General features: G+C 41.9%; 1 protein-coding gene across 1 annotated transcript; it reads right to left on the minus strand.

Annotated features, from left to right (window-relative positions):
• Positions 1 to 223: 223 nt before the first annotated feature.
• On the minus strand, positions 224 to 77,558 carry BTBD7 (BTB domain containing 7). The gene is made up of 11 exons (XM_063117994.1): positions 77,479 to 77,558; positions 50,463 to 50,650; positions 45,294 to 46,373; positions 19,312 to 19,520; positions 17,142 to 17,217; positions 15,271 to 15,431; positions 14,805 to 14,948; positions 13,962 to 14,151; positions 9,476 to 9,654; positions 7,849 to 8,277; positions 224 to 5,710 (listed from the first exon to the last, which is right to left on the minus strand). Exons 2-11 carry the CDS (start codon positions 50,542 to 50,544, stop codon positions 4,892 to 4,894), a joined length of 3,369 nt encoding a protein of 1,122 aa, XP_062974064.1. The 5' UTR covers positions 50,545 to 50,650; positions 77,479 to 77,558; the 3' UTR covers positions 224 to 4,891.
• Positions 77,559 to 114,790: the final 37,232 nt, after the last annotated feature.

Below are 114,790 nucleotides of genomic sequence, written 5' to 3' on the forward strand. Positions count from 1 at the left end.
TTTAACTGTTCCTATTAAATGTATTGCTCTACTGTAGCTTTTGAATTTTATTAACAAGTTGGGACTAAAAAGAAATGAATATATTCAGAGAAGGTGTGTTTGGTAGCTGTGCATGATAATTATGTGTTTTAGCCCTCAGCTAAAAGGTATCTAGAATTTACTTCACACAGACAGTAGAACATCATTGTTCTTTGGTGTGACTAAATCAAAGAAACTACACATGCATTTTTCTAGACAAGCCATTTATTTGAAATACCAACTATATGTAGGATAAAGTCAGTGTTAACATGCTTCTCAGCAACAGTAGAAAAATAGAACCAGTGAAAACCTTTTTACAATTGTAATGGTACTCAAAAGAGAAATGTATTGTTTTACAATGCATCACACAAGACTAGAATTCAATTCTAGAGGTACCTAAATAAAAATACTATATTTTCTTTAAAAACCAATATGTACAATTGAAGCGTAAACAAGTTTTACAAAGTACTGGTTATGCAGGTTGTAGAAAAAACACTTGCATAGGACATGAAGTTGGTTTAAGAAAATTTCTGAGCCTTTAGCATTGAAGGCACTTGACTTTATACCAGTAACAGCACAAGAACAACGTTAACATCATGGACAATTAACACTTTCCAGAAGTACATACAAGTATAGAAATACCAAATGTTGTTTTTTTCTTCTTCAGCTTCCCCCAACATTCCACACATAACCCTCCACCATATAAACACACAGTCATTGGGAGTAGCTAGAATAATAGTGCCATCTGCAGCCCATTTCAAAATAAGTTACATAAGAGATGAAAAACGTTTTTTAATATTCCACGCCCAAAACAAAATTATAAAGCAGGAAAGGACCAGTCTATTCATTTTATCTCTTATTAAAGGCGGAAAAAAGATCAAAGACAAATACAAACATAAAACAACATTCTAGATGGTTACTGCGTCAGTTATTGTAACCTTATGGGACAAGGATAACTTAGCTCTAATAGTATTCTTTCAGAAGACTTATTTGTAAACACATTGACTAGGATCCGAAGTACTATGTCTGCATGGAGGCTGCTCAGATTCTATGACAGCAGCCCCTCCCCCCAAATATATTCTGAAATGGTCCCCTCACTGGTCAAGGAGCAGCAGCCCTTTGCACTTCTGCTAGTAACAAATCTCTCTCTCTCTCTCTCTCTCTCACACACACACACACACTGCATGGAAACACATTGCACAATCACATCACTCTGAATCCCAGCCACAGGGTAGAACACAGATATTTTTCCTTAGCAGGATGCATACCAAACCAGTTTTGGACAAAATTCTGTACTGTTCCAGCAAAATTAGCCAAGATTATAGTTTTGAGTTTCCATACTGCAACGTCTTTCATCGTATACCAATTGTTCCGAAAGCAATTATTTCTCTTTCAAAGCCACAGCTGTATGGTTTCTTAATACGTGGAATTTCCAACAATTTATTCAAAAGTGCTTCATGCAAACAAAAGGATTATTTTTTAAGCTCCTAAAACTGTACTGTGCATTGAAAATACCAAACATACAACATAGCTGTTGATTACTACAAAATTGGGCCTTGCTTGTTGCTTCACGAGTCCTGCTTTTTGGAGGACAAAAGGACTGAGTAATTGAAGCTCTGAGTAAATCATCTGTCCAGCAGAATGTAAATGTAATTTCAATTATGGCACAAGTCATGTTTGATCAATCTGATCGTAGGCCAAATTAGCCCCTTGACAAAATAGCTGCATCCCTTTGATGCTAGTGGGCCATGGGTAAATAAGCTAGGTTGTAATTTGCCTCTTACTCATATGCTGTTTGCAAACACATACTGATATCAATAACAAGACAAAATAAAGATGCCTTTTCTTGTGGAAGGACAAGAGGAGCATGGGATGACATCCTGCATGTAGGGTCAGTAAATGAGCTACCTAGTGGTGCTGCTATGGCTGCACCGCTCTGATCGAACCCAACATATAGATGCTGGGGAAGAGGATCAGGTTTAACAAACCAAAGAATCTTATTAGCAGTTAGTGTGTTATTGACACCTTAGAAGAAAATGCAATGCTTAGTCAAAGCCCTAGAGGAAAAAATCCAGAAGTCAGTTCCTTGCTGCCTCAATTTTTCTCTCTCAAGCATTTTTGCATCCCCTTGCAAATTTAGTTTAAATTGTCTAAGTGGCCTGATAGTCTTTACTATTTATTATTACATTTATGTACTGCCCCATAGCCAAAGCTCTCTGGGCGGTTTACAAAGACCTACTATAAACTTCTGTCCCTTACAGAATTGGCTTTCATCTACAATGCTGTGCTGTGAAATGGCAACTTACTTGACTTCAAAAGCTGCAATTTTGTTTTCTGGGAACCAATATGCATATAAAAGCTATTCCACAGTGAAAACCATATGCAAACTAAATCCCAATGGATTACTTCAACCAACTCTAGAGCCACTATTGAGATTGAGAATTTGCCCCCTCAAATCTCAGGCACAGAGCCTATCCTGTTTCACTACCAACCTGCCAAGTAAATTGGCTCTGTTTAGTGATGGACAAAATGAACTACTTGAAATAGCAGAACATTTTTAATCTGGAATACAGGCATGTGGGTTCTTGTTTGGGACAGTGGGTTTAAAAGCAGTGTGCCTAAGTACGAGGGACCTATTAGAACAAAGAGAGTCCTACCCTAGGTTCTCTACATGGCGAAGCCAACATCAAAGAATTATACCAAATTCTCCTTTACCAACCTTCACCAACATGGTGCCCTCCAAATGTTTTGGACTGCAACTCCCATCAGCCAGAGGCAGCATGGCCAGTGATTATGGGAGTTGTAGTCCAAACCATCTCGAGGACATCATGTTGGTGAAGACTATTTTATACTATGAAAGATAGCTGAAAAATATTGGACAAGATGACATTATGGATTCCCATGTTTACTTGTGGCCAAAATAGTTTAGTTTTTTTTAAAAGGGAAACCAGGCAGCCAATTCAAAGAACATTGAATTGAGTTTGATGGAGCATAGCCTTGTTGAATGGGCTTAAACTGCAACCCGCCTTCCCTGCCAGCAAGACAACAAAAACCAGATATTTGGCAAATGGCACTACGTTTTTAAACCACTATCAGAGCAATCATACCATTTAGTTCCACTATATACCCAAAACGTATTGTAAAAGGCATAGGATGAGAGGTTTGACACTTTTTAAAGATGCAAGACCATACTTGAAGTGTAGTAAAGTTAACGTAATGTAAAAGTTCATTCTCTTTCTCTCTCTCTCTCTCTCTCTCTCTCTCTCTCTCTCACACACACACACACACACACACACACCACTGCTCCAGAATGTCTGTTTTCTTTAACAGTGTTTTTCCCCTCAAGGAGATTGGAGGCAAGGACAAGGTAGGAGGTGATGCTTTTTTTTAAGAGTTGAGAACAAAAGTGTGATTAAACATTGAAACAAAGTCTACATTTCAACAGTGTCAAGTATCTAAAAACAGTCAGATTTAAGGTTAGTAAATTTTCTGACTGAGGTGTTCAAGGTGATGGAAGAGCTATATTTTGGAGCTGACCACCATTATCAAGTCAGGCCTTCATTATGAACTACCACACAGTGGTATTGGAACTTTTCCAGTACTTTCAACTGCTGACTGCTGAAATGGCCATTGTTAGTGGCAAAAAACATGACTAAACGGTCAGCCCTGTGTCTCTACTTTGTGTTCATAAAACCATGGTGTCCCCACCATCTTTAAAAACCAAAAGACAAAAACAAACACATTCAAGAGGTTGGGATGAAGAAATTAAGTGCTAAATTGCTTGCAGTTAATTAAGCTAGAACTGATATTCTTCAATTTCTGTCCACAAAGCAAGAGATTTAAGAGTGTCAAGGAGCACTCAGTGACATCACTAAGACCGAAGCCCTTGGTTTCTTAGAGGCAGAACAAAGAAGGCAATAAGCATTCCTCTCAGTGCTACCGTTTGGAGAGGCAGCCTCCTCTAACAACATAGAGCATTAACACCAATGTCAGATATTAAGCAGCCTCTTCCCACCCTCTTGGGCTTGGTATGAAACCTTTCCATCTGCATATTCCTTATAAAAGGAAAACTTGATGAGAGTTTACAATACTGTCACAATTTGCAGTATTATATACTAACCAAGGGGGTTGAGTAAGTGCTTCTTGGAGGTACGATGCTGAAAAAGAAAAGATAAAAGGGAGATCTCAAGGAACTCCTTACTTCCACAGAAAATCCCAGCCACAAACATTAGTGAGTGCTTGCTACATCAATATGAAGGCCAGCTGCCATGGGCTTGGTAAACAGCATACAAATTAGGCTGGATTCTTGCACTAGTGGTAGACCAGGAAGGCTTCAGACCTAGCCAGAGCAGTTACTTAAATGTGCTGTTCTTTGGAATTCCTATAGTCATTCAAAAATAAAGACAGACATTGTCACCATCTTATAAGAAAATACATCTCAAGTGTGCAGCCCAATGCACACAGGAAACCAGGAGGTGAAAGATTTCTTTTTTTAAAAAAGCCACCCAGAAGAGAATGAACAAACAGTCCTTTAAAATAATGACAGCAAAAGTTTAACATACTAATACAAAAACTAATAAAATTAATGTACAGGTGCAAAAGGCTACCTTGTTTTAAGGTGCCAACTAAAATGTTTTTTTTTTAAAGAGGCTTAGCAAAATCTGTTCAGATCACAGACCCCGGAAGCAGCATTCCAAATAAACTGGTAGCATGCCATCTCTAATGAAGCCATGTATATACAAAAAAACAAAAATTAAAAAAATGATGTAGCGGCTGGCATTTAAATGAGCTTGCCCAACAAATGTCAGGCCAAGGATGGCAAAGACTGGATATTTCACTACTCTTAGGCACAGAGAAAAAGTGGAGGTGGTTTTCAGAGGGCAGATTTTTTGTAAAGGAAGTCTGGTTTGCTTGGAGACCGCCTTCCTCTGCTTACTGCCTCTTCCCTTTCCAAATCTGCATTTCTCTGTGTTTCATGCTCCAGGGGCTCAATGTCTGCCAATCTTCGGCTGGATTGCTCTTCGTGGATCTCTGAGCTGTATGCGGGGGGCAGAGAAGGTCGGCTTGAGGTTAGCCCATAGGTTAAGTCAGTTTCTATTTTTGTTCGTCCTCTTGCATGAACTGAGACATTCCCGGTGTTTTCTTGGGCAGCCAATGCCAAGTCCAACCGCTGTGGAGGTTGTTCTAAGACATCGAGGTGTAGAGGTTCATTCTTTTGTCTGTATGGATGCCCTTCTTGAGAAAGTGCATACTCTCGCCGAGAGTCTTCTAGCTTTTTAGGAGAGATGTGATTAGTTAAATGGGTGGCCTTTAAGCCGCTGGGCGTTGCTTTATTGTGGCTATACAAATCTGGGCCAAAATAGATACCTTGAGAAGGTGAAGGAGTGTGCCTGCTAGGGGCAGGAGTAGAAGGTCTGCATGCAGCACTGGAGAAGTCATAGAAATCGGGATATTCCTGTTGATTCTCTCTAGTATCCAATTTTTGTTCAACTGAATGTTTTTTCCGGGAACTGTGTATGTGCCTTGTCTGAATGCATGAAAGGTGTTGAGGTGGTCCTGGCCCAACCTCTAAAACAGGCTGGCTCAGTTCTGTGTCAACAGTGAGCTCTGGCAGCCTCCTGTCCTTGAGAGACATTGTCGACACACCCATAGCAATATCTGGCATCAGCTCATTGAGCACAGGTTGAGTACCCTGGGAAAAGAGAAGATCCATTTCAACTTGAGCTATTTATTCCCTAATGTTTATTATTTATTTGCAATATTTATATGCTGCTCCCCATTCAAGAATTTCAGAGTGGTGAACAATAGAATATACATTTTTAAAAGGAACATACCTAATGTTCTAGGCATAATATAAGATAAAGATGCCGAATGTTCTAGGTATAAGGACAAGTTCCCGCCTACCCACCTCCCAAACTATTTCAGCTTACAGATGTCCAAGATTATAATAGGCCACAACTAAGACTCTGGAGTTTGAGTTCCATTTTTAAATAAATAAATATATAAATAAATAACAATTTGTCTCAATGTAAGTAGATGGGTGTCAGCAACAGGAGCTGGCTATTGAGAAAAACTAAGTGTCTAATATTTCACTTTGGAGTTTAGAGTGGCCAGCTTTACAGCAGAATATCATAGATTAGCTTCCTTACCCAATTCTGTTAGACATTCAAATAGGGTCAGCAAAATAGCTAAGATCAGAAATTATGACAACTAACCTAGGAACAGTGAGATCGTTGTAGGAAATCACTGTAAGGAGTGTCCAAAGTCTCAAAATTAGAATAAGTTAATTTCATGCAGTGCATTTGCACTTGGGCCATGTAATATACAAAGCTTTATATTATTACAGGAGAAAGCAGGGTATAAGGAAGAGAGGTTTCATATGTGCAACTTGTTATACTAAACCTCCTCCTGTAGAGATGCATTCAGAGTCATACTGGATTAGGTAACTCCGTAGTCGGATTATGAAAAGTTACTACTGTATGGAATTCCTTGAGGTCATTTGTTGGAGATTTATGCAATTAATGTACTTCAATAAGAAACTGTGTCAGCCCTTCTGAGCAAACATTCATGCTGCTGTTAATTTAGTGTATTTCACTTTTGAACCTGTCAACAAAGCATATTTTTAACTTGCAAAATATATCCATGGCATGATACTTAAACAATTCTGAGCATCAATTCTGTTCACCCAAATGCTACCAAATTCACCTGGCTAACATACCAATAACCAAATCCTTCTTAATTTGTTCCAGAGCAGCTTTTATTGTTGTCTGCAGCATGTCTTATATAACAGGGACCGAGTTGGTTTTATATGTTTATAGAGCAAGCTAGTTTTATACGTTTATATTGGACAGTGAATGTTCTTTGCTTTCAAAGCTGCAGCTCTGGACTATACATAAAGAAGGGTTTTTTGCCTTGAAACATTAAACCACAAACTTTCTTTTAAGCCTGTCCCATCTCTTTAGTACCTTGGCATGAATTATTCAGTTGAACACAAGCTGACTTAAAAGATCACGAAATGAAAATCCTTGGACGCCATCTATACAAGTTTCAAAAGCTTAAAAAAAACCACCCTGAATATAATCAATGAGAGCAATAGCAAAAATCTGCCTCCGCTAAATCCACTCCCTCTGTTCTACCATTCTTTTTGTTGTTGTTTCTCTTGACATTTGACACTGAAAGGGTTTGGAGATGGACTAAAAAGGAGAGCAGGAGCTCATTTGTCTGTCTATTTTGCTAGCATCTCTTCCCCCTCCATTTAAACTTAGGATGGATTTGAGACTTGTACATGCCATGCAAGTATCTGCTTTGTTTTAGACCTGCTGTGCTCTCCCTGCCAGTTCCAGCACCATGCTTGGCATGTGCCCAGGTAAATCCATTAAATAATTAGGGTAAATCCTATGTCACAAAAATCTACCTACCTGAAGGGTTTGTTGGGCTAATTTGTTACACACAAGGCTAGAGGGAAGCTACACAATGGTTGTGTGTGACTCCGATGGAATAATCCAGAGCCCTACTGCCTGATGGCTACTCAGCCGCTCTGTGAGGAAACGGGAGCCTAGCCATTTTATATTGGCAAGTTCAAAATGGCTTGTAAAGGCCAAGTCTTATTTACTTCACCAGGATTGCATCACTCTTGTCAGGGGTGGGCAGAAGATCTCCAGATGTTTTGGACTTCAACTCCCATAAGCCCCTGCCAGCATGGCCAATGGTCAGGAATGCTGGGAGTTGAAGTCTAAAATATCTGGAGATCTACCTGCCCACCCTGTTCTGTCTTAATATCCATGCAATTGGGGTGTGCATAATGTGAATATACACATCCAACATACTTACCACTTGCTTTTCAGCAGCCATCACAGCCGCTGCTGCTGCAACTGTTTGCCTTCCCAGTCCTGTTGTCTTAGTGCAATCGGGAGGTGTGGCTTTGACACCAGAAGAGTACATGGGCGGTGCAGCTTTAGGTGCTGCTCTGGCATGAAACAGTGAATGGTTACAGGGGTAAGAAAAGGAACGGGAGGGATGCTGGCTCTGCGCCCTTTGCTTCCACCCGACTTTGAACTGATTGTGGATCGGAGTAGCTGGCGGGTGGTAAGGAGGCGGAGGAGGGGGCAGTGGTGGATGGAAGGCCACAAAAGAGTCGAGTTCTGTAAACATGGTTTCAGCGGTGGGTGTGCTGTTCACACGGCACCGCCCTGACTGTCTCAGGGTCAAAAGCGGGCTTTCATCCCCAAAGTGCTCGTCAGGAAAGAACTTGTGAGGATTCTGCAAGAGAAAGACAGAATACAGGAGAAGTGAGAAAACTCATCTGAACTTCTGCTGCAAGGCCTGAACGTTGTTTGCTGAGGACTCATTCTGGCATACATGCTGCACTTCTGGATGATGGTTAAATCTGCTTTTATGAAGTCCTAGCATTCAGTCTATGTTTCAGCAACGTGAAAAGTTAATCCAGGCAGCCCAAAGAGCTGCCTATCTGGAGGGGCTGTGGCTCAGTAGCATGGCACTTGCTTTGCGTGCAGAAGGTCCCAGGTTCAATCCCCTGCATCTCCAGGGAAGGCTGGAAAACATCCTGCCTAGACAGATGGACCAACGGCCTGACTCAGACAGCTTCCTATGTTCCCAATCCTTCCACAAATGTAGATGAATCCTAGCTACACTTCCATGTCAACAGTTTTGTGCAGCCATTATTCTGCAAACAAAAATGCTCAAAAATCAGTTGCCATGTTTTTGGAATATCAGGCATGGGGGTGTATTACTGCTCCATTTTAAAATCAGCATAAAAACTACACACATTCTTATAGACCTCCACTGGGTGGCTCTCTCCAAGGAATAAAGGGAATATTTTACAACATCTCTTATTTGTTTCATTAAAACAGTACTTTTTTCTTGTTTAGAAAAGAAAGAGAGAGACAGAGACAGAGAGAGATTTGGGTTTGTTTGTTTTTATCCAGAAGCACATTTTCTTTGGCAAGGTTAGGAAAAATATTGGAGTAACACTGCAAGTTTTTTAGACTATGATTATTAACATTGTTTTCTTTGTGTGGGTCTTTGGTTCAAAAGCTTTAGAAAGCGATTTATTATTAATTTATTATTATTACTTCACTTGTATGTTTTGAGGTGCGTTTATTTTTCTTTAGTTAAGCCACTTGAAACATTCAAAATTGAGCAGCACAAACGAGTTCAGTTAGGTATGGGACAATCTGATGCATTTCTTTCACACAACATGTTCACTATTTGCTTGCCTAAAAATATAGAGGCAATTCTCCCTTAACATTCCCATTAATCCTTCCCCCAGCAGTGACTCCATTAACCACTCAAACGCCGTTGTACTTCATCTTAAAAAGTGCTTACATGTTTGCATGAACACATGTCCCGTTTTCAAGCAAATGTTTAAAAACTATCTCCAGCTGGATCGGGGAAATACGTGGAAGGGCCTGCTGCCTTTACTGTCATTGCTTCATACCTGCAAGAGCTCAGCAGCGGAATCAGAAAGTCCAAATTCCCTCAACACACGGATCTGAATCTCGTAACTGACAGTGGCTCCTTCTCCACAGTTAAGAGCGTAAGCTCTTTGCACCTGCTCAGTATGGCGGAGCTCCTGCAGACGTTTGACCATCTCTTTAACAACACACAGCCGAGGAACTGGGGGAAGAAATGAACACAGAGAAAACAACACAAGTTGAAATTGTTTCCTGCACTGTTGCAATGAGCTGTGATTGTACCCAGGACTTAATGTTTGTCAAGATCTGAGTCTGAACTTACTTGTGCTAAAAAAAAGACACATGGACTGGGTTCGGACGATCATTGCGGGAAAAGAAGCCACCAAAACTTCTTTCCCTAACCCCACGCATGTGACCACGATTTGAATAATTACCTGCAACGCCATGCAGGTTTCCATGTTGTATGTGGCAGGGATAGCATTTTATCCACTCCACAACCCACGCAAATGATGGTCATCCACACAGCATGTGCAGGTAGGGAAAAGGTGGAATTGTCCGAACGCGGCCAGAGAAAAGTGATCTTGCTTCAAAGGCACATATTGCGAAGGCCAAGCGCAGTAATGGAGTTATCAAGCTCTGCAGAGCTACGGACAGCAGGGCAAAAGGACCCCAATCTCTCCCTATCTCTCACGTGATGATGAGCCTTTGATTCTGGGGGGAAACTACCACATTTCCAGACTGCACATGACCATCCTTCCCTCTGCCACACAATATAGTTGCTACATGAAGCACACATTTAATTGTTTTGATTAAAGGTTGGAATCACAAGGCCACTAGAGTACCAATAACTACTTCAGAAAATTATACCACCAGCACCACCACCACAACGATCAAATAATTCCTAAGACAACATAAACTTGTGAAAATCCCACTCTTTTAGAGGATCCAGAGCAAATCTAGAGCAAACCACATGCAATGTGGGATATTTAGATATCCCCACTGCAAAATATCCCAAGAAAACTCTACAAGCTTTTATCAATGCTTAGAGGAGAAACATTTAATTATGTACCCAGTAGAGACAAACATTTAATTATGTACCCAGTAGAGACAAAGGAAACATGTATGCCTGCAGAATTAGAAATCCAGAGTATCTGAGTGTGGAAATTTCTGTCCCATTCTATCTTCAGAACAGAAAACAACAGATACTGAAATATCCAATTAAATATATATCACGAAAGAAAAAAATAAAATAAACCCACACCTTTATACTTCCCATCTACTAACAGCCTAGTTTTACAGCACTTCCAGAAAATACACAATTTTAGTCTTTCATTAAACATCCATACATAGGGAATCACACCAATCTGGAGAAGCTACTCGCATGCTTCTTTAGGGTGACTTCCAGGAAGTCATCAAGGGCGTTCTCCCATAAGCCATATTATGAAACTCTGAACTCAAGGTTATAGAGCAAGGGTGTTGAACCTCTTTCAGCCTGAGAGTCAGATTCAATTTCACAGAAATTCTTCCGGGTTACATTCCAGTGGTGGGTGATGTTGAAGGCAAAAGGGATAGGACTAAAATACCAGCATAGTTTAGCTTACAGCTCTTCCTGCCAGTAACACTACCTAGATCTACACGACTGCTTTATAGCTGTATTGAAGTGCACTGAGAACTGTTGGGGCACCATCCACACTCCATATACTGCTTTCACAGTGTTATTTCCTGCTTTTTATTTCACATTCGTAATGATTTGACACAAGGTGTAGATCTGGCCTAAGTCTTAGGAGAGGCATTTCAGCATTTTACAATGGGGAAAATGATTATTTATTTATCTAGCACCATCAATGTACATGGTGCTGTACATAGTAAAAGAATAAAACAGCAACACCCTGCCACATAGGGTGGCAGGTTGGATTTGGCCCACGGGCATGAGGTTCAACACCCCTGTTATAAAGGCTTTGTATGACAATTGCTATGTATTGCACTAACAGAAACATTCCCAGAACTAACTGGAGACTTATGATAGCTTTGTAATTTATTTTATCGTGGTCCAAGGTCCCTTTAGAGTCTAAAAGTGGGGAGGGGGGAAGTGGGGGTCGATGGGGGCTGCATGGGGCCTAGGGGATGTGTGTTGCCCATCTCTACTTTAGATAAAGAGCAAGCAAGCTGCCTCTAAGCAATGATCAGGCTACACAGCTTGACTCACAGATTGTTCACCAATTTGGCGAGGGGAAGGACTATTTGATCAAGCTCATCAGATGATGATAAACTCATATAAATCTATCACTTGGTAACCTTGCTCCCAGTGACAAGTTCAAGGTTTGACAACCCAGTTGCAACAACCATTCCACTAACCATACAGCCCTGAGAGAACTGCAGTTATTATGGGAGAAACTTGGCTAAATAAGACTGCTCAAAAATTCCTGTGCAAGCTTGTGATGAAGTAAGGGGGAAAGTGGCAAATGCTATTTGTTTCTCCAGGTGGGCAATCCTATTTTGCCATCTGCACACTGACGTAAGTGCAGAACACCCATACAATTAGCTTGCATTATATAGTTCACAACAACAAATTCTCTGCATAAGGAGAAATACATGTTGTAAAAGGCAGTTTATCTGCTTTCTTCAGAGCTGGCAGAAAAGGATTTTTGAGAGAAATGAGGCCAACACCTGTGCTCACAATGCCACACTGGCAGTGAATATTGGCTGAGAGTAAGACTACTTCTGAATGCTGGCAGCAGAAATCAAGAGCTTGTGTCTTTAGAATCCATTTACCCTGGCAGTTCACTGAAGCTTAGCTGGGTATTAATGAAGTTACACATTTGTCACATTATCCTGTGGCTTGGCTTTACTATTACGCTTCAAATGAGGAAGGCCTCGCTATGCATTCTTGGCATTGTGAGAGCCCTAGAACACTATCTACCACTGACCAGAGAATGTGCCTCATTTTTGTTTGACATCATTCTGATGTTGTGCAGACTTCTACTGTTACTTTCTACTGTTAGTTTTTCCCTACCCTGTGCCTGCTTACCCTTCCCTGTACCTGTTGGCATTCTCTTCCCCTCCTTATTGTTTTACTATGATTTTATTAGATTGTAAGCCTATGCGGCAGAGTCTTGCTATTTACTGTTTTACTCTGTACAGCACCATGTACATTGATGGTGCTATATAAATAAATAATAATAATAATAATAATAATAATAATAATAATAATAATTCTGATTTAAGTGATCTGAAGTTTTAAGATGTTAAGAACATAAGAATTGCCATCCTGGATCAGACCGAGGGTCTATCTAGTCCAGCACTCTGTTCACACAGTGGCCAACCAGCTGTTGACCAGGGACCAAGAAAGCAGGAGATGGTGTAACAGCACCCTCCCACCCATGTTCCCCAGCAACTGGTGTACACAGGCTTACTGTCTTGGATACTGGAGGTAGCACATAACCATCAGGGCTAGTAGCCCTTGATAGCCAGGAATTTATCCAACCCCCTTTGAAAGACATCCAAATTGGTGGCTATTACTACATCTTGTGGTAGTGAGTTCCATAATTTAACTATGCGCTGTGTGAAGAAGTCCTTCCTTTTATTTGTCCTGAATCTCCCACCAATCAGCTTCATGCGATGACCCCGGGTTCTACTGTACACAGTATTCTAAGTATGGTAGTACCATAAATTTGTATAAAGGCAGTATGATACTGACAGTTTTATTCTCAATTCCTTTTGAACGAACAAATGACCAGGATGGCATGCCTTTCCCCCCCGCCCCCCATGTTAACTATCACTGTAGCACTTTTAGTGTGAAGAGTTCTTTGTTTTCATTTCTTCTAGTCTTTTACACCCTCATATTTTGGCGGTGTGTGATTAAAGTAATTTGCAATCCATTTCAATTAGTGTGTCAGATGCGAGCATCCCAATTGGTATTCATGATTCTTTTATACTGCAATAATCTTATTCAGAAGTGGATATCCTCTGAAAGCAAAGGCCTTAAATCACATTGATAAATATTTAGAAATTAATCAAGAGCCAGAATTTAATGCACATCATGAGGATGAGTTATTTTATCATCACATTTTCAAAATCTATTTGTGCAGCTGCATGGGCTTAATTTGTTGTTGCTTTTTTTAAAAATGGAAGCTTGGGAAGGCTAACAAAACTTCACAGATCTCACAAGAACATATAAAACACCACATGAATCAATATCCTGCCTACCTGTCTCAAAACACACACACTCACTCTCTTTAGGAGCTGCTGGATACTATGTGTAGCATTCAGTGTTAGTCCTACATAGAATAGACCCATTGAAATGAATGCAACTTAAGTTAGTCATGACTAAAGTCAGTCCCATTCATTTCAATGGGTCTACTCTGTGTAGGACTAGCATTGGATACTACACCATCTTCCCCACTCTGTGATGAACTCTGAACATGTGGGCTCTCTGAGATCCCTATACTTAACAACATTTAATATTGTTAACAATAAGCAGTTTATTTTTGGATCAGCTTATAGACATACCTGGGATTTCATTGGCTACAACTGAAGGAGGACTGGATTGATTACTGCTTATTTGCTGGTGACTTATCATATGGCAGCACTGTGGAACTGCATTGTTTACCATGTAGAGAGTATCTGGTACATTGGACATTCTAACCATCCGTAAACGAACCAGATCAGTCTGTTCAACCATCATTTCATCAAGAACCGACTGAAACAATAAAGGTTAAAATAAAAGAGTTTACTAAACATTTATTCTGGTTTACTGGCATCATAAAGTAATACAGACCATCAGTATGACACTGCAGATATGTTTTTCCCCCCCATTCCAGTGCACAAAAAACAGATCAGAACAGCTAAGAGCAGCATTTGCTTACTTTTGTTCAGGAATATACGTTTCCTTTAAACATCAAACATCATGTTCTTTTTACAGCTAAAAAGGGACAGTTTCTACTCTTCCAGCTCACTGATCCTTATCCTTGCTTATAACTTAATCAGATCATGATATGAATTCCAACAGCTTCACCTCTACTAATTCTGCAGTAGTATTAAAAAAAAGGAAACAGAAAGGTCACTTCGCTTCTCCAGGACTTCATGCCGCAATCCCACACAATGGCTACCTGCACATAACCTGGAGCAACTCTTAAGCGTAAAGATTGCTGTAGGATGTACAGTTCCTCTTTAAGACATTTGAAGACTTCTCTGTGTAGGGAAGAGGGATGCACGCTAGCCTACATGTAAAATCCCATCTAGCCTGTTCATGACTATGGACTTGCTTGTACATTTACTGCAGGAATAGGAAGGGGGACCTAATTCCAGGTTAGTTACAAGGCAGGAGTTATCAGAAGTCCAATGTCTTATTACCTTAGCTTCCTCCACATACGGTGAAAAGAGCCTTGGCCTCACATAAATTCCTGCATTCTTTTGTCGCAGCCACGCATTTGACTTTCCACCCTCTGCTGTCGGCAGCATGTCCGAAGGAGGAGTACTTATGAGACCTCTCTTCATCTTTTAAAGGAAAAAGATGACATTTTTAATCAACTCAGGCACATTTCAGTTATTTCTAGGCACAAAATAGCAAACCACTTGGTACAGATATGTGCAGGTTGATGATCTGAGACAGAATCCCCAAGGCAGACCCAAACTTTAGACAAGTTTTTGAACCTCTCAATCTGGCCTGCCGGACTCTCCTCTCAGACTATGCCCCTCACTGGCTCTGCTGCGCACGCTTTCTCCAAAGCCAGTACAGAGGTTGATTGGGCTGGCAAAGCAGAGACAGAGTGCTCTACTTCGCAAGCCTGATATAAGGCCTAAAGGAAGTTATACTTACAGAATCAGTCAGCACTTCACTGTTCATAGGCAAAATATGTTCAATGCGGACAAATGGTAGGAGAGGAGAAAGGATTTCTTTTAGTTCCTCAATGTCAAGATCTCGCCTCTTTACACCTCGTTTGTTCACACTGTGAGCTGTGCCACTCAGCAAGTTAGGCTCTGTGGGGGAAGGAGGGGAGGGAGAACAGACAGGTTCAGCTAAGCGTTCTAAATTTTTGCTACAGCAGGAAAAAAAATCTTTTTATGAAGCTGTCTTGCCTACCAGTTCTATGACTATTGCTTATAATTTATTAACAGTATTTATATGCTACCCAATATAAATTCTCCAGGCAGATTATAATAAAAATTAAAACAAATACAAACATAAGATCATTAACCTAATACAATATGAAACCTGCAGCAGAAGACAAACCCAGTAAAACAAAGTTCACAACATCAAAATATCACAAATCATAAAACTCTACGAATACCCCAAAGATCTAAAATTCATTCAAAGAGACAGTATTTTAAAAAAGCACAACACCCATGTGTCAAGGGAAGCCATCTGTCACAAAACTATTTTCTATCAGACTGGCATAGAGAGAGTATCACCTAGACTTTCTTCAGGACTAATTTGTGTATCATCCTAAAATCTCCTTTGAAATCAGATTTTTTTCTGGGAAGAGAATCCCACTGCAGGCTTAGAAAAAGAAAAGGAATATGACAGTTCAGGGTTTTCGCCTTTAATAAGTTAACATTGCAGACTGCATTGCATTGGTTATGTATTTGGGGTGCATTTAAATATTAAGTGGCCTTGCAAACAAGATTGTCAGCAACGGCTTGGGTGTCCCCAGAGTTGAACATTGTAATTCAAAGACTGTTCAGCAAATTTAGCTGCTGGTTAAGCTTTGGCTAGTGCTACACCCTGATGTTTCTAAGGATAGGAGCAGTATCATTGATACACATTCTGAAAGATGTGTGTGAAAATACAGATATAGATATTCTTTGGAGATTCTACCTAGCATAGTGGGGGTTGGGGGGGAACACTGCAGAAAACAGCCTAAAACAGGAGTGGGCAACTTGTGGCTCTCCAGATATTTTGGCCTACAACTTCCATCATCCCTCACCATTGACTATGCTGGCTAGGGCTGATGGGAAATGTAGGCCAAAACATCTGGAGGGCCACGAATTGCTCACCCCTGGGGTAAAACATGCACTTTGCTGAAATATGTATCGGGAAATTTAAAGATTAGGATTTCCCCTCCGAAATGTACATATCAAATTGCAAATAATATAAGGTGCCACAAGAGGATAATTATAATTTTTATATCCCCCAGTGTTCCTCTTTGAGCTGTCGTATTCATCAAAGCAAATGAAGAGGTTCTTATGGGCCGTTCTGTGTGAACCCTGGAGGTCTGCAAGCAATTGCCAGATCAGGGTGAGTGAATTTAGTCCCAAGATGCCACAGGTGTATCATGAATTATGGCGCTGAGGTCTAGCCCATTGTGATTATCTGCTGATTATCTGTGCTAAAAGCACTTCAGCTACAACCCATTCAGTTCAGAAAAGAGCGGTCCGAAACTCATAGGGAGAGAGCACAGTCTTTGCATGCAGAAAGGATCAGCCAGGTTCAATCACTGGCATCTGCAAGTAAGAGTGGGTCTCAGGTAGCAGGATGGGGGAAGTCACCGGCCTCAGACCCTGGAGTCCTGTTTCCAGTCAAGTGTAAATGCAAGTGAACTGGATGGATCAATGGTCCCGCTCAATATAAGGCAGCTTCAGATACACCAAGCAGCTTCCTAGTGAAGGATCCAGGCTTTGTTCAGCTTCTTAAGCTTAAGGGTAGCAGTTTCTTCTTTAGTGAAGATATGCCAGTTAAGAAGTACTTACCTCGGTCTGCAATTCTTTTCATCAACTGGTGTTCGCCCCATTTAACAAGGTACTTCAGGACGTCTTGCTCGCTCGCCTATCAGAGAGACATTTAAGGCAACACATCAATATTCTCAAGTTTTTGGCCCACATTGAGTATCACTCAGTTCACATCATTTTTAGATGTAGTCTAAAACAGTAAGTCACAGCCAACCAAACTGCTCAATGAAAATAAGTTTATGATCCAACCTACTACTCTTGCTCACAGCTTCTCTGGCCGTTTTGAAATCTGAAAAAACGAGTTGAACCCCTAACATCATTATTTTACTCCTATCATCATTATTTCCATGAAGGGACTTTCCTATTTCTCATTAACTGAGAAAAATAAGCTTTGGTGTCCTCCCACTCTCTTTCAACACATGTAATCAGTGCATTGTTTTACACTTTATTCAATAATTCACCCAAATGTTAAAGGATCTGAGCCAGTCTTCCCCAACCTGGAGCCACACACCCCATGTGTTGGATTACAACCACCATCATCCCCAGCCAGCCAACACATTTGGAGCGTATCAGGTTGGGGAGGATCAATCTAAGTGATATAACACATGATAATGAAGAATAATCAAATTATACAAGTAATGCAGTAACCTGGTGCCCTCCAGATGTGTTGGACCACAACTTCCATCATCCCCAGCTAGTAAAAGTGGTGCTCAGAAACAGTAAGAACAGTGGCCTATAAATGTTGGCTTGGTTTGCTAGCCAGTCCTTATTTGTGGTTACCACCAAACTCTTCCCCTCTGTTTAGTTCTCTGGTATGGGCAGAAGGCTAGGGAGAAAGAGGCAGGGTCATCTCTATTATATACAGGGTATGGAGAAGAAAAGAAATGGTGGGAATCTCTCTTGCTGTTTCTTACCTGCTCAAAAAGGACAATAAATGAGATATCCAGGTAGGGATCTCTGTGGTGCCTGATACCCTGCTCACCAGCTGGCTGGGTACATTCACCTTAGCAAGCAGATTTGTGAATGCCTCATCAGGAATTCCTCTAGCCCAGCCTTCCCCAAGCTGGTGCTCTCCAGATCTTTTGGACTGCAACTCCCTCAAGTCTCAGCCAGCATTGCTAATAGTCAGGAATGCTGGGAGTTGTTGTCCAAAAGATCTGGAGACAACTGCTTCTCAGTACTTTCCAGCCTAGTACAAGGTGAGAGGTTGGTCCCCCCTCCAAGTCCTCTAGGAAGATCATTCACTCACTTCACATTATGCTTTGGAGACACTTGGAAGCAACATGGTCAGTAAGCACCATGAAACTGACCCCTCCCCTCCCAAGACTTCTCCATATGCCAAAGGATATCAGGGAGAGGAAGGGTCAGGGCTGATCGCAAATAATGGCTGACTACGAAGACCAGTTGAGTGGCTTAACTTAAACAATGTGTGGAAATATGGCCAGCATGCCATCATTTTAATTGAGAAAGTTGAGGTAAGTATTCTGGCATTTTGATGTCTAAAATATAGGGAAACTGTATAGACAAGAAGATGTTTCCGATCACCTCATTACATATCCCAAACCCAAAAAGTATAGAAGGATATATTACAATCCATTAAATAAATAAATGGTTTCTTTGAGATGCGGTAACACACCCCAATGGAGTTTCCCCCACTGATTGCATTGCAGAATAAACTAGGGGGGAGGGAGCACATTGACTGGTTGAAATGAAAGATTTTGTACATCTCTTACAAGAAAAGTATGTTTAAATGATGAGCTAGATTTCCTCTTTTCTTCCCCAAAACATATGTTTTTAGCGTGAGAACTACTATATAATTTCCATAAACCTCTGAAAAGGCAAGGCAAAAATTAAACCTAGAAGAGTTTCACTTAAAATAATTTGCAACTGCTTCTAGACTATTATTAGGCTTTCAAGCAATAGTTTATACTGCCAGTTTGGTTTGCATTATGTGCCAAGAAAGCAGAATACTTTCCTTAATCACTACCTCTGCTAGAGGCTTGTGTGTACATATGCCAGAATAAAGAGAGAAAGAGCCCATTCTGCATGCGCTCATTCAAGCAGGGTTGTTCTTTCCTTCCACAGTTAAGACTTAAGATCAGTATGCTTCTGTTCTATATTACTGGTAAGTGATTAACAAAGTCTCGTTCAGGACATAATTGGATGTAATTTGACAGAAAGAGACAATTACCTGTAAGTAGTCAGACTGGATAGCTGTCTGCAGGTGGTCTTTGCCGAGTTCATAAAAGACGTCTGAAGTCATGACCTGGGTAAACTCCTCACAGAGGAAATGCAGTGCTTGGCGGTGTACCCACTTGGAGCCATACGGCTGAGAACTCCACTTGAGAATGGCAATTAAGGTGTCTAGTGAGATGCTTTCAGCAATAATATCCTCACAGCCTACAAAAAGCAGAACACCCGATGGCTCAATGAGATTACGCTGTTCAGGAATGAACACTAGCTGCTATCGTTCAGCTAAAGTACCATCTTTGCAGAACCTCATGTATAAAACTACAATTCTATTCACCCAAATTATGAAAGGATTGGAATAGCAGTATCTACCTACTATTTTAACATAATTGTTAATGGGGTACAAAGTTTCAAGATAAGTGAGTCAGATCCATGGTCTATGTAGTCCAGTAGGGTCAATTCTGTTGGCAGCAGCTCCCTACAATCACGGCTAGAGGTTTTTCCCACTGCGTACAGAAATCATTTAACCAAGGATGGCAAAAGTAAATGTGTAGTACATACATGCAGAACATATAGAAGGAGGGCCTTCTCTGCTGTGGCACCCCGGCTGTGGAATGAGCTCCCTAAGGAGGTTCGCTTGGCACCTACATTATATGCTTTTAGACGCCAGGTGAAGACCTTTTTATTCTCCCAACATTTTAACAATCTATAAATTTTAAATAACATGGTTTTAAATTTGTAATTTTGCATTGCTGCTGTTTTTATCTGGTTGAGCTTTTATATTGTATTTTATATTATGGTTTTATACTGTTGTTTTATACTTTGAATGGTTTTAATTTTTGTGAACCGCCCAGAGCTCTGGCTATTGGGCGGTATAGAAATGTAATAAATAAATAAATAAATAAATAAATAGAATGAGTCCTGGTTCCTACATGAGCAATTTAAAAATAGATTCATGATCCCAAATTGGGGGGGGGCAGGGGGAAATGTCTATCATTCACTTTACAATGAACTGTAGGTTTGTCAAGCACTTATAATACTAGAAGTAGTAACAGTAAAATTAACAGAATTGCATTCTGCAATGAATTGTATTGTTTAGATTTAGTCAATAGAGCTACATTTTTCTTAATTATCCAAGAGAGCAATCCTAACCCCTTGATGTTACCTGCTGGTGGGGGCTAGGGTTTGGCAGAGGTGCCTTTTTGGGGGGGCGGGGGCTCTGTCACTACGGAGGCTTCTGCTGCATCCATGTGAGAGCCATGGGTGGAAAGGTACCACTGGAGGTGTTCACATGGGTGGTTGTAAGCATAGAACCCCGAAACAGAGATGTAGTAGTAGATGCATCACATTGCTTCCACTACAACTCCACTTAGGGTTGCTCTCTGCCATCTCAAAACATAATAAATGCTATTTTCCATCCCTGCTCCAGTTAACCTTCACAGAATTGTATCAAGTCTAATAATTCAATGTCAGTACTGCATTCTCTAGTACAAACGTAAAGCATTTCAAAAGCTTTTTCCCCCCTTTTTTCTTTTTTCAAGTTCATTTTATAGTTTATAACCCCAGGTCATTGCAGCTTTTTTAAAACACATACTTTAGGCACCAATATTTTGTCTGACAATTGTCACTCAAAATTCACAGTTAAGAACTAGACTACAATATACCAATTATCCTTATAACTCTACTGTTATTAAAATAAAATACGACTGCACTGTTTGCTTCTATAACATACTTGATAATTGGAAATAATGTGCATATCAAAGAATCTCAGTCTCTGGATATCCTAAAGGCCCCAGCTGGAGGTACCAATTGTGGGAAAAGTGAAGAGATAATTAGTACCATACAGGTGGTGGTCCAAAAGAGAACATTTTCATGAGAATATAGCATACTGAATCAATTTGTGAAATAGCTAAGGCTGGCATATAACTGATCAGACAGAATGGAAGTTCAGTACATTATTCAGCAACATGTTCAGGTGTCAATTTTGCACAAAGAACAAAGCAATGCAAATATTTTAGACACATAAATACAAATAAATCTACATATGTTTCTAGCTTCCAAAATTATTTAGAAGCCTACCTGTAGCTAACATAGATACAGGTCATATGTAGCACTTCAAGAGTTCTACCCCTGAAAGAAAGAAAAAAAGGAAAGAAAGACATCTCTATTTTCAAAAACTTCCCTACTGGTCAACTGAAGGCAATTCAGACAACTCTTTTACAGCAGCCAACGGTCACACTACAATTTGTAAACACCAACACAATACCTTGAAACAGACGGTAATTTTAATCATCCCCAAAACCAATGTAGAACATATATCTTCTATTATTCTGTCTTTACCAACTTACTGTTGGTACTCTGGTAAACGCCATTATAGGCATCAAAAAAGGCAGGGAGGCATACAGTTGCTTATGAACATGTAGGCTTCATCGTAAAATTCAAGATCCATCCCATCCTTGTCATTGAGATTACATTCTAGACAAGTTAAGCTGCTGCACAATGCAGCAATATGACAGACAACATCAGGATTTAACAGTCAAGAGCAGAAATGATTTCACAGTTTGATCATTTCCACATTAAGCTGGCAGACAACTTATGCTTTCACTTACTCTCTACTTTTTCTTATGTCCCCTATCTAACTTCTGCATACAAGCTGTCAGACAAAACAATTTCCATGATGCATATAGAATAATTCTACTCCAACCATCCTCACAAAAGTTACTGGATTGGCCATTAAAACAGTACTCAAGATATGATGACTTGTATTAGGCTATACTATTAGCCTCAAGGCTGCATCATCATCATCATCATCATCATCATCATCATCATCATCATCATCATCTGCATCCCGCCTTTTGCCCAATACTGGGCCTCATTATAGCTGAGCTGAAACCTGAACCTATGTCTTGTATCCATTGGAGCCTAATGAATTTGCTAATATCATCTGATGAAATCTGGAGGGGGAATCTCTGACTATGAAGTCCTACGTTTAGTAGATCAGCCTTAGCTCACTCAATCAACCAACCAAACAATCCTTCAAATATTATTCAAATATTCATGATTTGTAAAATTCCAGACAGCAGTTGTACCTGCCTTACAACCTATGAGCTAACTACTTGCTGTTTTATAAAGGCTGCTCAACTTCCATATTTTTCTCAAAAGCAAAGGTGTTGGAAAGATAGAAGGTTTGGGAAAGAAGCTCACCATTTCTAAGTTCTAAAATATTCACTGAAAATATTCATGTTTGTTTCAGAGGCTTCCTAATCCTAGCAGTGGAAGGCCAATGGTGTAGGAAAATACAAGAATGGACTGTGACAACTACACAACCCTATCTGAACTGCCAGTCTACTGTAAACTTCTTTTCGAATGTCCGGGTAGGTGGGGGGGAGAATATCATCAGAAAACTACTGACAAGTATGATGTGGGACCAACACGCCCTGGGCAGAGATTTGTTCTAGTATCTTTGAAGAAGGGATTAACTTTTCTAAATAAGGCACATGCATTTTCATCAAAGACATGTTGCTGGATTCAATCTTGCATTATTATTCCCTCTCTGCTTAATTCAGATGCAATTGTGTACAAGTTGGTTGTAAAAAAAAAAGTCATTTTTACAGGCAAATAACTCTCAAGATTGAGAATTCAGAAGGCATTTTTTTAAAAAAAGAAGAAGTGATTTTCAATCACGAACAGGCAAGGCTCCCTTTGAACACATACCCAAAGGAAAGATACATAGTAATAGATTTCCTATTCAGCATCCTGAGAACTTTAGCTTTTGTAAAACACAAGTTTATAGACCTTATTAGTGTGAGGAAAGGCTTGAACGTGCTCAGCCAACATCTGATGAAATACAAGAAGCAGAAGGGATGTCCTTCCAGTGGGAAGGAGCTGGAGCTTCAGTACCCTTATTATTATTATTATTATTATTATTATTATTATTATTATTATTATTATTTAATTATATAGCGCCATCAATGTACATGGTGCTGTACAGAGTAAAACAATAAAATAGCAAGACCCTGCTGCATAGGATTACATTCTAATAAAATCATAATAAAACAATAAGAAGGGGAAGAGAATGCACCAAACAGGCACAGGGTAGAGTAAAACTAACAGTATAAAAGTCAGAACAAAACCCTGTGTAGCTCCTTCCCTCTCCGTATGTAGAAGAAACAGAGTAAAGTATGCAACTGAGAGGGACAATTTAGTTAATTTCTGTAATTCATGATGTGTCCAAATTTTAATATTTCTAGTAGGGCTGTGCACCACCTCAGGGCTGAACCCCAAATCCAAGCCGAAGCAGATCTATTCAGCTGAATTCAGAGCAGTACCAGATCCAGCTGAGGCATCCCAAAGTGGACTGAAACGGGTTTGAAGTGCTTCAGAGTGCTTTGGCCTGATTCTGAGTAGTGGTGAGTCAGTGCCCCCTGCTTGCCTCCTCCCTCCCCCTCTTGTCCCCAGAACCTGGAACTGCTGTCCCCGTTGCCCGCAGGACTTACTTTAGCTGCATGTCCTTGATTAGAGCTGCCATTTTAAATGAAGATGGGGGCTCTGTAGTTTTCCTAGATCTACAGTCGCAAACCATGGCAGCTGTAAAGACGACGCCAATTGAGCATTGCTCGGCTGGCACTCAGGAACCTGCAACAGCTGACCCGCTTCATGAGGTTCCCCCCCCCCCCAAACCTCATCCCGAGCCAAATCAGGGCTGATTTGGGGCTTCCGATTTTGGATCTGAGGCGAGTCAAGGGGGCTGTGCACAGCCCTAATGTCTTGCACAGGCTCCACACAACCCTGACCAGATTTGTTACCAATAGAAACTCAGCTTTTGAGGCTGGTATTTTGCTAATAGCCTTAAGCCACCACTATCCAATCATTAACTCACTCAATGAACTCTGCTTTGAACCATGTGCAACTACAACCCTCTGAAGTCAAAAGCAAAAAAAAAGTAAACACAGAAGTTAAAAGATCAATCAGGACAGTATCCTGCATGTGTGGATAATTCTGAAATAGCATGCATTGTGGCAAAGTCAAAAGACAACAGTCTTGTTTAAATGTCTCCTTACTCCAGAGTGCAGCAGCTGGGTTCATTAATGTACTATAGTTATCAGCTATCCAATGCTATGATGATGGCCAAAGAAACACAAAAAATTATGCAGATGAAGTTAATTATTTTAAATATTTATGAACCACCATTTAATTATTTTTTATTAAAAAATCTGTATCCTGCCTTATATCATTGAGATCTCAGGCTGGCGTACAGGTAAATGCCCTCTCTATGTACAGCTCCACACTTTAGCTTTGCCTTTGTCATGAGCAATATTCACAAGTTGCTTTGACCTTCTAAGAGGTCTATCAGTATAAACACCTTCCCCACTCGGGGGAATCTTTTGAATGATTCAGATAGAAGTTGACATACAAGAAATTGGCTGTGATCCAGAAACCTGTTCTGGTTCAGTCACCGGGGGGGGGGGAGGGGGCTTGCATTAGCCCAATAGATTTTTTTATCTCCCCCTTCCACCTTTTTCCTACTTTTAAAACTTCCCTCCATTTCAAAAGTAGTTTGCCGGTGGCATGAGAGCTGCTCTTTGAGTGGGGGGAAAACACCCATGTCTTAAGCTCACAGAACTAGTTTGCAGTTCTTTGGAGCCTGGCCAATGTGTCAGAATTGGAAAGCCAGATGGGTTTTCCTAGGAATGATCTATGAGGGGAGAATGAAAGAGTTCTCAGCCAAAGTCCAAACTCAGCTCCATTTTACTTTTCCTGCTCTGCTATATTACTATGATGTTTCATTGGCTTTTTAAACCATTGTTACCTGCTCCAGGAGCCCTCAGGCTAAAGAGAGGGATACGACATTTTCCAAAATAAATACATATACACATATTTAGGCCTGGTTCAGGCTGATAAATGTGCTCTATATAGTGTTTGGAAACTGCCACTAGTGCAAAATACGGCAGGCAGACTGCTTTCTGGCGACTGCTTTGTAGACCATATAAACACCACTCGTGCATGAACCACACTGACTCCCAATTTGTTTCTGGGCTCAATTCAAGGTGCTGGTTGTTCCTTAAACAGTTTGGGGCCAAGGTGTCTAAAAGATTGCCTTCTCTCATGCGAACTTGCACATACTTTACAATCTTCTTCAGATATTTCATCAAGAGAAGTTACATGGGGGAGATGGGACAGAGATTTTTCTAGGGTCCTTCCTCCCTAAGGAGGTCAGGCTTGTCCTATCTTTGCCTAGGACATAACGACTATTTTGTTTGGTCTGGTCTTTGGTGGCTTTTAAATAGTTTTATTCTGTTCTCCATGTGTTTTAAAGATGGATTGTGTTGTTTCAATGCGATTGTTTTGAATGCTGCGTATCACCTTGGAGGCCTTCTTGGACAGAAAAGCAATACATAAATGTTCTAATAAATGAAATCATGGTTTATCAGCCCAAGCATGAGCCATATGCCTCTGTGCTCCCTCTTCACTCCCCAGTCCCGAAGCCTGGGTGCTTCTATCTTGATTTGTTAAACCACAGTTTCTCTCCAAGCTCAAACCATGAAACTGTGGGTTTAATCACTGCTTACAACCGAGATATGAAACCAAGATCAGAGCATGTGAGCAACAGCTTATTTGGGGGCTGATAAACCATGGCTTATTGACACAATATTGTTCTATCTAAAATGGGCCTTTAGTCTGAGAACTGTACCACCACACTCATATGAATAGGAGCCCCTTCCTAAAAAAATTCACAAGGATTTTCAGTTCCAGAGCACCTTCCCGCATGTATGCCTTACTCGTTGGGATTCTTTCTAAAAACACCACCCTGGAGGAAAGTGTATAGCAGAGCCAGCACTTAAGATTCCAACACTGCAATGAACACGACACACACTGCATGAGCGCAATTGCTGCACCGGATACAACTGTGGGTCAGAAGGAGAGTGTGCTGCCAGATCAAAATGAAACATAAGGGAGAGCTGCAAAATGGAAAGAATGGTGGAAATGGGTAGAGAAGAAGGCAGCAGAGTTAGCAAACACGTCTGCCAATGATCATTAGTATTTGTTTGAAGCTCTGCATTCCTAGAACACAAACAGGATGCTGCGGGGGGGAAATAGGTCATTGATTTTAAATGGTTTCCCTGCTGGATTTCAATTTCTTTGAAATGTCAGTTATAAAATTGGCTATGTAACATGCCAAATCCTTCATTCTTATTGCATGAGAATATACACCATATTTACTGCTGCACCTCAAAAGTGAATCAAACCATTAAAGCCCGAAACAAGTCTGAGACTGAGTGAATAAAGGAATAAGCAGAAAAACCAGTCTTGTGCTGTGTGTTTCGTCCCTTCATTATTTCAGTATTCAGACTCCACTGATCTGCAATTCTGGCATCACAGCAACTGCTTTGAAGGAACCATTATGGTTCAGTGCATATGCTTTTATTCTGGCATATCTAGTGCTTGGATGTTTCAATCACATAGAAATCAAACAGGATTATTGGTGCTTGAAGTACATGCATTCAAATGAACAGTCAACAATTTTAATATCCCCAAATAAATACAGATACAGTTGGGAAATGGGGCCAATATCTTCTTTCTGAATACCAAATTCAAATGAAGAATGACAAATATAAGTATCACTGAAATAAGCACAATTTTGTATACTTGTTAATGTTTGGATGGCTTACTGCTTGCAGTGGTATAATGCAAATATGTTAATATTAAATAGAGTGGATAAAAGCATGGTAATCTCCACCAAATATATTACCAAAATGGATACCAACAATTGAAGGCTGTTACCATACATATACTCATCTGGAATTCATTGAAATTAACAAGCCTTACTTTATGTAAACATACTTAGAATTAGACTATTTAGTCATACTGTACTTTGAGGAGTTAATAGTCCAGACGTCCAAGTTTGCCCATCAACCAGTATCTATGTCACTAAAATGACTATAATGTAAGGCTGTGCAGCTCCTCCTTCATTTGCTTTGGAGGCCAATTCAGAAGTTCCGAATCGGCCCTGATTTGACTCAGGGTGCTTTGAGCCCAGGCTGACCCGCTTCGGAGCAGGATCTGAAACGAGATCCAAACACCCAATGTGGGTTGGCCATTGCGGATTCCTGGGTGCCCACCAAAATGCTCCTTTATAGCCACCATAGTTTGAGACGTTAGACCTACGAAACCACAGAGCCCCCATCTTTGTTCAAAATGGCAGGTCTTAGTGAGGACCAGTGGCTGTTGGATGGGTCAGGTAAGCCTTGTGGGCGAGCAGGTGGGTGGGGGCAGCAGTTCACCATCGCCCTGAGTTGGACCAAGGTGGATTGAAGTGCTTTGGACGAGGTTTTATCAAACTAAGCTATAGAAAATTCTCTTTTTTAAAGACAAAAGCAACTTTGCTGTGAAATTAAAAGCTATGGTTTCTAAAGTTATTGTACACCTCCAGTTAATATAAAACATCTCCCCCCACCAAAAGTTATTAATTTAGTCCAATACTTTTGTGCCTGTTTTTGTTTATTATTAGGAATCACATGGTAAGAACATAAGAAGAGCCAGGCTGGATCAGCCCAAGGGTCCATCTAGTCCAGCACTCTGTTCACACAGTGGCCAACCAGACATCGGCCAAGGACCAACAAGCAGGACATGGTGCAACAGCACCCTCTCACCCATGTTCCCCAGCAACTGGTGCACACTGGTTTACTGTTTGGTCTTGTTTACATGCCCCAGGATTTTTTTCTGTATGCGAAATCCTGACTGGCCAAGCACATGGGCTACTAGGAAAGATGTTCCAGAAATCATGTGACAATCTGGTGACATACAGATGGTTAGGCTCACTGCACAAAAGGCAACATCTCTACAAGCAGCTACCAAGGAGCCCTCTTGCCAAACAGATTTTTCAAGTGCTTTCAGTCTGCTGCGTTGCCAGCTCCAAGGGAAGGCAGGCTTCCAATGAGCACTTGGGGAGTGAAACTTGCATTTGAACAGCAGCCACAATGTCCATCTTTCCTCCTGACTGTGGAACTCAGCAAAAAGAATGACATACAGCAGCAGAGCAAGTGCCCCTGAAGGAGAAAGCCTGGACCAAAGTTCCCGTCCCGAAATGCTAGGCTCAAGGCTAAGAAGCAACCTTGTCATTAACAACTGTAGCAATATTTTTTTAAAAAAATGACTGCTGTCCTCACTGTTTTCATCACTGAAATCACCACAATTGAAACAATCGAGATTTCAGTACTTACAGGCCATGGATTTTTAGGTTTTGGCTTTCAGAATTATGTTGGACCTTGTAACTAGTAGCTTTGGTTTCCTTGAATATTATCCAAGTACCCCTTGAGGTCTGCGGAGAGGTGATTCCAGATGGGGCTATTAGCATGCTACCGCTCTGCCTCATTCATGGAACTTTACAGGGAACCAGATGTTTTTTGTCATCTGCTTGTAGCAATCCTGTGCTTTCCTACCACTTCTTCCATTTTTTTTCCTTACTGCGGAAAATGCATTAAGAAAAAGACAGAAGAACTGTGCGTTGCCTTCTAACTGTTAGCCCTAGGAGCTCTCCGACTGGAAACACCTACTTGTGCAAGTGAATATTCATTATAGTACCCTGCAATGAACTCTACCCATGGAACCAAGATCCACTACTCACACAAATAGTGTAATATTGGAATGACTAGCTCACATTGGATGATCCTTTCTCTTCAATGAACTAGGAAAATCGAAAGTTAAGATGTTCATTTCATAGAACAGAAGCCAGGATCCTGCAACTTATGTAAACATACAATTTGCACATGTAAAGGTATCTCTGTGTATCTTTTACAAGAATCTGCCAACAGACTATAATCTGAATAAACCAGCTGCAGTATCACTACAACTACAACAAACAAAATAGTAACCATTCACACACTAATTTCAATATTCCAACATCATCAGATTTATGGTCCGTCTAATGAGTTTTACTTCAAATCACAGAAGTATCAAAACTGCTGATTTGGGAGTTGCTTATGATAAAAGGAGCAGATTGGCTGAATAGTTAAAAGTTCAGAGCATCTGCAGGGGTGGGATGGGAGAGAAGTAATTATTCTGAGCCAAGTTACTAAAGTGAAATGACAGTCCAAGTTAAATTATTCTTAAGATTGCAGTTTCCCTGAAGTGCTACCTGAATTCAATTCTCTTGAGGCATGTTGAGTTCTTTTGACCCTATCTAGTGATGCCAGCTTTTATTTCCCTAGTAAAAATAGAGATCACAGACCTTGCTGTGAGTAATATTTTATTCAGATGCTACACTTTCGGTATTTGGAAGAAGCTGCCATTCGTCATTTACCAATAAGACACTCACTGTAGGAATGAAACCTAACTGGGATGCGGGGGAGGGGATTTAAAGAAATGTTAATTCTAAATAAATTTATTGAATTAACTAAGGTAAAGGCCAAGGGTTTCAATTTCATGAGTGCTGTGTGCATTATCACACATTTTCCAATGAATACTTTAATTTTTGTGAACCGCCCAGGGAGCTTCAGCTATTGGGCGGTATAAAAATGGAATAAATAAATAAATAATATTCTTCTGCATTCTGGAAAGAAGTAAAAATATACCAAGCTTTTGAGTTCAACGTTTTAGCAGAAGGAATCACGAATCCATTGTGGACCTTAAAGCTGATTTGCCAAATCTTTCAAGAAGTTGTTTCCATCAATACTAGCTTTGGCTAGGTGGGGATAAGCAACACACAGACCCCACTCTTTTTTGTGGCCCCTGCCGGTGCCCCAAGCCACCACCAAAGAATTGCTGCTAAATTTTAGTAGCCCCAGGGCAAACGAGCCACATTTTCACTTTAAAATAACACACAATGAGCACTATTGTGCATTAAAACAAGTCACATGTTCTCTGCATGTCTTCTTTTAAAGTGAAAACGCAGCAACAATTTGGCAGCTATGATTTTAGCTGGGTGGGTGGGTGGGCCCTTTGTAGGTTTCCAGGGGTTGAAGATTGCTCCCCCCCACTCAGACCCCTTTAAGTTGTCTACTCCTGTGATAAGGCATACTTAAGTTCACCCCTTACTTACACACACACACACTTACTTTTGTTAAAGTTTAATTCAATTACTTTTAAACACAACTGCTGCAAAAAGTGTGTGTGTGTGTGTGCTAGGGGGAGTTAATAACTCTCATTTTTGGAGTAGCTGGAGACTCAGGGAAGTGTTGAAAGGGTGGAAGATACTGAGAAGTGCCAGTTCAACACTTAAATGGAAGATTATCTTGCCAAGGGTGAGATATTATCCCTCCTCCCTTTTAGTGCACTTATTCTGTTCGCTTTCCCACCCCCATTTTCAGTGCTTCTGAATTGTGATACTGGGTCCCTCCTTTCTCTTAATATTATTTCTCCCAAGGCCTTTGCAACCTTGCACAAATTAACCTATATGCAGCCTCACCTTGTCAATTTCCTTGTATGTTACATACCCACTTCAGTGCTTCCTTTGACAGCTAAAACATACAAGGAAATTGACCAGGCAAGACTACCGATATCAGACAGCTAAATCTGCACTGTTGTGCACTTGCAAAAGACTGAATCATCATCATAATCAACAATCATCCCATTTGCTCAATTTTGAGGCATCAATTTTCCTTTTTCCTTTTTAAGGTGATGAATGAAGTACAAACTCCAAAAACGGTAGCGATGGGAGTGGGGAGGGGTGCAGCATGAGGAGATGAGACAACTTGTGCCACAAAGGACACCGGGATACATGTGAGGAGGGGAGGACAAAAGGGTAAATAAGCCATGCAGAGTCACTGCACACCCAATTGTCAATTGGGAGCCATGCAAGTTGTCGAACGAACCCCACGGTGGCTTACCAGCGCTCTCAGCGAGATCTCACAGGGCCAAACTAGAGAAGATGCCATTCAGAAATCAGCAATTGTGTGGATGGCTTTTCCAAAGTAAACTGCAGGCAGAGGGGCCCTGCTCAGGATTGGACCTGGTGTGGCAATAGGGGTTTTAACCTCCCACCCCCTGTAGTTCGAATCCAGATTGGTTTCTTTTGCCTGCTATTTGCATCTAGGAAAAACACTAAATATCCCATTCACTCCCTGCCTCAATGCAAATAGCATGCACAGAGCTCCTTATCCAAAGTTTAACTGCATCAGGAAGCAACGGGTTACATTCTCCTCTCACCAAACCCTACATCAGGGTCTCAGTGCATAAGGGTGTCCCCCTCACTCCCTGCACATACCATTTACTTTATAAAAGTCACTCATGCAACTGCTAATTGCATGAGTGGTGTCACGTCTACTATGACCCTTAGGGGCTCTGTTCAGTGTATTCATCCATGTGTTTGGTAAGGCGAGTCAGCTGGAAGAGGTCTCTGGAGCAAAAAGGAGAACTTTATGAAGCTGTAAGCCGCTATTCGGTTTTCCCTAACACCTGGACAAGGCATTGTGGTGCTCGCTTTTCAGCACAAACCAGAACCACATACTCCCAAGTTCATTTTAGATTTAGCACAATACTCCTGCAAGTCTCTTTCAAGGGAGAAGTACAGTCTCTCAGACGCATGACATGGGGGAATAGCCTTGCTGTACAGCAAAAGAGGCAGACTGTGTTCACTGCTATTAATATTTTAAAACACTTTTTTCCATATGATAAAGCAGCAACAGCAACAACCTGCCATGTACCTCTGTATGAGCAAAGAGAGGGAGAAGAGGGTGGAATCACGTTTTCTCAGAGGCAAAATATTACTTTGAGTGCTGAGGAAGTGAAATAGCCAACAATAGAAATTCTGCCTTAAGAGGAGAAAACTGGATTCCTGCAATAAGTTAGTAACAAGTGCACAATACTGTTCTAAAAATAATGAGCTAGAGAGGCTGTTAACTACTTAGGGGATGGAGCCCATCCAGACATGTTGGTAGCTCCTGGCCTGTTTGTGGATTACTCAGCCAGGAGAAAAGTATGTAAATCTAACAAATCTGGGATGAGATATGCCCTCCCACACAAACCTGTTTAATGCAAAAAAAGGTGGGGGGGGGAAGAAAAAAATGCTTCCAAGAACTGTTTTGATGACCAGTTGGCGGAATGATATGGAGTGAGGAGAGGAAGGCAGGAATTTCAGAGCGTGTCTGGAAATGGTAACAGGAAAGAAATTCAGAAGAAGGGCTAGAGAAATAAACCATAATCTTTCAGCACTATTTATCTGATCTCCCAAGACTGAGGTCATGTTTCAAGTCTTTCAAGTTTGTTTGCTACCACAGTTTCCATAACAGTTCCAATTTCAGCTCTCTAGAGAAGAATGCAGTAAAATATTTAAACCAAGAATCTCTGCTTTCCCCCACCTTTTTTTTTTTACTGTCACATTTTCTTCCATCTCATTTCCAGTCCCAGCCTTTTGGCGAATATAAGGCATAGGCCCATGTTTGTAAACTGGGTCTGCCCTGCTTTTCTTGTTTCATAGTCTAGATTTCCCTTCCTGAGTATAGAAAGAAATGTGGTTTCCCTCCCATTGCAAGATTTAGGCAAGGATAAGGGAGTTACCTGAAAGGTTACCAAAGTCAGTATATCTTCCAAAGAAGAAATCAGAGGGTTAGAGGTTGAAATTTTTATGTCTTTTTGCCCTCTCCTCTGCTAAAAAACGTCTCCTCAAAAACATCTAGTCAGTCAGTCCCCTTCACTGCCATCTCAAACAAACAGCTTTCCCCCACCCCACCATTGCTGGGTAGGAGGTTTGTTGCTGTTTTCTTTTAAAACATACAGCTACTAAGTGTAAATACTGCTATTTTTTGTAAGTGATGGTGAAAGTGACTCCTTGCCTGTCACTCAATCATGATTTTAGAAAGGGAGATCATGTGAGCTTCTCTCAGTCGGTGTATTAGAAACTCAGTTCTGTACAGCAAATAACACTTCATTTTGATACAACTGTCTTTCAAAGATCTCCCTGTGCAATCCAAAACCCTGGTCTCCATACCATCTTTCATAGGCCATGAGAACAGGCACCATGTTGGAATTTTCGGGTGGGGCCACAAGGTGCCAGCTTGATCACTTGGTTCCATCTCTGTTACTTGAGAGTAAGTGCCATTTACTTCTGAGTAAACATGCAAAGCATTTGTGCTATTAAGAACACTTCCCTTAGCTAAATGCTCAGTAATGGGAAGAAACAGAGGGAGGAGGAAAGTATGTGGCAACAGAATTGCATTTTTTGATGTTCATAGTGGAAAAGGGAAGCACCAGTGGGCTGTAGTAGAGTACCATATTTCTTCAATTGTAAGACGCCATTGATTGTAAGACAATCGTCTTACAATCGATGGCGTCTTACAATCAAAGAAATACGGTACTCTACTAATTTCAGTACCACCAACAGAAAAAAAAAACCTAAGACACACCCACGATTCTAAGACACACCCATTTTTAGAGATATTTATATGGGGAAAAAGTGCGTCTTAGAATCGAAGAAATAGGGTAGTTGTCCAAGCTTCCATATCTCCAGTTAAGTATTCAAGAAGTAGCTGATGGGAAAGTCCTCTGCCACTGATCCTGGATAATCACTACCAGGTAGGGCAGACAAGACTGAGCTAGATGGGCTAATGATCTGACTTCATATAAGGCAGTGCCATATATCTGTTAAGTCAGGGAACTACTGAATGAGATTTACCACTAGGAAAAATGACAAAGCTCCCAAATTATTAAGTTGAAAGTATTCCATTAGACTGAGAAGGTTCATCATTATTGGGTTGTCACAACAGCTAGTTCCATCTGATTACATTCCCACACCCACACCCCACCACCAATCTTTTTTCCTCTTCTCTATATCTTCTTTAGGCAGGAATGCTTTTCAGCAGTTATATGAAGTATATTGCGCTAGGTTTTGACCATGCAGCTGGATAGTGAGAAATAATGGTTGGCTACCAAATCCAGATGCAATTTGTGGACCCGTGTTGGCTGCATATATATTAAAACCTTGAGCTTTTCAAAGATAGGCAGGTTGAATATATATTTTAGATGCAGTCAAGCCATTTCAGGTCAGGATATAACATAAAGGCATATGTTAAGTTCTAGTAGACCAGTTTAATAAACTCTGCAAATTCAGTGGGTTAGACTGAAAGTTCCCTTAGTGGGTTAGATTAAAAGTACCCAGAGGGGTTCCTTTTGATTGTGGGGGGAACTGGGAATAGTAGAGGTTCCCCACTGAATTAATGGAGTGGGGCAGCATCTTTTGCACATTTTCCCTTGGCCTAGTACCACCACACACACTGTCCTGGAAGGGCTCCCAACCCTACAAAACAACAAAAATGGCTCCCCCCTTTCATTCAGGGATCATCCACTTTGCAGTTCCAATCCACGCAACTCTGGATCCAACCCAGTGTTTAGATTCCCGATTACGAAAATAGTATTTCCACTAGAAGAAATATAACCTCATGAATAGCTCAGTAACAATCTATGCCCTGAAAGGAAGAGATCTCAACATGAGAACAAGAGAATGATTGCTGCTCGCTGAATCAAGCTACTTCAGTGTTTGCCATTTGAGATCATTTTTATTCAGGCTCTCAGCAAAACTGATGAATGTATAATTAGAACACAGGATACATTACAAAAGGGTCAAATATCATGGTTAGTCTCATTGCTTAATATTCATACTTACAACACATGGAAGGCATACAAATCAAAACTCAAAGAAATAGAGATAATTGGTCCACCTAGCCTACTACTCTGACAGCAGCTTTCCAATGTCTCAGGCAGAACTCTCTCTGAGTCCTGCTAGTTTTTACAAGTAGTTAAAGCACAGCACAGAAAAGAACTGAATATGTATGAGATAAGAGTTGGGACAAACTGTGGCAGTCTGCTAACAGAATGGATTTCCCCTCCACACTGCAGCTCCCCCCCCCAATCAACCCCAAATCTGCTCCAGAAGGTTGGGGACCCTCCAGAGCAGTTTTGGGCCATGCAGGGGGGCTGCAGAAAGGAGGAGTGGGCATGGACATCTCATTGTGCAACACCTGGATCCAACCCAATAGTATCACAATTTCTTACCTAATGCTATTCCTGTAATCTAGGTAATGTATTTGTTGTGATGGTCTTCTATCATTCAATAACTTAATAAATTTAAAGTGTATTAAATAAGTATAGTTTTAATAAGTAATAATTTTAATAAATTTAAAAACAAACAAATCTGCCAACTGTGAAGACCCTTGCCTGCTTGTCTCCCAAGAACTTTCCTGCTAGTCTCCCATAAGTATATTAAAAAACTGGGAACATTTAATTGGAGATAGCAGAAATTGAATCCTGGACATGCACAGCATGCACCCTAACCCTGAGCCATTCTAATTCTTTACAAAAGAATGTGAAGGGTAAGGTGAACAAGTAGTTCTCCATCCTGCTCTTTTTTTTCTGGTCAGGTAGTAACTCTTCAGCCATTTCCAAAACCAGCATTCAAGACATTTCACTAAATTCATGTTTTGTCCCTCAATGACTTGAAACAAATCTTTGTGTTTTTGTTATAATATTCATGTCCTTCTGCTAGAATTAACAGGTGATGTCATTTAGAAAATTAGAAATGCAGAGTATACCAAGACATTTCCCACCCCTAATAAAACTGATCCCATTTGCATGGAAAAGGCAATGAAGATGGCAGGATTGTCATAATGAAGTAGCACATTCCAGGTTTGTGCACTCAAGTTCACTGAATACAACAGACTATATTTTGATTAAGACACTGTTTTAATCTTTTTTAGACCTATCTTGCAATTACAAATTATTACTTTTTAAATTACAGTTGTGTATTACACATTTTTGCAAGCTACTCTGAAGATGGAAAAGCGCTCTACAAATAAAACTAGGCTAACTTTCCGTAAATGAAATTGGCAGATGAAATTAGCAAGGCACCTGAACAGATAACATTGGCTCAAATTCTCCATTAAGAACAACTCCAATAATGAAAGGCAGAACTGTGGCCAAAAAGAGGGACAACACAACACTTATTTCCATACCAACTATGCAAGAACTAGCTATGTAAAATCTAATGAGACACTAGACTTTGCATAACCCTTTCCCAAATGTGGAGCATGAAACAGTGTCCATGTCCTTGATGAATCCATGAACTGCTCAGGAGCCATGTGCATCATTCGTACACTGTCCAACAACAGGTGTTGTGGGCATCCCACAATCAGGGTGCCACCACAGAAAAAGTCCCCATCTCTTGGCCATCCATCACATCCCGTTTGGTGGGGATACCTGGAGAAGGGCTTGGAAGATGATTTGTGTGATATGTGTGGGAGGAGGTAATTCTACAGGTAACTTGGCCCAAGTTGTTTAGGGCTTTCAAGGTTCATGTGAGCACTTTGAATTGTGCCTGAAAACTACTGGCAGCCAATGCAGATGGCAAAATACTGACATGATATAGTCATATCTGCCATTTCTATCACCTTAGTCTAATTATTCAATCAATTTCCACCCTGCACCCCCATCATAGTGCATTTTCAGATACCAGTGCATTGCTCTTACTGCATTGCATTTTAAGCTACCACATCCAGTGTCTGTTGATTTAAAAGCCTCTTACCGCTCCCAAATATGTCCTCAATATGTCAAGGAAATTATGTCAGCTCTTTTGCATAATCTGCACAGCCAATCATTCTTAAAAAAAATCTTCTTTAAGAAATCACAATGCCTCCACACAGAAATTCAGAGAATGAGGTTGTTTTTAAAACCACTGGGGTCTTCTTAGGGTGTTTATAGTCACAAACAGAACGTAACTGCATGCTGGGGGAGGGGGGATATGCCTCAAAGAGGGAAGAAGTTCATTGTGGAGTTCATCTACAGATTTCAAAGGCATGCTCAGCATCTTTATTTTTCTGATAGAAGCCTGGTGAAGATTTAACACAAATCTCTTAACCATAACTGAGAGTGGGAATGGACTGCAGGCTCCCACTTGCTCCCAATCCATACAACAGAAAACCCTCCTTCCTTTCCTTGTTTGTGTGAATCATGGTTTAGTATTACATCAGCCCCAGAGCAACCATAGCCTGCTTTTAAAAGCTGAAAGCATGGTTCAAGGACTTGCTGCCGCCTGCCCAAGGACCTCCACTTCCCTTACTCGGCTTCGTCCTTTTTCTTCTGCTGCCCCTTACGCCTGGAACGCTCTTCCAGAACACTTGAGAACTACAAACTCAATCACTGCTTTTAAAACTCAGCTAAAAACTTTTCTTTTCCCTATAGCCTTCAAATATTGAGTTTGTTCTGACTCTATACTGTTTAGCTTCACCCTACCCGGTGCCTGTTTACACTTCCCTGTGCCTGTTCGCACTCTCCTTCCCTCTTTATTGTTTACTACAACTTATTAGATTGTAAGCCTACACGGCAGGGTCTTGCTATTTACTGTTTTACTCTGTACAGCACCATGTACATTGATGGTGCTATATAAATAAAAATAATAATAATAATAATAATAATAATAATAATAATAATAATAATAATAACCTTCCCCTTCATCCAACCCAATATCTCTGCTGCAGAATACCACTACAAACCTGTGGGCTGTGATGCCCAAGGTTGTGAGAACAGATGACAAGCTGCCCAAGCCACATTTATAGACCATTGATAGACCATTCAAAATGCTCCCCCACAAAGCACACACATCACAGAATGTTCTCTTTCAAGTAAAATTTGAGCTATAGATTTTGTGTTGAATTCACAAACTTTGGTAGATTCCTGCAATGAGCCTTATTGCAGGAATCTAAGACTTGATGGCCTTATAGGCCCCTTCCAACTACTATTCTGTGATTCTATGAACTATTATTATTATTATTATTATTATTATTATTATTATTATTATTTATTTATTTATTTATTTATATAGCACCATCAATGTACATGGTGCTGTACAGAGTAAAACAATAAATAGCAAGACCCTGCCGCATAGGCTTACATTCTAATAAAATCATAATAAAACAATAAGGAGGGGAAGAGAATGCACCAAACAGGGAGTATAAAAGTCAGAGCGAAATCAAGTTTTAAAAGCTTTAGGAAAAAGAAAAGTTTTTAGCTGAGCTTTAAAAGCTGCGATTGAACTTGTAGTTCTCAAATGTTCTGGAAGAGCGTTCCAGGCGTAAGGGGCAGCCGAAGAAAATAAGCACACACTCAGAGGACGGCATAATTCCTAATCTGAGAGATGAGTATTTAAATCTTCATATGACAGTGACAAGCCCAGACATTCTGTAATGAGAGAAACCTAAAGCCATGTTTCAGCATTGTAATCTCTGCAAGTAAAGCGATGAACAAGATGAAGAATTTCCCAGGACTGTGGAGTCGGAGTTGTGGAGTCAGAAGCAATTCTTGGGTTACTGGAGTCGGAGTCAGTAAAAATGTACCGACTCTGACTCCTAATATATTTAAATTGTATATAGAGTTGCGATATGTCCCTGAAAACCAAGATTGTCCTGGATTCCAGCCAATTCCAAAATATTCTGGCTGGTTGGACAAAAATCCCGGATTCGCAGTCCAGGTGGCCAGAGAAATTCAGACCCCCTCAGTGGATCGGCAGCAGCAGAGAAAAAGACGGATCAATGTGCCGCCTTTTCCAGAGTGCCGCTGCTCCTTCACAGGCAGGCTCAGACCAGTCACCATGACTCAGGTGCTCCAAGCATGTGAGTTCCAAGCACAAGAAGGAGTTTGGTAATCTTGGCTGGTTGCGGTAAGTGCTGGGCCCCGCTGGGTTGTTTGCGGGGGAAGAAAGAGTTTTTTGGGGTGTATGAGGGAGGGAGTGGGGGGAGGAAGGAAAGGAAGCACAAAAACAAACTTTCACTTTTAACTGAATAAAATACAGTTGTTACGAAGTAGCTCTCCTGTGAGTGAGCAGTACAGACTCCATTTTGAGGCAGCTCAAGGTGTCTTCACCCCTCCATCTCCAACAGAGATGAGGAAAAAAACACAGGAATGGGGCTGAGAGCAATCACAAGGCTAGGTCAAGCAATTCATTTAGATAAGAATCACCTTACTTAGCCACAGACGCTCTATGACCAATGTCTAAAGATTCCTTACAAGTGTGTGTGTGTGAGTCTCATTAGAACGTGTGCAAGTTGTACACAGGTCTAATGAGCGCATATCACGTAACACAGTAAAGGAGATTTTTATTTGGATTTTAGAAAATATAACCTCATTGTTTTTATTTTTGGGCTTCTTTAATAAATAAAATAAAAAAACCAGAATGTCTTAGCGCCTTTAGACCCGGGCTTTAACAGGTTAGGGTTCTAAAAAGTTGCGTGCTTGCAGTTGATGTAGGAAATATATATTATTATTATTATTATTATTATTTATTTATATAGTACATGGTGCTGTACAGAGTAAAACAGTAAATAGCAAGACCCTGCCGCATAGGCTTACATTCTAATAAAACCATAATAAAACAATAAGGAGGGGAAGAGAAAGCAAAAAAAATATTTCCTATATCGATATATAATTAAAGGAGTCAGAGGTGCCATGAATAAAGGAGTCGGAGGTTTCATGTGCCGACTCCACAGCCCTGGAATTTCCCCCCTGCTACAGCAACAAATCCACTTCAGGAAATAACTGCCCTCCTTGGCCAGCATCAAAATCCAACACAGAGGCACTGCATGCCCAAGAACACCAGGAAGCTGGCACAGCATTCAACACTGCAGGCTGCAAGTGCTACAAAACAAATGCCACTTTACAAATCTTTCCTTCGGCTACAAAATAATCTCTCACCACAGCATGCTTCCCACAGGGACCTCTCTCACAAGCTTAACCAAAGAGATGAGTCTTCTAGAATTCTGTACGTGCAGAATTTGAAATGGGATCTTAACTGGCACCAAGTTTGCATTTCTGAGAATCTCTGCATCTCCTTCTTTTAAGACAACTTTGTGGATATTCCAAGTCTGCGGGTATTCGAAAACATGTGAGGATTTCTGTCGAAAAAACCCTGAGTTCAGTTTCTGTGCCTTACATGGCTACCTGTTCTTCATAGTTTCTATTTAGGTTGTTCCTTGTATACACCCTAACTCAGAGGTGCAGAACCTCTGGCCCAGGGGCCAAATATGCCCAGGGGCAAGGGCAGGGAAAAGGCCCATGTCGCCTTTTCCCTGCCCCCTACATTTCCCCAACCATCAACCCCCTACATTTCCCCAACCATCAACCATTTCTCAGCTTTTGTGGAGTTTTCTCCCCATTCCAAAAGGTTGAAATGGCTGTCCTAAGGCTTAGTTGCCGACAGTAAGAACTTTTAAGCTAAAATATGCTGGTATTTTGGCCATGCTCCTTTTGCCTTCAGCTCCACTCACTTGTGGAACATGGTCCCCACCCGCAAACATCTCTGAAATGGAATTCAGCCTTTGGATTGAGAGTGGTTCTGAACCCCTACCCTAACATATATTTTTTAAATAATTTTACTGTAACCAAAAAAGTGATCAGTCCCCTACCAATTGATATCTAAACAGCTGTTATATAAGAATAAAAAAATAATTAATACTATTTTAGGGGGGAAACCAATACAAGGAGAAAAAAATTAAAGGAAAGAAAGAAAAAAAAGAGAGAAAAGAAAAGATAATATAAAATAATTAACATACTAATTAATAACTGTGCTATATGATCTTCATTTGTTGTTATAATGTACAAATGTTCAAAGCTGAAGCAGGCATATATTGTTGTAAATCTGGTTGTGACATGTGTTGAATATAGCATAAAAGGATAGCGTTTCTGTTTTCCCTTGGATTAGATGCAAATCGTGAGTTATTTTTTCTGATATTGCCACTGACCATATATTTCAGTACCATGCTGATAAGTTCAAATTGTCCAGTTTTTTCCACTGCTGTGTAATTGTCTGGCGAGCGGCAGTTAGTAAAAATAATAATAAATCTTTACATTTCAAACTTGTACATTAGATCCTTTGTATATTGATAATAAGAATTCTGGATCATATAGAATGCTTTTTCTAATTCTCTACGTACCAACATCCAGAATCCCTGTGTATGTGGACAAGACCACCACAAATGAAAATACGTGTCTTTTATCCCTCAGCCTCGCCAACAAAGGGGGCTGCATGTTGAAGTAAAATGTTCTAGCTGTATTGGTGTACGACACCATCTGTGTAGTATTTTCAAAGAAGTTTCTCAAATAGAAGCTGATATTGATCTAAATGGTCTATTGTTCCATAATTTATTCCAGCTAGTATCAGCTAATTCCCTTCCAAAATCTCCTTCCCACACTTTCTTCAAGCCTACCATCTGACCCATCTGGGTATCTATTAGGATAGTATAAACTAGAGATACAATTCTCTTCACTCCTTCCCCTACCATTAGCATTGCTTGTTCTAACTGTGTTAAGGTTCTGAGTGCATATGTCTTTGTTTTGGGGTCTCTAAGGAGATAGGATAATTGTATTTCTTGTAGCCATCCTAGGCCTAGTTTTCCTAGATCAGCTCTAAATTGTTCTATTGATTTATGTTTATCCTGGGTGTAAAAAACTCTCAATCGAAAATATCCCTTTTCCCCCCATTCAGCAAGGGTGATAAAGGGCAACCTTGTTTTGTTCCTCGTTCCAAATTAATAAATTGAGAATCTATATTGTTAGTACGTACTATTGTAGTATTAGCAGCATATAATTTGGAGATTGCGGACATGAATTTAGTTCCTAGCTGATAATAATTTAGAACTCTTAACAAATATTGCCATTCCAGACAGTCAAAGCCTTGAATATGTCGAGTGAAATTAATAACAGTGGGTGACCTGTTCTAGTTGCACCATGGATAATGTTTAAGACCCGTCGTATCGCATCCAATATATGTCTGTGAGGAATAAATCCAATCTGGTCCAAGTGAATTAGGTCACCCACCACCCTGTACAGACGTTGAACTAAAATAGATGAAAAGATTTTTTGATCCTGATTAAGTAGTGTGATTGGGCGATAGGACCCCACCTTTGTGTTGTCTTTTCCAGGTTTTGATATTTCTATAATCCTGGACATTTTCCAGGTATCTGGGGGATCCTCGCCCTGCCAAATCTTAGAAAAAAGTTGAACAAGTCTAAGAATCAATATATCTTTAATTTGTTTAATAAAAAGAGCTTCTAAATCCATCTGGACTGGGGGCTTTATTGTATTTCAAGTGTTTAATGGCTTGCTCAACCTCTTCCACCAGTATATCTCCATTCAGCATCTTTTTTTTTTAATTAGCTGGGGTAACACCACTTCTTTTCAAATATTTTTCTATAAGATCTGCCCTTGGAGAGGTTGCATGATAAACCTGCACATAAAAATCTGCAAACAAAGAATTAATTTGCATTTGATCAAACGTTAGGGTGCCATCATTCCTACTTATTGAATGTATTTTGGAATTCATTTATTTCTTTTTAAGCGCTCTGGACAACATTTTGGAATGTCTGTTACCAGAGAAGTAATATTTTTGTTTTAAATATTACTCATAGTACCTATACTTTCCAATTCTTTTCTTTTGACTTCTAGATCCCTAAGTATTTTTATAGCCCTTGTATGTTTATGCTTTAATTCCAGGGCTGCTATGTCATTTAATAAATCTCGCTTAAGCGGGTCTGTACATTTCTTTAATTTTACACTTTTGGAAATACAGGTCCCTCGAATTTTAGCCTTCATGGCATCCCAGTTTATTTTAGGAGCCATGCCTGGTATATCATTTAGCTTAAAATAGTCTTCAATGGCCTTCTTAATAGTTAAAGTGGGGAGTTGTTTAGTTAGAAGGTTAGAATCCAGACGCCATATTGCATGATATGGCCTTTGAGAATTTAATGCCAAATTTGTTTCAATTGCTGCATGGTCTGACAATATTTTGGAGAGAATATTAGATGAGATAAGGTTGGGGATCCACGATAGAGAGACCAGAATATAATCTAACATGGAGAAAGAATGAAATCTTGGAGGAAAGTAAGAGAAACCCCTAAGTCCCAGATTCAAACGTCTCCAGGAATCAATCAAATGAAAACTTTCAACAATGGAGCCAGGGTCGTCCCTCCCCAATGTTTGTCTAATTAATTCCTGATTGCAAACTGAGATAGTTTCTTAAAGACCTTGTCCAAGAAAGAATATTGGTGCACGTTAGGTACATATATTGAAGCTAGTGTAAGTTGGCCTTCTAATTTTCCCACTAGGAATAGATATCGCCCCACTGGGTCCCTCTTTATCTTATCTGTCCAAAAGTCCACATGCTTTGCTATAACAATGGCAACTCCTCTGGCATGACTAGTCCCTATCGCTGCATAATGGGGACCAAAATATGAATGAGATCAAAGCTTTTTCTCTAGCTCTCCTGCCTTAAATGTTTCTTGCAAAAAAAATTATGGAGGGCTTCCGAGCCCGAAGGTGATCAAAGACCCTCCAAACCCCGAATGTTAAGGGTAATTAACCGTAAGTCAGTCATATTCATAACATGATTGAGTGTTAAGCCTAAAACTCCTTGACATTACAACATAAGTAGCTTATGTTGTATGCCACCCTAACACGTCTTCAGCGTACCCTACATCTTGTGCCCCATGAGAAAAGAGGAGTTTCCCCCCCGCCCCAAACCCCTATTTCAGGTTCAAAATAAAGCAAGTTAGCAAAATGCATTTGGGCCCAATTCAAAGAATCACAAGTAGAAAGAGAATAGCCAGCAACGCTGTTTCCACACAGACACACAAAAAGTATGGCACTTCTCATACTTCCACTTCTGCAAGCTTTTTCACAAGTAGAAGAACTTTTACAGTGCAATCTTTGGCAAGTTCATTCAGAAGCAACACCCACTGGGTTCAATGGGGCTTGCTTACAGGTACATGTGCTTAGGTTTTCAGCTTTAGTTTCACATTTCTTGGTCAACACGCTTGCACAGGTATAAAACTTCCCTTCTGTACATGTGGACGACATTTTTGGGCCCAATCTATGTAACTTAAAAACATTTAAATAAATTATCTTGATCTACAGAATCATGTGAAGAACAGTGTGTGAAACTGTGTGAAGAACAGTTCTCATGAAGGTTTTTTTTTTAAAAAAAGTCAAAGCCATTTTTACAGTATAGAAAACATCCCCTTTTTGTTCAACAGAACATCAGGCATAGCTCTATCAAGCCTCTTGGAAATAAAATATTTATCTAGAAAAAAAATATTTCGGAGGTAGTAGGTTTCTAAAGAGCTGCTGTGCCCACTTATTTGGGAGGGGATGTAACTCAGTAGTAGAACTCATACTTTGCTTGCAGAAAGTCCTAGATGCAATCGCTGGCATCTCTAGGGAAGGCTGTGAAAGATCCCTGGCTGAAACCCTGGAGAGCTCCTGCCAATCAGTGCAGGCAATTCTCAGCTGGTCTGACTTGGTATAAGGCAGCTTCCTGTGATCCTATTACTACTGTTGCATAAATGCATTAGGGAATGTTGATTTATCTTTTGATCAATTGAAGACATCCAATCAATTAGCAGTGGGTTCCTTTTAAAATGATATATATCAATGCAACATTTACAAAGTCTACAGGTGGCTAGCACCATCTTTTAAGAGATATTCCCTTTCTCTTTCTCACACACAGGGAGGAATACCTCTTAAGATGCCTGCTGCAGCACATCATGCACCTAAAAGCAAAGAAAGTATGTTTGTTTCTTCAGAAGTAGTTTTTATTCACTTGCAGATTCACACTTACCTGGAAGTAGATCCCATTGAAGTGAGAATTACTTCTGAGTAAACATGCATAGGAGGTCACTAAATTAAATCTCATACAATTAATTGACTATGGGTGCAATCTTATGCATGTTTAGACAGAAAAAAGTCCTACAATTCTGGATAGGAATGCTTGGGAGTTGGACTTTTTTCCCCGTCTAAACATGCATGAGATTGCATGTTACTTTAATTAAGTGACAATTCCAGTTTCTACCACTTCTCCCAAAACAGTAGTTTTTGCCTAGAGTAAGATGGCTGTAACATGGCTTTTAATATTAGACTCTACAGCCAAGAGTCTCTTATAAGGGAGAAACTTCAAATTTGCATCCAGAATTAAGAAGTGCAACATAGTCCAAAATAAATAAAATCATTACATACCTTGCGCAAGCATATTAAACTCCAAGAAGAGTGCTATGTGATAAAGTTCCATAGCTTCTTCAGCCCTTGTCATGTTTGGCTTTCCTGCTACAAGAGCCTGAACTTCGCTTAGACTCCCCACTGAGGGACTACTGTGCAAAATAGAGAGGTCCACCAAATCTGTATACATACAGTTTAAAATCACTCTCACATATTTTTTTGGTATGATAGATTCATCCAGTATAATCCTCGTTGGAGTCCTTAGCGTTCGATCTGTAATTTCTTCACCAGTCCGTATTCTCCGTTGCAGCAGATGGCGAAAAAATGGGGACCGTGATGAAATTATAGCTTTGTGCGCTCTGAGCTCCTCATCTAAGCAGCTCTGACTTCCACCATAAGCTTCAACCAATTCAGAATCGGACGAAAAGCTGAGAACTACGTCACAGTAACACATGTAATCTAATAGCCCTCGCATATCAACATCTAAAGAATTTGGTGTTCCAAATTCCTCACTAAGCTGCATGAGGATGTCAACGTTCTGAAATCTTGAGTCCTCCATTCCAAATTCTCCTGTGTACAGGTAGTGTAACAAAGCAGAAAACATGGGCAGGTCTATGCCAGCTGTGTTGATATCCATTATAATCTCTGCACCATATTCTGGCGAAGAAGAAAGCAGGGTCTTAAAAAATGGGCACCTTGCAGCCAAAATTGCACGATGCACAGGGAAACACGTCTCTTGAAATATCAGATCTACATCCGTACAGTATTTAAACTCATACAATTCAGCCATATCTTTCTGCAGCGTTCTGGCTTCTGGCCTCGCCAAACTAGCTTGTAGAGAAAGCTCTTTTAAGGCTGAAGTTCCTTCATACTCTTCTACTAACGCATTGACGTCTCTAACATCCCAGCCTGAGAGGAGCTCACGCATCTGCTTGGCATGATCAGCAGACCGGCTAGACTTGCGGCGCTTAATAAATTTCTTTTTGAGGGTGGCAAGGCCAGAACTTTTCTTTTTCTTGTCTTGAGGTTTCTCATGGCCATGGTCAAGACTATACAGTTTGGATTCACAGCCATAGCCTTGGTGGGAATAAGATGATGTTCCTGAAAGGGAAAGGGAGAACTGTGTGTGGTTAAAGCCTACATTTAACATGAAAAGCCTGAAAGCACGAGTTGCTGTTTCATTATTAAACTGGCATTTATTTAAAACAATTATACGTACACTTTCATGTGCTCCAGGTGACTCAACAAAAACAAATTACTAAAGCTTTCTATAAGAGCAGTAAGTACAACAGAAATAGCAGAAAGCCTAAAACTCAACAAACCTGGCCTCAGAAGAAATAAAAAAAGAACAAGTGAGAATCATTTTAGGTCAGCAATCAACTTTTTCAGAACCAGGATCCATGTTTAGTTGTTACCTGCAATAAAGACCATTAAAAAAATCACTGTGCCTATTTCTCCTCACTCCATGCTTCTCCTAAAAAAATAATAATAATAGGGATGCTGCTGTTACAATCCACCAGTTGAAAACCAACATCTTAGACAATCAAAATGATTTAAAAAAAAAATGTTAAAAAAGGGAAACATGAACTATAAGACAGAGAATTACTCTGAACCTACAATCATTTATCTGGAATATGTGACTAAGTGGAAATATCCTAGTTGCTTTCCTGTGGTTTTACTATTTTTGTCTGTTTTATGTGTTTTCATTCTCCGGTTTGTCAGTCAGACAGTATTCTGCAGAAAGCCAATATACTGAGATACCTTGCAAGACTCACAAAAGAAAAAGAAAAACAAGACACTAACAATTGCTGCATTCTACTTGCATCATTTTCAAAACCTTCCTGTTCTTTTATGCACATGAACCTTCTGTGTTAGTCTGGTATCTAACAATCTGTGGCTAGTTCCGAAAATCATCATGTTGACAAATGCAGAAATGTTTCCAGTCCCATGGCAGATCTAGAGAACTCTACTTCTGTCCTAAACATTTTCTAGCTTGAAACTAGTTGAAATGTGTTTACGTAACTATATCTATATCTGATTAAATCCATGCCATACAGTTCCCTACGTGTGAGGGTTTTCCTTGACTTCTGTATGGCTTTTAGACTCCTGTGTGCATTTTGCATGGGGATCATGTACTTAGCTCAAGCCTACGCAGAGTTCTAATCCACCAGCAAATACTATTTTTCATAGTTTCCACCAGTTTAGGATATTCTCGACAGTCCCAAAAAAAACACAAGTTACTGAAGGGGGAACCTTTTTTTTTTTTTTAAAGGCCTGGGGCACTATTTCTCAGCCAAGATTCTGGGCCTTCTTGCTAATTTGGGCATGGAGCCAATTATAAAGGCAAGCCATTTTAAACAGCCTCTGATAAAAACTTATGTGAAATCTAACACTGACACCCAGTCAGAATGAACTCTTTGCAAATAAAGGGTTTTTATGATAGAAGGAAGCAGAAAGGAACAGCATAAAAATAGACAATAGCTCAGTGTGGCAAACTCCTTAACCTTTGGTGCTTGAATAGCAATACTTGGCAGGCAGCCATAAACCTAAAGGTTCCAAAAAGACCATTTAATGAAACCATTTCAAACATGGAGCTAGGCTATATAGTCCTACCATGTCTTTCCTTATGTTTCCATCAGAATAAAAAAGTATAAACACATAAACCTGCCCGACCTCTGTTTAAAACAAACTCTACACAATTAGGTCAAATGTATTGATCCAGCCTTATGATGTGAACCAATCATAAGTACGGGGAGATCTGCTGAAAAGCCAATCAGGACTTGGCAAACTAGGAATGGCATCATACTCAGTCAAGTTGCCTCAGCTGATATTAGCATTTAAATTGGACAGTCCGGGACAGAACAGATTGACTGGCTTCAGACAACAGAATAACCAGCAGTGGTTTAAATAGTCAATGGTTGGTTATTTAACCCATCGTGGGTTATTATGTTGTGTGGAAGTGTTTTTTTTAACCAACAGCTGGTTATTTGGCTGAAATAACCCACACAAAGAACCAACGCTGTGCAGAGTTGGCTGTTTGAACCACCATTGGTTTTCTTTGTTGGCCACTGAGTCACAAGACAAGAGCGGTCAAAGCAGTGGCTGCTGCTCTAGTCCAGCCAGCAGGATAGTTTTTCGGCAGCAATGCCTGACGGGATACTAGTGGGAGGACTGAGGGCGGAAGAGTGAGTCAAATCAGCATGGACTAACGGTCAGCTCAATGCTGATCTTAATCCACACCACGGTTGATTATTATTATGTATTGTAGGGAGTATCCCCTAGATAAACAACTGTCAAGTTGATTATTACCCCACCGTTGACTATCATGTTGTCCAAATGCATCCCTGATACCCTACCAGGCAACAAATTCATTAACATTTCAACCTAGGTTCCAGAAGATTAGGCTGACAGACAATCTATAACTTGTGCCCTGTGTGACAAACAAGACAAACCAAAGAAAATTAAACCTCTGTACAGTCCAGCTAGGTGACACTAGTTTGCAAGCTTCACTGATGTTGAAGCTTTCTTTTTAAATGGGTAATATAATGAGCAGCATAGGCCAGTCTATCACACTATGTCATGTTACAATGAGAAACTAATCTTTAGTTTAACTACTTCTTTGTTACACAGAAAATTCAAAACAGATCTGATTTGTTTACATACAAATGAAGGGCCACCAAAGCAACTCAAGAGTGACTCTTACTCTTCCATACAACAATACTTCTTGACCTGTCTTGGAATCTATTTTATGCTACTCTGTAAGACCAAGGGCAAGATGGATGGATGATATTCTGGAGGTGACAGACTTGACCTTGGGGAAGCTGGGGGTGGCGACAGCCGACAGAAAGCTCTGGCGTGGGCTGGTCCATGAAGTCACGAAGAGTCGGAAACGACTGAACGAATAAACAACAACAAACCCTCTTTATATGGATATGCATCCAGTTTCCCCCCTGTTTAATTCTACAAATAGATTACAACTTTCTAAAACAAACCATGACAAATAACCCCCTCATTCTCCCCTACACAAAGAGACCACCTTGCCCTGAATTCTAGAAGCCAGCTTAAAACAACTTTCAAAAAAGGGGCTGTAGAAATTGCTGCAGACCTGCTACAAGTTGCAAATATTCAAATAGTAATTGAGGCTTCAAGGGAAACCTTCAGAGGGCTCAGGGTTCATTAATATTTATTTATTTATTTATTTATTTAAGCATTTTTATGCCGCCATTCAGCCAAAAAAGGCTCTCACGGCAGCTTACAAAAGTATTTCTTGAAAAGTCCCTACCCAAGATTTATCTTGAGCAAGAATAATCTTGCTATTAAGTATGATGGGGTAACAATGAGACATTATTTTAATAATGTTCTTATTCCTAGTTTGTGCCAGAGGAAAAACTGGCAAAAGCATGGAGTTTTAACACCACTGTTCTAATTTTGAAATATCCAACCGTTTTACAGCTTCCAATCCCACAAGGGGGGGAAACTAATTTTGGTTAAATGTCTCCCCTAGCTGATCTGACCTTTTCTTTTGTGGCAGTAGAGAGAAAAATTAAAATATTTTCTCCATGAGAAACTGACCATGTCTACACATGCTTTTGAGTCAATTATATTTTAAGGGAATAGATGAGCTGCAGTTAGTCTAAAATGGAAGTGAACGCTTCCGAACTACTACTCCCAGCTGTGCTAAAGGAGGAGCGCAATCCTTGAGGGGGAGACTAGGCTAATTCTTGTAATGATCATTAGTCCAAACAAGTTCATTGCACATGTAATGAAGTATATATAACAAATGTCACTTTGTGGATTTTGCCATCCAGGACAGAACACATGCCATATTTCATTCAAGTCCAAACTCTATAGATAGTACATGCAAAGCAGATGAAACAGAGTTTATGGTACTAAAGTGTTGCGAGTTATTTATTTGGCTTCATAGTTTTCCACAAAAACAGAAAACTTTTCAATATGTTGTTACAGTTTGAGAACTGAAAGCAAGAAGAACTATCAATGCCATGATAGTTTTAGTAATATGGTGTACTGCTGTTTAATGGAAATGGTATGAATATACCAAGTTATCAAACGGTACTCAACCATCTTAGACCTATTGAGTTTGTCATTCTTTGTTAAAGATATTACAAGAAAGCCTATGAATATTTCCAAGGTAATGTAAACTGAAAGACAGGGAGAAATATAAATGCTTACCTATGAATGTCTGTTGCGCCTGAGAATTCCCCCCTACCCTTGGGGAACACGAATGAGGGTAGTTTGAAGCATTAGCACCCATTTTCTTCAGTCACTCAGGCATTCCATTTGCTGGCTCATCAGCGCACAATCCCATAATCCATTATAGAACTTATGACACAGTTCAAGCAGGTTCTTTGCCTCCATTTCTGAACAAAAAAATAAAATAAAATAATCATTACTATCTCCCCAAATTTACAGCTGTATCAATTCTGTACTTAATTTAGTAAGAGAATCACATGATGTCAGGACTAACACAAACACTAACTAATCGCATGTGTTTCCATTTTTAAAAGACATAGCTAAATCTGCAATAACAAAGAAGTATGAACTTAAAAGTCTGAAGTTGTGTGTGTTTTTTTGTTAAAGGAATGTATTTAGTCTCAGGCAAATACAGGTCAGTGATTAAGTAAAAAAAATACTAGCCATCATGGTTGTGGAGGCATAGTAGAGAACAATCAAACAAATAAGTAGCCCACATGTAACATTATCATTCGGTGAATGTGAAAATATGTGACTTGTAAAATAACGAATCATGATTTTGAACATTTGGTGATGGTATATATAAATCTTTCCATTTCCCCCAAAGGCTATACATGTCCTTGTGTAACATTTGAAATGGCTGAAAAGATCCTTTGAGAAACATAGTTGAAAGTCGTCCCCGTCTCTGACTCCCCATCCCCATCCCTGACACTTGACAGAGAGATTCTCCTAACCTTAAAAAGTAGCCTATGATGCATGGTGTGCTGCTGTTCATGGTTTCCTGAATCGCCCATGGCCATAACAGCACTGGTGCCAGTGGTCCACTTTACTAGAATCTGTGTGGTTTTAAATGAACAAAAGTTTTCTGCAGACAGCAAAGACCTGGCATCCTACAAAGTGATGATTCCGTGCCAGTGTTCCTACTTGCCCATGTGCATGGTTTATGAAACTAGTGCTCAGGATTGAATGCTATCTTAAGATTTTTCTCTTTTTTTGCTACTTCGTTCACCCATTCAGTCTTCACTGTTATTAGCTTTTTGTTAGATTCCAAGTGCTATAAAGAAAGGAGTGGCTTCATTGTTTCATGTAGTACAAGAGCCTACATGCTGCTGTAGGATGTTGTACAATGAAGCACGATTTGTAGGTTTGTATATTGCAACTGTTACACAAACTCCCAACCATATGTATCGCTATTCTTTGCAATATAGGTGGGTATAAATCAGCATATTTTACGTATTTCATGAGTGACACAAAAACACTATGCCTACAAAATTAGAATTTTGAAACTAGAATTTCCTCTAATCCTTTGTGTAGCAACTCTTTTTAGTGTTTTGTACAAGGTAAACTGTTTTTTATGGCAAAAGGGGTTTAACAACTGCAAGCTTGTTAACAAAAAGCTTGCAATTGTTGTTTTCATTTTTATAGCCCTATCCTGAGGTGTTGAAGCTGCCCAATAGCAAGTCAGATGATTTGTCCTTTCATCTAGCACATTATTCTCTTTTCTGACTGGAAGAAGTTCTGTAGGATCTCAGGCAGAAAGGGATCATATAATAATAATAATAATAATAATAATAATAATAATAATAATAATAATAATAATAATTCTTATAAACAACAACAAATATAAAAATGCTATAAAATATATATAACTGATTAAAAACATATAAAACTAAAACATTATTAAAATAGCAGCCAGACATTTTAAAATTTGACTGAGTAGGCCTGCCGAAAGAGATCAGTCTTTACAGCTTTTTTAAATTTAGAAAGACTGTTAAGTTGGCAAATCTCTCCCGGCAAGCCATTCCATAGTCTGGGAGGGGCAGAAGAGAAGGTCCTCTGGGTAATGGTTGTCACCCTGGTTTTCACTGACTGAAGTAAATTCTTCCCAGAGGACCTGAGTGTGCGGGCCGGATTGTACGGGAGAAGGCGATCCCACAGGTAACCTGGACCCAAACCATTTAGGGCTTTAAAGGTAATAATTTCCATCACATACAATCTGATCCCTTTAAGCATAGATGCCAATGACTGAACCTGGGACATTCTGCATGTGAAGCATATACTCTAACATCAAGCTATTTTAAGTGACAAGCCCAAGTAATATCCCTTTTTTCAGTCTGACACAGAGGGTACCTTACAATGACCCAGTTCGCACATCACAATTCCTGTGCTGGGAATTGCTGGGTATGAGTAAAGCAACAACTGCACTGCTCATCACTTCAGCTTTTAATTAACAACCGAGGAATGTCCTGTTCCTGAGTTATTTCATGACATGCAATCCTGGAAACTCGGGGTTGAGTTAAACAACCCAGGGGTAACACAACAATGAACCATGTTTTCTGGTTTCATACTTCACAAAACAAACCAGAAACAGGGTTTTCCTGAGTTGTTAATTAAAAGCAGAAATGAAGAGCATGCAGCTCGTGTGCTCCACTCATCCCCATCGTTCCTGGGTTAAACAACGCAGGAACTGCCACCGTGACTTGAGAATCGGGTTTATGAATCTGAAAATTCCTTTTGTCATCTTTAAAAGATGGGGGAGGGAGGTTCTTGCTAAATAATGGGAGTTCCCAGACTATTTCAAATAATGTTTAATTCTGAAGCTAATGTTCCTTCTTTGGCTGGACGAAATGAACATATTCAATTAGTATTATCACCACTACAGTCAAAACACTGTAAAAATGAGCAAAGGTGAAGAACCACTTGACTCAACATTCATTTTACAAAAATCTCTCAGGTATGACAGATGAAGTGCCCTTTTCTTGCATTGTTATAGCAATGGTATTAAAAGGCCTTTGTGAAGAACATCATAACTGCGTTGCTGGGTAAAATAAAGTTCAGCAGTTAAAGAGTGTTAATGTAGTAGTTTTAACTTATCACAGGAATGTTTAAATGGCCAATCCATTAGCAATAGCTATAATTCCTGTGGCAAATGGGGAAATAGTTCCATGACCAAAATTATTCACATAACACCAGCACCATGTATACTGAAAGGCAGCCTTAGCCACTTACTAACATGAAGCAAGCAATTCTTTCCAGAGAGAAATCTGACAGATGCATAACTTAAGCAACCTTTTGACCAGGGGTCTACTTCCCCCACCTATCTCTGGTCACCCTCAACATGGCAAAGGGTGACAAGAGCAACCACAACCTTCTAATCTAGCTTGGAGCTTTGAAGGCCCAATGCAACAATGTAGAAAATCTCCACCCTTTCTCAAGTTTCAAGCTAGGTCTGGCCGGCTGTTTGGCCAAAGAAACCACAGCCTCCCTCTTTCTGGCAACACTCTTGGCAGGTCAGCACTAGGACAAGTTCCTGTTCCACATGCCCCACTTCAGGGACTGACTATTACAATCTATGTATACTTATCTAGGAGAGAGCACAATTGAACACAATATGAAATACTTGAAGGTAAACATAGCATTGTGCTGATGGTGCCTAACAACCACAAGTTTTGATACGGTTACTAAGACTCCACCAAAATTTATGTATCCCAACTTTTGAAACAGATCCATGGAGATAACCTTGAAATGTAGATCTGGAGCTGAAGGCAGCTTTGAGGACAGCTGATACACCTGAGTGTGTGTGTGTGTGTTACCATTTACCACACACCAAGACTGGAAAAGTCAAATGTGCCTAGGGATGCAATGACAACACCCAGGAATTTAGACCATTCATTTAGTCCTATGTAGAATGCATTGCTAGCTCCATTAAAAACACATGCCAAATAATACTGCCTAGGAATTTGAAATGTTTCTCTAGCCCAGGCATCCATGTTTAAAATTTATCTTCCTTTAGCTTTCGGAAAAGGAGCATAAATCATCAAATAACATTGTTCAATTAATTCTTAAGATTATGATTATATATTCAACCCCTTTTACTTTTAAAAAGCGAGGAAATGCTGACTCTTCCCAAACAAATGCAATACTCAGCACAGAACAAATGTACAAAGTGCAACACAATATGCAAATGACTCTCCCCAAATTCTTAATAGCATATGAACTTGATATGTTTACAAAATTAAATTGCAATGCAAACTATAAGAAACCTTATTTGGGGCAGATGAACTTAAATAGGAAGCACAAACTGTAACCAGTCAGCACCTAGGTCTGCAATACAAGTATCTCAAATGTTTTAAAGTTCTTACAACTTCTCACAACTTTAGAATGTTTCAGAAAACTGGCAATAATCTGAAGCATCTAGGCTTACAGCCAGCAGTCTTTAATCTAACAAAAGCTCTGTGTGCAAACCGGGCTTTGGGTAACAGCCATGCTTTTGTATACAAGTTTCCTCTCATCACCAACATTTTCATACCATTTTCCACTGGGACTTCAAAGAGATTGAATGACAAGGTGCAAAACAAAAAAAAAAGTATATTGTGCAGCCAAATTTTTCATACTTCACTTTCTTCCAAAGATGGGCATTCACAGAAAAATACTGCAGTAGCCAAATCTTCAAACGGACTTTTAATGTGTAATCTAGTGTTATTTAGACAGATGGGGTTTGAATGCTATAATAGTGTGTGTCAAAATGGAAGGGAGGAGCAAATGATCCAGAAGCACTAGTTCATAAATTGTTTTCATTATCCTCCATCATTCCTTTGCCTACTGCTTTGCAACTAAGGTAGAGCATTGGGGTTTTTTTTGTTAATGTAGTGCACTGGCTGCCAAAGTAGGATAAAGGCCCATGAGCCTGTCTATGGCATGGACTATTGTGGTTATGGCCTGGCTATTGTGAACCGCCCAGAGAGCTCCGGCTATTGGGCGGTATAGAAATGTAATAAATAAATAAATGGAGTCAGACCCACTGCACTGCTGCCTGCTCCATGGCTTATTAGTCTAGAGGAAAAAAGCTACCCAAGGGTATGAAGAGCTGCTAATGTATTATAATGTACATTAAAACTGAGGTGACCTGTGGGACGATAGCTTTTCATAAAAAAGCTGTCCCTGCTACAGTGGCTATTTGAACAAATGCTGCTGTTCTATGTCATTGTTTTAGTTGGATGGTAATTTGTGCTGCTTCACTTCAAATTCTCTACAGCGCATCTAGTGTAGGGAGAATCCATCGCTCAACAGCTTGTCATAAGTTGTAACACATTTCCCAAGCTGATTAGACATTTTAAGATTGTCCAGAAGTTGGCCAAAACTGCAAGCTGCAGTATATGGCAAATCCGAATATATGGCAAAAATGGAGGAAGGTAGCAATCTAAACTTCTCTTTAAAATTCCTCAAAGGTTGCAAGCACCTCCTGGAGAGTCATCAGGTTAAGCAAATATCTCACATTTGCCCCAGCCCACATTCTTTAACATTCTTCATGTAAAAATCTGCGACTTTTAAGCCCCGAGTTGGCTTTGTCTAGTGAAAATACAAAACAAATCCATGGTGCTAAGACTAGGCTTTTCTAGTCTTAGTTGAGCTCTAGCTGCCACTATAGTGTGGCTTCTGAGGTAAGCATAACTTTGTCAGGTGCAAACTAGAAGAAATATTTTTCTAGCTTGACCCAACTAAGGTTGTTTGTTGTTGTTTTGCTGAGGGAGAAGCTTGGGGAATAAATCCGGTACATTCATACCCCTCTGGATTCCAGACCATCTCAGCAGTCTCAGGAGTTTGCCCACCCCGCCACACAAGCTTAGGTCACATTTACTTAGATCCACATACTGTATCTGTAGGCAAAGTAGCAGATAGACTGCAATACACTGGAGAGAATAAAAGAGCTAGAGGCAAATATGCCAGCTACACATGAAATATTTATTGAGTTCTGGTATCCCCTTTTAAATTTTGGGTAGTTAGAAAATTTAAGAACTATGTGAATTATTAGCGGGACTGAAGAGAAGAGAAAGAGATACAAGACTTATTTGCTGTTTTATTCAATAAGATCATGCTAACGAATAGCATTAGCTAGTTCTTCCTGGCAAGACCAGCCAAAAGGCATCTTTACCTTTTATAACTTAGTTCTAATTACGTGCATGACTGCATTGTTCTACCAGCATTCCATGTCAGATAAAATTATCTGTCTCAAGGATTAAATTTCATTAAACCTGTACCATGAAACATCAAAGCCATGCAAAGGAATTGTAGTATCCCTGAACCAATTTTTTTTTTCTGTAGCAGCCTAATTAACTGATAGCGGAAACACTTATCATAAATTCAAACATACTCACACACATATTTCTAACTGTGGCCACTCAAATAAATTACATAGACTACTGGCATTGCACTATGGTAGTGCAATGTAATTTATGTTAGCAGTTGCACCCCTTTGGATACTCCCCTTTGTTGATACCCATTGGATACTCTCCCTTGTTGACAAACAGTGGTAGAATGGGTAAATCATTAAGATCCATCCATTCCATACTAATGAACAAGAGCTAGAATGATGAAGCAATGACACCTTTCCCTTACTGCACAAACGAAAGAACTAGTTCTCACTACTTTTCCTAATATTGCTGATCATAAAATGCCCCCAATATAGACCACCCAGGTACCCTCAAGAGGAGGATGAGTGGGTGCTAGCCATCTACTTAAAAGTCATAGGGCTTTATATCCAATCCTGCAGCTGTGCCTCCACTGAGTATGTTGTGCCAGTGGGACTGACCTCTGGCACATCAGGAAGCTAACGCTTCCTAGAGCAATCCCAGAGATGAGAAGAAATGCTCATTTCTAGAATGGGACAGGTCAGCAGAGCTTCTTTCTGCTAACGCTGCTGATCTGTCTTCTAGAAACAAGCATTTAGTTAGTTTTGGGTTGTTTTAGGAACAGTTAGATTCCTGTTGTGCCAATGGTGAGTCCCACTGGAGCAAAGGCAGAATTGGATACTTCCCCTAGACTGTTCTTGGGGTTTGTTCCTCCTTGTGGTGCTCATATTTATTTATTTATTTATTTATTTATTTATTACATTTTTATACCGCCCAATAGCCGAAGCTCTCTGGGCGGTTCACAAAAATTAAAACCATCATAAAACAACCAACAAGTTAAAAATACAAATACAAAATACAATATAAAAAGCACAACCAGGATAAAACCACGCAGCAAAATTGATAGAAGGTTAAAATACAGAGTTAAAACAGTATAATTTAAATTTAAGTTAAAATTAAGTGTTAAAATACTGAGTGAATAAAAAGGTCTTCAGCTGGCGACGAAAGGAGTACAGTGTAGGCGCCAGGCGTACCTCTCTGGGGAGCTCATTCCACAACCGGGGTGCCACAGCGGAGAAAGCCCTCCTCCTAGTAGCCACCTGCCTCACTTCCTTTGGCAGGGGCTCACGGAGAAGGGCCCCTGTAGATGATCTTAAGGTCCGGGTAGGTACATATGGGAGGAGGCGTTCCTTCAAATAACCTGGCCCCAAACCTGGCCCTCATATGGGGTCTGCACTTATTCAGAACAAACTATTCCACTGGCTCCCCAAATAACCATGAGAATAATAAATATTGTTTACTTCTGTACTTTGGATGTGAGGGCAATTTGGCTGTGATATTTAATTAATACTATTTTATTGACTACGTAAAGACAGCACACTAGTTATTTAAGATTGCCTTTTGTCTGGCATCTAGTGAATTCATATACTATCCAAGTGCTATCTGTGGACATAAAGAGAGACAACGTTCATCACAGTTTTTTGATAGAAGACTATTATTTTTAGCTTGGCTGCATTTTTACATTTATCTCCATTAACCAGTCTTTCACTTCAGTCATCCAAATTATCTTCTTTCACATCATTCCATTAACACTGAAGACTAGGAGGGGACGCTATTTAGAGCTCATTTATACATATTTATTTAGTATTTATTAGACAATGCATAGCTATGGTTCAGCTCAGATATTACATTTCTCCTCATGAGTCCTCTTGACTATACTTGATACCTATATGTTCACATACAAGCAGCATGTGATCAAGGGCACCACAGATATCAGCCAAATAACAGCTTCTGTGATTTCACAGTCTCCCAGTCTCTATAATCACAGAAGTTGATGACAGCTAACAACATGATTATTGCAGAAATGTTATATTTGCTCACATGAGTGAGCACTCACACATGGCCAGAACAGATCATGTGAGAAATAAACAATGCCTCAACCAGGCTCAAGGGTCACAGTGCAGGGGCATTTTGGTTATGGAGAAATTTTAAGGGAAAGTTCAGAAAATAGTGGTGGTGGTGGGAATCTTTGGAGGGGGGGGAATCAAGAAATAAAGTGAATCATTGTACTATGAGTAAATGTGTCCTTGGACTGTGATAATTGCATAAGGGGATAGGATAGAGAAAATAACATCAATGCTTTCGGGTCTGGCCTCACCCACTACTAGAATGCGACTCCTTTCCACAAAGGTAATATGGCACTTGGCCTGAAAAAAGTTTCCCATCCCTGTGTTAGTGCCTTGTTCCTTGGATTGTTCCTAGGATGTTTTTAGGATGTATACTATGCTTTTAATTCAGTTTTATGTATTTTATACTTATTGTTGTTCCCAACCTCGATCCAAACGGAGAAGTGGGTAAGAAATAAAATTATTATTATTATTTCAACTTTTGCATTACTGACTTCTTTCTAAAAAAAATAAAAAAAATAAGGAAAAGTTACATTCTGCCAATTTGTTAAAATTGCCATTGGTATCCTGTAGTTATTTGACTATGTTTGAAGAGTGCTCGAACGAAAGACTCCAACACAAATTGTAACTGTTATTGGAACTACATAGCCAAAAATAAGTGTGCACACAGATATCAAAACTGCTGATCAGATCATACTTCACTCTCCTTCACTGCACATCCACATCCAAAATTGCTGCAAGCAGAGTGCAAGGGCTCACAAGATATGCCATTCTAGAGTTGGTTACTTGTTTAACATTTTAAAATATATATCAGGATAGGAACAGTGATTTGTGTATTATAATACAGACAGAAGAAGCTTCAAGAAAACATTTCCTCCTGGAATCTCAAATGGACATGCATAATGGGACCCAGTTTGTCACTTTCACTAAAAAGAGTTTGCCAGGTTTAAGCCCAAGGGCAATTAATTCCTTGCCTTTCAACACTGCAGATTGCAAGGGTGGTATGATTACAAAATTAATTGTATGTGCTTGCACAGAACTTACTAACTCAAAACTTTTTTTTTAATGTAAAATGCCAGAATAGGTTACATATAAGTATCTTGTCCCTTTAATGCAGTCATATTTTTTCTTCTACTGTTACTTTCTACTGTTAGTTTTACCCTACCCTGTGCTTGCTTACCCTACCCTGTACCTGTTGGCATTCTCTTCCCCTCCTTATTGTTTTACTATAATTTTATTAGATTGTAAGCCTATGCGGCAGGGTCTTGCTATTTACTGTTTTACTCTGTACAGCACCATGTACATTGATGGTGCTATATAAATAAATAATAATAATAATAATAATAATAATAATAATAATCATTTTCTAAGACTGGATTCAGACGTCATGATAACTCACAATGGCTTATTTAACCCATCATGGGTTATAATGTCATCTGTTGAGAGGTTTTTTAAAGCCACAATGGCTTATTTTGCCAAAATAACACACTCTGATAACCCACGGTCTGCAGAGTGGGTTATTTAACCCATCACATGTTATCATGTTGTGTGACAATCACAGTGGGTTATTTTGGTCACCTATAGAGTCAATTGGCAAGAGCGGACAATACTGCTGCCGCCGCCGCTCTCCTCCAGCCAGCAGATCTCTGTTCCCATTAGCCCAGCAACTGATTATGCTTGCAGCCTGACCCTCCCCTACCCCTACCCCTGGCAGTGTACTCTGCAACATTCCCAAGTATCAAACATCGTTTTGGTCAGGTGGTGGCAGGGTTGCCATTTTGCCTTGTGTGCATCTTTGCCAGGGGATACCGTGTATGAAGTTTTGTCCTGCTACTGCAAACGTCCATGGAGTTATAGCCACCATCCACTTTGGGGCAAAAAGGTGCTTTCACACGCATGGCTTTTTCAGTGTGCAGGGTTTTCAAAGAGCCTCATGCACATTCCTTCTATGGGAGGCTGTGTATGAAGTTTGGGCCTGATCCTACAAACTTCCAAGGGTTTATTTGCACCATCCCCATTTTGGTGCACTCAGGGTTTTCACTCCTTTGTGTGTAATTGCGCAGTTTTGATGGCGCATTGGGTGCCTTCCGACTAGGGGAGGCTGTGTATTACACTCACTTGCAATCCTGCACTTTAGAGCCGCCACCACCCCCTCGCTGGGGTAATGCTGGAAACGCTGCCTCAATCTCTCCCCTCTCATTGGAATATTGCGGAAGGTTAAAACAGGGTGCTGTGATGTTGTCAGTGGGTGAAATGCCCACTGACAACATCACACCACTGCTGAGGCAGGAGGACAGGGGGATGACTCAGATTACACACAGGAGTTTAATAAGCTGATCTGATCATATGGGAGATCAGCAGCCTATTTTCAAAATAAGCTACAGTTAGTAGCTTATGGCTTAAAATGACAACCAAATGCAGCCTACATTTACATATTGTTTAAGTTGTCTTTGTAGAGTGCAGTGTTTTAGTGCATATGAATTGCTCATTATCTATTGCAGATGACTTCAGCCTAGTTTTAGCCGCCTGAGTAACAGTAAATGAGATCATTCTGTTATAACTTTAAAAGTGCTGCAGTACTCAGGTGCAGAACTATGGACTGAGTTTCCAAAACATCACTGAGAAAGGAATTCACTAATCAGAAGCAATTTAGTTAAGAATAATTTTAGCTGTTGAGTTTTAATATGAGTTGTTGCTTACTTTCTTCCTCCACAAAATGGAAATTATGGGCAATATCCAATACTGCCCACATGTACTAGTGGCTCTTGATGCAGTCAGAAACTAACTGAAGTGCTCATTACCAGAAGGGAGCTCCACTGACCAGCCCTGTTCCCAAAACAAGCATTTCCATTCGTTTCTGGGATTATTTTTAGAAGCACTACTTCCTGCGAGCGCCAAGGGACCAGCAGAGATGGAGTGGCCCCACTGGATACTGCCCTATGTCGTCCAAATTTTCACCGGGTAGCCTTTCCTGGAGTTCTGAAATGATTCTTCCTTGTCACTTAGCTTGAAAGGGGAAAAGATAGTTGGAAGAATAAATTTTAAATAAAAATCTAGGAATCAATATACAACTGACAACTTATTAAGTGCCTACAGAAACATTTCCCATTTAAGTAAAAATATGTTTCACAATAATATTGTGGTGGCATTGTTCACAAAATGAAGGCAAAGATTTCCTTTGCTACTTAAATATTCTGGGCATGATCTCAGCAAAGTTGAACACTTTTATGTCTCACCAATTTCAATGGCATTATTAAGCAATAAAAAAGTACTCAACTTCATAAATGCGTGAAGAAGTCAATATAATCTACCAAAGCCTGTCCACAACACTCTTTAGACCACTGGTGACTAATGGGAAACTCAAGGCATTTCCACCATTTTGCAAATATTTGGCTTGTCTTTTGTGGTGCTACTCTGATCTTTAAATAGATAGACTTTGTTTTAATTGAACATATGCCAACAGTTGATCATCAGCTTAGCTTCCCAGTTCTGTTTATCTTCTCAATGTGTTCGAGTTACTTCCCTCATCTAGATGAAAGTTTGCTTCCATTTTGTGAAATGACAGGAATTCTTAGTATGTGTATAACTCAAGAAGTACAGCTGTATACTTGTACTCCTCAAGTACAAAGTCATTGTAATTGTCTTGCTTACACATTCACTGAAATTAGGCTTGAGCTCCTAGGCTTTTCAGGGTAAACACTTGGACACTGACCACTTGGCGCATTCCATCACTGTAAAGCAACATTTCTCAAGCTGATAGGCAGAACTCTTTAGATGAGGCAAGGAGAAAACTGATTTGCATGCCTTATTTGAAAAAGGATTACGAACAATCAAGGTTCAGGATTTCGCAAAATATGGGTCACGACCAGAGTGGAATGGTGATTCCATAAATGTCGTGGGTCCAATATTCTCAGACTAAAGAGGGAGGGCACATTCCTATGATCCCTGGGAGGACAATCTCAGCTGCTTTAGGATTTTACGTACTTTCCTCTTCCTTGGCAGAGAGGGAGATCTGCTGCTCGAGGCATCCTCATTATGGCAGCAGAAACCTCACCACCATCACTCCTCCACCATTCATAGGTGGTCTTGGGGACATGACATAATGGATGAAGGGAGGCCTTGGCTCTGCAAGATCCAAAGCTCTCCCATTCATCCAGCATGCCCCCAAAAGGGAAGACTATACCAGTTCTGGAGCTGATAGAGTCATTTTCCTTTTTATTGGAAGCAATCGGTTGTTTTGGGTTTTTTAGGACTAACAGTGGAGGGGGGGGGGAAACACATTGGAAAAGGCCTTTCTCCCCTTCTGCCCTTGCAGGTGTGAGACCAGTAAGACACAGAAAGTGTTGGTTGTTCTGCCACAGATTCTCCCCCACCCTACCCCAAAGGATTCTCCTGTCCATGGCATTTTCAAAGATGTGGCCAATTAAAAATGGTGCATTCTTGTGTATAGGAGCCAGGCAAATATATTCAATAAGGTATAAATAGGTTGGCAAGGACAGTAATAAACACAATGCCTATCTCCATCCAGCATTTTATTTCCAGCAGCAGCGCCAGCCAAATGCCTCTGGGAGAACAAAGGCAGGGGGATATTGGTGATGATGCTCACCTATTGTCTCCACCAACACTTAATCACCAAAGCAAACTTACTCTGACTACATATAGTCCATTTAGCTGATATGGATAATAGCCAACAATAAGCATTCTAAAAAGAGGGGGGGGAATCACATCTTCTAATACTGAATTCCTTACATTAATTACATGAACATTTCATCTGTCCTAAGCCAATTTTACTGGGTGATCTGAAGTTCTACTATCATAAGAGATGAAGACTACATTCAGACAACACAATAGTCAACGGTGGGATAATAATCAACTCGACAGTTGTTTATCTAGGGGATACTACCCACATGATAATAATCAACTGTGGTGTGAATTAGGATCAGCGTTGAGTTGACTATTAGTCCACAATGAGTTGACTCACTCATACCCCACCCTCTCTTCCCCCCTCAGTCCTCCCACTAGTATCCCATCAGGCATTGCTACTGAAAAAACTATTCTGCTGGCTGGACTAGAGTGGCAGCCACTGCTTTGACCGCTGCTGCATTGCAACTCTATGGCCAATGAAAATAACCAGTGGCAGCCGACAAAATAACCAATGGTGCTTTCCACACACTATGATAACTAACAGTGGTTCAAATAGACAACTCAGCACAGTGTTGGTTATTTGTGTTGGTTTTTTCAGCCAAATAAACAATCGTTAGTTTAAAAAGTCCCACCACAAAACACGATAATCTAGGGTAGGTTAAATAACTATGTTGACTATTTAAACCACTATTGGTTATTGTGATGTTTGAACCCAGTCGGAGAAATGTTTTTTTTTTATCCTCACAGGTTACAGAATTGTGAGCTATTACTGCCTCCTTTAGTTATGCTTCCCCCCCCCTTAAACTATAAAAATCCTAGCCTTTTTAGCCTTTCCTCACAGTCAATTTAGGTCCTATCAGCAAATGTAGTTAGGATTTCTTGGCCTGATGTATGTCACTTTATACTTAACACTGAAACTCATTTGTTATTCTGTTGACTATTCACCCAGTTTTAGAGATCCTTTTAGAGTTTTTCATAATCTCTTTGGTGTTTATCTATCCTAAATAATTTATTGAAATCTGCAAATTTGTCTACCTTGCTGCTCACCTCTGACTCCAAAACATTTACGAATAACTTAAATTTCACAACCCCCAACATAGATCCTTGGGGACACCACAGCTTATTTAATTACATTTGTTATTCATTTCCTGGATGCCATCATTTTACTCCTTTATAGCTACAGAGATTGCATAAAGGCATATTACATGTAAAATTGACAACATTTGGAGGTGAGTATTTCCCCTTAAAATCTGCATCTCTTACCAACATATTCTGTAAGCAGCATGTGCTGCACAGCACTGTACACAACAGCAACATCAGATTTCCAGAACTCACTCCTCGGGGATTTTGTTTGTTTGAAAACACATCTTCTTGCCTTTAAAGAATCTATTTTTGTTATACTAGTCTAACTCATCTACTGCAGGAGATGAGACACTCAGAACAAAACTGCTTTATTTTCCATTTTCTATTCTTCACTTGCCTTACTAAGACTTGTTATTAAACTAACCTGAATCTGCTCTAAGTGTAAAATGTTATCGCCCATCTGGAGCAATTTAGCAATGATTTTCTCAGAATGTTTCCAGGCCAAAGGCTATAGGTTAAACAGACAGGAAAAGCCACTGAATAATCCAGTCTGACAGGAATGGAAAGAGGAGCATTCCATGTTATGAGCATGGCCAATAGCTCACATGAACACTAATTTATCCCAAAGAGGTGTGTTAGTTTTTTCCTATACTGGCTATGTACTACAAAGGGATCGAGCCAGGCGTAATTTCTTACCTCAGAGAACATAGGGCCACTTAGACAAGGGTATTATTATTTTTTTATTATTATTTTTTTACATTTTTATACCGCCCAATAGCCGAAGCTCTCTGGGCGGTTCACAAATTCATGCAGTTATGCGTGCTTTCTTCCCTTTCCCCCCAGTCATTTCCTCCCATCAAAATCTGGATTAAACCCTTGGAGCAGAGACCTGTATTTTGCTTATGTTAATCTGGTGTCCTCCAGACGTTTTGGACTACAACTCTCATCACTCCAGGCAGCACGGCCAATGGGGATGGGGGTAGTTGCAGTCTAATACTTTTGGAGGGCACCAGGATGGGAACAGCTCTTGTAAAGCATGTACATAGATGGTGCTATATTAGGGATAAATGAGAAACTCGTTCCTGTTCACAAATCACACAAATATGCCCTATTCGCAACCCCGAAGTCAAACGCAAGCAGGAACACAATTGGGATTTTTTTTCACAATTTCCTAAACTTGCATTCATGTTTAAAAGTGTGCACTGGTGCAAGTGTGCACTTCTTGAAATGTACACTTGCACAAATGCAAGCTTTTGTGTGGAAATGTGCATTTTCATACTTTAGCCATGGGGGGGGGGAACACATTTTCGAGCGGGGAAAATGTGCATTTAGGGAGTAATTTGGAGAACCTCAATGAGCTGGAACATCTCATGTTTGCCTATCCTTATGCTATATAGCTGGAAGGAGATTCATATTAATTTTGACATAATACTACAGCTTATCCAAGTTCAATCTAGAAGTTTATTTTTTAATGGGTAAGTGCGAGAAACTTAACAAATAGGTTGCTTGCTGTTAGCACATTGAGTGTCTCATTGTGTTCTGTCTTGGAATGAGCACACCCTCCTAGCCCAGTCCCTGTCACTTTGAAAAATAGTTCTTAGTACAAATAAGCAACTTTATAGACAAATAAAGGGCAGCTGGAAGAAAAACCCAGCAGACAAGATCCCTGGAGATGCTAAGGACTCCCAGCCTATTAACTAAACATGGCAAATTATGATCAAACAGTGTACAGATCTGTCAGAATTGTTTTAGAAGCACACAGTTGAGAGACTAGACTATTTTGACAAACACGTCTCATTCTGTCTGCCTGCATTCTCTTTAAAGTGATTTTAAAGTCAGGAAACCAACTGCAGATCTTTAGTATATTAACTTTAAAACTGACACTTGTTAGTACTGTTGTTTCCTGAAAGCCTTAAACAAATGGCTGGAGTTTAGTCAGTTCTGCAAGATTACCAGTTATCTCAGTCCTGTGGACTACTGTGATTTTTATTTAATTGCGCCCAGAGACCCTGAAAGGGGCAGATTCTGAAGTACATACAACACAATCCTGCACATGTCTCCTCATAAGTGGGCTCAATTGAGTTAAATGGAGTATACTCCAAGTTAAGTGTTTATGGTTTGCAGGGTAGGCTTCCTCATCAATCTCTGTCATGTATCCATGCTTTCTTGATGGCAAATGTTTTCAGCCATGCCAGCAGTATATTACAACTTTTATACAGGAAATTCAGCGGTTTATTTCTATATAACCAAGAGAAAGAGCCAGTACACAAGATCACAATATAAAATCTACAGTGGGAAGCCAGAAAAAGTACACCAGATCTTTGAATAAGTGAATGATCTCAATTATACAACACTCATGTCACAACTTGAAAAAACACTTCAATGAAGTGTTTAGTAGGCTGTAGCTTAAAGATTCTTCATTGAGTTTTGTCATTACCGTAGTTTATATCAATACAACAAACAGCCATGAGATGGCTAACTTTCTCCTGATTAGCTTGTTTCTCAAACTTGAATAGGTATATTTGAGATTTAACAGATCAAGAGAGAATACAATGGCTTTAAGGACAGATCCCGCTCAGTGATAGATTTACAAATCTTTACCGAATGTTTTGGAATTCAAGAATATATGGGCTGTGGTCCCTGAAATTTCTCTCAAGCCAAATAACATTAAGTGATACCATATTAGAGAATAACAAACACATTACTACATACAATGCAATTACTATGATTAGAAGCATAGTAAAAATCATGGCTAGCATATATTTTTTAGCAAAATTAAAGTTCTCCCAGGATCTTTTTCCCAAACAAATCAAACTCTGGTCTTTTATAACCCCCATGATGCCGATGACCTCATCCTAAGTTTTGGACCTGGTCATACCATTACTCCTTTCTCTCTCAATGTAGCCACGTTTGCCGCTGACAACTAGATGAAGGTACCCCTACTAAACTAAGCAGCTTTCTGCTTCTCGTACCTAACTAACCCACTTGTGGCAGTTTTCATTCATTTTCAAGAACGTTTTCCTTATTTCCAAGAATACATTCCACTACTCGCAGTTATCTCACAACACACAGAGAACTAATCACTTACAGTTAGCATACACAGATAATTAGGAATAGCACTCTTATAAACTACAATGAATTCTTAACAATGCACGTTACATTCATACTCTGTGACAGCCAGAGCAGCAAAACGGCAAACTAGAGAAACAAAAAGGCCGATAAAGAGAGGAGGGGTGAGTCAGGGTCCATCGGTTTTGCCCATTTTCAGATTGCTTCCTATTGTTCAGATTTGTATACACTGATCAAAATAAAAACTTGAACCAAAGGAGCTTCAAGGAAGCGAACTGTTAGACAGGCAGAAGGGAGCACTTACAGGATTACAAAGGTCTATTTTGAATATAGGCGTTGACATTTTCAATTGCCATGGCAAGTGTGCTGCTACTGCCTAGCAAGCATGACAAGTCCCAGCCAGTCTTCCCAACTTTGGAATTGTAGAGGTGGGCAGGGTTCATTCCTGCAGCTGCATAGCAATCCCTTTGTCCCCCACAGCTGGGTTGAATGCTGGGAGTTGATTGGCTACTGTATTGCTGAAGCACCCAGAGAAACTCAGTTGCACAAAGACAAAACAGCAAGCTCTCGGCCACCATTTTCTGCTCCAGAGGTGAAAAAGGAAAACAGAAGCTTTCTTTACTTCTCAGTAGATGAAACGCCTGGAACATCTATGCTAAGCAGCAGCCACACAGACAAACTTCATTGCTCCGTTTCCCACCCAGTGTGCCTTGGCCATGTAGCAATCAAGCCTGCAAGGGAGGGGCAGAAAACTTTAATTTCTGGCTTGGCTACTAAGGCAAACCAAACAATGGGGACCCTTATTTCAACATTCCTCTTGGAGATGGAAGAAACTATGAGCAGGTTAACAATGATAAACAGTAGAAATTGTGTATTTTTCATCAAGACAGGTCTTTAGAGCACTGGTGCAGTACAGTGGTTAAGAGTTTGAGCTGTAATCTGAGATCCTAATGATATAGGGTGGGATAAAATTGTTTTAAATAAATAATCTTGCAGTTGCCATCCTGAATATTCAACCCCCGACCACGGGTTGTTGTAATACAAACTTGTCTGGCAGGGTTTATTTAGGGGTGAAATAACCCTGTTCTAGGGCTATTTAACCCCTACATAACCCCCACTAGTTGGGTTCTCACAACACAATAACCCACAGTCGGTGGAGATGAATATTCAGGATAGTGGCTAGTGGAGCTGGTGGTGGCTTAAAACAAGCCATAACGAGCTGCAGCATGTCATGCAAAAAGCCCTACTATGTGACCTTAAGCTAAACACTTTCTCAGCATCAACTTCCCATCAGCAATATGGATATAATACTAACCTACCTTATATGACTATTATATGGCTGTTTTATGCATATGCGTTTAAAAAGTTGTATATTTAAAGAAGTATTCAAAGCAGGAGAGAACAAGCAGAGACACAAAACTGTGAGAAGTTCAAAGTAATTCAGTGCTAATGTTGTATACTATATATACACACACACGAACTGAGTGCTTAATCATAGGATTCTTTAGTACAAATTTCTGCACCTAGAGCTTAATATCAAATCTTTTAGTTTGTTCTGATCATAGACGTTATAGTTACATAAATATTAATATCAAATTACTGAGAAAAATCCTCATGTGAATCATAGCCTGTTGTATTTCTCTCTCTTTCTCCCCACCCCCCAAGATATCAATATATAAATGGAAAGCTTCAGAGACAAGACAGAGTAGTAGCTACTTGGCAAGAGAACAAGAATATAAACTTCCAGATTAAATTAAAAACAATTTACCCATCCAACATATTCTACTGGTCCAATTTGTAAAGATCACAACAAAATCTGTATGCTTCCAGGTCCAGGGATTTCTTTTACCATGCGATCTTAATGTCATGTGGAAGCCAAAAGCTCCAGGGAAGGTTAAGCAATCTTGTCTGAATATCCACATTATAATACTAAATACATGATAAGACACTTGTAACGTTCCCTATTCTTGACTGTTCCCTACTGAAGAACAGGTAACTCTCTCCCCACTGGGAACAAGCATCCTTTTACATGAGTTTTCTACCTCCGATAGTACCAGTCAAACTCAATCCCAAATAGACCAAATTATCATGAAAACTGGATTGCCATAGATTTCTCCTGCATGCTAGAATTTGCAAACTATTTCTCATACACTGAAGATGAGCTACATATATGGAACAGATTTTCTAGATTATAGGTACACCAGTTGATTCAATCTATTCAAATATGGCAGTCCATTCTTTCACAATTTTTATAAAGATGCTCAAAGCTAAACTACTTTAACTAGTAAATTAATGTATAAACTGCATCCAGTTAAAAAGTAGAATTCACATTAGCAATGTATTAGTTAAGAATCCATGTGGATTATGCATCACTTTTGTATGACCAATATCCTCATGTCTCTCAGGATATAGGAAGCTACCTTATACCAGATCAAATGATTTATCGATGTAGCCTAGTATTACCAAGGCTCTCCAGGGTCTCAGGCAGAGGCAGAAAGAAAGAGGGAGGGAGGGAGACAGCACTTCTTCATTACCTGCCTTTACTTGGAAAAACCTCCTCCATCTCAGTGGAGGGTGGGGGAGACACAAGACCAGCTTATCTGCAATGCTCAGGAATCCAAAAACATTCTCAGTGCAGAACAAAAACTGTAGTTAATAGTTTGAAGTAAAGATGTTTAAGGATGTTTTGCCCAATCTCATAATGTAAACTGCTTGGAGAATTTTGTTGAAAGGTGATATATAAATATTGTGATATATAAATATTGTTGAAAGGTGATATATCAAATATTGTGATATATAAATATTGGCTACTAGGAGGAGGGCTTTCTCTGCTGTGGCACCCTGGTTATGGAACGAGTTCCCCAGAGAGGTCCGCCTGGTGCCTATACTGTAGTCCTTTCGTCACCAGCTGAAGACCTTTTTATTCTCTCAGTATTTTAACACTTAATTTTAACTTAAATTTAAATTTTACTGTTCTAACTCTGTATTTTAATCTTATATCAATTTTGCTGCGTGGTTTTATCCTGGTTGTGCTTTTTATACTGTATTTTGTATTTCTGCTTTTAACCTGTTGGTTGTTTTATTATGGTTTTAATTTTTGTGAACTGCCCAGAGAGCTTCGGCTATTGGGAGGTATAAAAATGTAATAAATAAAAATAAATAAATTGTAAATAACTGTCGTAATTTCTAAGTTCAACTCACTACTCTGTGGATCTGATTCATTATTTTGAACGTTTGAATTTGACAGTGCTAAGTCTTTTGTTCACTCCAAGTGAATAATGCTGAACCACAGCTATCAGGGGAATTAGCAGACACACAATACTGTCTATAACAGCTGGAAAATACACTGTTATACAAGTGGTCTTTCCCTTGCTCTTTTCCCCACTGCAGCCTCCCACACATTGCCCAAATCTGCTCTGCCAGAGCAGATCTGAGGTGTGCAGGTGTAGGGAAAATTTGATCTGCCAGCAGTCTGCATTCTGCGGGAGAAGCAACATTAATTTGCTAGAATTCTATCTGTCATTGGGCAAAATTCTGATATGCAAACTTGGCGAAAAGTGAACTTTCACTTCAAGCATATGTAATCATCAGCTGACATTTATCACTGAACTTTTCTAACACCTTAATCTAGCTCAACTAGTTTGATACTTCAGTCAACTGAGATTAACTAATGTCTACCTTCTAAACATCTGAGGAACTGCCACTTCCAATATTGTTCCAAAAATAGTACAAACCTATCATGTATCTATCACCACGGGTTGCATCCAATGATGGGTTTATGTTAGCACAAATCACTTCCACTCACACAAGGATTCACCAGCCCTTCAATCCACTGTAAACCCACCCACATCCACCCAATCCCAAAAAAAGGGCTCCTGAGGATAAGGGGAAAGTCTGGAACAGTACGGGATATGGTTAGGGCTGCAACAGATAATAGGATTTGCCTTGTGAAAGCAGAAATACTTTCCACAAGTGCAAAGCTACTATCGGCTACAACCCCATGTGACTGAATTATGGAGAAATGTAGGCATTTATTTAGTTGAGGCAGAGTTCAAAAGTAGGTAGTTTCCTTTTCATTATTAATATAGTGTCACCAATACATAGCAAAAAAAGAAAAGAAAAAGCCAGCCTCTACCCTTAGTAGCTCACAAGGTAATTTACAACAATAGATTAGGCTACCATAAAGTAACAGGATGATTATGTACAAATCTAGTTACAGTTTCAGTTAGCAATAAAAAGGGACTAAAGCCAAGCACCTCACAGAAGAAGTGAATTTTGAGAAAGGATCTGAAGGAAAAGAGAGATGCAATTAAGCAGGTGAAATGAGAGAAGCAGCGAGGCATAAAGGATATAATGGGGAATGATCAGAGTCCATTAAAAAGGCAGGAGAATTTGGGGTGGCAGAATTAGAAGAATGGAGGTCACAGGCAGAGTTATGATGGGTAGTAAGAATAAAGAAAGCTAGGGTGGGACAAGGCTGTGCAGGGCTTTGAAGGTGAGGGCAAGGAATTTGTGCAGGATGCTGAAGGGGAACGAAAGCAAGTAATATGTGATGCAATATACAATTTGAGTACACATCATTATAGAAAAAAAATTGTCTCAACAATGAGAAAGGTGGATATTGCTGAGAAGCACAGTAAGGGACTATCGAAGAAGAGGGTTCTCTAGAAGACAAGGTGGGGAAACAACCAGAGCATGAACCACAGTTTTAGGATAGGCAACCAAAAGGATGGGATAGATTATTGCACTTTTGTATAGGGAATAGATACATGATTTGGCAACAGACTGAATATGGGAGCAAAGGAGAAGGAAGAATCAAAATTGAAGCCAAGGCTTCATACCTGAATAGGATAGATGTTAATGCATATGATAAAGAGAAGAGGGCTTGGGAGGAAAAATTAAGAGTTCATTGTTGGATTGGTTGAGTTTGAGATGCCCCCCCCCAGCCCTATTGAAGGTATATGGGAGGGGGAATCGCTCCCCTCTCTAGTTTGCTGATAGAAGACATCCTCCCAACAGGAGGGGCTAATTGGATACAATTCAATGTGATTATAGTGGAAGGATGGGATGTAGGTCCTCTTAAATACATGTTTAATCAGAAAAGCAGTAATGGAAGTATATTACCTAAATTACTCTTATATAGTCACTCTTTTGGCCACTAGTATCATTATTAAATTAACATGGAGAACCAATTGCTGCCTCTAAATTAAATACTTCATCTACTTCTACACATTGAATTTCAAGAAAGGCTCCTAAACACACTCTAAACCTGACAGAACAACACTGCAGCATGCCTGTACATGCATTCTAGGTTCATTTATATGAGTAATTCTTGCATTTCATGTATCACTATGAAACTGCAAAATCAACCAACACCAGATAGTAGGCCTATTTGCAATAGAACTATATTTATGGCTTAGCTATGTAATCCATTTAAATTAAATAGCTACCAGCATCAAGAGCTCAGATTGCTCAAATGACATTAAACTGGGAAAGGAGAAAACAAAGAATAAACAAAACAATATATAGATATATATGTGTCATGAGTGTAGTGATTCAGATAAGAGATTCCAGTTCAAATTTGCCCATTATCCACAGAACTTCAGGGCCACTTCGCACATTGCAATTTCAAGCAACAAGTAAATACTAAAGAGAATCATATATAGAAATATTTAACAGGGAACCAATACTGCACACTCAATAGGGTGCTGCAGCCGCTCTGTGGCAAAGCTGAGTTTGCCACAGTGTGATACCATAGAATCACAGAATAGTAGAGTTACTTTTCACCTTATCCTATGCCTCCCAGAGGCTGAGAAAGCTGAGAAGAGTTTTAAAACACCTTGCTTGGACCCAACTGGTGTCACCCTGCTGATAGACTGTTCTTTGGGAACAGTCAGGGTGGTGATTTTCAATTATTCCCCCTCTCCCCTGCAGTAACCCCCCTCCTTCCATACTGTTCCAAAGAATCCCCTGAACCTGTGGAGGAGGCACAGAGGGGGCACAGAGGATGGTAGGGGCAAGTGGGGTTTGCCAAAACATCACCCCTCTCTTCATTCTGTTGACACACCTCCACTGAATCAAAGAGCATTCTGAAAGCTGAGTGACAACAACTGGATAAAACCACTTTGTACACTGAAAACTGATCAAATAATAGGAGTGGAAATGTACAAGGTACAACATAAAGTTACCTGAACTCTGCACATGTTTCTATAAGCCAAGCAAACTATCACCTATAATAATGCTCTGAATTGAGATTAGAAGGCCCAAGAAAAAAAATGGACATGGTAGGAATTCCATTTTTTCCAAGCATTTATATCTCCAATCAATTCAGTGAAATCATTTTCAATCAGGTTATCAGTAATGCTATTCATAGAAGTTGTGTAGCTTGCTTTTCTCCACTTACAAGATCAGTACTTTTTTACTTGGTTAGACCAGCAGTAGCCTGCAGGTCTCACATACCCTCTGGGACTGTAATCCTGAGGGGAAATAAGTACTTCAAGTAAATTTCCAGCCCTTGTAATTGCATAGGAAAATAATCTATGGTGGCATAATTTACTGATGCATAATTTACTGATGCAATCTGCCACTCTAAACAAGTTGCCCATCCCTGTTACAGACTGTATCATGTGGCACTGCAATAGACTGAAAGCCATATGGTTTTGGTCTTTTGTATCATCATAGTTTATCTAATCATCATCTAAATGGTGTGTGTGTGTGTGTGAGAGAGAGAGAGAGAGAGAGAGAGAGAGAGAGAGAATCCCATTATGCAATGAATCTCATTTTTCAAAGCTTCAGAACACACAACATGACATCCAATGTGGCTTAATTTACCCGTAGGAGTTGTTGTATTGTGTCAGGCACCCACAGGTGACATTTTTGCATAGCACCTATGGCTTGTTGTGTTATGTGAACCCAGGTAGCAGGGCTGTTTGAGGGTTGGATAACCCTTAAATATTAAGAGAGCTCCGGCTATTGGGCGGTATAGAAATGTAATAAATAAATAAATAAATAAATATCTCATGGTTCATGATATGCAAACAGACTCTGTGGCTCTATCCAAAGGTAATGCCAAATTAGGTCTGGCAGTCTGGAACATCCTGTAGCCTCACATATGCCCCCTTACCTTTCTAGGTTTTGTTACCATTTGCTATGGCATCAGAATTGGCAAGCTATGGTTAACACTAACCTAAACCATGGTTAGCAAACATATATCAAACCATGATTTCAAGTGTTGCTTTGGTGACAAGCTGTAATAATAACAGCCACCGAAGCAGACTTTGGCATTACCTCTGAACTGAGTCAATATGTCAAGTTCATTAAATGCTTTTAGAACCAACATAAGTTATTCTGGCTTTGTGCCTCCTAAGTGTGTATAGTCCACTATCACAAATAATTTCATGGCACTAAATATACAAGAAATTGGAATGGAAAAACAAGATCTAAAAAGCATCCCTTTGCATGTAAAACTGATTGAATTATCTCAGTTATATTAACTAACATTTGCAAAGAGCTACAAAATCTTCAGACAAGTACTTTTAAGCTAAATATTTCAAAGCTCAGCAATATAAAAATGCCTTCAATCATTCTATATCTGTGCATTACAGGCAAAAGGTACCAGTAATAAACCTAAAGTACAGCTTTTGAGATTGGACAAAATCTGTTAACTATTCACAATAGATTGCAAAGAAAAATGCTTGTGGTTATTGTGCTATCCACTACTCAGCAACAACAAAAAAATGAGACTGCACCAAAATTCCCGGTAAAAGAGCAATGAACCGTTTAATTATCATTCCATTTCAAAAATGTTTGTATCTATAGCCTTTATCTATAGGCTGCCCTGCTCTTCTGGATGCTAACAGGATAATAGCCTGCTTTTCTATATTGCCTTTCATGCTTGAGAACCTCAAGATTCTACAGAGAGCCTGCTTCAGATACAGATGAGAAAGTTTGTGCAAAATGAGGTTACCCACCTTGGTTAAAGGAAGAAAAAATGATCAGATCACAAAACACGGGAGCTGAGAGCTCTCCAGACATGTACTTGTCAACAGAAGAGTGCCCACAGGGACCTTGGAGATAAGCCTTACAATGCATCCCATATGAAAAATTAGCTGATCCCAGAAAAACAATAGGAATTGTAGCACTACATTTCTGTGTATGCTGTAGGTCACCACTGAAAGCACAATAAAGATGCCAAATTCTGTAAGGCAAGTTTTTTAACAATCAATAAGGTAGATATGTTTCAGGAGGAGGGGGTCCTCAGTTGTGAACTTCAGAAGAGGTGCACAACTAGCAGAAGAGGAGTAATAAATGTCCAGCTGACAAGCACTAAGAAAGTTTCTCCCTACACCCATTACATTTTTGACTGCAACTGATGGTACATACTAAACAATTCCTAGCCATTTATCTCAGCAGTTCCTCTCCACTTAGTGATTCATTGATTCAATCTCTATCCCAGCTTTTAACCAGTGGTGCCCAGGGCAACTAACAAACCTAAAACAGACAACTATTACAGAAAGTGATCAACACATTCCATAGCCATACAAATCTCTAATAGTGACTTTCAGACATACTGAAGCAAGCGCTTACCAGCCTGAAGCAAGCACTGCCATCTAAACTTCCCAGTGGGCCTCCCTGGAGAAAGACTAGCCAGACCGTGACTGAGAATTGTTGTTATAACCACAAAACTGTTAGCAAAACCATTACTTTAACATATGAAGAGAAAAGCCATGAGGATTTTTCTGGAAAGAAACAATTACCTCCATTAGGGCTACAAGAGACAAACTAACCCCAAGGTAAACATTGAGCAGTCTTGCTGGATACTTTACAACATAGGACTCATTCTCACAACTCTACAGAATAGTTCAACACAAGACAGGAGGGAAACTGAAAATGAGAAGTAATGACCTGCTCAAGGCGTTTGACATAATTTTCAGAAACAGAACATATACAAAGGGCAGTTGTGTAGGGAGAATAGGACTTGGATGGATTTGTTCAGCACATGGAAGTTACACACCAGTCAATGAACCCGAAATTGGTTCTTTACTTGTATAACCTGCAGGGCCAGCATAGGCAGACATACATATGTATGCTTACATAAAAGCAAATGCCACTGTGTTCAGCAGGACTTACTCCCATGTAAGTGTGTACAGGACTGCAGCTTTACTGCAACAGATCAAGGAACCCTGTTTGCAGAATCCTCCAGCACCACATAGTTACTATTGATCCAGTGCCCTCAGTTTTCAAGGTGCCTTGCAAATCACACACTTTTGGGGAGATTCCTTCCATGTCTGTTCACCACTTGAGTGCCAACTTGAGGTAAAACAGAAGTTCCTGTGCAAGCAACAAACTTAAGGGAAGACCTGAACTAAGGTCCATATTCAAACACCCTAAATCCCCACAGTTACTGCTGTAAAGGATTTTGTGGGGTAGGGTGGGGGGAAACAAAAAGAGAAAGAAAAGGCATATAGCAAAGGAGCTTAGAGGGGGGGGGGGCAAACGCTTAGGAAGGGTACAGTTTCCTTGTTTTAAGAGCAGAGAAAAGAAGCCAGGCAGAAAGCAAAGGCTGAGGAGAATGCGAAAGGTGTGTGTGAGGGGGGGGGGTTTGTCGCGAAGAGAAAAGGGTGAGCCCGGGGACGTGTGTCACCCACTATGACAAGAGGCATGAAAAGAAAATAAGAAAAACGGGGCAGAGGAGGGGTGTGGGGGGAGAAGTGGAGAAGAAAGATAAAGGGCGGGTGTTTGCCACAAGTGTAAAGAAAGGGGCTGTCAGAAGTGTACCACCTTCGCCTGAGAAGAACAGGGGCTAAAGTAGAGAGGCCGTCACGGGAGGAAGGAGCCGAGCCGTGCCTGAAGCTTCGGGACTTGGGGTCGCCCGCCCCGCCCGCCTGTCGCCCCAGAACCCTTGTTTGGGTTCCGAGGCGGGAGGGACGGAGCGAGCGAGAGGAAAACTCCTTGCAACCCAAAGAGGACAGGGATAGGGGCGCATGGCGGGGAAACCGGGGCTGCTTTTAGGCGAGGCGGGAGGAAGAACAAGGGAGGAGCACTGGAGCCAGTCCTGCAGCCCCAAGGGCCGGGGACGGTGTGGGGACAGCGAGGGGGGCTACGCACCCCCCACCTCCCCGTAGCTGCCACTTTCGCGCTTCCCTCCCATTCCCTTCCACTCACCGCGCGCGTCTTCAAGCGCCGCCTGGAGCCTCCATGATCCCCAGCTGGGCTCCCGGCGCCGGCCCCCGACTCAGCGGCTTTCGCTGCCCCCTCCTCGGTCTGCTCCGGCCGCCGCCGCGGCCGCCATTTTGATCCACAGCTCCGGCCAGACTCGTTCGTTCGGACCGGGAGGGGGGAGGAGGAGGAGGAGAGAGAGAGAGCGCGAAGGGAGGGGGGAGGGAGGGAGGAGGGACCGCGGAGTCTGCGCAATAGCGCCCGTGACACGTGGTGCGCTCGGGAGGGGAGGCGGCTCGGAGCGAGGGCTGCGGGGAAGAACAAAAACTCGCCTGCGGAGCCCGGGCGGAAAGGAGAAACGCAGCAGTTCGCCACCTCCACGGCACGGCGACACTTTCGTCGAGGCGTGGGGAGGGAGGGAGGGAAGGAGGGAGCAGGATGGGAGTAAGTATGCGTGGGGTTGCAAAATGCCTGGGTGAAATCCAATGTAAGTGCTACCTGGAGTAGACCCATTGAAACGAATGGGATTTCAGTTTAATGACTAACTAAAGCCCCATGTGTTTCAGTGGGTCTGCTTACGCTGGATTTTACTCCCTGCCCCTATCTTGTGTTGACTCAGCCATCCGTAGAGGCAGTGGAGGCTGGTGGCGCCAATGTCAGTGGGGCTGTGAACCTGCTTTGGGATTCTGTCAGACTTCTGATGGAGCTATCCAAGGTGCTGAATCCAATCCCCAAAATGTGTTCAGCACCATAGATAGCTTCTTTAAAGTTCTCACTGGTTCTGACTGAAACCCAGAGTGGGTTCACGGACCCACTAACATTGGAGTCACCAGCCTTCACTACACAGAGAATTGCGAGGCTTAAGCTACAATCCTGTACCCATTTACCTGGAGTAAGCCCCACTGGATGCAATGGGACTTGCTTCTGAGTAGAGAGGTGTAAGATCCCACTGTTCCTTAGAGCAGGTCCCCAGCACGAGGAGCCCCAGTGGCAAAGCATCAGGACACACATGAGTTTAGCAGCAGGGCGAGGAAGCCAGGGCAGTAAACTCTTCCCTTTCCTACTCACAGTAAGTAACTTTAAATTAAAACAAACAACCACTAAGCTCTAAATGAACTCCCTACCTTCTCCCAGTAACAAACTCCTAGTAAACAACCTTATAACAGCAATAATAACAATAACAAAACCAGTTACAAAGGTAGAAAGCCAGGAGTATGGGGCTTCCAGTGTATTGCACTGAGTGCCATATTATTATTATTATTATTATTTATTTATATAGCACCATCGATGTACATGGTGCTGTACAGATAACACAGTAAATAGCAAGACCCTGCCGCATAGGCTTACAATCTAATAAAGTTGTAGTAAACAATAAGGAGGGAAAGAGAATGCAAACAGGCACAGGGAAGTGTAAACAGGCACCGGGAAGGGTGAAGCTAACAGTATAGAGTCAGAACAAACTCAAAGTTTAAAAGCTATAGGGAAAAGAAAAGTTTTTAGCTGTGTTTTAAAAGCTGTGATTGAGTTGGTAGTTCTCAGGTGTTCTGGAAGAGCATTCCAGGCATGAGGGGCAGCAGAGGAAAATGGACGAAGCCGAGCAAGGGAAGTAGAGACCCTTGGGCAGGCAAGAAGCATGGCATCAGAGGAGCGAAGAGCACGAGCGGGGCAATAGTGTGAGATGAGAGAGGAGAGATAGGCAGGAGCTAGACCGTGAAGAGCTTTGAAGGTCAACAGGAGAAGTTTATATTGGATTCTGGAATGAATTGGGAGCCAATGAAGAGATTTCAGAAGCGGAGTGACATGGTCAGAGCGGCGGGCCAGGAAGATGATCTTAGCGGCAGAGTGGTGGACAGAGACCAGCGGACTGATGTGAGACGAGGGGAGGCCAGAGAGGAGGAGGTTGCAGTAGTCCAACCGAGAGATAACCAGTGCGTGAACGAGAGTCTTGGCAGAAGAGACAGACAAAAATGGTCGAATCCTGGCAATATTATACAGGAAGAAACGACAAGATTTAGCTACTGCCTCGATATGAGGAATAAAGGAGAGCGAGGAATCAAATATAAAGCCAAGGCTACGAGTTTCCTTGACCGGAGTAAGCGTGACATCGTTGACAGTAAGAGAGAATGAGAGGTGAGGAGAAGGTTTAGGAGGGAAAACAAGCAGTTCAGTTTTTGCCATGTTAAGCTTCAAGCGACGATGAAGCAGCCAAGCTGAGATATCTGAAAGACATGCCGAGATACGATCGTGAACATCAGGAGAAAGTTCCGGAGATGAGAGGTATAGTTGTGTGTCATCGGCATACAGGTGATATTGGAGGCCATGAGATTGAATAAGTTTACCCAAGGGCAGCATGTATAGAGAAAACAGCAGCGGGCCAAGCACCGAGCCTTGCGGAACCCCTACTGAAAGGGGAAAGGAGGAGGACGAGCTGCCGTTAGCCGACACGCTGAAAGAGCGACCCTCTAGATAGGAGGCGAACCAGTTATAGACAGAGCCACAGAGTCCAAGGTCATGGAGGGAATCTAAGAGAAGATCGTGATCAACCGTGTCAAAGGCTGCAGTTAGATCAAGGAGAATAAGGACGGAATAATGGCCCTTAGACTTGGCAGTGAGAAGATCATTGGTGATCTTGGTAAGGGCTGTTTCAGTGGAATGCAGAGGACGGAATCCAGATTGAAAGGGATCCAGAGCAGAGTTACTAGAGAGAAAGTCAAGACAGCGAGAGTAGACCACACGTTCCAGAATCTTTGAGACAAGGGGCAACAGAGAGACAGGTCGGTAGTTAGACAGAGAAAGTCGATCAAGAGTGGGTTTTTTGAGAATGGGAGAGACAGTAGCATGTTTAAAAGCAGAGGGAAATGAGCCAGAGGACAGGGAAGAATTAATGATGTGAAGCAAGGACGGGAGGATAGCGGGGATAAGATTAATAAAGACGCGAGAGGGAATTGGATCACGGGAACAAGTGGAAGGCTTCGACGAGCGCAGTATTTTAGACAGTTCATCAGCTGAGACTGAGGGGAACGCCGAGAGAGTTGCAGGAGGAACTGACAGGTGAGGCACAGGAGCTGGGAGCGGAGCAGAGCTGGCCAGATCGGAGCGAATAGTTTGGATTTTAGCATTGAAGAAAGAGGCAAAGTCATTGGCAGACAGAGAGGCGGGGAGAGATGGTGGATTAGGTTTCAGGAGAGAATTGAAGGACTTGAAGAGCCGCTGAGGGTGTCTAGCATTTGACTGGATCAGCGTTGAGTAGTGCTGCTGTTTGGCCAGTGAAATGGCAGAAGAGAAGGAGGAGAGAACAAATTTGTAGTGGACAAAGTCCGCCAAGTCCCTGGTCTTACGCCACAGGCGTTCGGCTGCCCGGGAGCAAGAGCGAAGGTAGCGGAGGAAAGAGGTGAGCCACGGTTGGGGTTGAGAGGGGCGAATTATCCGAGTTGTAGATGGAGCAAGATTATCAAGAGTTGAAGACAATGTGGAGTTAAAGGAGGAGACGGCTGAGTCCAAGGAGACGGCTGTGAAGACAGAAGGAAGAGAGGAGGCTAGAGACTGAGAGAAAGCCTCATAGTTGATAGAATGCAGGTCACGACAAGGGCGTGAAGCAGGACGTGAAGGAGGGGGATTGTGAGAAATATTGAAAGAGACTAGATGATGATCTGACAGAGGAAAGTCAACAATAGAAAAGTCCAGGACAGAGCAGTTCCGGGTGAGGACAAGATCCAGACAGTGTCCAAGGGAATGTGTGGGTGCTTCAGAGCAGAGCTTGAGATCGTAAGAGGAAGATAAGGAGCGAAATCGTAGAGCTGCAGCATCGTGAGGGTCATCCACATGGATATTGAAGTCCCCCAAGATCAGAGTAGGAGAGTTGTCAGAGAGGAGAAAGGACAGCCATGAGTCCAGATCAGAGAGAAATTTAGAGGATGAGCCAGGGGGGCGGTAGAGAACTGCAACCCGCAGTCGCAGCGGAGCGAAGAGTCTCACCACATGTGCCTCAAAGGAGGAGAAACAGTGTGAAGGTGGAATTGGAAGAGGCTGGAACTGGCACAAACCCGATAATAAAAGACCCACACCACCACCTCGACCCTCTGGGCGACTCGAGTGAGAGAAAGAGAGTCCTCCATGAGAGAGGGCAGCTGAGGTGGCGGTATCATGGGCAGGGAGCCAGGTTTCAGTTAGAGCAAGGAGGTGAAGGGGTCTGGAGAAAAACAAGTCCTGGATGACAGGGGCCTTGGAAGCAATAGAGCGACAGTTCCATAATGAACACGAGAAAGGCAGCTGGGAAGGGGGGAGACACCGAATAGGAACTAAGTTGGGAGAGATGAAATTGGAGCGAGCCATAGGGACAGGTATGGGGAGAAAGGAATTAAAGGAAGAAATGAGGAGAGAGAAGGCAGGTAGGCAGGGAAGTAAGATAGGCGTGGGACGGGATTAACCAGAGCTGGTCTGGTCAAGAGCAGTAGCAGCAAGCAAGAAGGTAGGCACAGAGAAGTGCAGACAGATAGGGTGGGTTAAGGTAGTTGCATTGCCAAAGTAATAGCCCGACAGTGCAGGAGAACATGTCCTGAGCCGAGGTAGTGCAGACTGGTCCGGGGTTGGGGTTCTTCCTCTGAGGTGTTGTGCCTGATGGCTTCGTGCTCTCGGCCTGTGGCTCGCGCCGAAGGCTTGCGCCTCCAGCTGGCTGGAGTCTTAATTTACCTGCAAGGAGAGACAGCTGATGCAATTCAAATGGCCCAATCAGAGTCCTGTTCAGTTCCCCTTTGCAGCTCCCTAGTAGAATTGCCCAATGCTTAGTAGCTGGCTGGAGTCTTAATTTACCTGCAAGGAGAGACAGCTGATGCAATTCAAATGGCCCAATCAGAGTCCTGTTCAGTTCCCCTTTGCAGCTCCCTAGTAGAATTGCCCAATGCTTAGTAGCTGGCTGGAGTCTTAATTTACCTGCAAGGAGAGACAGCTGATGCAATTCAAATGGCCCAATCAGAGTCCTGTTCAGTTCCCCTTTGCAGCTCCCTAGTAGAATTGCCCAATGCTTAGTAGCTGGCTGGAGTCTTAATTTACCTGCAAGGAGAGACAGCTGATGCAATTCAAATGGCCCGATCAGAGTCCTGTTCAGTTGTATGTATATGTATGACTATTTGCCTGCTGGACAGAAGTCATGGGTGTGTGGTCGGTGTAATGAGCTCCTGGCTCTGAGGGAACAAGTTCGTTCCCTTGAGGCCAAGGGTGCTGACCTGGAGAAGCTAAAAAGGCAGAGAGGTTGATAGCTGAGACCTTCAGAGCCCTAACAGCGATGTCCCACTCAATCAGTGACAGCTCCTCTGCAGTCACGGAGAATGCGGGTCTCGAGGAAGGAGGGCGTCACTCCAAGGAAGAGGGAAATGATTCCTTAGAAGGGAGCCCATTCCTCAGGAGATGTGCAAATATCCTCTCGCACTGAGGATGGGGGTGGGAGGGGAGCTTGTGGCAGTGGGAGATTTAATCATTAGGCACATAGACAGCTGGGTTTGTGACAGGCATATAGAACACATAGTGAATTGCCTGACTGGTGCGAAGGTTGCAGATATCATGCGCCGTCTAGAAGCATAGTAGACAGTGCTGGGACGGAGTCAGTTGTCGTGGTCCATGTTGGTGCCAATGATGTGGGGAAATGTAGTCGTGAGGTCCTGGAAGCCAAATTTAGGTTGCTAGGCAGGAGGATGAAATCCAGGACCACCAAGATGGGTTTTTCTGAAATGCTACCAGGTCCCTTCCTTTCTGGTCTTATATTATTTGTTGTGACAAGAAGTTTTAAACTTGAAATGTTCTTGAAGATTGGAGAGAAGAAACTCATTAAAATGACCTGAGTGGCCTTCGCAGGGTCCTAAGCCCATCTGAGAATGACTGTCAGAGACAGAACAGGCGTGACTTGTTCAGGGACTCAATCCTATGCATGTTTAAGCAACAAAAAGCTCCTAGGAAGTTCTAGGACTTTTTTTCCTTTCTCTTTAGACATTCATAGGATTACATCTTCAATGTGTGTCTATCAGCTACAACTTTTCTCTTTGTTTTTACTCTAGAGTAGGTACAGGGCTCTGATCAGGATCCTATGCAAGGGCTTAAAGATCTGAATTGGGGACCCTGAACCTACTCTAAAGAAGAAAAAGAAGACATCATTGCTAGAAACACATTTAGGGGCAATCCTATGCATGTTTAGACAGAAAAAAGTCCTACAACTCCCAGCATAGGACACTGCATGGGATTGTGCATGAGATATATGCATGGGATTGTGCCCTTAAAGTAATGTCATTCTATTCTAGATGCTGCCATTCTGCTTCAGCTGCTATTATAATTTGGATGGAGTTCACCCCCACCCCACCCCTGACATCCGCAGTCCACCTGAGATGCTATTATATAGCCACTCTGCTCCAGAGCCTGCTGTATTTTTGGTGCCATAATTCCAGTTATTCCACTTCATACCCTGCCACCCCACTATGATACTTTTCTTATGCTTCAAGCCACATAAGAAACTGTTGTTTTGTGATATAGGTTGCTTTTATGCAAGACTTTCACTGTGCAAATGCAGCGTCACATTCATGGAACCAGTCAGTACTTTAAAGGAGCTATCCTCAAAGTACAACTTGGATAGCTCCATTAGAGTTCTGACTGGTTCTGATTGAAACCCAGAGCAGATTCTCCACCCCACTGACATCAGAGCCACCATCCTCCACTGGATGGTCATGTGCATTATTTCACTTTCTTCACAACATAGTAAACCAGCCTTGATTTCTTTGTGGTCTCTCCTGCTCATTTGGTTAAGTAGGACCCTGGACCTCTGCCCCAAAGTCCTGCCCTAATGGTGCCACTACAGAAACTGCCAATGTTGATGTTCACTAGTAGTCCAAAGTGCAGACCAGACCTACCAGGACAGTGCTGGTGGTACATTCCAAAGTAGAGACTCTTAACACTACCCTTGTCACTAGTTGGTATCTTGTCCTTGAGAGCATCCCACACATATCACCAAGCCACATGGATGTGACTCACCTTCAATCATGTTCTGGACCTGAGTATTCAACCCTGCATTTTAGTTAGATGGGTGATTTTGCCCATCTAGTGGAGGCTTCAGGGAGGGGGAAGGAAGGAGGCTGGGGGTGGCTGGGGATACCTCATATTCCAATGACCCTAGTCTCTTCCCCTGTCCACCCCCAGAAACGCTGTCTAGGGGACATAGGGTTGCTTCCTAAATTGATTCCATGTCCAGATGTTTTCCATATATCTTTGAGCCAATTCTTCAGACACAGATGTATACGTTTTGGCTGTGGTTGGTCTTTGCACATATCTAGCAACTGAAACAATTTTAGATCAATCGATTGATAGCAGATTTATGGTTGCTTGATTAATCCAGGGATCAATCGATCTGTCTGTCTTTCACTTACGCAGAAATGCTACCTTTCCTTAGTAAGAACTAAGAAATAAAAAACTAAAATTAAAACTGCTATCCTGTGCATGCTTCCTGAGGAGTGCGCTTTATTAAAGCCGGTGGGACTGACATCAGGCTACACAGCTCCTGATATTCACATGCAAACAACAACAACACTTGCAGCTCAAAAGCCTCTCTGGTACCAGTGACAATGTACTAGCTGGAATGACCTTGCCTTCAAAATGCGTCATTTTGTTTAATACGCTAGCATCTTAAAGTGCATCTGTAGTATATGGTTTGAAAAATTTTATAACTAAGTAACGCCTGCGGTTTGGAGTCAAGGTTAGGGTTTCTTTGCACTGGATGCTAGAGAGATATAACTATGCCTCATTCTCTTCAAAGTGTGCAGTCTGTGGTCTTGATTTGGCTTCCAACACCAGGTAAGCACCACTGCAGAATCAAAGAGTGTTAGTTACTATTCATTCTGAAAATTAAAACACTGCACTTGGAGTCTCTAGCCTTGATGCCACACTCATACACTGAACTGTCCTTTCATCCGCTCACTCAAGACTGTCTAATTCTGTATTCCTCTGTCATCTAAACTGGGACTTCATTGTCTGAGGGATCAAAGAATTTTAATATAATTGATTTTTTCTGGCTGGTTGGCATTTCAGTGTTTCAGGGCAATATAGATCAAAGTAAGAAAGCACTGTCCCTACTGTACTGTATATTCACTAGTAATTAGGAGAAAAGGATGGAGGTGAAATATACCTAGATATACTGAGTTTCGTTCTGCTAACTGTGCATTTTTATCAAGAAAACGAACTAGTGTCTCTGGGCATACTGGAAGAACTACTGGCAAGCTTTTTCATACTTTCTTGTCACTGGAAAGCCCTACTTGATTATTACAGTTTGTTTTTAAACTGTTCATAATGCTCTCCACATTGTTAATATCAAATGCTGCATCCTGAATTACATATGCATGCACATCGCAGCTCCTATTCTGTTTTTTTGAAAACAACAACAGTGAGATCCTATTCACAGAACTTTTACATCACATCTGATTTGGACCTCTGAAGAAAGAAAGAAAGCATCCATTTAAGAGGACATGTATTTAAAACATTTTCATGTTGAAAAACAACCATTTCATAAGAACATAAGAAGAGCCATGCTGGATCAGACCAAGGCTCCATCTAGTCCAGCACTCTGTTCACACAGTGGCCAACCAAACATTGGCCAGGGATGAACAAGCAGGACATGGTGCAACACCAACGTCCCACCCATGTTCCCCAGCAACTGGTGCACATAGGCTTACTGCCTTGAATACTGGAGATACCAAACAATCATCAAGTCTAGTAGCCATTGATAGCCTTTTCCTCCAGGAATTTATCCAACCCCTTTTAAAGCCATCCAAATATGGTAACTGTGGTGTTACCCACATTTCTATTCCCGTGAGTATGTCTAGAGAGTGCGGAATGTTGGACTGAGTGGGTGTGGCTGGTGATGCTGTGGAAAAAGGGGAGAAGTATATATATGGAGGGAGCTGAGTGGTCTGAAGTGTTTGGTTGGTGATTGGGTTTGGAGGGTAGATGTGTTTAGCTGTGTGATTTCTTGTCAGGAGCTGTGTGAGGAGTGAGTGAAAATAAGATCTTAGGGACTAAGGATTGTTATTATTAGATTTGTTTCTACCAGTATTCTTAAGAATAGGCATGAGTTGAATAGAATTTGAAGGAACTAAGAATTGTAAACAACAATAAACATTTTCTTATTTTGCTACCATAAAACCATGTGTCAGTTTGGCTGTGTCTCCTGCTCTGTTAGTTCATAAATAAACACATTACGTTAAACCTTCAGCCTGCTATTTTCACAGAAAAGCCTTTTCCAAATCTCCTTACCTTTTCCCTCTGCTATAAGGGAAAGGTTATACTTTTCTTTTTACCCTTCCTCGGGTATTTAAGTGGCGGTGCTTAGCCTGAGGGAGGTGTGCGCATCCAGGCCTTGTGTGTGGGGTGGCGTCGTCGCAGTGACCATTGCTACATCTTGTGGTAGTGAATTCCATAATTTAACTATGTGCTGTGTGAAGAAGTACGTCCTTTTATTTGTCCTGGATCTCCCACCAATCAGCTTCATGGGATGACCCCTGGTTCTAGTATTTTGAGAGAGGGAGAAAAATGTCTCCCTATCCACATTCTCCATACCATGCATCATTTTGTCCACCTCTATCATGTCTCCCCTTAGCCTCCTTTTTTCTAAGCTAAGCAATCCCAGTTGGTGTAACCTTCCCTCAGAGGGGAGATGCTCCAGCAACTTACTATTAATAGTGCACTGCAAGAAGGCTTCTTAAAACCAGCTATCGCATTTTAGGTTTTTACCATCTACAGTTTAAGCTGTAAGTTAGCAACAACTACAAAGAATATCAAGGTAGAACACAGACCTCTTTTGAGATCAGCCTGAAAGGCAGAGCAAGCCAGGGTGGAGTCTACTCGCTTGAAAATGACCTGACCGGGGAATGAATCAGCACCTTCCAGCTAGGTGTGGCTGTCATTCCTACAATCCGGCCTCATAATGCTGACTTTAGTAAAATTAAAACCCTTTGTCTGGAATATGAGTGGTGCATCATCTCCTTAAACCATGCCTCAGTCAAATGCAATATAGCATAGCTTTTTCATAATTGGAGTGGAAGACGCTTGGACAACAAACGTGAGCGCTGAGCCAGAGAAACAGAACAGGAGGGGCAGGAGGTGATGCTTCCAAGAAAGGCAGTCAAACCCTTGAAGGCACCAAGGACTAATAAGAGTAGATGAGCCAAGGTAAACAAAGCACATAGTAGGAAAAAGAGAGCCAAAGATTAAAGGAAAAGACCTGAGCAAGGTAATCAACAGTGGCTCCTTATCCCTGCCTTGCGGAAGGTGAGGCAAAAACTAAGGCCTTAGCTAGACCTAAGGTTTATTCCGGGATTGTCCTGGGGTCATCCCTGTTCATGTAAATGACATGCAGGATATCCCGGGAGCAGGCAGGGACAAACCCGGGATAAACCTTAGGTCTAGCTAAGGCCTAAGAGGCTAATTTGGTGAAATAATTTGCCTGTCCTGTCCTAACTAGCTCTAGCCTTCCAGCAGCCTAGCAAAAAGAAAGCGTGAAAAGGCTGCTGGAGGTTGGTCAATCACTCTTCCTAGAGCAAGAGCAATGTGCCTCCCAGCAGGCTCCATCTTCCTCAACCTGCCTGACGTGCCTATTTTTGTACTGCTGCAGAGCAGACTTAAACTCAGTAGATGACAGGGCCATGTGTGTGTGCGTGCATGTGCACGTCTGAATGTGTAACTAACATCTGGGGAATGCTGGAAGTTTTAGGGCATTGTCCTGTCTTACCATGCTTAGGATTGCACCCTTACTGACTTCTCATAGAGCACAAGTGTAAGATCACTATAGATCACTAGTCTTCAACTAGTGGGTCGTGACCCAAAAGTGGGTTGTGAGATCAGTCCAGATAGGTCATGGCAAAGCTATTGCCACCATGTTGGGCAATTGTGAAATCGTGAAAGTGGATCCCGTGTTGCAAGTTGGGAGTCCAAGGAGGGTCTTAGATCTGGACCAGTTGAGGACGACTGCTAAAGATGACACAGTAGGATTACAATACAGTTTGATAGTTTGATCAGTGAAGGACTTCCATATATTAGTGCAGGCGTAGGCAACCCTTTTGGGGCTGAGAGCCATATTCCCTTGGGGAAAGTAGTTAAAGCCCACATACTAGTGATGGCCAAGGCCAAATCCCAAAGTCAGTAGGGTCAAAGTTAAAAGTAGGTGAAGTCACTGCCTTTCTCTCCCATCCATCCATGCTCCAACCATTCACCCTCCTGTTCATATTCTCTCTCAAACATACACATATACCCACATGCATGATATCAGGGAAGTAGAGCAATGCACCTTAAAGCACCCCCTCTCCTTTTTAAGCTCGTATTCTGTCTCTTATACTCTGCCCCGAAACCCAGACCCCCCCCACCCCATTCACTCACATTTCTCCCATCCACCTCCTCAACCACACACATAGTTTCCTTTCCCCTGTTCACACCCTTTAACCCATTCACACAATTACCTTCCATTCAGTTTTTCTTCCACAAAGTGTCAGGAGGAAGAGTTTTATCATTAGGGTGACAAACTTGATGGCAACTTCCTGAAACGTCCAGCATAAAATTCGTCAGTGGTTTGCCTCCCCAAGTTTAGGGGAGGAGTCTCAGGTCCAGAAGTTTCATACACACCTCCCATTTCTGCCCTCTCTGCCATGATGGTGCTATATAAATAAATAATAATAATAATAATCAAGGACAAAGATGTTCAGGTTAGCAGGGGACCTGTCCAGCATGGAGCACAGGAAGAGTGTGATTGTTTCAGCAATGGATAGGTTCCAACTGAGCAGCTTTATAGGTGATAGTCATGTCCAGCCCCTCCCCTCTTGTCACTGTGGCCCTGATCCAGAACATGCATCCTCTTCATGAGTAGGGCTCCGAGATATTTCATGACTTGCTAGAGGAGCACCTCACCTCCATCTTTGGCTTCCATCTGGACAGGCTGCCGCCTTTGTTCTCGGGGTCTTGAAGGTGATCCCAGTGGGTCTTCAGCAGGGCTGTGGGACCAGTCAGGGCACTTTTTTTTTCTTCCAACACCATGGCCTTCTCCAGTGGGGCATAACCCTGGGTGGTGGTCTCAGGAGGGTTATTGGCATCCTCTGACTCCCCTTGCTCCCCTCAAACATTAGGAGCAGTTATAGGGTCCCCATTCTCCTCTGATGAGGGCAAAGTGCTCTCTTGTAAGCGCCTGACACAGTGGCCAAATCCTGATTTAGGTGTTGTTGTTTTAGCTAAGTAAGGGCCAAACTGAACATGGCGTTGGTGTCAACGGGGGATTTCCTCCCAATGCAAATAGCAGCTTCAAAGGAGCCATTTTCATTAAGACTGCAGCAGGGGAGGAAAGGGTTACATTCCCCTTCCTGCTGTGTTCCAGATAATTCTCAGCTGCCCAGAAGCTGCTATTTGCAGGTGAAAAGACACATTTAACATCTTGTTTGACTGAGCATTGTTTCCAAAGTCAGGGCAAAATAAATCTGAGTTTTTACTTAGCATTTCTAGAATGGCCGTGTACTGGCAAGGAAGATAAATTGGAAACAATGTCATTTAGTTCTTTATGTGTTGAGTACACAGTGGGGGCTGGGGGCTCCGACATTAGTGGGGTGGTGAATCCGCTCCAGGTTTCAGTCAGAACCCTAAAGGAGCTCTCAAAGGTTCTTCACACCATGGATAGCTGGTTCTGGCTGAAACCCATTGCAGATTCACCACTCTACTGACATTGGCACCAATGGCACCACTGTGTAATTCTTACTCAACACACAAAGAACTAGATGACCGTTGCTTCAAGGCCCCGCTGACATCAGAGCCACTAGCCTCCACTGAGAGGAGATCTGTTTATTGCAGGCATGGTCAACCCGTGGCCTGCAAGCCCAGGACGCATAGTACTCAAGGCAGGACATAAAATTGATAGAGCAGATTTAGATCTAGTAGAGCAGAGGGTACATACCATTATGAAGATGCTTAAGTCTGTCTGAACTTGAAGTCCTTCATAGGCTTGCTAAGTGATTGCAATTTATTTTTACCCAATTTTAGCATCAGCACTACCTCCATTACCAAGCTTTTACAGGAAAAAGTAAGTGTGGGGGTCAAGACCAGGCAACCATTGCTGCAGAAGCAAAGAAAGGGCTGAAGTCATCTACCCGTCTCATTCATCATGGCAGCCAGGAAATGCTTGCTTTGCATTGTAACCTCTCTCTAGAGGGACTGGGGCTGGTGTTAGCCCGTGGAAAGCTTGAACTCTCTTATGCATCAAAATCACTTGGAACCATTTGCCAATGAGGGAAGACTTGCCTTTGTCATCAGCTTCTCGAATTCTCCCTGCTTGCCCCCCCCACTCCTTGCTGCAGAAGGATTCTCAGTGGGCTTTCTGCCTTGGCCAACGGTGACATCCTGGCAGATCATGAATAAAGACAAGAAATGCTAGTCAAAGAATTGCAGTCCTGTATGGACACCATGTTATTTCTGTTCCTGTTGAATGTGATAATGATGATTGTTATTATTTATTTATTTAGGAGCAAATCTTTTGTAAGCTACACTGAACATTTCTTGGGGCTATAAGCAGGAGGTAGATCAGGATCTAATGGCATATCTCTGGGTGATTTGCGGTAGATGAAGTGTTTCTGATTCCCAACAGTTTAGTAACAAAAGGTGACTATATGAAAAGGAGGACAGGGCGCCTGTATCTTTAACAGTTGTGTAGAAAAGGGAATTTCAGCAGGTGTCCTTTGTATGCATGCAGCACCTGGTGCAATTCCCTCTTCATCACAACAGTTAAAGCTGCAGGAGCCCTGCCCTCTTGACCAGTTACAAAAGAGGGCAGGGCTTCTGCAGCTTTAACTGCTGTGATGAAGAGGGACTTTCACCAGGTGCTGCATGCATACAAATATCACCTGCTGAAATTCCCTTTTCTACACAACTGTTAGATACATGGGCCCTGTCCTCCTTGTCATACGGTCACCCTAAGTAACCATAAGTAAAATTACAAGTTTAAAAACTGATCTTCAATGGCTGGTCTTGTGCTAATTGCCTCTCTCTCTGCTTCAGTATTAGGGTGCAATCCGATCAGAATGTCCGACAGCTTCCAAACTCAGAGGCTGACAGGCATCCTATGCAGAGCAGAAGGAGCACAGAGGCCATCTTTATCTCCATGCTTCTCTCTGCATTTTTGCTAGACAGGTGTTTCGGCCCCTCTAGCTAGGGCTCTGAAGAGCGGGGGGGGGGAGGCTGCGAAAGGCTCATATCCTTGTGTCCCCAGTCTCCTCCCCACCCATAGAACTGCCCCCTTTCCCTCCTCTCTGAGGTCACTTTTGTGAGCTTGGAGAGGCAGCCCATGCGGTTCTCTGCTCTGGCTGCAAGGGGGAGAGGGAGGGACGGGGAGCTCAGACTCCTGGGTCCAAGGTTGAAGCAGTGTCTCTGACCTCAGGTCCAGGAATCCGAACTATCCTATGCCACCTGATCCCCACAGATGTTGCCTAGGTGTCATAGGATTGCTCTCTTAATCAATTGCTTTTGACCAGATCTTTGTGCAACTATGCTGTTGTCCAGCAAGTCAGTGGATTTGTACTTATATAGCTTGATTGATAACTGGCAAATAGAGGGAGAAAACGTGGAGGCAGTGACAGACTTTGTATTTCTGGGTGCAAAGATTACTGCAGACGCAGACTGCAGCCAAGAAATCAGAAGACGTTTACTTCTTGGGAGGAGAGCAATGACAAATCTTGATAAATTAGTTAAGAGCAGAGACACCACACTGACAACAAAGGTCCGCATAGTTAAAGCAATGGTATTCCCCGTAGTAACCTATGGCTGCGAGAGCTGGACCATAAGGAAAGCTGAGCGAAGGAAGATAGATGCTTTTGAACTGTGGTGTTGGAGGAAAATTCTGAGAGTGCCTTGGACTGCAAGAAGATCAAACCAGTCCATACTCCAGGAAATAAAGCCAGACTGCTCACTTGAGGGAATGGTATTAAAAGCAAAACTGAAGTACTTTGGCCACATAATGAGAAGACCGGATACCCTGGAGAAGAGGCTGATGCTAGGGAAAGTGGAAGGCAAAAGGAAGAGGGGCCGACCAAGGGCAAGATGGATGGATGATATTCTGGAGGTGACAGATTTGACCTTGGGGGAGCTGGGGGTGGCGACAGCCGACAGAAAGCTCTGGCGTGGGCTGGTCCGTGAAGTCACGAAGAGTCAGAAGCGACTGAACAAATTAACAACAACAATCTAAGTTGTCATCCCAATGTAGGGCTTATGGGAGCCCTCCGGAATTGGCTTCTCCCCCAGACCAGAGCCACCATTTTGCATCTGGCTCCACCTGGCATTTGGATAAAACACCAAGTACAACTCACACCCTGAAGTGTACGCTAAATAAATACATATCCCCAATCCTACAGAATGATTAAATTTATAGTTTAGGAGGAATTTCTTTGCAATGCCCCCCCCCCTCTTGTGAATACATTACCCTGACTTGTGGGGATGCAGGGATATTTCTTTTCTTCTCCCTTTTTTTTTTTTTTTTAATTCTCCCTTCTTTCACTCTCTGTGTATCATGTATTGGTTTAGGTTGTAATCTAATGGAAAAGGGAGCATAAGATTTGGAATGTTTTGTGTTTGTTTCCATCTAGTGGCTAAAAGTCAGATAAATTTGTTTATCCCAGAGAACAGTACATGAAGTTCAGTCCCACCCTCGCACCCACATGCCCAGACGGATGCCAGACTGAGGCTTGTGTGAACTAAGAACAAAAATAATTCTGAGTGTTAGTAGGCATACCTGGGGGGGATCTACACTACTGCTTTAAAGCACTTTATAACAGTTTTGACAACTGTTGGGGCCCAGGACACACTGCATATACAGTTTTCAAAACGTTTTCAAAGTGCTTTAAAGCGCTTTAAAAGCAGTAGTGTAGATCCCCCCACAGCCTCTACATTCTGCATGTATTCAAAGACACATTCCTTGACATGACTCCCCATATAAAAAAATTGAGTTCTAAGGACTCGATTATTATAAGATTGAGTCCACACAGTGCATAGTCAAACTATGGAATTCACCACCACAAGATGTAGTGATGGCCACCAATTTGGATGGCTTTAAAGCGGGGTTGGATAAGTTCCTGGAGGAGAAGGCTATCAGTGGCTACTAGTCATGATGACTATGTGCTTACCTCTATGATCAGAGGCAGTATGCCAATGTACATCAGTTGCTGGAGAACACGGGCGGGAGGGTCTGTTGCAGTGCTTGTGGGTCCCTGGTAGACAGCTGGTTGGCCAATGTGTGAATGGGATGCTGGACTACATGGACTGTTGGTTTGATTCAGCATGGCTCTTCTTATGTTCTAAGGATCAAGCTATACAGTAGCAGTGGGGAACTTCCAAACCATAAGCCTAAATTGGACAATGGAGCCTCTGTGGCCCTTCCCCATTCCTCTCCCCAAGCCTCGCACTTGGAGACTACCAGGGGCTTGGAAAAGCCTCTCGTTACAGATCAGAGATAACTAAGGAAATTCCTTTACTGGGCACCCTGAACCATCCCCAATGGGGTAAGGGATGGGGTGGGTGAAATCGGACAGGAGACTTCACCTGCCCCACATCATCTTCAATGGGGTAAGGCACATGGCAGACAAAGCAGGGGAGTCAGCTCTGGCTGAGTCCTTTCATGTGAGGCCCACCACTCCATATGGACTACTTGTACCATGAGACCCAGCCGGCGGTAGGCGGTGTGGCTGTTTCTTCCAGCACTGGCCAAATATGGAACTTGGGGCTGTGAAGAACATGGGAAGATGGCTGCAGCCTCGCTCACAAGGCTGTTTTCAGTGGCAGTTAGGCTTCATAAATAAACACCACCTGGGCTGTTATCAGGGAGCTGTTGGAACCAGCTAAGCTCCAAGGCTGATGTTAATGAGAAAATGCAAGCCAGCTGGAAATGGTGGAAACGTTCCTCTCAGGAGGGCGTGGGAGAGCCCAAGGAGTAACTTGAGCCAGATTGGTGTAATCCAGTGGCACCACCGGCCTGGGCTGCAGGGATAATGGTGGGTTAGTGGTCTTTGTCTCCTGGAACTTGCAAGACACTGACTGTGTGTTTCCCTGGCTGAGAAAGGAGGTCCGTTTACAGATCTGAAGGCAGGTAGCTAAAAGGTTGCTGTTTTCTAACTGATTGCTCTGGCGAAGCGGTATTCCTGAAAATAAGGGTTTTATGACGTTTTTAGCTTTTATTGTTTTATTGCTGCTGTATTTTAGTCAATCACGGTTTAACTGCTTTTCTTTTCCCCACCCTTCTTTCTTCCCTTTTTTAAAAAATTCTTATCTCTGTTTAAAGCCTTAATTCTTTTAATAAACTTGCTTTAATCCTGATTCTTTCAAGGGCACTTGCTGGATTAAGTCCAGTGTTGGCTAGGTGGAGGGAGGTGGGTGACTGGGTGTTTGGCCCAGGCCTACCTTGCAAGAAGGGTGCATTGAGTGCATCTCTTCTTCACAGGGGCCTCTGTCAGCACAGAGAAAGGCAAAATGGATGGGGCAGGGCCAAGACATCAGTGGCCATGCCCATTGACTCCAGTCAGCCCAAATAGGCCCAGTGGGAGGGGTAATTCAGCCACTCACCTCAAACTGGTTCCTTGCCCCTGTTACATACCCTGTTACAAATTAAACCTGGGTTCCATATCTACACTACAAAGCTCTCTTAGTTTTATACAATTTTAATTTTCTTGACTTCTTTCAAAGAATGCTGGGAGTTGTAATTTGGCAAGTTTTGAACTGGCAAGTTTTGTTTTGAATTGTCTTAATTTTGTGAACCACCCAGAGAGCTTCAGCTATTGGGCGGTATGGAAATGCAATAAATAAATAAATAAATAAGTTGGTTGACCGTTCTCTCTGAACGCTTCCCTCTCAGAACTACAATTCCCAGGGTTCTATAAGAAGGGGAATCAACTATTAAAATTAGACCAATCCTATATTAAGCCCCACTGACTTGTTTCTGAGATAATATGGACAGGATAAAGCTGCATGTCTGTTAGGTAGATATGCGCCAAATGCTTTTAGACAAGACAGATCAACTTGAAAACCAGCCACCAACAATCGTCAGCAGGCCTCTTCGCTGTGGAATAGGTTGCTCTCTAAACTCAAATCAGATGAACCTAAATGATGAACTGCATTTTCCAGCTATCTGTCTCTCGTACATATTTACCAGATTAAATGGAGCTTAACCTCTCTAAATTATGTTTTATGTACTGGAACATAATTATTTGTATCCAAAGCCTGAGTTACCTGTTTAACCTGACTTTTCTTGCTTAGTCATATTCAATGTTATCTTTGAATAGGACAAGATCAAACACTTTTCTTCGACTTGCCCCTTCTTATCCCTCTCCCCTCCTTTACACACATCCATCTCAAGTTAATTGGTGCCTAAGATGTTCCCACATTCTGCTGTGTGTGATAATACAATGCCATCAGCAGTGCAGACATTCATAGCAGATGCAATGCCTAAGCTTCTAACTTAAAACAAAATAAAAACAACCCAAAGGAGAAATAAAAGAAGCACCATTTAAAAATGGCAGTTGAAAAGAAGAATGGAAAATTAACACAGTGTAGCAGATTTCTAAATGACTAACAGAAGGTTTTCATGTTTAATAAGTATTATATTTAGTGATCCCTGTGTTACAAGACAGATATAATTTTTCCTCTTGGTGGACCCCTTCTTTATGTGGAATATCTGATAGGCTGCCGCCAGTCAGGATGAGCCATCTGTCCAGCTCCTTGGGGAGTTTCTGACACCTCCAACCCAGACTTGGAGCTTCTCTACATATAGGAAAAGTTCTGAAAAAAATCCATCTTCCACAATCTTTCCACCTTCACAATGTACTCCTTTGCATGCAACCATGTGATTTTGAATTGAAAACTTCCCTTCTCAGAAAGGCTCCATTGTGTTTAATGAGACATTGCCATCTAGTGGCAGTATTATAGCACTTCGCCGATTTTACATGCTGGGGAGATTATTTATTTATTATTTATTTATTATTATTTATCATACTTTTACCCCGCTCCTCAGCCAAAAAAGGCTCTTGGAGCGGCTTACACTTCGAAAAAAAGACAGTCCCTGCCCTCAGGCTTACAGTCTAATAAAGACATGACACACAAGAAAAAGGAGTTCAGGAGGGAAGAGGTAAAGAGAGAGAGAAATTAAGTGGACTGGGAAAAGGGCTGATGGGATTGTCCTGCTCCCGAAGGAGGGGAGTCCAACTGGAGCAGGCCCCGACGTTTCCTCGGCCTGCTCCTGTCCCCTCGGTCCTTCTTCTTCCCCACAGGGAAGATCTCGTGATATCCCATCCATAACTTTAAACACCACATTATCTCTGATCCTTTTAAAAGCGAAATTACAGGGAGATAGTGTGAGAGAGATCCTAGACATTGACGATGTCATGTAATGGACCCACAAACTTTCATGAGTGGCCAATCATGAGCGTGCAATAAATCACTTGTTTAGAGAAGCTCTTAGCAAGAAAGAAAAATTGTGCTTTGGGTTTTCCTTCCCAAACCCAGAAACAAAGAGCTTACCCAACCCTTTTTAAAGTCTTAAAGCACAAGTGATAACTTTGGAGTCATGCGGTGGGGTAGAGCTCAGGAAGAAATCCCATTTAAAACAACACAGCCAAATGTCCAAATATAAAAAAGGAGTTTATTTAACAGGGAAAAGAGAAATAAGCAGACAAACCAGGGAAGGCAACAATCACACATATACACAGAATTCCAAATCCAATCAAAAAGTTAGTCTAACTTACCTATCCACATTACTTACTTGAGGACAGCCTTGGGTCCTAGAGCAGATGGCATATAGGAAAGTTCTAGAAGGACTGAGGGGATCTCCATTCAGTAAAAGCCACCCCCTTTGCAGAAACTGATGGTTAGTCTGTCCAATAGGATGATAGTCTCCTTTTCTGATGTCAGGGGTCTAGCTGGCAAGTCAGAAAATTACCTAGTGGCTGGACCCTTCTTCTTAATTTATCTCTCAAAAGCCTAAAGTGGTTGGAACTAGTCAGTCTATTTAAGAAAAGGGATTAAGGTTTTGTTCCCATTTTGGAGGACAAAGAAGTGAGATAAGGCTAGATAAAACTATTCAGGTGGCTCAGCAAAGTGTCAGCTGACCAGATGCTCCAGGGGACACTGTGGATCTGTATCAAAAGTAGAGTTTTGTTACACCGTTTCAATATGGATAAATATGTTGATTTTTCAAGAGGATTGTGTTGATTTTTACTGTTTTTGGTACCCATCGTCAAGCCAGAATGATACAGGTTTAGGAAAAGGGAGACTTACTATTGTCTAATTGGCTAGATTTCTTTCCAATTCCATAGCGATGCATACTGCAAGGATTGTTCTTTCCCAAACAGGTACCTTCCAGATCTTTTGGACTATAACCCCACAGTATTCCAGACCTTCAGCTACACTGGCTGGGGCGAACAGGAGCTGAAGTCCAAAAAATCTGGAGGGCTCTAGGTTGAGGATGGCTGTTCTAGCACAATCTCTATCCACCCCCACTCAGCCACATTTCTGTATGGGATGGCTTGGTGTCTAATAAAAACTGGATTGGGCTCACCAGTTTAGTTGCTGCCACCACCCCACAGTCCTTTAAACCCAGGTTGGTTGAGGCATAAGTGAGGTGTAGTATTGTTTTTTCAATGCCAGGCCTCAGCTCTGAAACATGTTAAAGAAGTTCACTTGAACCAGGGTTAGGCAACCTTTCTGGGCCTTGGGCACTTTTGACAAATTGAGGAAGTGTCCTGGGCAGAACCACAAGATGACTTCTTTCTCCCTCCTCCTGAAATTCATCCTATTCCTACGTATGTAACAAGGTGTATTCTTCCCTTGTTACATACACTTTCCCCTGTGTAGAATTCTAGATTGTGTCAGGATCAGGCTTGTTCCCCCTAGTATGGGGGGAGTGGTTTCGGGACCTAAATTGGACTCAGAATCTGAAGAAGGAGAAAGACCAGGACCAGACATACTGTGAATACCAGCCAAAACAGGAGATGGGGAAGGAGATTCTCCAAGACTCTTCAGGAGTCAAGGATGAATCTTCCCAGGAGCTTGTCAGTCAGGATGCCAAAGGCTCATAGACCATCCTCCTCCCACTGTTGGGAACTCAGCATCTGTCAGAGGGGGAAGGGACTTCAGAGTTGACAGATCCCAGAGCCTGCTACAGGGTCAAGTAGGTGGAGTTGCTAGGAGGTGGTAGGTGGTCCCGTAGGGTAGCCACTCATCAGAGGCCACTCCAAAAAGACCCTCCCTGAGATAGTGCGTTGGTCTGCAGGGAAATGCTCCATTTTAGTTGAAAGGCAACTGCCTAGCTTTGTTAGGTTAATAAAGCTTAGAGGATAGCTCCTAGGATTCACACTCCCATCAGGTGTGAAGAAATGTTTATTTGTTGAATAAAGCTTTTTATTGTCTCACATCTCAGTGGGAAGGCTTGAAATCATGATAGATTGTAGGCTCCTTGGGGCACAGAACTGCTCTTTTGTTTAGATGAGGAAGAAACACAGCCTGGGACAGAGAAGCTAATAGGAACAGGCTTGATTATTGATGGCCCACCATTTTCCCACAATCAAGCCTCATCACAGAGAGTCGTTCTTTCCCCCCAAAGAATCTCTCCTTTCTTTGCAGAGCAATGCTCAAGCAATTACCTGGTGCTTGGCTTTCAAAATCAGTGCATTTACCCTGCTTTGGTGTGCGTCAACCTTGTAGGGTGAGCTACAGGAACAAACATCTTCTTCTCAAAGGAATAATTTGGATGATTCAAACTGCTCCAGCCAATGCATAAATATCTTTATATGACCTGTCTGTGTGTGTTTTAAAACAGACTATTTGCAATTATCAGCAGCTATATGGGTGGTTGAATGAGCACTTGTTCAAAATCCTTTAGATCATGCTCTGAATCCTTACAAAGGCGGGCTGATACTGCTCTTGACAAGGGAATATACGGACAACAGTATTAGGAAGCGAAGGCCACCCACGTCCTGGAATCAATTTAAATTAATTTGGGACAGCAGAGCCTGATGAATTATATGTGTTCTAGAAGCTTCTAGCTGAGGCAATCTTGGAGCAGTGGCAGTCTAGTTGAAAATTAATAGGGGTCAGGAGAGGTTTGAGATGAGTGGAGAACAGCAAAAACAGTATCTGGCATTGATTTTTAAAATCTGAAAGGTAAGCTTGGAAAATAATAGGCCATCTAGCTTGCACTGGTGTCACTCAATTAAAGAAACCATAGTCAATTAATAATATGAGTGTTAGACCTTTTCTACACAAGGCTGTTAATCCGCTGTATCTTTCCCTTTAACTGCAGAATTGGGCTCCAAGTGCTACATGGGAAGTATTTCCTTCCCTGCATTTCTGCTACATAGCCTCTAGGTGACCCTGTGGTATAGCAGAATAGTGAAATACACAAGAGAAAATCCCATTGTCTTTTGCTTTCACAATTAAATGCTGCATTTTCCCTGCTCTAAAAACACACAGAAGCAAAACTGGAGTGTCATGACATTGTCTAAAGTAACTGTCAACAACTGTAAGTATGGAATGATGAACATAAATAAAAGTCTTATATAGAAAAGGCCTTACAGTGTTAAACTTTGGGGGTGGTCAAACTTCAGGGTTGCCGGATCGTTTTTGTTGTTTTGGTTTTTGAGAGAACCCCAAAATCCACTAACTAGAGCAAGGTGTAAAAGGCATGTTTATTAGGCACGTGTGAAAGGGGCTTTCTCCAGTGTTGCCCCCAAACTATGGAATGCGCTCCCTGAAGATCTACGACTGGCCCCCACCGTCTTGGGCTTTAGAAAGGGTGTAAAAATGCAGCTTTTCAACCGAGCCTTTAAAAATGTATCATTTTAATGTTTTAACTGTTTTCAATGTTTTTGTTTTTATTGTAAGGTTTTACAGCTTTAAATTCTTGTACACCACCTTGATGTCTTTTAATAGATTAGATAGTGTATAAATGATGACGACGACAATACTATTAATAAATAAAAGACATACATGTAGAATTAAAGAAATCTGAGCCCAGGAATTTCCTTTTGCATACCAGAACTGAATGCAGCTTGCAGTCCATCCACATAAAATATCCCATGCAGTATAACTTAGGCTGGGTTTGGAGGGAGTTGCTGTTATTGTTAAATAACTGGGAAGTGGGAACCAGAAATTCCCAGTTATCAACTGAAATTCACTCAATTAACCCAGATCTACCTTTTGCCTACTGAGAAGTAAGTCCCATTGTATTCAATAGCACTTGTTTGCATCTTTGTAAACTGCCCAGAGAGCTTCGGCTATGGAGCGGTATATAAATGTAAATAATAATAATAAGTAGTAATAGTAGCAGTAGAGGGTTGCTATTGTAGTCAATTAATTAACTGATTAAATTTGCACAAGGTAAAACCAATTGTTCTGAAGAAAGAAGTGTCCCCTGTTTAGAGATTATGCATGCATGTATTGTAGTAGGCTTAGAAGAAGCATTCCCTCTTGAAAAAGAGAGAGAAGGAGAAGGCAGAAAAAGAAGGGAAGAGAGAGGAGGAGGAGGAGGAGGAGGAGGAGGAGGAGGGGGGAGGGAGAGGAAGCAGAAAAACAAGGAGGCCCTGTTCAGACATGCATAGAGGGTGGGTCGGTGGGTAGGCAAACTGTGGAGAGGGGAGGGGGAATGGAACCATTACAAGCAGGCCCAACACACAATTGTGGAACCATGACACACTCCATGGTTCCACTAACATCCTGCCCACCCCACCCCACTCCCGTGGTTAGAGTACCTACTGCTGCACACTTTAACCATGGATCCCACCATCCACTGTACGCCAAACAGGTGGCTGGTAGCCGTTCCATTTGGAAAATGAAAAAAAAATGGCCGCTGACTATAGAGAAGGTCTGCAGTGGCAAGAGAATCACCAGAAGTGGAGGTCACCCTTGCTGGTGGACTCTATTGTCACCATTTTCCCCCCGCCAAAATGGGCAGAAATACCCAAAGGGGTTCCCGTCACACAACACAGGAACCACCATGCATGCCCGCTAACCATCTTGCAAAAGATGGTTAGTGGGCGTGGGTAGTCTGCCTACTGCAGGGAGGGGTTTCTCCCATCACATGACACGCTAACCCACAGCGGCTTGGGTTTTTGCATGATCCATGGTGGGTTAACATGTTGTATGAACAGGCCTGGAGAGAGAGAAAGAAGGAAAAGCATAAAAAGAGATAAAGAAGGGGATGCAGAAAGTGAAGGAAAGAGAGGGAAGGAGGAGAGCAGAAAGAGAGTGTCCCTGTTCAGACAGCACACTAAACCATGGTGGTTATATATTTAGAGCTAAACATTTTGGCTTAGCGTGCCATGTGAACCATGACTTAGCGTGTTGTGTGGACCACTCCTAGTGGGAGTCTACACTGGTGTTATTCTAACGTTTTGAATGGGTTACTGTGACGCACAGCGTCACGTGACCCTGGGTCTCCAACATTGTAAATGAGTTCTACTTACCGGTTCTATTTCTTCGTTCCAGCGTGGCTACAGATTCATGTGCCTCGTCCTACCGGTAATTCTCCTCTCCCTTTTTCAGAGCTGCTGGGTTTGCTCCGCCCACTTCTTGTTCTCCTTCCTTCGCCCCATTTGCTATCTTATCTGCTACAGCAGATAAATCACACCAGCCTTATACTGTGCAATCACTGACAATTGCATGCAAAGGACTCAGAAGTTTTCCACCTTAGAATCTGCTTTTATTGTGAAGTACTCCCATGCATCCTGCCTTAAAATTTGAATCAAATTGGGTCATCGGTTGATTTTTTTATGATTTTTAAAAAACATTTCCCCCCTCTTTGCAAAGGAGCTGAGGAGTGCTCAAAGGATTGCTGTAGCTCCGTGCAGGAAAATTAACAAGGGTCTCTTGCTCCCAGTCCAAAACTCATGACCAGCGGGGCTTAAATAGGGCTGCTGCTAAAACTTTTCAATTTGGTTTCCCATCCCAATCCTGACCAGACCCAACGCTGCTTAGCTTCAGCAAAATGGCTGGCTTTTATGCATTCAGGCTATTCCCTGGGACCTACATTAAGATGTTTTGGGAAGGGATTTGTATGTGCTTTAGACTATTGCTCTGCTCTGCTGGATAGGAATGAGGCAGGCAATGGGCAGAGCAAACCCAGCAGCTCAGAGCAACCCAGAACAACGGAAAGGATTTAACCATGTGCCCTGCAGTAACGTTACAGCTAAACGTAAGTCACGCTAGTATGCCTCGTGATTCAGAGAACCGATACAGAGAACCACGTTAGAAAGGGACACTAGCAACGTTATAAGACTAGTGTAGATTGGCCCCTAATCATGGTGGCTACATAATCACAGTTTAAACACACTCAGTAACCATTTGCTGCAAAAGAGTTAGCAGCACTAACCATGGTTTAGCATGTTGTCTGAACAGGCCCAAAGAAAGAGAAAGGGGTGGCCTTTTTCATGTTTTTTGTGTATGTTCTCCTCTTCCATTGTGTTTACTGCTTGTACGTTCATCTAATGTTTCTTAAGAGAAAGAATGAAGAGACAAAGGAGAATTCCCAATAAATGAAATAATATCCTCTCAGGAGAAATAAAACACCAACACTTTGAAAGGTCTCACTATCTTTATGAAATGGTGTCTCCACTGTGTATAATAATAATAATAATAATAATAATAATAATAATAATAATAATAATAATAATAATAATAAAAATTTCTCATCCGCCTCTCCGATTGGATCGAGGTGGGGAACAACAGCAAGCATAAAATACATAAAATACTGATTAAAAACATAGTATACACTGTTAAAAAAATAGTATGCACTGTTTACAGCTTGTTCTAGTGATTCTTACAAGTTTGTAGTTTCTAATGTTCCCTTTAGTTATATGGCGCCTTTAAAACAGCACAAATGCAGTTTAAGTAGGGATCACTAGGTGGTGCTGTTTGCAACTTATGGGTTTGGCTCTTCGAACTATATCGTATGAAGGAATTAGGTTGGAGACAAATTGGCTTCTCAAGTTTTCAACAGGTCAAAGGAACTATGCCTTTAATAGCAGCTTCTTATGCTGATTGTAGCAGGTTTTTTAAATTTTATCTCCAAGCTGTGAAAAGCATAATCTGCTGGTCTCTGTAATTGAATCTGGTCAGAGCCAACATCCCCCCCCCCCCCGGCAATTGGCAACCTCAGGACCAGACTTCTTTAAAAAATAAATAAATACATTTCAGAGAGTTGATGGCAGATTGAAAATAGAGTCACTGCTTGTGGCATATATATTCATCCTGCTTTTGTATCTAGGAAACTATTTTTTCTAGGACTGTGCACAGTACCCCTGACTCGCTTTGGAGGCCATTTTGGAGCCTCCGAAATGGCCCCAATTTGACTTAGGGTGATTCGGGGCTTGGCCACCTCACTTTGGAATCAAAGCCAAAGGGAGGTTGCCCCCCCCCCAAGCGGGTCAGCCTTCACGGGTTCCTGGGCGCCCGTTGTGCTGCCACATGGCAGGCACCCAAGAAAGCCAGGCGCAAGGCTGACTGGAAGTTCATTGGACTCTCCACTTACTCCTCTCTCCCTCACTCCCCCCCTCAAACCTGGAGCAGCCGCTGCTACCGTCAGGACTTTCCTTTGCCATGCGCCCTCCTTCCTTAGAGCCGTGATGTAAAGGTAAGATGGGGCTCTCTCTTTTTCATAGATCTAAGATCACAAACTAGCAAAATGGCCCTTTATGGCTACTGTAGTTTGTGGCGACAGTTTCACGAAGTGATCAGGCAGGGGAGTGAATCCCGTGACTACAACCGACTCTCAGCCGGCCTTGCATCTGCTGCCTTTAGATTGTGAAGCTTTGATTTTTTACATGCTCCCCTTTTGTATTTTTCATCTTGTAAACCAGTATGAGAATTTGTCTGAAAATCAGGTAAAGTGAATGTTGACATTTGTATCAAAATGTTGCTATACAGCCATGAATCAAAGTGTTTGAAATAGCAAAGAACTAATGTCCATGTATGTACATGCGCGCACATGGCTTGTATGCGCACACACACAAGTTAGGCCAGTTATATGAGAGAGGGGAGAACTGTCCCTTTGTAATGCTACTGTCTACCACAGCATTAAAGTATTCAGAGCTTTATGTCAACAGGCATCAAATTCAGGAGCGCTGAGATCTGTTTCTAAAATCTCAGCTGCATGGAGAGGTCACCATTTCCCAGCGTTCTCACCATAACAGTGGGAGGAAGTTGTGTACAAGCCTCCTGTGGGACTGTGGTAATCCAGCCAGGGGTTATATCAGGTTTCCCGTTCTTTCTGTGCACACTGCACAAATGAATCAAAAGAGCATTGGGGGACTCCAAATCTCTAGAAAATGGAAGGCGGCAAACACTTCTATTAAAAAGAAAAACTGAGCGTGCTTGGATGACAAGATGGCTGATTTACAGGGCAGGAAAGCAGACGATAGTTGCCTCAGGGGCTATTCATCCAGCCAGGGCTGGCTTCAGGGGTGAGGGGGCCTTCTAGTGGGGTCCCTTTGATCTTGATGGGTTCTTGCAGCAACAGTAGCAGCGATGGGGAGAGCACAATATAAATTTCCCGCAATGCCTTGATGTGAGGCTATGCCAGGGGGATTGTGGGAATTAAAATGGCATCTCCTAGCCAGGGCCCATGTTTGGCTTCAGGCTGCTGGGGCATCAGCAGCTGCAGAAACTAGGTAATTTTTGACCCTGGACTGAATGGTTTTACATGGGTCCCTTTAGGTATCCATCTGCGTTTCAAGATTGCCAGGTGGTGCTTTGTTCCGTCATCCGCTCATCAATGGAATCAGATTTGTTTTGAGTTTCTGGATTTGTGCAAATTCACACTCAAATTCACACTTGTGAAAATGTGCAAATTTTCATGCATTAGACTATGGGTGAAATTTTAGACATTTTAGGCTGTTTTTTAATTTTATTTTGCATATTTCTATTACTAAATTTGCACAGAATTCAGAATTTTATAAAAATGATTTGCAAGTCCATGGGATCCACCCAACTTGGGAAAAGCCAGTCCATGGTGGAATCGCTGGGTCGGATTCATAAAAATCCATTTGATTCTGTTCCGGATTTATCTGACATCCTAACATTTCTCTTTTCCCCCAACCATTGTTCTGTCCTGAAATGTTAGAACAATAACAACCAAACTGTTTCCCAGCCCTGATTTGAAAACACACACACACACCATGTGCAGTTTTGCATTTTAAGCTCACTTGCACCATAACTCCATCCCTACTACAGAAATAGAATGGGATTTGCTTCTGGTACCCTGATGCCCTCGTCAACTGAGAGCCAGTATTGTTACGGTGGTTAGAGATTTGGACCGGAATTCAGGAGAACTGGGTTCTAGTCTCTTTGGGTGACTTTGGCCAGTCATGGACTCTGAATGCTCTCACAGAGCTCTTTACAAACTTTCACGCTCAGAGCACAAAGGTCTAACTGCGGGGACATTGGGGGGGGCAGAGATTACATGCCTGCTTACATATCCTCCCCACTTTTGCTGGACACATGAGTAGGCAAACCCCTCCCTAAGGCTTTACTTTTCTGAAAATCTTGTGTGTCCTGGGCAGTTCTCTGTGTTTGTTCTGGCCCAGTTGTGGCTCCTTTCACACCACTCCCTGAAGGGCAAAACAGGGGGCAGGAGGAGGAGGAGGATTTTGACTGGGGAGTGTTGTTGTTTTGCCCCCAAGATGGTGATTGGGACCTGAGGCTCCAGCATGGGACAAAGAACAAAAAGGGTCCCCTGCTGGTTGTGTTACAGCATGGTGGAGGGGAATTGGCCAGCTATCAGGGCACTGATAGATGACTGACTGGACAGCAGCTGTGCTTTGAGGCTTTTTGCTCAGCCTTGCCTCTTTAATCTGGAGGTGGAGGAGTGGGCGGCATCGCAAAATAGCAGGGCAGTGATTACGATGGAGAACAGACTGTTGAGGAATAGGCAGAGGGGGAATGAGTGCTCCATCACACCTACACCTTTGCCCTGGTTTGCCGTCGTATTATCCCCCTTCGTTTCCATAGCGTGTGAAAGCCTGAGGACGTACACCTGTGCACTTTGACGTTTCAATCGGATTTACACCTCCCCAGTCCTGCGCTCTACCTCGTCGTCGTTATCCCACTGAGGTGCATTCTCACCTTCTTGCTTTCACCATTGCATCCGCCCGTTGATCTCCTTTGTACCTCCCCTATAGTTAATTGGTTGTTGGAAAGCTCTCCCTCCATTGATCATGACCGATTCCCTGGTCTTGCACTGCTTTTTCGTTGGGAGTAGGAGAGGAAAAGGAGAGAAAGGATGAAGAATGGGACGCAAGTGGTGGAGGGGGGCTGCCCGGAGTGGAAAAGGAGAGAAAGGAGGCACAAACAGGGGAGGGGGGCAGGAGAGGAAAAGGGGGAAAATGTTGCAGAAAGGAACACAAATACTGGAGGGGGGCTGCCTCTCTTTTATCAGCAACATTGCCACTTCAACACAGTTTCGTCAGCAATACTGCCCCTTGAGCACACACCCACAAAACATCGTATTGAATATGATGGCTAAAAATACACGCTGAGCGGTGTTCTTTTCCATTACCAGAAGAACTGGACTTTCCCCGCTCCAAAAAACAGCGCTAAGAGGGGGGGGGCGGGAAGGTGAGATCAGGGCAGGACAGGGATGACATCATGTGATTTATCAACATGCAACTCAGGGCGACAGTGGGCTATAATGCTGGTGTGATGGAGCCTTGAGGCCAGGTTTGAAAGAACCCTTGACAAATTACTGTCTGGCGGACCTCCTCTTGGATCTGTATGCCCTGGTGGGGTTAGCTGGCAGGGGCAGCAGCAGTGCAGTGATGATGAGAGCCAGGCTGCTTGGAGCAGCCGTTTTAAATTTAGCTTTGTTTTGCATTGTGGGGAATTTAAATGGCATCTCTAAAGGCAGCCTTCCCTATCGTGGTATCCTCTAACTGTATTGGACTACAAAACCCAGCCAGTGTGTAGTGGTTAGTGATGGGTGAACTTACCTCATGAATTTGTCAGAAAGTATTCAATTCATCGATGTTAGTTCTCCCCGATACGAAATCTCATTCCATGCAGGGGAGGCTGGTGGTTCCGATGTCAGTGGGGCGGTGAATCCCCTCTGCGTTTCAGTCAGAACTGGTCCTGACCAGTTCTGACTGAAACCCGGAGCAGATTTACTACCCCACTGGCATTGGAGCCACCAGCCTCCATTGGTTCATGTATATGAAGTTTTACGCATGCACAATATCAAGATGCATCTTGGGAGCTGTCGTTTGGAATGATGACGCATGGCGTGACGTCATGTGCCACCATGTTGTGTGCCACCTTCCTGATTGGTTGTTTCCATGTGGCCAGCCGGCCTGCGTGATGATGTTATGTGATGTTTACTTGCACACCATGAAGATAGACCCACAGAATCCTCCTCCTCCTCGAAGCCACAGCTGCAGCAGGGATGGTGATGAGAGAAGCAGCTACAGAGACAGCTTCAAGGAAGTTTTTTGGAGGGCCAGGTGGTAGAACGACTGAAAATTTCATGTGTTTGTGTGTGTGGCTGGGGATATGTACTACTTTACTGTGGGTGTTCCAAAGCTCACGATCAATTCTGATCTTAATCATGAATCCATAATACATCAAACCAGGCTTGCTACAAAGGTGAGCATCACAACCAGCTAAGTTTCAACCAACGAGTTGTCGAAATTTAGCAGCCTCATGAATTGTAGTCCAAGACATCTGGAGGACACCAGGTTGGGCAAAGGCTGTCTGAAGGGCAGGTGCCAGTGTAGCAGCAGCAGCAGCAGCAGCAGCAGCAGCAGCAGCAGCAGCGGGCCCTGCCAGGGTGCAGGGGTTTGGTTCCCCCTTCCAAGCCCTTGAACTGTTGGTAACAGACTCCATCTGTTTCCATCTACTGGCTTGTGCTGCCTTTCCGGACTGCAGGGGCTGGCTCCTCCTATCCCTTGGGCACAGCAGCTGACATAGTTAAGTTAGCTTGTGGGAGGTGACAGATCCCTTTGAGAGAGCAGACAGACAGACAGAGCCACAGAACAGGAGCTCCCCTCGCCAGCCACAGCTTGCATAGACGTGGGCGGCCTGTGCCTCTCTGGCAGCAAAAGAACTCAGCTCTGGAGTCCCTGCTCACATGCTGCTAAAGAGCCTCCTGCTCAACCCTGCTAGAGCTGCCAAGTAGACGAGAGCCATTGATCAAACTCACCTGGAGGATGACCCTGGTTGCATGTCAAGGATCCCGGCTCCGCTCCGGCCTGTTGTTCTTCAGGACTGTAACCGGAAAGGGCCGTCTCATACACAGCAAACCGGCCAAAGGCAAAGTGGGACCGCTGGTGAGTCGCCTTTTTTATTCCTCTCCTCACTCTCCTCACCTAGGTCAGCCTTCCCAACCTGGAGATGTGATGCACCACAACCCTTGCAGGGCTCCAGGCTGAACTAGTTTATTCTCTGAGAAAGGTGCACACTTCCCCCCTTCCCCTGGTTGCTTTCTTCATAGTATGGCAAGAACTACAGTAATGGAGAGTTGGGAAAGAGGAGGATGGAAGGGGGGCAGTTAAGAGGCGGTTAGAAAAGGGAGAGGAGTTAAACTAGGGTGACTAGATGCAAAAGAGGACAGGGCTCCTGTGTTTTTAACAGTTGTATTGAAAAGGGAATTTCAGCAGGTGTCCTTTGTACATATGGGGAACCTGGTGAAATTCCCTCTTCATCACATTAGTTAAGGCTGCAGGAGCGATACTAGAGTGACCATATACAAAAGAGGGCAAGGTTCCTGCAGCTTTAACTGTTGTGATGAAGAGGGAATTTCACCAGGTGCTGCATGCATACAAAGGACACCTGCTGAAATTCCCTTTTCTATACGACTGTTAAAGACACAGGAGCCCAGCCTTCCTTTCTATATGGTCTCCCTAAGTTAAGCCAGGTCCTGTGGAGATGGTGCTGTGTTGGTCAGTGGAAGAGAGGAAGAACTCAGAGGACTGCGGACAAGGAAAGAACCGGATTTGGAGAGAATGACGTGGGACAGAATGGCTGTGGGGAGCAGGTAGATTTGGAGGCCTGCAGCTAAAGAAAGGGATGGAGAAAGACATGGATCACCAGCTGTCTTAAAGATCAAGATACAGATCTTCAGGAAAGCCAGAAAGCGAAATGCTACAATACGTAAAGGGTTATTAGAGATAACAGGGATATTAGTATTTTCAGTTTTTATGTTCTTAAAAATGGCAGTTCTCTTAACATTTATCAATATTGCCCACATTTGACAAGTGTATGTCAGAATTTGTCCAATATCTCTCTCAGACTGTCTTATAAAGAACCATTACAGTAGTAAGATCATAGGATCAACTTAAACTATCTTTCCCAGGGGACAACTCTTCGGATCCTGTTCTTTTACAAATGAGGCAGGGCTTCAGGGCCTTAGGCAAAAATCTATTCATGGGGAAGGAATCATTACAGGGAGAAAACACACACACACACACACACACACACACACACACACACACACACACACAATTAGTCTTATGTATTTTATGGTGTTTTTATTTGTGTTGTACCCTGCCTCGATCCAGAGGGAGGGGCGGGTAACAAATAAATATATGATGATGATGATTGATGATGGAACAACACACTCCTGACAATCCGTGAAATGCAGATGGAGCAGATTTTACATAATCCATTCATCCCTAGGCCCTTCAGATGGTGTTGGACGCTAACTCTCTCAACTCCAGCCAGCATGCCTAATGGTCAGAGATGTGTGAATTGTAGTCCAATAACATCCAGTGGACCACAGGGTTCCACACCCCCGTGTTAGCACTTTTGACACGAGCCTTTGACTTTGGCTCATTACCTGTTTTGTCCACTTCTTCTAGAGCTGGTCGCTCTATTATACAAAGCATTTCTCTAAGGCAGGAGCGGGCTGCATGCTGACCGCAGGCAATATGCAGTGCTTATCCCCCCAAATGACCGCCACCACGTGGCTGAATTGCCACCAAATTTCAGCTGCATCTTGAGATTTGGAAGCACAATTTTGCATCCAAACAAGATGTGTCCTCCCTGTGTGCCTTGTTTTAAAAGGAAAATGCCGCTCTTTTGTTTGAAAAAAAATTGGTGGCGGTGATTTTGGCAGAGGTGTGTGTGTGTGTGTGTGTGTGTGTGTGTGTGTGTGTGTGTGTGTGTGTGTAACCCCCGGTAGGTCTTGGGGGACTGAAATTGGCCCCTGGACTCTTTGAAGTTGCCCACCCCTAAGGAAGAACCTCAAGTCTAAAGGAATGCACACATGAAATTGTCTGTGCTATTTGAGTTAACATATGACAGAGTTTAGGCAGGAGAGCCCCATGTCGATTGGAAATGAATTATTCAGCTGTTTAAGTTCTCAAGCTGAAGGCTGTTTCTGCAGAGACTTTATAGTTGAACAGCTGCAGGAAGCGTGCCCTCAAATCCCCTAGTGGCTCAAGCCACTAAGCCTTAGTGAGACTTTGAAAATAATTTCCTGCCCTTCCCCACCCCCCGCCCCAGTTTTCAGCCTGTAGTGACCTAAAATGACAAATCGCACTTGGCTTTTCAGTTGACATGCACTCTTTCAGCGACAGACTGGATTTGTATAATAATCATCTTTCTCAGAGGCTGGCTTTCACATCGATCACATTACTAGGATTACAGCTTTCAAAGTTTGGTAACGGCGTAGCCTTCTGTCGGCAAAAAAAATAAAATAAAAAGGAAAAAAAGCGGCTTCCTCTCTAGCAGTCTTCCATCCTTGCTCGGCCTGATATGACCTTCTCTCTCTTGATTTAGGAAACCGTCGTTGGTTTAACTGTATTTGCGCTGGCTCTTCTTGGAACGCCTGGATGGATCTTGTCCCATTTTTCAAGCTATAAAAAGAGGTAGAAGGAAATCCAAGGTACAAGGAGCATCCTTTTTCAGATCGGCTGTCAACAACCCTGTAATAGAGTCATCTTGAAGTCCTAAAAGTAGAAGGAGCATCTTTGAGGTTCTGCACCTATTGTTACTATATGAAAAATGCAAAGACGGCAGACAAGAACTCATGGTTTATAATCATGTGTAGCTTTTCTGGGCAGTTTTAGTGTGTTCTTCACATATATTATCTCAGTCATCCTTACAACAACAGTGGGTCAGTTTGATTTGTCCCAGTATTTCAGATGGAGACTTCCTGGTTTGTAGCTTTATTCCTTTAACACAAAGATGGGGAAACTTGTAGCCAGTGCCACATTTAGGAACAAGCCAAGTAAGCTGTGGCTTAGGGCCTCATATTATGAGGGGCCTCTAAATATGTTGGAGATAATGAAGATGCATTATAATTGAAATCACTTGAATTCAAATATGTTAGAAAGTGGGATGTGACTTACAGCAGCATTGCTTTAGATAAAGAAAGTGTGGCAACACAGCAAGTAGTATTGGAAGCAATAAGCATAGTCTAGAGCCAGCTTAAAAGAAGTTCAAATAAACTTACTTTAAGGCTATTTAACACTGTTTAACTACAAGCACCCCCTAATGCTGGGAGGTACCCTTTCATTACCCTTTCTATTATAACGTAACTTTTACCCAGAGGACCTTTTCTTCTGCTGCCCCCAGACTGTGGAATGGCCTGCCGGAGGAGATTCATCAGCTTAATGGTCTCTCTGAGTTTAAGAAAGTTGTAAAAGCTAGTCTCTTCCGGCAGGCCTAACCAGATGAATTTTAAACCCAAGAATTTTAAGATGCTGTGATTGTTATTTTAATATTGTATTGGTTTTATATGCTCTTTTAACTAATTTTATGTATTGTATTTTATTTAGTGTTGTTCCCCGCCTCGATCCAGAGGGAGAGGCGGGTAATAAATATATTATTATTATTATTATTATTATTATTATTATTATTATTATTATTATTGTAATACACTTTTTCTCTTTATTTTTATGGTGTGGGGCCTCTGAGTCTTGGCATGGCTTAGGGTCTCAGCATGGCTAAATCCAGCCCTGCTTGTTGCCTTCCAGACCTAGAGCTATAACTCCCCTCATCCCCAATGATTGGCCAGGCTGGCTGGCTGGAGCTGATGGGAGTTGGAGTCCAACAACATCTGAAAGGTCACATGTTCCCCATTCCTACTACTGTTTCTCTTGTGCTCAATCACATAAATTGCTCAATCACATCACACTTAACTACGACAGAGTCAAGGGGCAGTCAGTGGAAAGAAGGTGTGCAAGAGTGAGGTGTCCCTGGCCTCTTCTTCCCACCGACGCCCGGCAACGGCGCTGCAACCCCTACACCCTCATGCGGTGCAGGTGGCAGTGCTGCTAGGGAAGCCGAATTTCCAAACAAACTTGCTGATGCCGCTCTCGGGTTCTTTGGGGCAGGAAGAGGGAGGGGGGATTCTCCTACCAGCTCCTCTTGCAGCATCTCTGGTGAGTTACCCCGTCTTCCTCACCCATGTTACTCTGTGAGAGGGCCCAGGGCTTGGTCCCCTCCCCACCACTGCGGCAGGAACAATGCAGCAGCAGCAGCAGCAGCAGCTACTGTTGCGATGGCACTTGCAGCTCAGCTAGTCCAAGCTCACCACCACAGCGACAGAGCCCACGGGAAGCAACCCAAATGTGGCATGTCTCCCTGCTCCACTGCTTGTCTCTGTCCCTTTGTTAGCATAACCACCTCCATTTTTAACAGGAAACTGTAAAATCTCCATTGCACACCAAGCAAAATGTCATGATGCCCTGTATGAGAATGTCTCCTTGTGTGCATCCTTGTATCTTTCTTATCTAATATAAACAAGAATCTTGGCTCCAGCTGTCTCCAAGTGCTGCTGTGTCGAAGTTAACTTCTATAACTTACTGTCAGGCCAAAGGTATTGTTTACAGGACTGTTTAGCATAATTAGCTATGCCTCAGTGTTATGTTCTAATTGGTTAATGCTGTTACTGGGCCCTGCCCCTTGAAAGCTCAAATACTGTACCATATTCCCTATGTCTTTTGTCTGATTGCTCCCTTTGAAGAGACCAGGCCTTGATTACTAATCAATAAAGCGCTTTTGAACCCTCTGTTGCTGGAATGGTGGAATCGTGCTTAAGGGCTGTTTGGATCTCGTCCTTGGGTGAAAAGAACATTGATCTAACACCTTTGTACTGGAGGAAGGAGCCGGGGCCAAGCAGGAAGCGCCTATGAGCCAGCCGGCTGGCCAGCCAGCCAGCCAGGAATCATGCATGGCAGCCTCATGAGACATTAGGGTGTGCCTGGGCACACCCCCCGTGCATGCCTATGTTACCACCACTCCTGTATCTTTTTTATATGCCTTATCTTGCCAATGGTAAAAGTCAGGTTTTATGTAGATGGAGGAGAACAGGCCTCTTTTTAAAGCTTTGCTTGAACTCCTTAACAACCTGATTAGTGTGTTTGTCAAGCAGTAAGGCTAGCTTCAGGCCAGGCAAAACAATCAAACCAATTCCAATTTCCGCTACTATATATTTATGAAACAACCAAGCAGAGAGGTGTTGAGAAATAGTTGCTTTTAAAACTAAAATGAAACATCATTAAACCTAACTTATTTTAAGGAGTTATTTTATTTTATTTTTAATAGTACTTTTAGTACTTTATTCTAATGCTGGTTTTAATTTGCTTTTATGCGTTGGGCTAGATCTATACTACTTCTTTATAGTGTTATTGAAGTGCACTGATAAGCGTTGGGCCACATTACACATTCCGTATACCATTTTCACACTGCTATGTCCTATTCTTTTGTCCACGTTATCCAAAATGCTGCAACAAATGTCATTATGTGTCCTAAAAGATATACCGTTACCATGATGGGATCATAATGATTTCATGTAAGGTGTAGATCTGGCCTTGGACTGGTTTAATTCTTTGCTGCTGGTTTTATCTTGGTTTTATTTTGAGCTGATTTTATTCTCTGTTTTAATGTTTGTATTTTATGTTTTGAATGTATTGTACACCGCCCAGGGAACTTTGGTTATTGGAAGGTTTAAGATAAGCAAATAAATACTTATCAAAATACTAACTCACCAAAGCAGTTTACAGGTGTGTGTGTGTGTGTATTGGGGAGGGCTGAGGCCCATACCTGGTACTTCCTGGCATAGCAAGCTAGGCTGATCTTGCCCTTTGCTTTTCACACAAAGACAAAGAGCTTCTCTAAATGAGTGACTTGTGAAGGATGTGTAAAGGACTGTGTTGTCAGGGTGAGAAGACTGCAGAGGACATAAACCCCCGGTAAGGCCACAGGATTTTTCCTCTATGTAGAGAAGCTCAAAGGAAAACCGCAAAGATCAAAGTATTTTTATGGGGCTGGACAGTTCCCAGGGAGAGAAATTCAAATT

The sequence above is a fragment of the Elgaria multicarinata genome, chromosome 2 (genome assembly GCF_023053635.1).
Source record: "Elgaria multicarinata webbii isolate HBS135686 ecotype San Diego chromosome 2, rElgMul1.1.pri, whole genome shotgun sequence".
NCBI classification, from domain to species: domain Eukaryota; kingdom Metazoa; phylum Chordata; class Lepidosauria; order Squamata; family Anguidae; genus Elgaria; species Elgaria multicarinata.

Coding starts and splice junctions, on each gene's coding strand:
- BTBD7 (XM_063117994.1), bottom strand. CDS start 50,544: ATGGGTGCTAATGCTTCAAACTACCCTCATTCGTGTTCCCCAAGGGTA. Junction 17,218..19,311: donor TCCAGTCTGACTACTTACAG/GTAATTGTCTCT, acceptor TCTCTCTGATAG/GCGAGCGAGCAAGACGTCCT. Junction 15,432..17,141: donor GAAAAGAATTGCAGACCGAG/GTAAGTACTTCT, acceptor CTTCCCCCACAG/AGCCTAACTTGCTGAGTGGC.